The 144,179-nt window shown below is 39.2% G+C and overlaps 1 pseudogene; it reads right to left on the bottom strand.

The window, feature by feature from the left end:
- Window positions 1-85,085: 85,085 nt before the first annotated feature.
- Window positions 85,086-86,639, bottom strand: LOC149162272 (calcium-transporting ATPase 1 pseudogene; annotated as a pseudogene).
- Between the last annotated feature and the right edge of the window lie 57,540 nt (window positions 86,640-144,179).

The following is a 144,179-nucleotide window of genomic DNA, read 5'->3' as shown; positions in this document are numbered from 1 at the left end:
AGGAAATTGCTGTAACAAGTGGTCACCATCCTTAGCAACCTAATGATAGACATCGCCGAAAAGAGAGTTAGTTTGTGGCAACAAACAAAAACCATTTTTCGGATAATAAGTAAGAGGGCAGTCTCTAGAAATTATACTTTATACCTGGGGGCATGTGAACCTTTTGGAGTGCAAGCATGGGACGACTATTTATTTTTTTAATTTTTTAGGTCCTCCCTTTAAACCTGTAGGTCTAACCCATTAAACTCGTAGGATTAGCCGTTTCCAGCTTGCATAAAGAAAGGATGAAGGGCAAAAGTTAAAACCTGCCAAATTGGAGTAATTAGTGAGGTATCGCTCCTTAAATAAGATTACCTCACCTGAAGCATTCCTTGTATTAAGACTGGTATGAACCAAGCAGTTTTAGCAATGTTCATGCTCGTTAAAAAATAAACGCGAAAAACCGAGCAGTTTTAGCAATGTTCATGCTCGTTAAAAAATAAACGCGAAAAATCGAGCAGTTTTTGTGTGAAGCTCATGCTCGTTAAAAAATAAACACAAATTGTGAGCAATATTTCCCTAACAGTTCAAGCTCACCCAGAAAAAATGAACCGGTAAACAACCTCGAGAAATGTAACCTTTGAAAGCCATATTAAAAACCTTTGGTCGTGTTTATATGCCATCACCTCCATCCGTTCATTTGGCCAATCGTTCACCTCCATATGTGTGTTTACCCATTTTGAGGAACAACTGCGAAGAGTGATTTCACTTAGCCATCCTTGTGACACTGCCGTGATTGGAGAATTCCAACCTGTAGCTGGAATCTGCTGCTAGCCCTGTTCATCACTCGTTCCTCAAAAGACGAGTCTTCTTTGAGCTCTTTTCACTGACTCGTAAAATATGAAAAGTTTGCCGAGTTTTGGCCTTCCAGCTCGTTAAAGCGACCGGAAAGCTATCCCTCCTCTAGATTTTAATCTTTTTGGACCTGAGGGATTATTGCACAAAAAGATCGAGCGCTTGTTTTGTTCGGCTCGTTAAAGCAAATCGAAAACTCATCCCTTCTGTATTGTTTTATACTTTTTCGGACTTAAGGGATTAGAAGACGAAAAAGGAATTGCGGAGTTAACTTTTCGTACCTTTCAGACTCTCTAAAAATGAAAAGAACCGAGTTTTCTTTGTCGTTAGACTCGTTAAAATGATTAAATAGCGACAAACTTGTCTTTAGACGAGAACGAGTTTCCCTATCGCTAGGCTCGTTAAAACATAGCGATGGGCTTGCCCGAAGGGTAGGTTATAGAACAAGCATATGTTATCCTCCTCAAGCTTGAAAAAAATAAAGAGGTACTGGTCAGCAATGACTGGGGAAAAATTGGGAGAACCTCACAGCATTAATGGTAGCAAGTCGCTCTTGAACATGACACTTTGTCCTCCGTACCGCATCGGGTTGGGTTGTTTCATTCACCGGTCGCAGAATCATGGTCCTCGCCACACCATCCACAATTGGGGTAATGCTACCAATCCATCACATCAGTGTCGTTACATGTTCAAGAGATATGGTTCTGTAAAGAGTCAACCGTGTTCCACCCACTGCCATACATTATCCTTCATCCACTTCATGACCGCCACCCTGAATCATACATCACAGTTTGTTTTCACCTCATCACAATCACTAGCTCCGTTCCGTGTCACTGATGTGGGATTCATTAAGGCCCTCCTTTGACGGATCGCTCCTTGTCGACATCAGCTCATTATCCAAGGAGTTGATCTAGGAACACCCCCCTCAGTACTTTGAAGCTTGCATGCCTCAATGGCAAGTTTCTCACTTCCAGCGACAGGTATACATCAATGACCTTCGACTAGAAGATTTTGCATGGTGGTCGACGCCAAGTCCTTTATTCCCACCATGTAGATTGTACTGCCGTACCTTGAGGGTCATCATCCTTATCGGTGATTCCTCTCGCGCTTGTTAACGGTTTGCATCATTGACCGGTAATCAAGCGATGTCTTTCCATGTTCGACTTCAAAAAATTCTCACATGGATCGACTTGTACATCGAGTGAAGATCGAAAGAGATTGAAGACCCCGGATCTAGTTTCATCCATCCGGGCTGCGATATATATTCAGGACATAAAGACATTTGATATGTACATCATTGCAGCAGACGATCATCCTTTTCAAAGGATGATAAATTCGGCAGAGAATTATCAGTCTACAATCAGAAAAGGATGATAAATTCGGCAGAGAATTATCAGTCTATATCAGACGATCGTCTGTTCTATGTACCAAAATGTATTTATAAAGCTGAGCATGGGAATGCCCGCCTCAGCCAGATCATGAAAAATGTATGAAAAATAATGTATTGTATTGTATCTTATTACAGGACACTTCTCAGCAGATTGAATGAACTTCAGATCCTCTCAATAAAGCATTTCACCCGATAAACGACCTCATACTTTAGGGGGCATCTGTTATAGACAATTTTGTGCCTTACAGCAACAAGCATGAATTGTCAATAATCCAAGGGATCCAAAGTTCCCTAAACATGATGTTCCTACCCCTAGAGGAACAAGGTCAGCAAACCAACAGCTCTCAGATCAGTTCTCCACCTGAAAACACTCAAAAACAAGCAATCCTGAAATCAAAGCAGGTGCTCCACTAGGCTTCTGCGCTGAAACACAACTGCTCCATGGTGTACCTGCATTGCAAAGCAGGTAGAATAAAGCCCACCTGCGTTGGGCGAGTTTGGACATGTGGCACTGTGAGTCATTGCTTTGGAATCTTCCAAAAATGACACTTGGATCAGGTATTTCGCCTTGTGATGAGTCAGAGGCTTTGTTTCTCCAAGTGGAAGCAAGGTTCACCAAGTGGACTCAAGAACTGAAGATCAACTAAAGATTAACTGAAGAGAGAGAGGACACAAGGCAGCTACACATCAGTTGCAAGCTGACTCATCCTTTCTCAATTCATCTATATATTGAGCTCTCTCCTATGAGCTCAGGAGGCTGGAATTTTGTGCAAAGTAATGATATGTTGTTGGTTTCATTCTTGAGTTATTGGGTGATTGTTTGAGAGAGGTGAAGAAGAGCAACTCTTTCTGCTGGGAGGTGTTGCTGGGTTGGAGCCTGCAATGGTTGTAATCCTCTCAGAACCTTTTCTTCTACATTAATAAAAGCTATTGAGGTTCTTCTATGTGCTCTTGTTTCAATTGTATATTGTGATGATTGCATGTTTGGTTTACACTAATCCATGAACCAGTTATGATTGCATGCCTCTTGTAGTTTCCTTCTTTGTTGTTTTGCAGGATCTCCTTGTAGCTGGGCGAGCAGAAGGACAAAGAGCTAGGAGCAAGCGGCCAAAGAGAAGAGTTTGGATTCGACATTAAGCGCAAGGCAACGGTTAGTGATTTCTCCACTCTCTTTTGCTTTCATAAAGAAGTAAACCTTCAGTAGTTTGTTTTACAGTTGTTGCTAAGGAACTGTCACCCTTAGAGTGGGTTAGGGTCATCCGAGTCGGATACTTTCCCTACAACAATATGCATGTAGACATTCTTAAGGTTCAGTTCCCTGAAGATTGTCTCATGAAGATGTTTATGACCACTTTAGAAGGAAAATCATGGTCTTCGTATAAAGGTTTGGAAAATGGTTCAATATATTCGCTTGCTAATTTCCATGATGTATTCTATGAGATGTATAAAGAGTGTCATACCTCCTTATTGCTAGTCAAAGATTGTTGTAAACATTCTATGAGTTTTATTCAATATTTGGAGGATTGTTATGATGATGATGAATTCATGGATGAAGAAATTTTAGAGGCTCTTCATAACAATACATTTCAACACCAAGAAGAAAGGATAACATCCCATGAAATGCAACATGAAAATCAGCAGGGGTCTACTTATGAAAACCATGTTACATCCTCTGAGATTAATGTAAAGATGCAACAAACTTGCTAGTCTTTTGATAATAAAGAGTATGAAAATCATTGCAAACATCAAGAAGAAATACTGGAAGATAGCTTTTATAACCCTCACGTAGAGGAAAAGGTTGATTTTTGTGTCATACTTTGCAGCAGCTTACATCAAAGAATGATCATAATAATGAGGAAAATTACATTGTTTGTGGGAATCATTCAGAAAAGTAGTTGGATAGCATATCAAAGGAATTTTGTGTGGCTGAGAATCAGTTGTCTGAAGATATAGAATGTTATGAGAATCATCAAACTAATCATGTCTTTTTTGACCCTACCTCTGATTACATGGAAAATATTTACTGTTCAGATTTCCAGTTATATTTTCATCTTGAAGATCAGTTACATATCATGTTGACTCGGTTATTTCATTATCATGTTTATTTTTGCTTCAAGCACAGTCAAGAGATTCAAGTGTCAGATCAGATCAATGACTGGCTTCATTGGAAGTTTCATGTTCCTTGAGCTACAAATGGAGGTTGCAGCTGATAGGGTAGGTAGGAGTGTGTGAATAAGCTCAAAGTTGACTAAGCATATTTTCAGTAGATACAGATTTGTTTCTTCTGTAGTGATCATCAAGCTTGAGCCTGAGGTGAAGGCCATTAAAGCTTGGGGAGTAGATTGGGCAGAATTTCAGAGTTTTATTCTAAAGGATGGTTAGCATCACTGGGGCTATCGGTTCTTAGTGTACCACTGGGGCACACTATCCCTAGTGGAGCCACTGTTATCACCCAAAACTTCTCAAAACATCATTGTGTCAACTCTGCTTTTGGTCATGATTTCAAGGAGGTCTAAAGGTCATTTTAGTCTTGATAAAAGGGTAATTGATAGGGTTCGAAGTCTTAAAATGTCATCTTTCATTTCCAAATAAAGTCCTTTAGGCTCACTTCAAGGTCAAATAGGTCACATCTTCCATTTAGAAGTCATTCCATTAAGTTTAGGGTTAAATTTTTGCAATCACACAGGAATCCGCAATTTCGTAGCGCAGCTAGTTCAAAAAAGGTGATTTGTGCTACGAAACTGTTGTGTATGCTCTTTTTTCTATTTTTAGAAGTCAACTTCCAAGGGGGATCCTGGGGAAGCTAAAGCTAATTTTTGAAAATTGAAAGAGGTTTGTCTTCCTAACATACTTAAATACAAAAACCTCTCTCGGTTTATTTAAATTCATTATGAGGTGGGAGATATTGATGACCCCACGTGCACTACAAAACTGCTGAAACTCATTGAGAAAAAAACTCTGTTTTCTGGTTTTAGTAGTTCACTTCATGATAAGTTTCTGGCCAAATGCAAAAGTATTTTAGAATTATAAAAGAGTCTTCTCTTCATCAAATATCCAACTACAAAAACCTCTCTCAGTTTCTTTAAATTCATTATGAGGTGGTAGAAATTGATGACCCAACTTGCGCTACGAAATTGCTATAAGTGACATACACAACAGTTTCGCAGTGCACTACAAAACTGTTGTAGGTGCAGTTTTGATGTTTTGATCAATTCTCAAAGGAAAGAAGCGGTTATTTTTTGGAGAATGATGCTGCTGGAGAATGTGAGGAGGTCACTTATGAAATTTTAAAGCTCAAGCAAGGAAAAAACTCAAAGGATAAAGGATATATGTAAAAGCAAAGTTCTGCGCTACAAAAACAACAGTTAGTTTCGTAGCACATCCAGATTGACCTTCTTCATGCACCTTCAAGGAGTTTAATTTTTGCACAAGTGAAAGAGTAGGGTTCTATGGCTAACTTAACATATGTTACATGATTAAAGGGGCTAGTTTTGTCATCATAAGATTCGAGGAACATTATTGAAGACCAAGGCTATAGTGCAGGGGACATATTCCTAGTTTTCAGGGCAGATAAAGGAGAAGATATTAAAGGCCAGCAGGAGGGTTATGGACATTACCAAGGTCGAAGTTAAGGAGGAGCAGTTGTCAAGCATTGAGTTTAATTCCTAGATTAGGTTGTTGTTATCATAATAAGGAGTTGTACTCCTAATTGTATTAGGACTCTAAGACAATTAGTTAACTGTTACTTGTAATTAATAGTCTGTTTTAGGTATGAATAGGTGTCAAGCTAGGAAATTCGAATTCCCCTCAAGTTGGATCAGGGAATCCAAGATTGTAATGATAACTCTATAAAAGACAAGAGGTGGAATTCCTTAGGGGTTGGCAATTTTCGAAAGAAACAAGCCAACTGTGTTATTGTATGAGACTATATGTTTTCGTGTTAATACAGAGATATTGGCTTCACTACTCTGGATTCAGAGAGGGTTTTTAATGTTTGATTTTCTCATGGATTTATTCATTTACTTACTTGTAGTGGTATAAACACATGTTACTTAGAATTCATTGATAATTCTCTAACTTCTTTCATGTGTTTATAAATTGTGTTCCTTGCATTATGTCTTTGTTTTGCTGATATATTAAGACTCTTTATGACCTGAATTCCATGTTAAGTTGATCTTTCTGTTGTACTAAAACATACTTTGACTCCATAGCCCAATAGATGTTTTTTGATTGGTATTTCAACCATTTATACATTTTTGTTTGATTTTTCCATAGAGTTAGCCATCTAATCTTCAAATTAAAATCTTTAACCTAGTGAGATATCCCTCTCAGGTTGAGGGGGCTAAGCCTCAGACAAAAGATTGGTTTGAAATAGTTACTCAAAGTCTTCCTGATCAGCAGCCTATCAGGGCCCGGTTTTGTGATAACATGATCAAAAAATAATCCATCAACCTAGGTGATATGTGTTTCACCCTCTAATTGAAGAGTGGGATTGACTGTACTTGGATTTAGATCAATCACTTCGTCAACTAATAGTAGATGGGGAGGAAGTTCATGATAATTATATGGAATTTGTTGTTGTTAAATAGTAAGTTTTTTCAACAATTATGAGGCTTGATCCATGTGAGGGAAAAGGTAACTATGATGAGTCCCTTTGCATAACCTACAAGGAAACATTACCTTAATCGTTTTTCATGGAATATGAGAATCGCTAGTTTATGGATCAGTAGTAAGTTGATAAGAATTATTTGACCATACTTCCGAAACTTGAAGAATACTACGACATTTTATAAGGAAGTGGACTCCCTTACAAATCTTGCAAGGGTATTTTGGCTTATGATGAATTGTGGAAGTTTCCTCAACATTACCAACAGTTATGGCCATGGTTGGTTGGTTGATTTCTTTCTTATCTTTCTTCTTCTTCTTCTTCCATTTCTTATTCTTCTTAGTCACTTGGTTACTAGAATCAAGGCTTTTACCAAGTGAAAAAGAAGAAAGGGTGGAGGACATGTTGGATGAAGAAAGTAAAGGGTCAACAGTGGGTTGGTGATGTTGACATGGAGAACTATTCTAAGGCGAAAAAGTCAGTTGAGCTAGTACAATTGGAGTATTTGGAATTAAACAAGCTGAGAACAACCATACATGTAAACCTATCACGAATCTAGGAAGTGAAAATGTAGCCATATAATGAGGACCGACATTTGCAAAATCAAGAAAAGGATTAGGATTCTTGTTAAAAGGGAGGTATTTATCAATAACTTATGGCATTGTTTCCATTAGATTCAATCCAAATAAGTTTTTATTATAAATTAAATAATATTGACAGTCCACACCTAAGGTCTTGTAAAAAGTAAAAATAGACAAGGTAACACACGCAAAAAAAATCTAGGGATTGAAACCATACAAACTGACTTGTCACAGAGATCAATAATTACTTGTTGGTGATTAAATCCAACATTGCAGAGATCAAAGTTAAAAGTTTTATAGATATTGATGTTTTGAACCAGTTACCCTGACAACATGTTTAATGAAATAGTCTATGGCAAGTAACTTCGCTTATGCCATCTCAAGCGAAGATTACCCTCCAAAAGTCCAAGTGACTCTATACAACATCTGTTCCAGGTATAGCAGGGCCTTCCCTTTGTCGTCACCTTAGGTAGAGCCCTAGGATTGTGGTCACTAAGTTTACCAAGTACAAATATTTACCTAGGGGGACAGGCGTAGATCGGATGTACATGCGAGGGCAAAGTAACAAAGCTCAATCCCCTTGAAAGCTTCTAAACATGGTTAATTGGAAGTTTACTTTCAAGTGACCCTGAGTACCTTTCAACATCATTGTAATACATGAAAATCATTCTATCATAGCCAATGAAGTGGGTACAATCACTTCACCAAATACGACATGATCTCATGCTTAACTCATGTATAAGAACAGCTTCGTAGAGCAAAACTGAAATAATTGGATTTCTCTATATAACTCAAGATTATATTGTTTGTTTGTAGCTTCGGAAAGTTACCTTCCTTCCCTACTCCAAAGCCCTACAATTAAGCTACTATAGGTGGCAAGAGCACTAAAAAATGTAAAATACTAATTGATTTTATTTAACACTGTGTTATGAAGCTATTATTTACTCAAAGGTTAAATGGACGTGAAACTGATGGTATTATGACTTGACTCAAAAGTCTAATGCATCAAATATGAAATTTGTAATCTTTTCATTTCCATGAATTCTAGCTAGAGTAAGTAAAGAGGTTCTTCTTTAAAATATTAACTCCAAAATGTACCACTTCTAATTTTTCAATGCAATTCAAAGCTCCAAGTGGCAAACCACACAATGTAATCTATGCACAATTTGCTTGAAAACTATGAAAATGTAACCTATGCACAATTTTCGTGAACACTATGAAAATGTAATCTATGCACAAATTTCATTCATGAAAGAGAATTCTAAGCATGCAAATGTAATCTATGCAAGAGAATTTTTCAAAACAAACACAAGATGATTCTAAATCAGTGAAAGAACAATAATACTATTTCCCTTCACTAATAAAACTAAAGAACCAATTAAGTGTAAATAAATTATATCAGGTGAAAATTCCAAATATAAAAAATAATGACACTCAAAGGTGATTGAGGGGGGATTTTGTTTTTTGCAAAAATGAAAGAAAAAATTGTTAAGAAAGTAAGACAAATCTTGGTACAATGACCAAATGAATTAAAGTTCAAAGCACTCAAATAAATCCTTAAAATGAAAATGCTTGAATGAATGTTATGAAATCAACGATTAAAGTGTAGTTTTGATTAAACTTTAGTGTTTTTGGCTTGATGGGGCCTAAACCAGGTTTGGAGTTAATTAGCCAAACAAATCCCTATACTACTGGCCCTTTCAGCAACAGCCCGCGGAACGCGGACTGAGGTCTCACCCAAAGTAGTATGGGAGGATGCTTGAACCAAGTTTCCGCACCCTTTAGATTTTTGAGGTGTCTCTTTAGTCCAACTGTGAATTAGGTTCTGCAGGTCACTTCGTGCACTCTTTTGACCTATGATACCTTCGCGATCTGTTACAATCAACTCTGCACAGCCCTAACCAGGGGCTGATGTGCTTTCACGCCGCTAAGGTAGCGATCTGCACTTTTCCCCTAAGTTCCACCACGAATCTTACTTATCTTCTTATAGCTGTTGGTTAACTTCGCGTAAACAGATACTTAGCTTATATTCGCTTATTAAACACATTCATATAAGTTCACATAGAAAATAAACAATAAACTTGCAATTCATACCCAATATACTATAATGTATAAAACAGGAAAAATATACACAAAATGATAAGAAACTTCTCTTTATTAATTCTCCAATGGTTACAGACTCGACTCACCCTGCGCACTCAGTTGCAGGGGTCCACTCACTCAGTTGCGGACTACTAGGCCTCTGCGCACTCACCTGCAGAGCCTTCTCCTACCTTATGACCCAAAGACATGACTTTACACTTCCACTTAGACTCAATTATTCTATTCCATCAACTCATTCTTGTTACATGTCTCTTTACAACTTAGATCCTCTCTCTATTTATACAATCCCATGGTCCGCGGACCATGGGTAGAACTCTCAAGCTGACATTACATTACAAAAGCAAGGGCAGACAACCCTATGACTCACTTACAAATTTGCACTCCGAGCCCACAATTCATGGAGTCTTTACATTGGAATTAGTTAAAACTTGGGCGTTAAGCCCCAAAACTTGCCTTGAGGGATCCTACGCCCAACAAGTACTAGAATAAAAATGGCTCATGTTTTCAATGCAGCATAAGAAGCACATCTCATCAAAACATCAATTATTGAGAAGCCCTAACTTTTAATCATTGAAAATGAAAAAATATCAAGAAAACTCCTTCACAACACTCGATCAAACACACGAAGACTGACTGGAGTCATAGACAAATGTAATGGAACCTTGAAAACAAAAATTCAAGCTTTAATGAGAGGAAAAAATATTTTTTCCAAAATTATTCAAGTATGAACAAGGAGCTAGTATAGTATAGTGCGTATGTGCATTTTTGTTAAAGGTAATCTGCGGATATTTGTAATCTGTTTTTGGACAAAAACCACGCAAGTCGAGAAGCTTAAAGGAAAAATAAAAATTTGTCTAAACAAATCACAAAATGTAAAAGATCATTAACTTGTCAAGAATCAAATAAAGCTATCAAAAAATGTTCGAGAATAAAAAACAAGGAGATGGAAGCGAACATGAATATCTACAACAATTCCACTTGAACAATAAATACAAAAAGGGCAGCACCAATCATGTTGTAGACTACATCAGTCGACCCCAATTGCATCACTAACTACTGTTCTCAACTCTTGTGGCCACGAGACCTCTAGATGGCCGAAACTATACAAAAATGATCTAGAGTTCACCTCCACATACTAGATGCTAGTAGATGGAAATCAAGTTCCGGATTTCCAGCTCCAGGATGCATTATTATGCTACCTGGGCCACTTTTGTGTTACTTCAAACAAGCGTTCCAAGCTGATTTGGGAGGCACACTACAATCGGGTCGCAGGACAGTTTGGTGTGGAGAAAGCTATGGTTGTACTACAAAAGTACTTTTATTGGCAAAAACTCTGACTAGATGTTGATAAATATATGGGGTCCTCTTCCTACTCCCAACCAACCATGGGAATCCATCTCCATGGACTGTATTTCTTGCCTCCCTTATACCAAGCATGGTAATGACTGTGTATTTGTGGTTGTGCACAAATTTTCTAAGATGGCTATATTGGTGGCCTACAAGAAGACTGTCACAATAGAGGACACTACCAAACTCTTCTTTGATCGAGTGTGGGTATGTTTTTGGATCCCCCAGACCATTATATCATATTGGGATAACTGGTTCTTGAGCACATTTTGGCCAAGCCTTTGGACACTATTAGACACCAAGCTCACCACGTCGACTACCCTACATCCCTAGACTGATGGCCAGATGGAGGTCGTCAAAAGGATGATAGTGCACATACTACACATGTACAACTCCAAGAATACATAAACATGGGATGAGAGTCTTCCATATCTGCAGCACATCTATAACAAAGCTCTCCATAGATCAACTGGTCGCAGTCCATTTCAAGTGTGTCTAGGATTTTAACCATTGTGTTTGATTGATGTTGTCATGCCTCATGCGACTACACAGATAACATCCACACATGTATTTTGCAAGGCTAATAAAGTGACTAGATTTATTGAATGCATTCAACACATCCACCAGCAAGTTCATGACATCTTGGAGAAGTCAAATTCCAAGTACAAGTAGAAACATCATCAACATCGAGTGCCGCGCAAGTTTCATGTGGGCAAAAAATTTTGGTTACATTTGCAGAAAGAGTGCCTTACCGAAGCCTATCAGAAGCTCAAACCACTCCGATATGGTCCTTAGCAATGTATGTTATTTAACATACACATTTGTGTATGAATTATTTTGTATGCAATTATATGATATTTTTGCAGACATGTTGTTGGTTTAACCCGTCATTTTGGATTGTGGAATATTCTTTCTTCCATCTTGTGATGTCATTAGGCTCATGTGTTCCTTTCAGGCTACACACTATTACAGACTTCTAAGACACACACTTCCTTTTCCCCTGCATCTGTTAGAACCCCCATGCATCTCACTTGACTCGCTACAAGGTCACACACTTGCTTCCGACAAATATATCACACTTACCTCTATGCATTATCGTAGTCAAGGAATTGCTTTACTACCCACTATTGGGACTCCTACTCCAAATGGTATGAAGTCTAGGTGGGACTTCTTACAAGGGAGATCCTCTGACATGTTGGCAGGTCCATCACCATCAACATTTCTGGTGCTAAAAGGAGGGCCAGATGACAAGTTGACTCCTCAAAGTGTGTTTTTAATCTTTGCACATTCCTCATGACTTACATTACAGTTAATCCTCCGACTTGTTTGTTTCACGGACGTGATTTTGAAGTGTCGGAGGGTCTCATTGATGACTTGTCACGTAACACATATGATGGTGAAGGTAGAGCAACTTTTCTTAGGAACGGTGTTGTCTTCATGGGGTTATGTGAAATAAATGAAATCCATGAGGATCACATTGTCTACTCGCTATGCACATTCATGTTCTGAGGGCACGCCCTAAAATGATGTGCCACATTACCTGCAAACTCCATCCACTCTTATGATTAGATGATGAGAGTGTTGGCTCATTCTTTTTTTCACTATGATCGTAAAGCAATGAATAAAAATTTTTGTAAATAAAAATTTTGGGATTACGGAAAGCACTTGATGAATCCCTTTTGAAATTTTGGAAACGCTTCCAAAATATCGCTTTTCAAATCCCAAAAGATGAAATTGATTGGAATTTTCTTCATGAAATATTTATGTATCTTTTTCACATATATGCAAATCCACATGTGTTATAATCATCTGAACCCCTCCTAGCATACCTCGGTGTTAGAGTTGCTAAATCTAATACAAACATGGTTGTTGTCACAAGTGACCCCCTGTCTGCTTCTCATCAAATAACTTGACCTCAACAGTGTGGGGTGGGAGAAGGTATGTGCACATATGTTGAATTGTCACATTCCCCCACCCCACCTGCTCTAGATATTTGCGCATATTTCGCTTGCAAGATTGTTGGTTATCACATGAACTTGTTCTCTCAATCTCCGTCCTTTGATTTTGTTCATCCTCTGGATTGTACTATGTTGTGTTCTTCAATTCCGGACTCCCCATTCATTATTCATGAGGATCAAGTTGTCGACGGAGTTGGTGTGGAGAAGCCAACCTGCATTGTCATTTATGATGAGTATGTTTGGGAATCTAAAGAAGAACCTACAATGAAGGATGACCTTCTTCCATCTGCACCTCATCCTCTGTTTCTTGACATATTTTGTGATTCTTCAATTTCTGATTTGTCTTGTGAAAATCCGTCCTTGGATGTTTGTAATTTCGATCATTCTCAGGACACACAGGATGTTAGTATGTCATTCTATTGTGTAGAGGGCACATCATTTTCTCTAAATCCACCCAATCTATCATATTTTCTTTTTGAAAACTTAGAGGGTGAAAAATTATGTTTATCATCAACCCCTCTATGTGATTCATCAGATCATGAGGATGCCGATGAACATCTTGAATTCTGTGATCGTGGTTTCCCTGATATTTTTACTCCTTCATTCAATCACATTGTTGGTTCACTTGTTGTTGATATTTCAAAGCCACCGGTCTTTGACAATCTACCTGATGATGAAGTGGAAACCCCTTAGGTTCTTGAGGCACTTCATCCTGAGCTGATGGTTAGGTTAGGTCCTCACTATCTTGAGGTCAGTTCTTCCTCTGATCAAAAATTTGTTGAAACTCACTAGGATCCTCATCACTCTCCCATTTAAATTGAAAATCAATCTGGTTCATAGATCCCACATCCTCCACCACAATCACATGATCCCATCGCTCATGCATTGGAGAAATCATACACAATGAGAAATCTTGTTAAGCAAACATTGTCTTCCTTTTCCATGTTTTCTCGTTTGTCACAGTCAAAAGAGTGTACATGCTCATTGTCTGCACATAGTGTGTTGCAACACCATGGAACTTCCAAAGAGTATTTTTCCTACGCTTTTACTCATGTCTTTTGTATGGACGCATTCAAACTTCGAGCGTGTTGGTATTTACTCTCTTATCTTTCTTGTGTGTTGGTTTACCTGCTTATCTTTCTAGTCAACTATGCCTTTACCAACATGAACCAACCAATGCACTAGTGGTTGCATTGGAAATATCCCTTCACGTGAGTAGGCCCATGCACTGTTTAGCTTAGGAGTAAGAGTAGTGTTTTCTTTCTTGTTTATTTTGCTTTGATTGCATGCTTTTATTTGCTTACTTGTTTTGCTCTTTATCAACAATTGGTTATCTATTTTCCTCTCTCTTTATGAAGATCTTGTTTTCTTCAATCGATGATACCCTGATGGAAAATACGTTCTCTTCAGAGTGAGTCTTGGTGAAAACACAACGCTTGCATTTCTAACTAGTAGCGTAGAGTAAGGTGAGGGGAAAAACCTTAAAAACTATGTTAGAGGTATATATAACATAATTCTCCGAAGGGACAACCTCTTCTGCTCTAAATAAGTAGGGATCCCTCTTCCGCCTCATGAAACAAATAAGTGCCTATGCAAAGTTCTTTGAAAATGAAAAAAAAAATGAAAATAAATCAAGGCGAAAGAAGAGAAAGGCTTCTTGTGCAGAGAGGTAATGCAAGTAACTCCATCAGGGTACTGACCAGGCTCACTAGCAGTGGAGCAATTCTTTTGTTCCAGTGTGACTCCATCAAGGTACTGTCCCAACCTAGTGGTAGCAGAGCAACACCAGAGATGAAACTAAGACTCTGATAATTATATTACTTGTGCATCAATATACCGCTCATCTCCAATCGAAATCACTTAGTTGACTTGGCTTGGTATGTGTGCTCATGAATCAAGAGAATTCCAGGGACTATATCTTTAACTCAAGCTAGTGAAACTCCGCCTCCGTGGCCTAACGGTAAGGCGCTGCATTTGTAAGCCCCAAGAGTTAGTTCAATCGGTCAAATCAAGTGCCTCGCCAATGGGAGGTCACAGGGTCGAATCCCGAAAGCTCTTGGGGTTAGGTCAGTAAATAGGCCGAGGGGTGTTGATGCCCTTCGGGTGACATCCACTCATTGTTTAAAACCCTGGACGTAGCGGCTACCCACTGACCTGGGTATCCGTGAACCAATAAGTGAAAAAAACTCAAGCTAGTGAAGAATCCATGACGATCAAAGAAACGAACAATACTTCTGGAGGAGTTAGACTCACTTTACACCAGACAAGGTCCACATAGAGAGATGGAGGTCTACTGATATGTCGCCAATGTTGTAGCGACTCCAACCACCCTCCAAAATTTTTCCTTCGCTTTGTTTTGGAGCCTCCCTCATCAAAATCATAGTAGCTTGTCTTGCACTACTCAGGTACTTGTGTTTTCATTTAATTTTATCCTTCACTTTGCATCTTGTGTTCGCTTACTTACTTCACTGAATAACCTCAAGTTGACCCCCCGTGACTCGGTTTCCATATGGTTCTTATGCTGTCTTGAAACAATGCACATTCCTAGAGGGAAACCCACCCTGATCTAAAGAATTGTGTAGAGTAGACCACCTTTCTCTAAAGAATTGCGCAGAGCAGCCCGCCAACCTACCTTTCTCTCAAGAATTGCGTAGAGCAGCCCAACAGCCTACCTTGCTCTCAACAATTGTGCAGAGCTACTCAACAGTTAGCCTTGCTCTCTAGAATTGCATAGAACATCCCAACAATGAGCTCACGCTCCAAATTGCGCACACCCAGCTGAAAACTTGTCTTTAGCTGGGAAACTGCGTAGAGCATGAGAGGCCTTCATAGCCACTCAACCCAAGAATTGTATAGAAGAATTCCTTCATTCGTTGTCTGATCTATGTACTGGAAAGTTGCCTGGTTCCCTCCAGGACTACGCAATTTCTCCATGCGTGCATGGTAGCCCTTCCATAAAATCAAGAAGCTAAAAGGAATAGCATTCCTAGGAAATAGGGATGTATTATTAGTTTCCCGAAGGCGACACATTGCCATCTTCAGAACTTTCTGCTAAGTGTTGTTGTTGTCCTTGATCTCAGGCATACGCGTCATGAATTGCATTTTCTCAGATTTATGTAATGGATGCCTCTAGAGCTCACTTATGCATTCAATCATCAAGCTCTAGCTTCCCTAGGAAATCAAGGAGCCTTCAGAGTGTTTTCATCGCTTTTATGGGTGAGTTTTTCTTTTATTGCCTTTTGTTGCTTTTTCTATCGCTTTTGCATGTTTAGCTTGTGAGAGTGTTGTTTCACTCATTTTTTTGAATGACCACTAGTGTTTTAACTTGTTGAAGTGTTGTTCCAAGTTATAGATTGACTTTCTCAAATCTCGCATGATTTTTTCCCTTTTTTGCACCAACGGTCGCCACTGTTGTGACTCCCTTCACATGCTTCATGCTCCTTTAGTTTAATCAATTGATGCACTTGTTTTGCATGCATACATCTCCAATTAACTAGATCTGCACTCATCCTTGCATCATATTTTATATATTCTTGTTTTCACACTCCCCATGGACAGATCTGGGCTCCTCCTGTTCGGATCTCACATTCACTTGCATGCATTGCAGAATCTGGCATCTCAAGGCCTCTGCCTTGGCTTCTAGAATTGTGCAGAGCCTGTCCTAAGCTAGCTCCAACTGCACACTACGCAATTCCAAGAGCCAGTCTCCACTCATTCATCCTACAAAAAAATGTTTAAATAGAACATACTATGTGATCATTGTCAAAAGAATTAACTAGAAATCAAATTGGACAATTAGATAGATGAATTAAACACAATATAAAATGCAAAATCAAAATGCTAATTGAAAAAAATGAAACCTTACAACTATAGGGGTCCTCCTGCAAGATGTAGGCAAAAACACGACTCTTCAAAGGACTATATATGCATAGAAGCAACGCACAGCAGGGATATAAAATAAAACAAAGTTTTATAACTTGTAAAATTAAGTTTCTCAAACAATATGCAAGATTGACTTTGTCATGCTGAGAGGTAGATTTATAACCTCCATCAAATAACTATTTAGCGATTTATGAGCCTATCCTAATCGACATAGACTAAAAATATCATAGAAAGATAATATCTCATGATTTCCTCATGATTTTCTATCGAAGAAGCAAATCATGAGGCTAAATATATGCTTCAATTAATTTCCTTTCTCGCCTGGTTTGCCTCCGGCTCCTTCTTCGTAGGTTGACTTCTACGTTGACTAGGCTATGTGGTGTTCACATCATCGAACCAGACCATGAAGATAGGAAAACATTGTTTTTCCAACTATTATCCACCTTCTCATATGTCTCATTCCTTGGCTGGAGTTTCGGAACCTATAAACCCTTCGACTTTGCTACAGAATTAGTCATTAGCTTCAGAATTGGTGCGATTTAGTAGCTTATGCAAATATTAAGTTAAATAATAAAGAACAATGAAATGTATGAAATAAAAGATGTTAAGTACCTGCTATTTCCAAGAACCTTGTAGACTGATGCTCAATTAGATTTATTAGAGTAAAAAATAAGGAGGATGGAGTGTAAGAAGGTGGTAAAAAAGAGACAATTTTTGGCTTCAACACCTTGCCTAAGCTCAACATAAAACCAAAAATAAATGAATAAATATATAGTTCGTAGAAATAAAAGAAAAAAAAAATTAAAGGATACAATCTTCTTTAATTCTTCCATCCAAAATTAAAATTGATCTAAGCCTAGATTAAATTTATCTTAGCAAAATAAAACATCTCACAAATGAACAAAACCTTTTTACTTAGCTTATTAAAAGAAAAAATCACAGAAATAAACAAATCCTTTAAAACAGAAAACCATTTTCAAAAGAATACTACTATAATAAAGTACTACTTCTAATTACCATTTATTAATTCAACTTAAACTATGTCAGAATCGATTATGATCCTTTTCTATCCGTTATGTATTTACCTTAATATTATGCATTTTGTATTTGAGGAAAAAAATTAAAAATTTCATACCCAATTTTTAATACTGTGTGTTTTGTATTTGAGATGAAAAATGAAAGATTTCATACCCAATTTTATAAAACTTATTAGAGCACATTGATTTCACATAAGTTATAGCATTCATACTCAATGTCATTGTAAAAGCCTTAAATAAAAACTAAAAAATATTTGTGTAGCACTCTCACCCGACATTGATGTAAACCCAGCATATTCTTAATTTAACAATGCCAAACTCTAACTAAACCAAATTAATTAAAAAAAAACATTATTCAGAATTAAAAATCCAAATCTGATGGGAAAGGTCAGGTTTCCTCGGCTGCCCATAACCTAGGATACTCCAACAAAAACACCCACAACTCTGCTTTAAACCAATTCTAGAAATTCAAAAATTAATTAAACATACACAATCAAAAGAGAGTCTAGATTTAGCTTCACTAGTAGCATGCGGGAGAGTCTCTCCCCTTAAATCCTTTTTTTGACCTCACCCAAATTGCATGGGGTTCACTTATCAAATAGCACAATAGGGAGGCCAAAACAAGCTCTTATAAACTCATACGCACCCATAAAAACTCCTTGTTGTAGGCATTGCAAAAAAAAAAAAAATCAATGCTGAAAAATTCTTGTAGGCGCTGCAAAATATTTTTGTAGCGCCCCCAAACTCTGTCTTTTCGTATTCCAAGAAACCGAAACTACTCATTTTGGTTCCTAATCACTTATACATAGGGTTGAATGGATCCTTGACATAAGGGACACGTTCATACACCTTTCTTTACCTGGATTACACTCTCATGCAAACTAACCAGAGAAAACAAATACGAAATGATCTTGACAACATTCAAAACAGGGTCCTCTAGTTTTTTGTTGCAATAACACATTAACTACCAGCAAAAACATGCAACCACTATTCCAGGAACAAACACATATTCTTCTACACACTTTACAATAGGAATCCCATAAAGGTAAATGGGCAATCTCACCATACACTCCACCAATCAAAACAAAGAAAGAGGCATTAACACAGGGTACTATGTTTCTACTCTAACAACACCTAGTCATTGTAAATCTCATACAACCACTATGTTATAACATAAAAGGCATTCCCCCACGGGTTTGGACACAACTAAAACACAATACCCAAGGTTACATGACAAACGTACACAACAGTTAAAGTCACAGGGTATAATATCAATCAATTCCATGGATTATAGCATCTCAAAACTCTATACCAGAAACACATAGCATCTATAATGAGTATGTAGTGCTACCATGTACTAGAAACAACTACACACATCGATATTCAGACCAGCAACATATCACAAACATGTCAACAACAACTAGAGCCACAATATGAAGTTACAACTTCATACACACATGGATAAAATGTCTAGTTCCCAGATTAGACTTAAACCAAAGCATCACTTTGACATAAACGCATACAACCATGAGACATTCAGATTCTTACTATAAATTGACTCAATAAGTGCAATCCTCAACAAATCAAGTTAACATTATACAAACAGAGAAATAAACATGTCCAAAATCATTAAACAATTTTTTCACTAATAAAAACCAGACATACATTAAACTAGCTAAATTTACAATGTGGGCATGTGCAGCCTAGGCCTCTCATCCTCTGCCTCGTCTCCTATAGTTGGAGCTTCTTCTCTTCTTCCACTTCACTTCTCCTTTGTTGCACACACACTTCTTCTCAAACATTCATCCTCTCTAAAAATAAAGCTACATAGGATAACTAAGAATCACAAGTAATGATTTGTTTCCCCTTCTCACAAAGCATGGGAAACTGGAATTACATTTACATTAGGATATAGTTCCTCCAACTTATTCTAAAAACAAAACTCACATCCTAATGTAAATATCTATAATTTCTTACAAAACATTTAAAATCTCCCCCAGCATCATCATGTGACCATCCCATCATGTTGGAAAGATTTGGTCCAACCTTCATTGAACTTTGTGCTCCATCTATGCACCTGCATCAGACTCCCAAGGTACAAAAATTTATGACCTCTTTTTCATATGCATCTAGTCTTCTCGAACAACTTCAACTTGTGATCTGCAATGCACCTTTGTAGTAACAAGCCTCCATCTTGCTACACGATACCTCACAAAACTTTCTCCTAAGTTTAGGCTTTTGGCATCTTCTTGGTTCGCTTCTCTCGAACCCTACGAACACTCATTTCTATAGGCTATTGCAAATCTCTTCACCTTCCTCCACTATCACCTACACAGTGAAACAAATCTCTTACCATATCCTTAACTCATCTTCTACCTTCTTTTACCGCTTATGTTGCGAACTTTGAACTTTACTTATTGTTGAATTGTTCAAACTTGCCAATATATTTCTCAAAACTTCCTCAACATCATAGGTTGTCTCTTCATGCAACCCACTATACCTTCTTTCTCTCCTTCTGTTAATTTCATCCTCTAACTCAATCCTTGCCTAAAATTTACTGTCTCCAAGATACTCATCAAATCTTCATCTACTTCATCCACTATAACAACATCCTCATTATCATCCACACACATTTGTTCATCACTTGCAGGTTGTTCTTCCATGGATGCAACTCAAATCCCTTGATCATTCCTGCAACTGAGCATTTGATCTATGTCTCAACTTCACCTACAACAAATTCCATTTTACTCTCTTCCAGAGACATTATTTGTAACCTTGGTATTCCTCATCTTTATGTAGCAGTCCTATCATAATATCTAGTTGTAATTTGACTTCAGCTACTTCTACATCAAGTTTTTCCTGACTTGATCCACTTTGTCTTCTCTCTGAACCTTTACTATGACTCTTCATAGTCACAAATTTCCTTCTTCCATGAGCTTCTTCTTGCTCAATGTGAACTGCACACAAGCCACTACAACAAGCTAACTCCATCTTCTTGTTTGTAAATCCCATACCGAGCGCTTCCAATCCTAGTCTTCTCATGGTATTTTTATTGACTCCTTCCTCTAGAATCTCCATCTGAGCACTCTCTACTCTTCTGGATTCCGCATGAAATTGGCTCACCGTGTTCCTCTAAGAACTCTGTTGTTCTTTCTCACTTTCTACCACAAGGTTCATTGCCATCATCCTCAATTAGCTGAAAACAAAAGACCATTACCCCCTTGTTCAATATTCACACAACTACTGCTACATAATTCTCCTTACTATTGTCATCCCTTCGCTATTGTAGGCCTCCCTGTTCAACACCATTTTTTTCTCATAACTCCGATCATCTAATTTTCTTATAGAAAATATTCCACATGATTTAGTTCTGCCCTAACTCAACCATCTCCTTCTCACTTCACTGCTTTGGCACTTTTTCTTCTTTTTCTTGTTACTTTCCTCTGAACCCTTTTTATGACCAATAACATTTATCTTCATCTCTTCCTCTTGTTAACTCTTCTTGTCTGCTAGTGAGCTGCAACAAACCCTTCTTTTCTCTGTAACAAGTATGCTACTTGTCACTGTTACACATCATTTTGTCATTGTCCCTGTATTCCCTGTTCCATGATCCTGGAGGACCTCTACAGTGAACCCCACAGGCTTTACCTTCAGGAAGAAACTCCCATTGTGTCCCTCTTCATGAGCAAATCAATTCCCTTTTGCACCATTCCCCCTGAAACTTCTGTTTTGCCTAGTTTACAAGACCGGTGTTAATGGCCTTTGTCTCCCCCACGCCAATGTGCAGAGATTAGCATTATCCCTACCGCCGACTGAAGCGACTGAGTTGTTTTCCAATCACACCGGTCCTGTTATGGAAAGTTTTTCAAATTAAGAGCTGAAGCTTCCAGCTCTAGAAGCTTCGTAACAGAAGTCTAGTAAATGGTTTGGTTGGATGGGGTCGAGGATGTCAGTTTAGGCTCCTTTCCCCTATAATGATGGCACTACCTCAAGGGATAATACCTTCTCCCATGAGGAGAGGATCCATCTCCCATCCATTCTCCTATCTAAACCTCCCTTCTTCCCATGCACAAGCTAGTGTTAATGTTGGTGTGCTAGTGCTATTTTGGTTTGGAGTAAACAGCAAGCTATTCATAGTTGTAGCTATCTAGTTGTGTGAGGGAGAAGTGTGATTTGGTTTGGAGTGAAGCCTAAAGGGAAGAGCCTTAAAACTATTATTGATTGAGGCCATCATGGAATGCTAGCATAAGTGTGTGGGAACCTGGTCTTGTCATAGGAGAACCGTAACATCAAGACAATGGTTGTAATCTCTTCTTGATATCAATATATATGCAACTATCAATTTATTTCCTACATGATTTGTCATCTTACATATTCATGGCTTAATGTTTCTTGACTTGTTAAGTAGGTTGAATTACAATTTTTCTATTATCATGGTTGTTGTTTGTTGTTGTTTACTTGTTTCAGGTGTTTGAAAACGGAAGCAAGAGATATCTGGAGCGAGCAAGCAAGGACATCATCAAACGGGATAAGCGTACTAAGAGGTAGTCCCTCTTAATTGGTTCTAACGTAAGGAAATATTCCATAAAATGTATCTGTTGTGGCTAGACCCATTATCAGGCTAGAGGAATTTGTGTCCACACTTATAATTTTACTTCACCACAGTCACCCATACAAAGTCATCCTCTTGGTATCTTCTCTTCTCTAAGTTATTTGTAGTAGAACCTCTTCTTGAGCATGATTTTTCCTCAACTATCAAAGTTGTTGGTTTTTGCATTTTTAATTGCTCACTCTTCTTATTTTTTTGTTAGGTTTCGCCACAATTTCTTCATCCAAGTGATTTTATTTCTCCTTCTCCTTTGACATAGCTTACTTTCTATGGAAACTTCTACCAATTCAGTCCTACAAACACAATTCTTTTAATGACAAAAACAACACATTCAATTTTATAAGATCTATAACAAGATCTCATATTCCACTACTTGTTAAAATAATTCCTCTCAACCCAATGCACTTGTTCTTTCTCAACAGCATATCAACTATTCACTTCCCTACAATCAACTGTCTTACTATTGTAAGTTTCTTTTTCCTTCAACCCCTTTCCATTGTCAAGTTTCCTTCAAACATGCAAGCATCTCCACTATTCAATCTTTGTTATTCTGACTGCATCACCAAAGAGAAATTGGTTCTACATCACGGTAGATACTCCCCACTATGTTAGCACAACAACTCACGCTCGAAAAATCTCAATTCAATAGAGACTTACCTCAAGTTGTTATAAACATTGCTTCCTCCAATAGAATCATGTATCTTTCTCCAAGAGCTATAAAACTGGAAGATTTATGCGGCTCTGACATTCTCTGAAAACATAGCTTATCTCTGATACCACTTGATGAAGAAAGGTTAGGTTTCCCTGGCTTCCCATAACCCAGGATACTCCAGACACCCATAGCTCTTCTTTAAACCAATTCTAGAAATTCAGAAATTAGTTAAACATATTGATGAGCCCCAATTTTTGGTAACAAATTGGGCTCATTTGGCCTACTTACCTAGCTCAACCATTCATCTTTTATCACTTATGCATTCATTTCTTGGTATATTCATGTTATTTGTAGGAAGAAGGGCAGGCATTATATCTATGTGGCTAATACATGATGATTTCAGGTTTTTTGGCATTAAAGGGAGCAAAGACCACGTAAATGGAGACAAGGAGACAGCCAAGGTGGCATTGCGAGTTCATAGGGAGGTTGTCCACAGTCTTGATGACCTTCCTTGTGATTTTCACCTTAACTCCGAGCTCCAACAGCTCTCCCCACCGAGCTTAAAGGCAGCCAACGGATTCTACAGGATCAGCAGTTTAACTTTCAATTGGACAGCCAAGCTCCATGAATGGAGGAAGCCAGCTTGATCTTCATTGTGTATAAATATGAAGGCCATAGCCTTTGATAGGAGCTTTTTGAACTTTTGAATTACTATTGTAATTTCTGAGCACGAGTTACAGCTCGGTGTTTGTTTTTTGTAAGTCAGTTTTGGCATGACATTAGAATCTTGACTATGAATAAAGGCAAGCAGATTTGGATCTAATTCTAAGTTTTTAAGGGAGTTATAGCTCTCAGGTTAGGGCCCAACCTGAGAGAAATAGACCTCCTCTTCTTTGTAGTGTTATTTGCCTTTCTTTGCAGCACTTTATTTCCTCTGTTTTGACATGCATTTAGAATTTACAGTCTGCTGATTTGATTTCTTTAATGAGATTGAGTAGGATTAGCTTATGGTTAAATCGCTTTCAGTTGCTTAGATTAGAATAGGAGGATTGTAATTCACTGGAGCTCCAAGAAAAGGTTGATAGTGCCTTCATTGCCATCTCTGTTTAGAGATGGGGGTGCAGTCTGTACCAACCACCAAAAAAACGCAGTCTTTTTACTTTCATGCAAGCTGCAACACAGTCATTTTAATTATAGATCCATCCATGCACTTTGATCATGAGCCATACTTCTTCATTCCAACTCCATGCACAACTTCTCTTCTCGATTTACATTGCTGTTCATTTGTTTAATAGCACAGGTAGCACAGGTTAATGAACTCTCGTTTTTGGTGCAAGACATAAGCAATTTGTTTTATTTACACTGCTCAGCATCATTCCATTTCCTTCTGCTTCTTCTTAACCACGCCTAAAGCCACCTACTCAACCTTTGTTCAACTCGTTTACCTTCCAACTCTTCCATTGTCCACGTAGCTCCATTTTCTTGACCTTTCGTTGCTTCCATCCTTCTATCCACCAACCAACTTCATGCACTCTTTCTCCATCTTATTTCTCTGCCCCTGAGCCATCACAAGCTCCATCTCCATCTTACCTATCCACCCATACCACTCCATCACTTCACCATCACCCAAAACTCCCACGGGAGAACATCCTGTAGAAGTTAGCAGACTTCCTGTAGAATTCCTGAGTTTCCTGTAGGATCCCCTGCAGACATCCTGTAGAAGCCTGCAAACTCGGTTGCCAAGCACCTGAACGTTGTGGACTTCTGTGGACTAATGCTAGGGATCCCCTGAGACCTCTCCTAGCCCTCCTTACCTTTCCCAAGCTTTCTCTCCCTTCGCACCATCTCTGCACAACCAAACCCTAATAAGAAACAAAATCATAATCACTCCAACCACTTAAGTAAAAATACAAAACAATGTTCTTTTCAATGGAAGTAGTTTAAGTTCATGCATTTCATATCACTAGAGGTAATGGCATCATTCTTAGACGTTTGCACTCTCACTATTGCATCATAGAGGTTAAACTAGTCAGATTAGGGTTTACTAGGGTTTCCATGTTTTGGTTGGCTTTCAGTTCATTTTTGCAAAGTAGGTTAACTTCCTTCGAGATAGCTTTCGTCCATCACTCATAAAGCTTCTTCTGAGAGCATATAGAAGTTGGCCTGGGCCCTAGCGGACTTGTGCTAGCTGACCAAGTGACAGCTGTGACAAGAGCTAGTACTTGTGCATACAGCACCGTCGCTTCCAAGTTTGTACGAACTACCGGGTTGATAAAATTAGAGATAGGAAGCTCCAGGAGTTTTAGCATTATTGCTACAATACTGGAGCCCACCATCTTTTTGGTGCCGTTGCCGGGGAAGCGTCAGAGTATTAGTAATTGTTGCTTTTCTTCTATTTTCTTACTCTTGCCTTCTGCTCAGTAGTTTATTTCATTTCCATTCTGCAAAAGTAGCATAGACATTTCCTTCTTTCATAGATTATCATTTCATGCTTTCATAGATTAGCATTTCCTGCTTTCATAGATTAGCATTCCCTGCTTTCCTAGATTAGCCTTTCAATTCCGCAATTTCAATTCTGCAAGCGTAGATTAGCATTTCCATTCCTGCAATTTCATTTGAGAAAAGTAGACTAGTTCTTTCCTACTTTCAATTCAATTCTGCATCTTTATTTCAGTAAGATAGTTAGTTGTAGATCAATCTGTTTCAGTTTTGCAGGTACCAAAGAAAAAAAAGCAAAAGCAATCAAAAAAGAGAGAAAGTCTTTTCCATTTCATGCCTCGTAGGAACCGAGATAAATCAGGTAAATTCCTACCCAACACCCCCACCACATCACTGAGTCACCCTTCTGTCTTCTTTGGTGACAGCGACCCAGAAGAACCTATAGGTGAACATCTTGAGATATACAAAGATCCTATAGAAGAAGAAGAGTTAGAGACTGTTAACACCCAGGTTGTTCCCTTTGACTCCCAAGGGAATACGACCGGGGTAACCACTAACCAATCTTTGGATTGCAGCTTCTAGCCAAGCTGTAATCAGAGAGGGCTCTCTCTTGATGATTTGTCTCTGTTCTGTTGGTGTTTTAGGCTAGCTGTTAAGTTCAAATTTGGTTTATTTGTTTGGTTGGAAAAGTTTCAGTCAAAACTTGTATGCTCTTACCAAAATCTTATATAACATTGGGCAATGGAGTCAGTGGTCCTTTGGTTCGGTGTGCTGTGTTGATACTGTAATGATAACTGCAGAGCAGGACAATTGTCTGGGGAACAACTCTTTGAAATTGAGCTTGGATGTAATATGTTAAGGATAAGAAAGGCACTTAAGGATCTTTCTATAAACTGATATGAAAGAAAGCAATTGTTACCTGGAAGCATTGAAGAATTTCTCGATAATAGTCACAACATGGAATTAAATATAACATGAGCATTTAAGAATTCATGTATGTTTAATCCTGAGGAAAACATTTACAGCAATATAAGATTGAGCACATGGTATGAAGAAACATGTCCCGAAACTATTCTTTTTCTTTATTGCTAGATATGATGAAAACGTAAAAATTGAGTAACATAGGGAAACAGAAACAGAGTTTAAAGAAAACATATCATTCCACCAGACAACACAGGAATTCTGCACCAGCACTTAGATTATCAACAAGACACTAGAGTTCCAGGAAATCACTGAGCTGAAATTTGCTCTTTGTATTAATCTTTTCTGAAAGTACAGAGTATACATGCCTTAGAGTAAAAACTACCAACCCCTTATGCGTTACTAAGGGGAGTATATATACAAAATTTTACACCAAAATATCAATGAAGATGAGTTATTGCCTCATTCATGATATGCTAATCTCAAAAATTTAGTAGCTGAAGAAGTGAATGCAGCAGTAACTCCTTAATGCTTCAGCTGTCAGAAGTCAGACGATATTTTGGTCTTTATGGCTGCTAAAGTCGGCCAAAAATGCGCTGTTTGATTTTGGCACAGCTGTCATGTATGTGAGATAAGTCACCTTTTAAGTTGTTTTGATGGCTGATATTTGTCTTGTCATTTGTCTTGTAGTGACCTGGAGGTGGCAGTGACAAAACAGCTGGAGCTACCGTGGCAGAATTTGAAGCATTGCTTGCTACCAATCCTCCTTAGGCATTTGATGTCTCCGAATTTTTATTAGAGTCTCATCGGCCTCTGTATACCGCCAAAAGTTAGGAGGAGTTTCGAACAAATGATTTGCCTCACTTTCAATGAAGAATAGGCCTTGAAGTTTAGTGTACAAGCTCTGTCCTGTTGGAGGCCCTGTTTCCTCAGGAGTACTGCCAGATGCAGTGATTTGATTTTCAATGTAAGTGGCCATCCTGTTGGTGAATTGATCTCTGGTAATCAATTTCCCTGTGCTGTTCAGCAGGCCAGGCCATCCCCTTGCTTGCAGCATTCCCATTTTGAGTTTATACTCCTCCACCTCAGCCTGTATTTCATAGCATTTTCTTTCTACAGTCTGTACATAACCTCTGAGAGTTAGCACCTTTTTAGCTGTGAGGATGGCCTCTGTTCTGTTGACGATGCCAATGGCTGCCAGCTCCTCTTTGTCTTGCCTGTTCAAAAAATCTATCAGTTGGTTTGCCTGCTCAGGTCTGTTTCCCAGCACTGTTTTGGCCCTCTGGATTTCTGTCTGTGCTTGGCCAATTAAATCCATGTACTCATGGATTGTTTTGATGGATTTCCATTGTTTGGTGATAGCTTGAGTAATCTTACCCCACAAAATTATTTTTATGTCGGCCATGGTACTTTCCAGATTGAGCTCCTTTTCTAGGGCCTTTATTTTATCCTTTAGGGCCTTAATTTCTCTGCCCTGTTCTGCTATAGTTACCTTTGATTTGTCATACTTGGCATCTATCTCTGCCAATTTGTCCTTTGCTTTCTTTATCTCATCTGCCTGGAGCTCCATTGCCTTGACAACCTTGGTCAATTCTTCTATACTTGGGTGGGCATCTGGAGCTGCTGTTGTGCTTGCTGCTTCTGTTGTAGGGGCCACTGTTGCCCCTGAAGTTGTTGATGTTGTTGAAGCTGTTGGAGGAGCCTGGAGTGTAGATTCTCCATGTTTGTCTTGTAGCGTTCCTTCCAGTTCTTTCTCCAATTCTTTGATCCTCTGATCTTGCTGTAGAAGGAGGTGAAGTTGTTCATTAAGCTGTTTTTCTTTTTGTAGTTCTGCTGTCTGAGGGTGTTCTGTAGGTAACAGCCCCAACCTCTTCTTCATTGCATTCAGATCATCATCTTTCTTCTTTATGAGGGCTTTTACACCTGTTGGATCACTAGGATCATGCCCTAGATCAATAATAATCTCCTCCAGAGACTTTATTCTATTGTCCTTGGCCTTAGAGGACATCCTCTCAAAATCAAGCTGAGTGTTTGTGTTCTTCAAGGAATCTTTCAGCTCATGGGCCAGTGTGGCCTTCTCTACCAATGTGGCATAGACCATCTCCCCAGTCTGCTTGTGGAGTTCAATCTGGTCCATAGGATGTATGTCTTTAGCTAGGACCTCCACCCTTGTTTTGATGAAATCTGCAGTTGTCATTGGCTGTGGCCCCTTGGGTTTGAAATGGCTGAATATCATTTTTTCTTCCTTGAAGTCATAGACCGACATCAATCTTTCCTGCTGGGCTGGTGTAGCATCTATGAACTGTTTGTAAGCCTCAGCCCTTAATAACTCATTTGCTGCCTTGATCTGTTTAAAAGAAGCCTTAGTGCCTTTAGGCTTCTGGCTTTGCTGAGATGAGGATGACACCTCCAAACCAAGCTGTAAACTCTGCTCCTGCTGAAAGGAGCTTGTCCCTGTATGTTGGCTTCCCTCCCTGTCCTTTCCTGTTCTGTTTAAGACATCTTCAGTAATGTCTTCCACCTCAGGGGAATCTGCCCTTTGTCTTTTGGCCTCTGGCTGATGGGAAGGTCCACTAATAGGAGTGGACTCTTCTCTTTCTCTTTTAGAACCCCTCTCCTCATGGGCTGGGGTTTGCAAAATAGGTGCTGTAGGAGTCTCAGTTTGTGGAGGAGGAGTTTGATCTTTCAGCTGCTCTGTTTGTTCCTCCCTCTACAGCTCATTTTGCTGCTTAGTTTGCTGTTCAGTTGAAGGGGCTGCCTTCTCCTTCAGTGTTTCATGTTCTGCATGCATTATGCCTTTGCCTTTATCCACTGCTGCTGCCGATGTAGAGGGTGCCTGTGGTGCTGTCCTTGTCACTAAGGTCCCTTCTCCCACTGAATGAGGCGGCCTGAAAGGTACCTGCTGCACATAGTCCAGGTCAATAGTCTTCTCAAGCTCTTTCATGTTTTTAAGCATTCTTTCTTCTTCAGTTAAACTCTCCACTAGAGTGTCCAGCTGCCATTCTTGCAAGTTGGCATACTTTTCTATGTGTGGGTAGTGGCAATGCTTAATACTTAGGAGTCTATACTTATTTCTCGTAGCAGTGATGAAGCCTTGAGGGTCGTAAGGGACCCATCGAAAACTATAGGACAACTTATATTTGTCTTTGAGGATCAAGTCTACAGATTCCCATCCTTCCTTCTTGTTCATAATGAAGGGGCCCAACTCATTTTTGAAACTAAGGCGGGCCTTTTTCTTGGAGCTGTGGAAATGGGTGAGGTCTGACTGAATTAATTGCCTGTAATACTCCAAGGCAAACAACCTCATAGGTACATACTTGGGGAGCCTGTATGGACAGAGCTCACAACCATAAACTCTGAATACAGTATGGTGTTCATATAGGTACCAGTCACCTATTTTATATTTTTTAGAGAGCTGCAGAGCTTTCTTGATTTCATTAGATATTCTAGGTGGAGGGGACCTCATCAGCATGCAAGAGACTGGGTACACAAACTGGTCAACAAATTCACAGTAGGTATAGGGTGAATTTGTGACTTTATGATAAACTGAGGTCCAGAAGATGACAGATCTTCTTTCCCCTTTATTATCCAGCCTTCTGATGTAGCATGGGAAGGCTTCAGAATGATGAAACATGAACAGATGGTAGATGCAAGCTGAGTATCTGAAGACCCCCTGTCTGTCCACTTTGCTTAATTGATCATGAATCTTATTGGCTATAAACTTAGCAAAGTTATACTTTCGGGCAGGGGGTTGACGAGGGCTGTAAACAGACAGCAACAGTAGCATGGATCTATCCACATGCTCACTGTTTTGGTATCCCAATACATAGGCTATCATGTCTAGTAATAGCCTGCCTATATCATTGAAATGCTCCCTCAGATAGGGAGGTGGCCCTGTAGGCTGGCATTCAGGTCTCATGAAGTTCCAGGTGACCTTTTGCAGCTCCTCACTGGTCATCTTATCACCAGTTTCCAGTAAATAAGTTGTGGAGAACGGGATCAGCAACTCTGTCTGATCAAATTGTAACATCTTGTTGATGGAGTCAGCATTTACATAGAAGAGGATCCTCCCTGATGGAGTATTGACAGCTCTGTGCTGGACATCAAAGTGTTCAGCACATAGGTGAATGATCTCAGGGAAAACATTCACAGCTGGGAGACAGTAGTAGGGCAGGTTTGACTCCCATATCCCATGTGTACCATGCCCATCCTTATAATCTTCCCTTAGTTGAGTGAAGGTCTTCAAGAAGTCCCTGTCTCCCTCAAAGTCCTCAATGAGACAATCCTTGTCAATGAATGGCAAGGCCTCCAGCTCCTTGTTGGTTTGATTTAATGGAGCTACACTGAGGGAAGAGGATGCAGAGGCTGCCATGCTATAATCTGAATTTGTGCAGGTGGAGGTACTGGCTTGACAAGTCTATAAAGACTTAAGTAGCAGGTGAACTGTAAACACCGTCTGGTGTCCTCTTTTAGTGAATAAAGACAAACAGGCTTGTAAGTTGCTGCAAATTCACAGGGATGCGAATTGCTAATAGATAAGTTGCAGAGATATTGATGTTTCTCTTTATAAAGAATGCAGGTGGCCTGTACTCGGCAAAAGGGAACAATGCCGAGCACCTCGGGGGGAAATTTTATAGTTTTAGCCCGCGGACTGATCGCTCCAATGTGAAATTGTGGTTTAGGGATGGTGCAGATTGCTTGGGTTTAGCTCAGGTAATTAGGCAGAACTGAATTAAGTAGTTTTACCAGTCCTTTAATGGTGATTTTTACAGATAATTGGAATGCAGGGGAAAAGTGGGAAAACTGGCAAAATACCTGGAAAAACCGACTCGGAAGCTCGCGGGCTGGGCTGTGGAGACTTAGTGCCGTCGAATTCCGAACTTTCAGTGGTTGAATCGTCGAATTTGATGGCTGGCTGAGAAAATTCGCGGCAGCTGTTGGCAACGGATAGTTCTCTTTTGCATGAAAATGACCGAAAACGGCTTATTTAGTCGTTTAAAACGTTAATTTTCGTAAAAGTGTGCACTTGGCTCTTTTCCGCCGATGACGTCAGCATGACGTCATGGCGGGACCCGGCTACGGAGGTGACGTGGCAGCGGAGGTGTCTGCCAGGGTGGCATGACACGGTGGCGGGCGGATGCGGTGGCAGGTCCGCGTGGAGGGCCATGGGACGCTGGGGCGGGCACTGGTGAGGTGACGTCAAGGTGACGCGCCAATGACGTAGGAGGGAGGGCGATAACACGGGTGGCGGTAAGCGGGTTCCCCGCACCACCTTTGGGCAAAGGCGGTAACGGGGAGGGGGGCTCCGAACAACCCCACCGCCTGCCACGCGTCCCCTATACGGGACGGCCAAAACCACTTTCCCCGGACGCTAAAGGTCGGCAGGTCGGGGAGCGAAAATGACCGCCCACCGTTAGATCTGGGCGGTGGAGATCTGACGGCTGGCGGGTCCTCCGACGGATCGAGCAGGTTGGGGGGGGGGCCCGCCGGCACAATATAATATTCACTTTAATATTTGGGGCGGAGGGCTATAGAAAAATGGGTTTTTCGTAGTGTTTTGGGTTTTCCGGGTTTTTTACAAGGGTTTATACAAGAAAAGGGGGTTTTGTGTGTTTTTTTAGCAGAGGGACGGTGAAGGTTGAGGGGAAAGATTTCTGCTCATAACCGGAGGTTAGAGCACATCCAAGACAAGGTTGACCACAGTCCCAAATGGACTGAAATCCCCTTAGACCTTTATTTGGCTATAATGCCAAAAGGCGAATATGTAGATAATGTTGGGATTTATACACCATGGTGTTTAATACTAGTAGGGGAAAGGTAAGATAGGGGAGTTATATAGTAGAATTAGATGTTAATATGGATGAGGAGGGAAAATGAAGGGGATATCACTAAGTTTGTTTGAATCTCACTTAGTTTAGAGGGTAGAGCAAAATGAAAAGAAGTTTACATAGGAAATGTGGCTTTCACAACCATAAGAACCACCATGAAACCATGAATTCTTCCAAGAGTCCCAACTGGTGAGGGGATGTTAGTAAATGACATGGAAAGGGAGAAGGGAAGTTAGACATGCTCCTTTTCTTGCTGCAACCTGATGCAGAAGAACACCTTGTCAATTGATTGACTTTGCTTTGGTAAACACAATTTATACATCTGCAATGGTAAATATAACCTTTCTGCAACCCCAACTACCTACCCAGCTACTTGTCTAGCATTTTTATTTCTTCTTGGAGGGTGCACTTGGACTTGCAGACCCTTACTTGCCTTTTCTTTTCTTTGGCTTTTTCTTTTGCTTTTCTACCTGCTTCTACCCTTATTGCTTCCAAGGTCCCAGATTAAGCAGTTGGGAGCCTTTTCTTCTCTACCTGAACTTACTTGTCTACCAAGATTAAACAATTTGGACAGACTTCTTTCTCTAATCTATAACTGCAATTTAAAGCATGGCATGATCTAGATTAAACTGTTGGATCATCCATCAAAATTGAAACAAGGCCATCAAAATTGAAACAAGGAGAAGCTCTTTACACACCTTGTCTTCTCTAGGAAATATGGGATCTTTGGATAATCAAAACTGAGCATATTTGGATTTTCCCATGTCAATCATGAAATATGAAACCTATTGGTATAGGTAGCTAACAGTGGCTCCACATGGGGATGGTTTTTCTCTTGAAAGACCAAGAACAGCAAGTCAGATTGCCTTGGCCATTGGCCGTTTTTACCAATCTTTGAAGTTTGCTGTTTTGAAATGTCAAAATCGTATGCTTCTCTCCTTGGTAGACCTTCTGATTCTATTCACCTTTTGCTGATAGTCAATAACCTCCCAAAACTGCGTTTTTACAATCTAAACAGAAAATAAAATATACATCTGCTTATATACAAGGGAACCTCAGGCTGCACTCGTGGGAAATAGTCAAAATAGTGCTCCAGCATCCTGCCATTCACAGGACCTTCATCCAAGTCAGTTTCATTAAGACTTTTTAGGAAGTAAGTGTTGTTACCTTGCACTGCTTGGACAGAAAATGGTCCTCTCCAAAGGGAATCAAATTTTCCATGTTTTCCCTTCTCCTCTCTTCTTGCATCCCACTTAAGGACCTTGTCTCCCACACTGAAATCTTCTGCTTTGGTTCTTTTGTCAAAGGCCTTCTTTAATTTTTCTTGTAATACCTGAGCTCTGCTGAAAACTTGATCTCTGGTTTGCTGCAGGCATATGATTTGATTTATCCTTCTTTTCATATCATTTGGTTCAGCTTGGCTTTCTTGAAGAAGTTTCATAACAGGCACTCCTAGTGATGAGGGAAATTTGGCTTCTAGTCCATAAACCAACTCATAAGGGCTGGTCCCAATTGATCTTTTGGTTGTCAGTCTGTCTGCCCATAAGGCATTGACTAACTTCTTATGCCAATTCTTTTTATTTTCTTCCAACACCTTCTTTATGATGTTTACCAGGCTTTTGTTTGATGATTCAGCAAGGCCATTTCCTTGGGGATAGTATGCAGTAGAATGGCCCAGGATAATGTGAAATTTGTGGCAGAAATTCACCATCTTTTTGGATCTGAAAGCAGCAGCATTGTCTGTAATTATCTTATCAGGGCAGCCAAATCTAGCAAGTATGTTGTTCTCTAAGAACTGAATGATTAATGAATCATTTGCTTGTCTGCATGGGGCAGCTTCAATCCATTTAGTGAAGTAGTCTGTGGTTGTTAAGATCCATCTATGCTAGCCTGAAGAGGAGGGATGAATTTCCCCAATGAAATCCAATTCCCATTGTTGAAAAGGTCTCTCTGTTGCAATAGGTCTTAAAGGAAGGGGCAGCAGTTGCCTCTTTCCCTCAAACACTTGGCATTTATGACATGATGTGATAAATTTCTTGACATCAGAGAACATGGTGGGCCAGTAGTATCCAGCCCTTAGTATCTTATCCACAGTGGATTTCCAGTACAAGTGTCCACCACAGTCTCCTGCATGAAACTCTTGCATGATATTGTTAGTTTCATTTTCAATTAAACAGTGCAGCAATATACCTTCATGGTTTTTCCAAAGAAGATTGCCATCCATCACACAAAATCTTGATGTTTTCATTTTTAAGAACCTACACTTAGTTTTGGATAGTCCTGGGGGAGCACACAGGTTTTGTAACACATAACAGATATCAGAGTACCAGGGGGATTGTTCAAAGGCTACATTGATCTTTTGAGTCGCCAGCTCGATTTCACTGTCCAGCTGATTGATGTCTAAGGCTTGAAAGTTTGTTTCTGTCATTAATTTGGCCAAGCCTTGCCCTTTTATTAGTTTTGTAGGTTTTATCTCAATGCCAAATTCTAAGATACTGGCAATCCATTTTCCTCTTCTGCCTTCTAAGTTTTCTTGGGTGAGAATGCCTTTGACAATAGGACTTGGCACATAAGCTTTCACATGGGAGTAAAGGATATAAATCCTAAAGTCTTTGATTGCTTTGACTAAAGCATAGGCTTGTTTTTCCATGATTTGATACTTTAAAGGTGCATCCCTAAGAGCTTTGCTAAAGAAAGCAATTGGCTTCTCATTTCCTTGGTCATCCTTTTGTAACAAAACAACCGCAATAGTATGTTGGGAAGCAAAGGAGAAAATAATAAATTCTCTGTCAAACTGAGGGTTGGTTAAGACTGGGGTTTGGGTGAGGGCCAATTTTATACCTTCAAATGCTTGATTGGCCTCCACAGTCCACTTCACTTTTGAATCCTTTTTCAGCATGTTGTTTAATAATCTGGTTAGTTCTGCTAGGTTTGGGATAAACCTTCTCAAGAAATTGATTTTTCCCAAGAATCCTTGTAATTCTTTGACGTTCCTTGGGTGAGGCATTTGCAGGATAGCTTGGATTCAGTCTGGGTCTATTCTAATGTCATCTTTTGAGATGATGTGTCCTAAGAGCTTGCCTTCTTCTAAACCAAATAATGATTTCTTAGGATTTAAGGAAATTCCATATTTTCTGCATTTTAAGAAGATCTGTCTCAGATGTTTTATATGTTCTTGGTCTGATTTTGAGAAAGGTGTAAGGTCATCTAAATAAATGACTAAAAAGTCATGAATTTCCTTGGCAAAGGCAATATCCATTCCTCTTTGAAAGGTTGCCCCTGCATTCTTCAGTCCAAAAGGCATTTTTACATATTTGAAAGTTCCCCATGGGGTTGTAAATGCTGTTTTGTCCTGATCATAAGGGTGAACTAAGATCTTGTTGAAACCTAAAAATCCATCTAGTAATGAGATCCTTGAGGCCCCTACCACCCTTTGAAGAATGTGGTCCATCTTGGGTAAGGGGTAGTTATCCTTTAAGGATACTTGGTTTAGATTCCTTAAGTCCACACACAGCCTGATCTCACCTGTCTTCTTTCTTGTAGGGACTAAGTTGGAAATCCATTCAGAGAATCTGATTGGTGCTATGATGCATTCTTTGAACATTTTATGTACCTCTTGTTCCATTGCTGGTAGAAGCATAGGATTGATTCTCCTCAGTTTTTGTTTAAAGGGTTTTTGATCAGGTTTGAGAGGGATGGTGTGTTGGATTACAGAGGTGTCATAGGACTTTAGGTCCTCATAGCTCCATGCAAAAACATCCTGGAATTCTTTGAAGAGGTCAATGTATTTTGGCTTTTGGTCAGGAGGTAAAGAAGCCGATAATTTAGTTATCTTGGGCTTGTCAATTGTACCTATGTTGCACTCTTCAATTGCTGCATTCAGGGGCTGCATTTTTGGCTTCCTGGGAATATCATTTGAATAAAAAATGTCTTCTAGTGGGGTTAGGCCTATTGGTAGAAAATTGTCCTTTAGCTCAATGATCTCAGTTTCGGTATTGGACACCCCCTCTTCCCAGTCAACTTGTTGAATTTGCTGTATGTTTTCTATATTGAAAATAGTTGGATTCAGCATCCGTTTTGCAGTCCTAGGTGATATTGGCTGAGCAGACTGTTTAAACTGTATTTGTGATGGACTTGCTGTCTCAAGTATTTGCGATTGACTTGCTGTCTCAAGTATTTGTGATTGACTTGCTGTCTCATTGTCAATGTTTAATCCTGCAAATTCTTGCTGCAGAGTTAAAAACTAGTTTATTTGCTTGTCATCTTCAAATACTTGCCAATCATTGATGTTGTTTGGTATGGAGGGTCTGTGTTTTGTTTCACCCGTGAAGCAATGGTGGGGTTCAAAGGGCAATTTGCAGGTACTTGCAAAGGTGGCTAAACTATGAGCATGTAGATTTTGGGTTCTGGGAATTTTAGTAATTTGGAATTCAGAGAAGAAGTTTAGTACCTCGGCAATAGCAGACCTATAGGTCCTTAGTCTTTTGTCATTGGTGACAAAGTTTCCTTTCACTTGTTGGATAACTAAATCTGAATCTCCCATGATTGAAACCCTGGCAGCTTGTAAGAATTTTACCAACTTGAGTCCTAGTAGAAGGGCTTCATATTCTGCCATGTTATTGGTACATCTGAAATTCAATCTATAGGCTCGGCCTTCTGCATAACTATTTTCCTTATTGTGTACCCAAACTCCAGCTCCTGCCCCTAATTTGTTGACTGAGCCATCAAATTCAAGGAACCATAGAATATTCTGTTGGGGAGGAGGTTTTATGATCTGTTCTTGGGCTGGTAGTGTAAGTAGCAGTTGTGATTTTTCATCTGGCTCGTCTTCTAGGACAGTTCCATCATTCAATTGGATGTTCTTGACAATTAATGCAGCAGCACTATCAAATGTTTGTTTGACTGTTGTTTCATGAGTGATACTACTCTCATTTCCATCTTCTTCCTGTATGAATATCTTGGTTTCAACTTCACCTTTTGAGGGAGTAGTTGTATCATTGAAGAGAATGTATGAGTCTATGTCTGAATGGACAGCATATATAGGAAAATTTTGAGGTTTTTCTTCACTGCTGACCATGTACTTCATTAGTGTTTCTCTGTACAATCTTTTTGGTTGCCCAAACACTGAGATGGTGGCATATGACATGTCTAATTGTAGGGAACCTTGGAGTTTGGCCCCCCATGATCTTGATAACAACATTCCATACTTAGGTGGGATATCAGCAACTACCACATCCATTAGGATTGTCTTGTTTGGGTATTGAACTAGAGACACACATAAGTCTTTTATGAGACCTAAACACTTGACTTGGCTGGAGTCAAAGGAAAACAGATCCTTGTATGGTCTTGTTATGTCTAAATTCAATCTTTCCATGACTGCTTTTGGCATAAGATTGTGAGAGGCACCTGAGTCAAACATTGCGTTATGTAGTACTTTGTCATGAATATGTAAACTGACATAGAAAGGCAGCACCCCTGTGACTACTGTTTTTCCATCTACTTCTGGGCCAAAAAGGAGTTCTGGGGTGTCATCCAGTACATTGAGATCATCTTTGTTGGTAGTGAGTTGTAGGGATCTTTTGATTTGCAATTTATAGCCGTCATGCTTGGCTAATTCCGAAAGAGGAATAGCTATTTTTATTTTGCTAATTTCTGTTTCAAGATCAAAAGGTTTTTCAGACTGGGTTTTGGGGTTATAGGTGACAGTTCTCTCCTTGTTCATTGCATCTTCTTCTTGATTTTTACTTTGTCTTTGGGATTTATCCTTGTTAGTCATTTCTTGAGGAGTAATATTTGAATTAGGATGAGAAGATGAAGTGTCCAAAGACTGCTGTCTTGAGGGCAGTGGTTCAGTGATTTCTTCAACAATCATTTCTTTGGTAGGTAAGTTTGGTTGATCACTAGGTTCTGTGACTATAGCCTTTTCAGGCTGCTGATTTTCCTTTTTCTTTTCAGGCTGGTTGATATTCACAGTTCTGCTCCTCAGCTTGTATTGTTTATGGACTTCATAAACAGCAGTGTCATAGCCTTGTTTAAAGTCAAAGGATTCACCTGATTTACTTTGGAACAGTTTGATTTTCTCATCCTCATGATCTTCTTGTGTTAAGAAAACTTGAATTTCACCGTCTAGCCCTATCAAATTAATCTCAGGATCTTCATTTGGCTCAGTCAATGTGGAAGTTTCAGCATAGTTTTCCTGAAACGGAGGTCTGATTTCCGGATCAGCATTGGCCCTGCCATTGTTTGTGTTTGGGTTCCTCCTAAAATTTGGATTTCTAGGAGGGTTATTTTGTGGAGCTTCCCATGATGCTTTTCTTTCAACTGATTCCACTCTATCACCGAGTCTCTTCATGCTATTGAGTATGGCATCAAGTTTTTGATCAAAGGCTGTGGGTTCTTCTTTGTATATGCTTCTCTTTTCTAACCTTGCCCTGTTTCTTTTGGCAATCAGGTTTGCTTCTACTGTGACAGCAGCCTTTTGAGCGTCTTCAAGGGTTTCAGGTTCTCTTTCCCTCAACTGAAATGCTATGCCAGAATCAAATCCATCAGGGAATTTGTACAAGGCCAAATCAGGGGGGGTCTCAAGTTTTGCGGTATTGCATTGTACACATTGTTGAATCTAGCACAATACTCCAGCACAGTCTCCTGAGGACCTCTCTTGATTGTTTCATATTCACCAAGTATGTGCAGGGGATCTTTCTTCTTTTCCCATCTGGTAATAAAGGCCTGATAAAGCTCATCAGGGGTTGTGATGGTATTTGCAGCAATTGACCTGAACCAGGTTCTAACATCACCTGTCAGGCTTTGGACAACAATTCTCATCCTCACACTGTCATCATCTATCTCATAGTTTTCAAAGTGATCTTGCATCCTCTTAGCATGTTGAATAGCAGAGTAATGGCCAGTGGAGTCAAAATATGTGATTTTGGTTTGGTAATCCTGGGGCAGAGCTGCTGGGTTAGCAGGTAGCTGCAAGGGTGCATACCTATTTGCCATATTAGGAGGGTTGAATGTGTTAATAGGTGCTGCCGGGATAATAGGAACCGTGGGAACTACAGGGGTAACAGGTGAAGCTGAACCTGAAGTGTGGTTCAATGGGATATGTGCAGTGGATGAAGATGGGGGAGGGGAATCTTGAGATGTAGATGGTGAACTAGGGGAACTTGGAACAGACCTAAAGAGGACTTTAAGTGGAGTAGAAAGGTTGGGAAAATCTGCAAGTGAGGTCAAAACAGCAGGCTGATCCTGCTTTTGTTGCTTCCTGGTGTTTCTAGGGATGGTATTTGGATTATCAACAATGATAGGTGGATTTGGGTCAGGATTAGCCCTAGTATGCCGAGGATTTTTCTTAGGAGCCAGCTTCTAACTGTTTTTAGGATTTTTATAGGAAGTTTTATATATGCAAGGACTGGATGAAGATTTTGGAATGGCTATATATGTTTCAAATCTAAGATGAAGATTCCCTAACTAGCTCTTCCCTAAAGCTGTCACTGTGGTACAGAAACAGTTTTGAGGCCTCTTGGCTGGTTTCAGGCTTGATGGTAGCTTTGGAAGATAGATAGAAATTGAAAAATCCTAAGAAGTCCCCAGTGGAGTCGCCATTTATGTTAACACCCAGGTTGTTCCCTTTGACTCCCAAGGGAATACGGCCAGGGTAACCACTAACCAATCTTTGGATTGCAGATTCTAGCCAAGCTGTAATCAGAGAGGGCTCTCTCTTGATGATTTGTCTCTGTTTTGTTGGTGTTTTAGGCTAGATGTTAAGTTCAAATTTGGTTTATTTGTTTGGTTGGAAAAGTTTCAGTCAAAACTTGTATGCTCTTACCAAAATCTTATATAACATTGGGCAATGGAGTCAGTGGTCCTTTGGTTCGGTGTGCTGTGTTGATACTATAATGATAACTGCAGAGCAGGACAATTGTCTGGGGAACGACTCTTTGAAATTGAGCTTGGATGTAATATGTTCAGGATAAGAAAGGCACTTAAGGATCTTTCTATAAACTGATATGAAAGAAAGCAATTGTTACCTGGAAGCATTGAAGAATTTCTAGATAATAGTCACAACATGGAATTAAATATAACATGAGCATTTAAGAATTCATGTATGTTTAATCCTGAGGAAAACATTTACAGCAATATAAGATTGAGCACAGGGTATGAAGAAACATGTCCCGAAACTATTCTTTTTCTTTATTGCTAGATATGATGAAAACGTAAAACTTGAGTAACATAGGGAAACAGAAACAGAGTTTAAAGAAAACATATCATTCCACCATACAACACAGGAATTCTGCACCAGCACTTAGATTATCAACAAGACACCAGAGTTCCAGGAAATCACTGAGCTGAAATTTGCTCTTTGTATTAAACTTTTCTGAAAGTACAGAGTATACATGCCTTAGAGTAAAAACTACCAACCCCTTATGCGTTACTAAGGGGAGTATATATACAAAATTTTACACCAAAATATCAATGAAGATGAGTTATTGCCTCATTCATGATATGCTAATCTCAAAAATTTAGTAGCTGAAGAAGTGAATGCAGCAGTAACTCCTTAATGCTTCAGCTGTCAGAAGTCAGACGATATTTTGGTCTTTATGGCTGCTAAAGTCGGCCGAAAATGCGCTGTTTGATTTTGGCACAGCTGTCATGTATGTGAGATAAGTCACCTTTTAAGTTGTTTTGATCGCTGATATTTGTCTTCTCATTTGTCTTGTAGTGACCTGGAGGTGGCAGTGACAAAACAACTGGAGCTACCGTGGCAGAATTTGAAGCATTGCTTGCCACCAATCCTCCTTAGGCATTTGATGTCTCCGAATTTTTATTAGAGTCTCATCGGCCTCTGTATACCGCCAAAAGTTAGGAGGAGTTTCGAACAAATGATTTGCCTCACTTTCAATGAAGAATAGGCCTTCAAGTTTAGTGTACAAGCTCTGTCCTATTGGAGGCGCTGTTTCCTCAGGAGTACTGCCAGATGCAGTGATTTGATTTTCAATGTAAGTGGCCATCCTGTTGGTGAATTGATCTCTGGTAATCAATTTCCCTGTGCTGTTCAGCAGGCCAGGCAATCCCCTTGCTTGCAGCATTCCCATTTTGAGTTTATACTCCTCCACCTCAGCCTGTATTTCATAGCATTTTCTTTCTACAGTCTCTACATAACCTCTGAGAGTTAGCACCTTTTTAGCTGTGAGGATGGACTATGTTCTGTTGACGATGCCAATGGCTGCCAGCTCCTCTTTGTCTTGCCTGTTCAAAAAATCTATCAGTTGGTTTGCCTGCTCAGGTCTGTTTCCCAGCACTGTTTTGGCCCTCTGGATTTCTGTCTGTGCTTGGCCAATTAAATCCATGTACTCATGGATTGTTTTGATGGATTTCCATTGTTTGGTGATAGCTTGAGTAATCTTACCCCACAAAATTATTTTTATGTTGGCCATGGTACTTTCTAGATTGAGCTCCTTTTCTAGGGCCTTTATTTTATCCTTTAGGGCCTTAATTTCTCTGCCTTGTTCTGCTATAGTTACCTTTGATTTGTCATACTTGGCATCTATCTCTGCCAATTTGTCCTTTGCTTTCTTTATCTCATCTGCCTGGAGCTCCATTGCCTTGACAGCCTTGGTTAATTCTTCTACACTTGGGTGGGCATCTGGAGCTGCTGTTGTGTCTGCTGCTTCTGTTGTAGGGGCCACTGTTGCCCCTAAAGTTGTTGCTGTTGTTGAAGCTGTTGGAGGAGCCTGGAGTGTAGATTCTCCCTGTTTGTCTTGTAGCGTTCCTTCCAGTTCTTTCTCCAATTCTTTGATCCTCTGATCTTGCTGTAGAAGGAGGTCAAGTTGTTCATTAAGCTGTTTTTCTTTTTGTAGTTCTGTTGTCTGAGGGTGTTCTGTAGGTAACAGCCCCAACCTCTTCTTCATTGCATTCAGATCATCATCTTTCTTCTTTATGAGGGCTTTTACACCTGTTGGATCACTAGGATCATGCCCTAGATCAATAATAATCTCCTCCAGAGACTTTATTCTATTGTCCTTGGCCTTAGAGGACATCCTCTCAAAATCAAGCTGAGTGTTTGTGTTCTTCAAGGAATCTTTGAGCTCATGGGCCAGTGTGGCCTTCTCTACCAATGTGGCATAGACCATCTCCCCAGTCTGCTTGTGGAGTTCAATCTGGTCCATAGGATGTATGTCTTTAGCTAGGACCTCCACCCTTGTTTTGATGAAATCTGCAGTTGTCATTGGCTGTGGCCCCTTGGGTTTGAAATGGCTGAATATCATTTTTTCTTCCTTGAAGTCATAGACCGACATCAATCTTTCCTGTTGGGCTAGTGTAGCATCTATGAACTGTTTGTAAACCTCAGCCCTTAATAACTCATTTGCTGCCTTGATCTGTTTAAAAGAATCCTTAGTGCCTTTAGGCTTCTGGCTTTGCTGAGATGAGGATGACACCTCCAAACCAAGCTGTAAACTCTGCTCCTGCTGAAAGGAGCTTGTCCCTGTATGTTGGCTTCCCTCCCTGTCCTTTCCTGTGCTGTTTAAGACATCTTCAGTAATTTCTTCCACCTCAGGGGAATCTGCCCTTTGTCTTTTGGCCTCTGGCTGATGGGAAGGTCCACTAATAGGAGTGGACTCTTCTCTTTCTCTTTTAGAACCCCTCTCCTCATGGGCTGGGGTTTGCAAAATAGGTGTTGTAGGAGTCTCAGTTTGTGGAGGAGGAGTTTGATCTTTCAGCTGCTCTATTTGTTCCTCCCTCTGCAGCTCATTTTGCTGCTTAGTTTGCTGTTCAGTTGAAGTGGTTGCCTTCTCTTTTAGTGTTTCATGTTCTGCATCCATTATGCCTTTGCCTTTATCCACTGCTGCTGTCGATGTAGAGGGTGCCTGTGGTGATGTCCTTGTCACTGAGGTCCCTTCTCCCACTAAGTGAGGCGGCCTGAAAGGTACCTGCTGCACATAGTCCAGGTCAATAGTCTTCTCAAGCTCTTTCATGTTTTTAAGCATTCTTTCTTCTTCAGTTAAACTCTCCACTAGAGTGTCCAGTTGCCATTCTTGCAAGTTGGCATACTTTTCTATGTCTGGGTAGTGGCAATGCTTAATACTTAGGAGTCTATACTTATTTCTCCTAGCAGTGATGAAGCCTTGAGGGTCATAAGGGACCCATCGAAAACTATAGGACAACTTATATTTGTCTTTGAGGATCAAGTCTGCAGATTCCCATCCTTCCTTCTTGTTCATAATGAAGGGGCCCAACTCATTTTTGAAACTAAGGCGGGCCTTTTTCTTGGAGCTGTGGAAATGGGTGAGGTCTGACTGAATTAATTGCCTGTAATACTCCAAGGCAAACAACCTCATAGGTACATACTTGGGGAGCCTGTATGGACAGAGCTCACAACCATAAACTCTGAATACAGTATGGTGTTCATATAGGTACCAGTCACCTATTTTATATTTTTTAGAGAGCTGCAGAGCTTTCTTGATTTCATTAGATATTCTAGGTGGAGGGGACCTCATCAGCATGCAAGAGACTGGGTACACAAACTGGTCAACAAATTCACAGTAGGTATAGGGTGAATTTGTGACTTTATGATAAACTGAGGTCCAGAAGATGACAGATCTTCTTTCCCCTTTATTATCCAGCCTTTTGATGTAGCATGGGAAGGCTTCAGAATGATGAAACATGAACAGATGGTAGATGTAAGCTGAGTATCTGAAGACCCCCTATTTGTCCACTTTGCTTAATTTATCATGAATCTTATTGGCTATAAACTTAGCAAAGTTATACTTTCGGGCAGGGGGTTGACGAGGGCTGTAAACAGACAACAACAGTAGCATGGATCTATCCACATGCTCACTGTTTTGGTATCCCAATACATAGGCTATCATGTCTAGTAATAGCCTGCCTATATCATCGAAATTCTCCCTCAGATAGGGAGGTGGCCCTGTAGGGTGGCATTCAGGTCTCATGAAGTTCCGGGTGACCTTTTGCAGCTCCTCACTGGTCATCTTATCACCAGTTTCCAGTAAATAAGTTGTGGAGAACGGGATCAGCAACTCTGTCTGATCAAATTGTAACATCTTGTTGATGGAGTCAGCATTTACATAGAAGAGGATCCTCCCTGATGGAGTATTGACAGCTCTGTGCTGGACATCATAGTGTTCAGCACATAGGTGAATGATCTCAGGGAAAACATTCACAGCTGGGAGACAGTAATAGGGCAGGTTTGACTCCCATATCCCATGTGTACCATGCCCATCCTTATAATCTTCCCTTAGTTGAGTGAAGGTCTTCAAGAAGTCCCTGTCTCCCTCAAAGTCCTCAATGAGACAATCCTTGTCAATGAATGGCAAGGCCTCCAGCTCCTTGTTGGTTTGATTTAATGGAGCTACACTGAGGGAAGAGGATGCAGAGGCTGCCATTCTATAATCTGAATTTGTGCAGGTGGAGGTACTGGCTTAACAAGTCTATAAAGACTTAAGTAGCAGGTGAACTGTAAACACCGTCTGGTGTCCTCTTTTAGTGAATAAAGACAAACATGCTTGTAAGTTGCTGCAAATTCACAGGGATGCGAATTGCTAATAGATAAGTTGCAGAGATATTGATGTTTCTTTTTATAAAGAATGCAGGTGGCCTGTACTCGGCAAAAGGGAACAATGCCGAGCACCTCGGGGGGCAATTTTACAGTTTTACCCCGCGAACTGATCGCTCCAATGTGGAATTGTGGTTTAGGGATGGTGCAGATTGCTTGGATTTAGCTCAGGTAATTAGGCAGAACTGAATTAAGTAGTTTTACCAGTCCTTTAATGGTGATTTTTACAGATAATTGGAATGCAGGGGCAAAGTGGGAAAAATGGCAAAATACCTGGAAAAACCGACTCGGAAGCTCGCGGGCCGGGCTGTGGAGACTTAGTGTCGTCGAATTCCGAACTTTCAGCAGTTGAATCGTCGAATTTGATGGCTGGCTGAGAAAATTTGCGGCAGCTGTTGGCAACGGATAGTTCTCTTTTGCATGAAAATGACCGAAAACGGCTTATTTAGTCATTTAAAACGTTAATTTTGGTAAAAGTGTGCACTTGGCGCTTTTCCGCCGATGACATCAGCATGACGTCATGGCGGGACCCGGGTACGGAGGTGACGTGGCAGCGAAGGTGTCTGCCAGGGTGGCATGACACGGTGGCGGGCGGATGCGGTGGCAGGTCCGCGTGGAGGGCCACGGGACGCTGGGGCGGGCACTGGTGAGGTGACGTCAGGGTGACGCGCCAATGACGTAGGAGGGAGGGCGGTAATAGGGGTGGCGGTAAGCGGGTTCCCCGCACCACCTTTGGGCAAAGGCGGTAACGGGGAGGGGGGCTCCGAACAACCCCACCGCCTGCCACGCGTCCCCTGTACGGGACGGCCAAAACCACTTTCCCCCGACGCTAAAGGTCGGCAGGTCGGGGAGCGAAAATGACCGCCCACCGTTAGATCTGGGCGGCGGAGATCTGACGGCTGGCGGGTCCTCCGACGGATCGAGCAGGTTGGGGGGGGGGGGCCCGCCGGCACAATATAATATTCACTTTAATATTTGGGGCGGAGGGCTATAGGAAAATGGGTTTTTCGTAGTGTTTTGGGTTTTCCGGGTTTTTTACAAGGGTTTATACAAGAAAAAGGGGTTTTGTGTGTTTTTTTAGCAGAGGGACGGTGAGGGTTGAGGGGAAAGATTTCTGCTCATAACTGGAGGTTAGAGCACATCCAAGACAAGGTTGACCACAGTCCCAGATGGACTGAAATCCCCTTAGACCTTTATTTGGCTATAATGCCAAAAGGCGAATATGTAGATAATGTTGGGATTTATACACCATGGTGTTTAATACTAGTAGGGGAAAGGTAAGATAGGGGAGTTATATAGTAGAATTAGATGTTAATATGGATGAGGAGGGCAAATGAAGGGGATATCACTAAGTTTGTTTGAATCTCACTTAGTTTAGAGGGTAGAGCAAAATGAAAAGAAGTTTACATAGGAAATGTGGCTTTCACAACCATAAGAACCACCATGAAACCATGAATTCTTCCAAGAGTCCCAACTGGTGAGGGGATGTTAGTAAATGACATGGAAAGGGAGAAGGGAAGTTAGACATGCTCCTTTGCTTGCTACAACCTGATGCAGAAGAACACCTTGTCAATTGATTGACTTTGCTTTGGTAAACATAGTTTATACATCTGCAATGGTAAAGATAACCTTTATGCAACCCCAACTACCTACCGAGCTACTTGCCTAGCATTTTTATTTCTTCTTGGAGGGTGCACTTGGACTTGTAGACCCTTACTTGCCTTTTCTTTTCTTTGGCTTTTTCTTTTGCTTTTCTACCTGCTTCTACCCTTATTGCTTCCAAGGTCCCAGATTAAGCAGTTGGGAGCCTTTTCTTCTCTACCTGAACTTACTTGTCTACCAAGATTAAACAATTTGGACAGACTTCTTTCTCTAATCTATAACTGCAATTTAAAGCATGGCATGATCTAGATTAAACTGTTGGATCATCCATCAAAATTGAAACAAGGCCATCAAAATTGAAACAAGGAGAAGCTCTTTACACACCTTGTCTTCTCTACGAAATATGGGATCTTTGGATAATCAAAACTGAGCATATTTGGATTTTCCCATGTCAATCATGAAATATGAAACCTATTGGTATAGGTAGCTAACAGAGACCACTCCATCTGAAGCTATGGCTGACAATAGAGGAGAAGATGAGAGAATAGAAGGTGCCTTCCCCATCCGAGAGACCAATGGAGAGATGAAAATGAAGAACATTAGCCCCTCTACTTTACCTCACTTCCATGGACTGACTACTGAAGATCCTGATACCTTCTTGTTTGAGTTTGCTGCCCTTTGTAGAACCTATGACTATACTGAAGATGAGCAAAAGCTGAAACTCTTCCCTTCAACTCTTAAGGATGCAGTATTACGCTGGCTCATGGGCTTACCTGGGAATAGTATCACTACTTGGGCTCAGATGCAGCAAGCTTTCAATACCAAGTATCGGGATTACTGTAGGTCCAAGGAAACCAAGGGAGAAATCTTTCGGATGACCATGGGAAATGATGAGTCCTTAGAGGATTATGAGGAGATGTTCCAACTTAGCTATAAGCAGGCCAGGTGCACACTTGACCCTGAATCCCTCAAGTTGGTCCTTCTCCGAGGAGTCCCTGAAGACCTCTTAGATACCCTTCACATGTTAGCTGGGGGGGACATTTACCAACTGCCTTATGAGGACATCAAGACTGTGTTTAGAAACCACTCCAGGACAGCTAGGAAACGTGGTAGAGGAATCCTCCTCTCAACTGGTGTTCCTTTCTCCAAGCATGAGTTTGCAAATCAATTAGAAGATCTTAAGAGTGAGGTGAGACAAACCATCGCCATGCAGCTGGACACATTCAGGATCCAGCAGAAGAAAGAAGAAGCTGAGAGAGCCTTGGTTGTCTTCTGCCCTAGGTGCACAAGGAGACACCCTAAGAACGAATGCCCATTGCATTCGGTTGAAGTGTGTTTCGTTTGTGAGGAGGACCATCCCGCAAATCAGTGTCCAACCTTACCTGGGTTTAAAGCCATGTACCAAGGGACAGAAGCCCCCACTGAACCTCTCTATTTCATCAACCAAAGGAGGCCACAAGGATCTAGACCTTATCAGCAGGGAATGCAAGGGGCACCTCAAGCTTATTACAGCCCCAACCCATCGACTCCTATGCCTTCCTGGGGTCCCCCTGCTCATCCTTCCTGGTCCATGCCTCCTCCATGGTCTTATCCACCTCAGTACCCTACTCAACCTACTTCTCATTCATATCATTCACATGCCCAGCCACAACCTCAGTGGAATGCACCTCAGTCGGGGTGGAGGCCCCAGTACAACACTCCCCCTACCATTTTGCCTCCACCACCAGTTCAACCACAACCATTACCTCCTGCTCCTCCAAGGCAACCTCAAATACCTGCTCAACCGAACTCGAACCCCAACAATAGACAGGCTTAGCAGGTATATACCGGGGAAACCTCATGCCCTACCTATGCTGTGGAGATCCAGGAGATCAATCTTCGATCTGGCAAGACTCTTCCAGATCGCCAACCTCCTCCCCCAGAGGATGAGGAAGATAAACAGGAAAGTGAACCAAAAGCTATTCCACCCTTTCTTGAGAGACTAACAGCCACCACACAACCCAACCCAGAGGAGGATGAGCTTCTGGGTGAACTCAAGCAGTTGTGTGTGAAAATACCACTTCTCCAAGCCATCAAGTATGTGCCAATATACAACAAACTGGTTAAGGAAAAGTGTTTCAAACACCCAGGCAGGCGGAAGAAAGATGCTTCAACCATCAATGTCATAGGACAACTGTCTGACCTTATTTTAGTACAAGTCATCTGCCCAAAGTACCTAGATCCTGGAAGTCCTGTAGTAGATGTCCACATCAATGGCACCATCATACCTCACACCTTGATTGATCTGGGGGCTGCCATTAATGTGATGACCAGGGATACCATGCTCAAGCTCAATCTTCAGGGTTCCTTGAGGAAGACCTCGACAGTACTGCAACTAGCAGATCGCTACACCATGACTCCCGAAGGGATTGTGGAGGATGTCTTGGTCTCTATTGACTCTTGGGAATACCCCGCAGACTTCCTGGTTCTGCAACCAAAGGCAAAGCTTACTAGATATCCTCTCATTTTGGGAAGGCCTTGGTTAGCCACTGCAGATGCTTACATAAGTTGTCGTGCAGGAAATATGACCATCAAAAATGGTCCTATGTCCAAGCAGCTAGTCCTATACCCTCCTGCCCAACCCTCCTTAGAGCATGACTTACCACTTTGGTTGGAGGAAGGAGAGGAAGACGAGGTGTACTCAGCACCTCTGTGCACCCTAGATACCACTAGAAGAGACCCCCCAACCGAGGATGACTTGATCGAGACCTTGATCCAGAATCCACCTTCCAGTGCACTATCCTTAGAGAAATTGGTGGAGGATGCCCAAGCTAGCACCTTAGTGGATCTTTGTACAACCAACCCTGTCACTCCCAGATTCAAGAATGTGGAGTTTGGCCCTGAGAGAACATTAAAGATCAGCTCCTCCCTATCTCCTTCCCAGGAAAAGGAGCTGTGTAGCCTGTTGGCCAGCCACCTAGACGCTTTTGCTTGGAGCTATAAGGAGATGAAAGGAGTCCATCCTTCGGTCTATACCCATCATATATACATCAAAGAGGATTGTAAACCGGTTAGGCGACCCCAGAGGAGAATGAATCCAGCCCTTAAGGACATTGTCAAGGAAGAATTGCAAAAACTGTTGGATGCCGGATTCATCTACCCCATCTCAGATAGTGAATGGGTGTCCCCTCTGGTGTTGGTTCCCAAGAAAAATGGGAAATGGAGAATCTGTGTGGACTACCGAGAACTGAACAAAGCTACCAAGAAAGACCATTTCCCTCTACCTTTCATAGATCAAGTGTTGGATGGACTGGCAGGAAAGAAGTTCTTCTCTTTCCTGGATGGGTTTAGCGGGTACAACCAGATTCAAATCAGCTCGAAAGACCAAGATAAGACCACCTTCACTTGTCCTTGGGGTACCTTTGCCTACCGAGTTCTTCCCTTTGGACTATGCAATGCTCCTTCTACCTTCCAGAGAGCTATCTTGAGCATCTTCTCGGAGCTGGTCCATGACGCAGTGGAAATCTATATGGATGACTTTACTCCTTATGGGGCCAACTTCCAGGAAGCATTGTCCAATCTTGGAAAAGTCCTAACCAAATGCATTGAGATGAACTTGTCCCTTAGTCCTGAAAAATGTGAATTCCTAATGACTGAAGGGACCGTGCTAGGCCATACCATTTCTTGCCAAGGGTTACAGGTGGATCCTAACAAAATTTCTCTCATCAAGAAGGTTCCACCTCCTCAAAAGGTAAGGGATGTTCAAAGTTTCTTGGGATTAGCAGGATATTACCGGAGATTCATTAAAGACTTCAGCAAGCTAGCCTCGCCATTGTTTGGCATGTTGGCAAAAGATGTGGAGTTTAAATGGACTGATGATTGTCAGAGGGCTTTGAATGAATTAAAGGACAAGTTGGTGTCAGCCCCAATCTTGAGAGGTCCAAACTGGGCCCTACCTTTCCACATCCACACTGATGCCTCGAAAAAAGCCATAGGTGCAGCTTTAGGACAAGTTGAGCAAAAACTTCCATATGCCATTTACTTTGTTAGCAAAAACTTGTCCAAAGCTGAGCTGAATTACACTGTAACAGAGAAAGAATTCTTGGCTGTGGTCCATGCACTAAACAAGTTCCGTCATTATATCACTGGCTATCAAACATTTGTACATACTAGCCATGTTGCAATTAGATATTTAATGAATAAACCAGATGTGAATGCTCGTATTATTAGATGGTTACTTTTATTGTAGCAGTTTGATTTGACCATTGTTGACAAACCAGGTAGAGAAAATGTTGTTGCTGACTTTTTATCTAGATTGGATTTGTCTGCAGATGAGGATGGAACAGTGGATGACCAGATGCCCGATGAACATCTGTTTGCTATTTCAGCACTCTCTCCATGGTTTGTTGATATAGCAAACTACCTTGTTTCAGCACAGTTCCCTCCGCACCTATCTTCAAGAGAGAAGAGCAGAATCATCAAAAAAAGTGCCTCATTTACTTGGATCGGGGGCAATCTGTTCAAGCTTGGCCCCGATCAGATCTTAAGGCGTTGTGTAAGGGAGGAGGAAGTCTTTGATATCCTCCTCACCTGTCATGATGGGCCTTGTGGAGGACATTTTGCAGCAAAGAGAACTGCCTTCAAAATCCTGCAGGCAGGCTACTATTGGCCCACACTTCATCAAGATGTCAGAAGATATGTCAGCCAGTGTGACCAATGCCAAAGAATGGGGAAACCGACCCAAAGGGATGAGATGCCTCTCCAACCTCAAGTGACTCTTGAGCCATTTGAGAAGTGGGGCATGGACTTTGTGGGTCCAATCAACCCCCCTTCGAGGCAAAGGTCTTACATCATTGTGTGTACTGACTACTTGACAAAGTGGGCAGAGACTAAAGCAATCAAAGCAGCAACAGAAGAAAAGGTGGTCGAGTTCTTAAGAGAAAACATCTTCTATAAGTTTGGCTATCCAAGAGAGCTGGTTACCGATCAAGGGAGCCATTTCACCTCCAACGTGTTCGAAGGTCTACTAGCTCATCACAAGATCAAGCATAGGACTTCCACCCCCTATCAACCTCAAGCAAATGGGCAGGTGGAAGTCACCAATAGAGCATTAGAAGGGATCTTGACTAAGGTGGTGAGCAGCAGCAGAAAGGACTGGGAAGATCGCCTGGTTGAAGCCACATGGGCTTACAACACCACTTGGAAGACCACCACCGGCTTCACACCTTATGAGCTGGTCTATGGGAAGAAAGCTTTGTTGTCCATTGAATTTGAATACAACACTTTGAGGATGGCAACTCAGCTGGACCTAGATCTCAGCCATGCACAACAAGAAAGGTTATTGCAGCTGAATGGACTGGATGAGCACCGAATGCAGGCCCTCCTTCACTCGGAAGTGGTTCAACTTCAGAGAAAGGTGTGGCATGACCAACACCTCCATGACAAGCAATTCTAGCCGGGAGATTGGGCCTTGTTGTATGACTCCAGATACAAAGATTTCAAGGGGAAGCTGAGAACCAGATGGCTAGGGCCATATGCAGTGGAAAACTGTCATGACAATGGATCTGTTCTTATTTGGACCATTGATGAGGAAGCCATCCCCATGCTTGTCAATGGGCATCGATTGAAGATCTACAGAAAGCCTCTCTCAAGACAAGAGTTCATCAAAACTATGGAGAAGGCAGTGTTGGTCATAGAGAAGGGTTCTGCCTCTGCTTTGGGCATACCCTGAAGAATCCAAAAAATAAATAAATAAATAACTAATAAAGATACTTGGGTGAAAACCTTTCTGAGGTGCCCAAGGCAGGTGGTAGGGGTGAAAACCTCATTGAGGCGCCCCTATTGTCTTTCAAAAAAAAGAGAGAAAAATTTGGAAAAGATCCTTGAGTGAAAACCTTTCTGAGGCGCTCAGGGCAGATGGCAAGGGTGAAAACCTCATTGAGGCGCCCCTGTTATCTTTCACAAAAAAAAAAAAAGAAAGACAAAGGCAACAAGTTTATTGTAAAACTGCATGCAGATTGCAGGTGTCTATGGAGGAGAGGAAGCCTCTCAACTCAAAGCCAAGGGTCCTCATCATGCTGTCAAGAGACCTCACCGGCGCCTCCTCCAAGAATACTCGTTTTTCTCCAAGGTATGTGCAATTTTATTACAGCTTGAGTCTTCTATAGGAAGACGCAGATTTTCTACAGGAAGATGCAGATTTTCTACAGGAAGGTGCAGACTCTCTATAGGAAATGCAACCTTTCTACAGGAAGCTCTATATTTCTACAGGAAACTTCCTGTAGAAGCTCAGAATGGCCCAGAATCCATTTCATGAGGAGATCTAATGGCTAAGGATCGGTTTAGATGCATGAAAGCTACTGTTGTCACCCTTGCACACTGTTGTCACCTTGTTCCACCATCCTTGTCGACATGCAACAAGTTACCTGCACCAGCAAATCAGATCGATGAGCTATCAAGAAGAAAGAGATTTTTAAAGATAAACAAATGCTGAGATCTCACACCATATTCATCCCAGTCATCCAGAAGCTCTGAGAGCGTGATCGTGAGGCCAGATCCTTTGTCGTGCAGCATGCACCCAAGGAGGAAGAACTGTTACAAGACATCCCGCGGGAGTCCTGTAACAGTTGAGCCCGCTAGAGTGTATACTCTTCATAGCGCTAGCCATATGCAATGAACGCGGGCGCATGTAGCCAAAGCATCCAATCCATCGTTGGCAGCCTGTAAACATGAACCTCCGGGCCTGTGTAAGTTCGCCAGCAGCAGGTAAATCCACTCATCAGCGTCCAAAAACCGAAACATCGTGTGCAGCCGCGCAGGTAAGTGTCTCGACCCTTCCTTCCATCAGATTGCATGAATTTTACTTTGAATTGATTGCAAAGTGTAAAGGTGAATGGGTTGAGTGGCTGTATGGCCATTTGGTCGGCCACGTCGGCCAGTTAATGGTCTAGTTGGATGTTTGGGTGGCGGCCATGACAAAAGGAATGGGAAGCACGCACGTGAGAGCAATCCCGTCGAAAAAATGGGTTTAACAGAAGAGGCGGTGGTAGATCTACGGGAATTGATGCGGAAGCAAGGGAACTCGCAGGAAAATGATGGGATGACGTCGCCCAATGATCCGGTGGGGACAGCTCACCCCCGCGCCACGGATTCCGCCGATTCAAAATCTAATCGGCTAGATTGCCCTCATGCATTTATCAACCACCGTTTTTAACTCGAGTGGCTATCCTGATCTTTCTGCAGTTCGATACGCCGAGCCTTTGGCTCTCAGAACGCTTGCGAAGTACACCCAGAGCGCAGACCAGCTGCAGTCTTTACTGAAAATCGCGCGATGCTCCTACAGGAACGCAGTTTCTACAGGAAGGTGGGTGCCTCACGTAAAAAGGTGGCAGATTAAAAAGGTAACCCTGAACTCTTCATGCAATTGGTTTTTAAAGGTGGCAGAATCGTCGTCCACTGTCTGGTCATAGAAAATTAGTGAAATTGTTGTCTGTTGTGCCTATACTGTCATTCTACAGGATGTCAGGGTAATTAAACTGTGATTAAGTTCCTCAGGGATAAGTTTTGTGGATTATGTGCATGACAGAAGCGTAATTCTACTTTCTGTCTCAGTAGACCAAATTTCTTCCACAATCACCACCTCTGGTTAAGGAAACTGTTTTATCATGCCGGGTGGGTTTATCAGACGAGAACCCACTGATTCAACCAAGTTAAGGGAAAACCAGGAGGTGGTGGAGCTCTTCACACGGGTTCAATGGATATCTTTTTGTGACAAATTGCAGGGTTACGACGATGAAGTGGCAGAAGAATTTTTGCAGGCTCTGAGGCCGAAATCCAAGACACTGGCCGCAGTGAACTTCAGGGGCCTAAGCCTCAAGCTCACCCCGAAATATATCAGTCGAATTACTGAACTTTCAATGGGTCTGTCGTGGGATAAGGAAGAAAGGAAGTTGAGCCAGCAGGCCAAGAAAGAATTCTTTCCACCTGAGGAGGAATTCTCGGAGGACAAAAATGGGGTGCGTAGAACAAGTTTGTTGCCACCATGGAATGAAGTTAGCCTACAGATCATGAAGTATATAACCTGTGAAGGCCGTTATAGCATCATGTATGGGTATCACTTTTGGTTGCTCACTGAATTGAGGCACCAGATTGATCTTCCTGTAGAAAAGAAACTGAGCATCCCTTATTTCCTGCTAGAGTCTCTAATTGAGTGTGCCACAAAGCTAAAAGAAGTCATACCAGATCAGGTAGCCCACCATGGGTTGATCAAAATTCTTGTGGAGGATGCACTTCATTCATATAAGGTTCCCCTCTCATGGGAATCATTCAGGAATTTGACAAGAGATGGGGACATAAAGATGTTGACCGAGGAAAGTGGTTCCTCCAGCAGTGAGGAAAAATAATCAGTGGCCGAGGGAAAGAAGGAAACAGGCCAGAAGACCCCGACCACAGTGCAGAAGAAAGAACAAAAGAAGAAGCATGAGAAAAAGGATGACAAAGGAAAAGGTGACACACCCATCTTGTCAGCAAGAGAGAAGAGGTTGCAGAGCAGAACGGACAAAGCTGAGATGGTCCACATCAGCCCAAGTACCTCATCAGCACCCGCAACCAAACCAAAAAGCAAAACCCATGCAGCAAAGCAAGCCAAGGTGGGGACACCTGTGTCTACAGGAAAGAAGAAACAAGCTTCTACAGGAAGCCCGAAAACAGAGAAAGGGTCTTCTACAGGAAGCCCGAAAATTATTGGAAAGGGGTCTTCTACAGGAAGCCCGAAAATTGTCAAAACAGGGTCTTCTATAGGAAGCCCAAAATTGGTAAAGAAAGGGTCTTCTACAGGAGGCCCGAAAGTGGTTAAAGCAGGGTCTTCTATAGGAAGCCCGGAATCAGAAAGGAAGGGGCCCTCTACAGGGAGCCCTGGGAAAGCAAAACGCAAGAAAGAGAAGGCTGGCATTCTCGAAAAGGAGGCAGCAGCTGCGCTGGCCGCCCTCATTACACCTCCAAAGCCAAAGGAGAAGAGAGAGAGGGAGATCCCTCTACTATTTGAAGCTAGGAGAAGTAAGAGAATAAAAACGGGCAAGCCGCAGCCTCCACCCAGCAGCCAAACCATTTTAGGGGGTGTCCCTACTTCACCCAGTGAGAGATCCCCCTCTAAAACATCGGCCACCCCCGAGAGGGGAAGCCCAAAAATAACTACCTGGACACGAAGGATAGGCCAATCGGCTTCCGAAGCCCAGCTCAAAGAAACAGAAAAGAGGGAAGAAGTGCCACCCTCGTCACCGCCAGGGGCAGAAGAGGCAGGGCCACCAAAAACAGGAAAGGAAGAGCATGTTCTGGGCCCTAGTTCTCGGCCAAGGACAAGGAGCTGGAGAAAAGTTGCTCAAGGATGAGCAAATATTTTAGCTGGGGGGTGATGATGAGCCCCAATTTTTGGTAACAAATTGGGCTCATTTGGCCTACTTACCTGGCTCAACCATTCATCTTTTATCACTTATGCATTCATTTCTTGGTATATTCGTGTTATTTGTAGGAAGAAGGGCAGGCATTATATCTATGTGGCTAATACATGATGATTTCAGGTTTTTTGGCATTAAAGGGAGCAAAGACCACGTAAATGGAGACAGCCAAGGTGGCATTGCGGGTTCATAGGGAGGTTGTCCACAGTCTTGATGACCTTCCTCGTGATTTTCACCTTAACTCCGAGCTCCAACAGCTCTCCCCACCGAGCTTAAAGGCAGCCAACGGATTCTACAGGATCAGCAGTTTAACTTTTAGTTGGACAGCCAAGCTCCACGAATGGAGGAAGCCAGCTTGATATTCATTGTGTATAAATATGAAGGCCGTAGACTTTGATAGGAGCTTTTTGAACTTTTGAATTACTATTGTAATTTCTGAGCACGATTTACAGCTCGGTGTTTGTTTTTTGTAAGCCAGTTTTGGCATGACATTAGACTCTTCATTATGAATAAAGGCAAGCAGATTTGGATCTAATTCTGAGTTTTTAAGGGAGCTATAACTCTCAGGTTAGGGCCCAACCTGAGAGCAATAGACCTCCTCTTCTTTGTAGTGTTATTTGCCTTTCTTTGTAGCACTTTATTTCCTCTGTTTTGACATGCATTTAGAATTTACAGTCTGTTGATTTGATTTCTTTAATGAGATTGAGTAGGATTAGCTTATTGTTAAATCGCTTTCAGTTGCTTATATTAGAATAGGAGGATTGTAATTCACTGGAGCTCCAAGAAAAGGTTGATAGTGCCTTCACTGCCATCTTTGTTTAGAGATTCAGGTGCAGTCTGTACCAACCACCAAAAAAACGCAGTCTTTTTACTTTCATGCAAGCTGCAACACAGTCATTTTAATTATAGATCCATCCATGCACTTTGATCTTGAGCCATACTTCTTCATTCCAACTCCATGCACAACTTCTCTTCTCGATTTACATTGCTGTTCATTTGTTTAATAGCACAGGTAGCACAGGTTAATGAATTCTCGTTTTTGGTGCAAGACATAAGCAATTTGTTTTATTTACACTGCTCAGCATCATTCCATTTCCTTCTGCTTCTTCTTAACCACGCCTAAAGCCACCTACTCGACCTCTGTTCAACTCGTTTACCTTCCAACTCTTCCATTGTCCACGTAGCTCCATTTTCTTGACCTTTCGTTGCTTCCATCCTTCTATCCACCAACCAACTTCATGCACTCTTTCTCCATCTTATTTCTCTGCCCCTGAGCCATCACAAGCTCCATCTCCATCTTACCTATCCACCCATACCACTCCATCACTTCACCATCACCCAAAACTCCCACGGGAGAACATCCTGTAGAAGTTAGCAGACTTCCTGTAGAATTCCTGAGTTTCCTGTAGGATCCCCTGCAGACATCCTGTAGAAGCCTGCAAACTCGGTTTCCGAGCACCTGAACGTTGTGGACTTCTGTGGACTGATGCTAGGGATCCCCTGAGACCTCTCCTAGCCCTCCTGACCTTTCCCAAGCTTTCTCTCCCTTCGCACCATCTCTGCACAGCCAAACCCTAATAAGAAACAAAATCATAATCACTCCAACCACTTAAGCAAAAATACAAAAACAATGTTCTTTTCAATGGAAGTAGTTTAAGTTCATGCATTTCATATCACTAGAGGTAATGGCATCATTCTTAGATGTTTGCACTCTCACTATTGCATCATAGAGGTTAAACTAGTCAGATTAGGGTTTACTAGGGTTTCCATGTTTTGGTTGGCTTTCAGTTCATTTTTGCAAAGTAGGTTAACTTCCTTCGAGATAGCTTTCGTCCATCACTCATAAAGCTTCTTCTGAGAGCATATAGAAGTTGGCTTGAGCCCTAGCGGACTTGTGCCAGCTGACCATGTGACAGTTGCGACAAGAGCTAGTACTTGTGCATACAACACCGTCGCTTCCAAGTTTGTACGAACTACCGGGTTGATAAAATTAGAGATAGGAAGCTCCAGGAGTTGTAGCATTATTGCTACAATACTGGATCCCACCACATATGCAGTCAAAAGAGAGTATGGATTTAACCTCACCCATATCACATGGGGTTCACTTATCAAATGACACAATAGGCAGGTCGAAAAAGGCTTTCAAAACACACAACTCTGAAAACTCCTTGTTGTAGGCACTACAAAATATTTTTGTAGTGCTGAAAAATTATTGTAGGCGCTACAAAATATTTTCATAGCGGCCCAAAACTCTGTCTTTTCGTATTCGAGGAAGCCGAAAGTACTCGGTTTGGTTCCTAATCATTTCTACATGGGTTTGAATGGGTCCTTGACACAAGGGATGAGTTCATACACCTTTCTTTGACCAGATTACACTCTCAATCAAACTAACCAGACAGAACAAATATGAAATGGTCTTAACAACAATGAAAACAGGGTCCTCCAAATTTTTGTTGCAACAACACATTAATTACGAACAGAAACACGCAGCCACTATTCCAAGCACATACAAACATACTTCTACGGACTTTACAATAGGAATCCCACAAAGGTAAATGGAAAATCTCACCATTCACTCCACCAATCGAAACAATCAAAGAGGCATTAACACAGGGTATTATGTTTCTACTCTAACAACACTTAGTCACTATAAATATCATACAACCACTACATCAAAACATAAAGGGAATTTCCCTACGGGTTTGAACACAACTACAACACAATACTCAAGGTTGCATGACTAATGCACACAACAGTTAAAGTCACAAGGTATAATACCAATCGACTCCACGGATTACAGGGTCTCAAAACTGTATACCAGCAACACATGTCATCTACAGCGTGTACGTGGTGTTACCATGTACCAACAATAATATCACACATCAATATTTAGACCAACATCATATCCCAAACACGTCAGCAATAACTACAGCCACAATATGAAGTTACAACTTCATACACACAAGGATAAAATGTCCAACCCCCTTATTGCACTTAAACTAAAGCATCGCTTTGACGAAAAGGAATAAAACCATGAAAATTCAAATTCTTATTGTAAATTGACTCAACAAGTGCATCCCTCAACAAATCAAGTTAAAATTATACAAACAAACAAATAAACATGTACAAAGGCATTAAACAAGTTCTTCATTAATCAAATCCAGACATACATTAAACTTGCCAAATTTACAATGTGGGCATGTGAAGCCCATGCCTCTCTTCCTTTGCCTCTTCTCCCAGTAGTAGAGCTTCTCCTCTCTTCTTCCACTACACTTCTCCTTTGTTGCACACACACTTCTTCTAAAACACTCATCCTCTCTAAAAACAAAGCTACATGGAATAACCAAGAGTCACAAGAGATCATTTGTTTCCATTTTTAATAAAATATGGGACATTGGAATTACATTCACATTAGGACATATTCCCTCCAACTTATTCTAAAAATAAAACTCACATCCTAATGCAAATATCTATAATTCTTAGAAAATATTTAAAATCTCTCCTATCATCATCATATTACCATCCCATCATGTTGGCAAGCTATGCTCCAATATTCATCGAACTTTGTGCGCCATATATGCACCTGCATCAAACTACCAAGGTACAAAAATATATGACCTCCTGGTCATATGAATCTGGTCTTCTCGAACAACTTCAACTCAAGATTTGCAACATGTCGCTGCAGTAACAATCCTCCACCTTGCTACACAATACCTCACCAAACTTTCTCCTGAGTTTGGGATTTTGGCATCTTCTTGGTTCTCTTCTTCGGAACCCTGTGGGCACTCCTTGCTCTAGGCTACTACAAATCTCCTCATATTCCTCCATTGTCACCTTCACAATGAAACAAATAAGTTACCAGATCCTTAACTCAACTTGTACCTTCTTTTACTGCTTCTATTGCGAACTTTGAACCTTACCTGTTGCCAAACTTTTCAAACTTTCCAATACATTGATCAAAACTTCCTTAGCATCATAGGTTGTATCTTCATCCAACCAACTATACCTTCTTGCTTTCCTGTTGTCAATTTCATCCTCTAACGCAGTGCTTGGATGAAATTTATTGTCTCTAGGCTACTCATCAAATATTCATTTGCTTCATCCACTATAACATCATCCTCATTATCATCCACACATGCGTTCATCACCCTTAGGTTGTTCTTCCATGAATGCAACACAACTCCCCTGATATTTCCTCCAACTAAGAATTTTATCTATATCTCATCTTCACCTACAACAAATTCCATTTTTCTCTCCTCCAAAAACTTCATTTGTAATCTTGGTCTTCCTCATATTTATGTAGCAGTCCTCTCATCTTCTCTAACTGTAATTTGACTTCAGTTACTTCTGCATCAAGTTTGTCGTAACTTGATCTAGTATGGATTCTCTATGAAACTTTATTATGACTCTTAGTAGTCACAAATTTCCTTCCTCCATATGCTTCTTCCTGCTCATAGTGAACTACACACAAGCCACTGCAACAAGCTAACTCCAACAACCTGTTTTTAAATAGCATACCAAGCTCTTCCAAGCCTATTCTTCTCTCAGTATATCCACTGCCTCCTTCCTCTGGAATCTTCATCTCAGCACTCTCTGCTCTTCTGGATTTTGCATGCAATTGACTCACCCTCTTCCTCCGAGAAATTTATTATTCTTCCTCACTTTATACCACAAGATTCCTTTCCATTATGCTCAACTACAAACATTCATCACTGCTACTTGTAATAAACAATACCATTACCCCCTTGTTCAATATTCACACAACTGTTGTTGCATAAGTCTCCTTATTATTTTCATCCCTTTGTTATTGTGGGCCTCCCTGTTCAGGACCATTCTTTCCGCTCATAACTTTGGTCATCTTAAGTTTCTTTTATAAACTATTCTGTGTGATTTAGTTCTTCCCTAACTCAGCCATTTCCTTCTCACCTTACTACTTTGGCACTTTTTCTTCTTTTTCTTGTGACTTTCCTTTGAACCCCTGCTATGACCAATAACAATCAACTTCGTATCTTCTTCTTGTGAACTCTCCTTATCTACTAGTGAGCTGCAACAAGCCCTTCCTTTCTCTGTAACAAGTCTTCTACTTTTCACCCATACTAAGTCATCCTCTTGGTATGTTCTCTTCTCTAGGTTCTCTACAGTAGACCCTCTTCTTGAGCATGCTTGCTCCTCAACTTTCAAAGTTGTTGGTTGTTGCATCTTTAACCTCTCACTCTTCTTAGTTTTGTTCTTGGATTTCGTCACCGTTTCTTCATCCAAGTGCTTTTCTTGCTCCTTTTCCTTTGACATAGCTTACTTTCTATGGCAGATCCTACCACTTCAATCCTACAAACAAAATTCTTTTAATGACCAAAACATTACATTCAATTTTATAAGATCTATAAAAATATCTCATCTTCCACTACTTGTTGAACGAATTACTTTCCAACCAATGCACTTATTCTTTCTCAAGGGCATATCAACTCTTCACTTCCATGAAATCTACTCACTTAGTGTTGTAAGGTTATTTTTCCTTCAACCTCTTTTCATTGTCAAGCTGCCTTCAAACATGTAAGCATCTCCTCTATCCAATCTCCACTATTCTGTCTGCATTACTGTTAGGTCACTATAATACTAGTGATTCCCAGAATACTATTACAATCGTATCCCTTATTGTTATTTTTGTGCCCCTAGTGTCCCTATATTGTTATTATTGTGCCCCATAGAAGCCCACTATTGTTATTTTTGTGCCCTTATATTATTATTGTTAGGTCGGCTTTGGCTATATTGTGACCCCTTAGACTCCTATATATAGAAAGGAGGTTTTGTCATTTGTATCATCCAAGAATTGTTAATTTGTGTAATTTAAAGGAGGTTTCCCTCTCGAAGAGGCTGAATTCTAAGGCGTTGATCTTTCTTTTCTATCTTTTTGTGAGCTGGTTTCATAACATTTGGTATTAGAGCTTTGGATTCTAGGGTTTCGCTACTCCAAACAGGTCATCGTGGCATTTTCTCTATAACTTGTTTTCTGCATAGTTTCAGAAGCTAAAAGAAAAACCCATTTGAGATAAAATTCCACTCAACTGCGGATCCAAATTTTAGATCTTGTCTTGCTATAGTTTTGGAGATATGAGATGAGGAAATTAGGGATTTTGCAAGATCCAGAATTTCATCTAAAACAGGTCATCGTGGAATTTTCGCTAAAAAAATTTCGCTTCAAAGTTTCATAAGCGAAACAAAAAAACCCATTTTAGAAGAAATCGGTCTAAACCTCGGGTCCAAATTTCAGATCTTGGCTCACTATATTTTCTGATATATGATCTAAGGAAGTTAGGGTTTTTGCAAACTCCCAAATTACATCCTAACTAGGTGACCTTGGGAAAATCGTCATAAATTTCTCTCTAAGCATCAAATTGAAATTTTGTAAGAATTTACAGAAAGAGGATGGACTTTATTTTGTTTTTGTATAAGTTTCAGAACCTAAGGTCAAAACAGTAACACGTGGCACTTCGTACAAGTTTGCTCTAGTGAAAAAGTATATAAGAAGGTCATCTTGGGAGATGGGGCATAACTCTTTCTTAGAGAATCCAATTTTGATAAGACTGGTGAAATTGGAAAGAGGACATAGAGGGATATGGCAAGGTCACAATTTCAGACCTTGGAGATTCGAAATTATAGAGTTACAGTCATTTCAATATCGATCTCCTACAAAGTGAAAAAAGGTGTGTAGTTTTTTTTAAATTTTGAAGCATTATTATCAGTAATTGATGCCCCGAAGAAAGAAAATGGAAACACCTAGTAAGCAACCTGGAAGCTCTAGCATGACTCATGAAGAAGAGGAAGAAATGAAGCATGATATATCAAAATTACAATACCAAGTGCAACAAATCGCACAAAAAGTAACAGAAGATAAGATGGATGGTTTAAATAAAGACGTAGAAGATAAGATGTATGGCGTGGAAGCTAAGATGGATGGTTTAAAGAAAGGCTTAGAAGCTAATATGAATCGTGAAAGCTAAGATGCATGGCGTGGAAGCTAAGATGGATGATTTAAAGAAAGGCGTGGAAGCTAAGATGGAATATTTGACAAAACTTCTACAAGAAATGCATACTAATGGCGAAAGGGTAGTAAAGGAAACACATGATGAGAACAAAATAAATGTTAATCATGATTTCATAGACTCTAACGTTGGATCGAAGAACCACCATGTTCCAAATATCGATATGAGGAAGTTTGATGGCAAGGATCCCACAACATGGATACTACAGATGGAGCAATTTTTCGATCTCCATAATGTCCAAAACACACAAAAGGTATGCATTGCAACTTTATATTTGGAACCAAATCAGTTTTTATGGTATCGATGGCTTTGCTCTCGTAAACAAATTGTCACTTGGGCTATTTTTACGGATGAAATTATAGCACGTTATGAGGATACAAAAAGCAACACTTTTTTTAGCCAATTGATAAATATCAAACAAAAGGGTTCAATGATGGAGCACATTGAGGACTTCCAAAAATTAAGTATAAGGGTAAAAGATATTCTAGAGGAGCATAGGATTGATGTGTTCATAGGGACTTTAAAGGATAACATCCAACATGAAGTTTTCCTTTGGGAACTTGATTCATTGGAGAAGGCATTCAGGGTGGCAAGAGAAATGGAAAGAAAAATTATGGTAACAAGGAAGCCTACCACTCACAATCATAAATATGGAATTGTTGTTGCCCCTAGCCATCCACAACATACAAGGTTGACACCACAACAATTGGAAGAAAAAAGAGCAAAAGGGCTTTGTTACAGTTGTGATAGAAAATACACTAAGGTCATAAGTGTGCTGAGAGGAAATTATTTTACATAGATTGTGAAGAGGAGGAAGAAAAGGAAGAAGAAACATCAAAATAAGAGGATATACACCATGAAAAAACCCTAGAGAAAGAAGAAATGAATCCAACCATATCTTGTAATGCATTGGATAAAATTACCACTCCTCAAACTATCAAGATAGAAGGGCATATCAAGAAGAAAAAGGTAATAGTGTTGATTGATTCGAGAAGTACCCATAATTTTATTCATTGTAAGATATCCAAGGAATTGAATTGCTTCCTATATCCAGCACTAGAGTGTCAAGTGATGGTTGCAAGTGGAGGAACCATAACTTGCTCAGGAAAGTGCCATAATATCAAGCTATCCATGGGAGAATATGTATTGAATAGCCCAATTCTTTCCATTCCAATGGGTGTTGTTGACGTTGTACTAGGAGTCCAATGGCTACAACCCTTGGGTACAATAGCTTTTAATTTTCAAGAAATTTTCATGAAATTTTATTCAAAAGGAAAGGAATTTGAATTAAGGGGTATCGTAGGGAAACCAATAAGGATAATCAGCTCTAACAGAATAACAAAACTTCTAAAGAAAGAACAATGAGGCATAATTGCACAATTATGTTCACTAGAGGTTCCCACATAGAAATCATCTATTTCTCTAGATCTCCAAAAATTCTTAGACAATCATTCCAAGGTATTTGAGACTCCCAAATGCCTCCCACCTATTCATGATCATGATCATGCTATTCATTTAATTCCAGGAAGTGTTCCTCCAAACATCAGGCCTTACAAATATCCCTATGCCCAGAAGAGTGAAATTGAATGTATTGTTGTAGAAATGCTAGAGGCTGGTATAATTCAACCTAGTTAAAGTTCTTTCTCTGCTTCAGTAGTATTGTTTCACAAGAAGGATGGATCATGGTGCATGTTTCCAGATTATAGGGAGCTCAACAAGCTCACTATTAAAGATAAATTTCCCATTCCCGTCATTGATGAATTATTGGATGAATTGCATGGATCAATTTACTTCACCAAGTTGGATCTTTGTTCAGGATATCATCAAATCAGAATGAAAACTGAAGACATTCCAAAAACAACATTTAGAGCTCATGATGGTCATTATGAATTTTTGGTCATGCCTTTTGGCCTTACCAATGCACCTTCTACATTTCAAGGTTTGATGAATTTTGTTTTCAAACCCTTCCTTAGACAATTTGTGTTAGTATTTTTTGATGATATACTAATCTACAGCAAGTATTGGAAGGATCATGTTCAACATGTTGACAAGGTGCTCAAACTATTGGAGGAGAAACAATTATATGCAAAAAGCTCCAAATGTTTCTTTGGAGTACAAGAGGTGGAATATCTGGGTCATATTGTATCTCATGAAGGTGTTAAGGTAGACCCTAGCAAAATTAAAACCATTAAGGAATGGAAAATACCCACATCCATAAAGCATCTATGAGGATTTCTCGAGTTGACGGGGTATTATCACAAGTTTGTTAAGAATTATGGGAGAATAGCAGCAACTCTAACAACATTATTGAAGAAAGATGCATTTTCATGGACTCCAGAAGCAACGAAGGCCTTTGAACATCTTAAAGAGGTAATGTGCCAAGCAATGGTCTTAGATACACCGGAGTTCACAAAAACCTTTATTGTGCAATATGATGCCTCAGGAAATGGAATTGGTGTTTTTTTAATGCAAGAAGAAAAACCCATTGCTTTCAAAAGTCATCCAATCAAAGGAATGTATTTACAAAAAGCTATTTATGAGAAGGAAATGTTGGCAATACTACATGCACTTAAGAAATGGTGACTCTACCTAATGGGAAGACACTTCAAGGTAAAAACAAATCATGATAGTCTTAAATACTTTTTAGAACAAATATTATCTTCAGAAGAGCAGCAAAAATGGATCACAAAGATGTTGGGTTATGACTTTGAAATCATATACAAAAAAGGGAAGCAAAATGTTGTGGCACATGCACTCTCAAGAAAGGATGAGGATGTGGAAGCATTTCTTTGCGCCATTTCTATTATCCAACCAGATTGGATAAACGAGGCAAGGTATGAATGGAAGAATGATGAAGAAGTGTGGGCACTCATTCAAAAGTTACAACAAGATCCCAGTATATCTGATACATTTAGCTGAAAAAATGATTTGTTATGGTCCAAAGATCAATTATACCTATGTAATAATTCCCAACTCAAACAAAATATTATTAGGGAATTGCACACCTCTCCCTTAGGAGGGCACTCAGGATTTCTAAAAACTTACCATAGGGTTAATAAGGATTTTTTTTGGATGGCCTCAAATCGGATATTCAAAATTTTGTGGTGGAATGTTTGGCTTGCCAACAAAATTAAGTTGAAACAATTAAGACCCTAGGTCTATTACAACCTTTATCCATTCCAAGCCAACGTTGGGAGGAAGTTTCAATGGATTTTATCATGGGTTTACCCAATTCTGAAGGAAAGAGTGTTATCATGGTGGTAGTTGACAAACTTACCAAGTATGCACAATTTTGTGCATTATCTCATCCATTTAAAGTGAATACAATTTCTATTGCATTTATGGAAACAATTCAAAAGCTACATGGAAACCCAAAGATTATTGTAAGCGACAGAGATCCCATTTTCACTGGAAATTTTTGGACAAAATTATTTTCTTTCCTTGGTACTCAATTAGCTCATAGCTCATCTTCTCATCCTCAATCTAATGGGCAAACTAAGATAGTAAACAAATGTTTGGAAGGATATCTTCATTGCTTTGTATATGATAAGTAGAAACAATGGGTCAAATGGTTGCCTCTAGCTTAATGGTGGTATAACACTTCCTTCCATATAGCAACAAAAATGACCCCATTTATGTCACTTTATGGATATCATCCACCATCCATCATATTATATTTAAGATAAAATTCTAGGGTTCAAGTAGTAGAAGATCACATCAAGCATCAACAACAAGTTCTCCAACTCTTAAAGGATAACCTCACCTTGGCGCAGAATAGAATGAAACAGCAGGAAAATCAACATTGTAGCGATTGGGTATTCCTATGGCTACAACATATAAACAAATGTCCCTCAAGTATGATAAGAAGGATAATAAATTATCACCAAAGTATTATGGTCCATACAAGGTGTTGCAAAAGATAGGTACTATGGTATACAAATTGGAGCTTCCTGCAGCTTCCCGAGTGTACCCAGTTTTCCATGTGTCATGCTTAAAGAAGGTTATAGGTGACCAGCTCCCAGTTCAAACAATATTGCCAGAACTTGATGAGGAAAGAAAAATCATACTAGAACCTGAAGCAGTCAAAGAAACAAGAATCAACAGCTATGAAATTGATCAATTTCAGAGTATCTCATCAAATGGAAGAATTTACCTATTGAAGATTCCACATGGGAGGATGAGAATTTTATACAAAAGCATCCAGAACTACTCAAGTGTTGAGGACAACACTTTTTTGAAGGAGAAGGGCATGTTAGGTCCCTATAATACTAGTTATTCCACCATTACTATTGTCATTGTATCCCTTATTGTTATTGTTGTGCCCCTAGTGTCCCCATATTGTTATTATTATGCCCCTAGTGTTCCCATATTGTTATTTTGTGACCTAATATTAGTATTGTTAGGTTGCCTTTGGCTATATTGTGACCCCTTAGAATCCTATATATAGAAAGGAGGTTTTTTCATTTGTATCATCCAAGAACTGTTCATTTGTGTAATGTAAAGGAGGTTGCCCCCTCAAAGAGGCTGAATTCTAAGGCATTGATCTTTATTTTCTATCTTTTTGTGAGCTGGTTTCATAACAATCACCGAAGAGAAATCAATTCTACTTCAAGGTAGATAACCTCCACTATGTTTTCACAACACCTCACACTCAACCAATCTCAATTCAATGGATACTTACCTCAAGTTGTTGTAAACTCTACTTCCTCCAAGAGCTTCTTGTAACTTTCTCCAAGAGTTGTAAATTTGAAAGCTTTCTGTGGCTCTAACATTCTCCAAAAGAATATCTGACCTCTATTACTAGTTGATGGGGAAAGGTCGGGTTTCCCCGACTACCCATAACCTAGGATACTCCAACACAAACAATAGCCACTCTACTTTAAAACAATTCTGGAAATTAAAAAATTAATTAAATGTACGTAGTCAAAAGAGAGTCTTGATTTAGCTTCACAAGTTCCATGAGAGAGAGTCTCTCCCCTTCTAATCCTTTTTCTGACCTAACCCAACATACATGGGGTTCACTTATCAAATGGCACAATAGGCAGGCTGAAACAGGCTCTAAAAACCTCATACGCAACCTTGAAAATGCCTTATCATAGGAGCTGCAAAATATTTTTGCAACGTTGAAAATATATTGTAGGCACTGCAAAATATTTTTGTAGCGCCCCAAACTCTATCTTTTCATATTACAGGAAATTGAAAATAATCAATTTGATTCCTAATCACTTCTACACGAGTTTGAATGGGTCGTTGACACAAGGGACAAGTTCATACACCTTTATTTGCCCAAATTACACTCTCACTCGAACTAACCAGACATAACAAACCTGAAATGGCCTTGACAACATTCAAAATAAGGTCCTCCAATTTTTTGTTGCAACAACAAATTATTTACCAATAAAAACACACAGCTACTATTCTAGGCGTTGACAAAGATTCTTCTACGGACATTACAATAGGAATCCCACAAAGGTAAACGAGAAATCTCACCATACACTCCACTAATTCAAACAGTCAAAGAGGCATTAACACAGGGTACTATGTTTCTACTCTAATAGCACTTAGTCATTGTAATTCTCATACAACCACTACGTCAAAACATAAAGGGAATTCTCCACAGGCTTGGACACAACTACAACACAATACCCAAGGTTTCATGACTAATGCACATAACAGTTAAAATCAGAGGGTATAATATCAATCGAATTAATGAATTACAAGGTCTCAAAATTATATACCAGCAACACATAACATCTACAATGCATATGTGATGCTACCATGTACCAGCAACAATAACACACATCAATATTCAAACCAGCAATGTATCCTAAACACATTAGCGACAACTACAACCACAATACGAAGTTACAGCTTCATATGCACATGGATAACATGTCCAGCCCAAAGATTGAACTTTAACCAAAGCATCTCTTTCACATAAATTCATGCAACCATCAAAACATTCAGATTCTTACTGTAAATTGATGCAACAATTGCAGCCCTCAACAAATCAAGTTAATGTTATACAAACATAGAAATAAACATGTATAGAGGCATTAAACAAGTTGTTCATTAATCAAATCCAAACATACATTAAACTGGCCAAATTTACAATGTGGGCATGTGCAGCCTCGACCTCTCATCCTTTGCATCTTCTCCTAGAGTTGGAGCTTCTCCTCTTCTCTTCCACTGCACGTCTCCTCTGTTTCATACACACTTCTTCTCAAACACTCATCCTCTCTAACAAGAAAGCTACATGGGATAACCAAGCATCACAAATGGTGATTTGTTTCCCCTTATCACAAAATATGGGAAAATGGAATTACATTAAAATTAGGAAATATTTCCTCTAAATCTAAAAACAAAACTCACATCCCAATGAATAATTTCGTACAAAAAAATTAAAATATCTCCCAACACCATCATGTGACCATCACATCATGTTGGCAAGCTCTATCCAGTCTTCATCAAACTTTGTGCTCCATCTATGTACTTGCCTCAAAATCACAGTACTTAGTAATTATATCTAGTGCCCACTGCCCATTTAGAACAGACAAACATATGCCTATGGATGTGAACTTTGACAAGAAATATTATTTCTAGTGCCCACTGCCCATTTAAAAAAGACAAACACATGCCTATGCAAGTGAACTTTGACACGATTTATTTTAGTTTAAATAGGGATTCATTTTAAGGACCCTAGAGCACCAAGATTTTAATAAAAAGTGAAATGAAATTTAGCCAAAAAAAATTATGACATAGCCACTTTCGGGCCCATTACTTCTCTATCTAGGAAATTTAACATGGTGAGGAAATACAACCACCACCATTGGTTGTTTGCTAACTAGTTGAACTCCCTAGTGACCTAAAATGACCGTAACAACCTCACTATTTCATTATCTAGCAAATTGAACTTGATCAATAAATACCACCATTGGATGAACCAGTCAAGCTTAGAATGGTCCTAAATGACTATAACAACGTTATCATTTCACCATCCATTAAAACTAAACTTGGTGAGAAAATATGCCACCATTTCATGTTAGCTAACAAGTTAAAATCCAAGTGTTCTTGAATGAACATACCAACCTTAGTATTTCAATCTATGGGAAATTCAATTTGGTGAGAAAATACCACCACCCCCATTTGTTGACTAACCAACCAAACTCACCATAATAGCTTCACTATTCTAGTATCTAGGAATTTAGGAAATTGAACTTTATGATGAAATACCATTGTTGACTAATAAGTCAAACTCTTGAAAATAAGGGTAGTGGCATCTGATTCTACTGTTAGTGGATCAAACATAAGTATTACAGATACTTCTAAGACATGTAAAACCTTGTCTTCAAACCTTTCATGTAACTAGTCTTTATTTATTTCCAAAAGGATATATTAATAGAAATTTGAAAGTAATTTGGACATGGGTTCATGAATATACTTGGGAAACTTTGGGCAAGTTATGTTGATTAACAGAGGTGATAAATTTGTAGCAGAGGCTTCTTAATAAAAACAAAGATTGAAAAAGAACTTATAAAAATAAGTTGCACCATTTTGGGTAAGAGGAAAATGGTTTTCTAGACCTAACAACTTAAAGAGAGGTCCTTGCAATACTAAATTACTAACAACAAACATATTTTTATAGTCATAAACATAACTTCATGTTAATATGCTTAAAGATATTTAAAACTCACTTGGATTAAGGGTAGTAATAGTTGTACTCCCGTTGTAGTCACAAGTGCCAAGAAACATCCCATTCTTAACGTAGTAGTTGTTGAAGGTGTCGGAAGCATGGACCTACACATTATCGAAGTCAAACTATGCCTCTGAGACCACAAGGATAGTATAGTTCCACCTACAATGTGCTATAATTGAAATTGTTCTTAGCCATACACCAAGTGGTCCCTATGTTTGTCAAAGGATTTAGTGTAGATGAATCATTTCCCAAAAAACTCACTTTCTCAGCTTCCAGGTTGGTATCCTTTCTCATGTTGCTACTATATAACTTTTTCTTCCCAAAACCTGCTAAACAAACATAAAAATCCCACTAAAACCCAAAATAAAAGAAATAAAGCAACCCCAACATAAAAACCTATATTGCTAAACTATGAAAATAGCCAAATCCCTGTAGGTAAGTTCTGTAGATAAATGCAAAATAAGCTTATAACTATATACTAATCCCATTTTTTTTCCATACATACACAACAAGAAAATAAGGTGAATAATATACACAAAAATACCTGAGAAAGAGGACAAGCCACAAAGCATTATAAAAACAAAGCCATCGAGAACATTACGCTCATTGCCACACTCCAATGATTAAATTACTGCTAGACTAGCTTGTTTCATTTCGTGAGAAATGGGATATGCTCAATGTATATTCACCACAATACACACACAATATATTGTTGTCACTCTAGCTTTCTATTTAAATCATGTATATATCATTACCCACCCTTTATACACTTCCACAATAAGAACACTCACCTCACAATGTTGATTCTATGAAGGGATCGTATTAGCTACCTAGCACTCAATGCTCCCTTTGCAACAGGGGGATCCTTCACAATTTAATGTACTAAAATATATATTAATAGAAAACTTTGTAATAGAAAACTATGCAAAACTAAGGAACATACTTCCCTTTTATAAAAGACAAATGAACATTTAGGAATTACGAGTTGGTGACAGTGGGACAAGCCCCCGACCCAGATGGAATGTCCCTAGGTGGCAGTGCTTTTTAGAAACTTATGATAGGTACTAATGATGTTTAAAAAAAAAACAAATCATCAAAACACATCATGAGAAGCTATTATGTAAAAGTTTCAAACATATTTTATGGTCAAAATTCCCCATGATGGGAAAAAATCCTATCAAGTTCCTAGAAGCAAATTATGGAGTAGAATAGAAGAATTGGAAATTCCAAAACAATACGGGGTTTCTGTCCATAGGTTGTATGAGCAAGTATGGGCCAAAATTTTAACCAAGAAAATATTTTTAGAGTGTTTTGGGAGTGATATTGGGGTCAAGCAATATGCCCATTATCCCCTACCTTATTTAGGATATACATTGACAAATTAGAGGAGTGGATAGACAAGTTTGGTGGTGAGGGGGTTCACTTGACCAATTATGTTATAAAGTTGCTTCTTTATGATGATGATCTTATTTTAATGGAAAAAACAACACAAGATTTGAAATAACACTTAAAATCTCTAGAGTCATTTTGTCATGCGTTGGGAATACAAGTGAACACCAACAAAAATAAGGTCATTATTTTTACCTTGAAGAGAACTAAGGTTGGTAGGGAATTTGTTTTTTAAGACAACCCTTTATAGGTTGTCAATGAATATAAGTACCACGGCCTTAATTTGCACAACAAACTCAGTTGGGAAACATGTAGATAAAAAACGATACAAAGGGGGTGGGGAGCTCCATACTCATTGCAAAATAGATGCATGAGAGCTGAGATATGGGATTTGGAAGACTAAGAATACTCTTTTTGAGCTTCTAGTGGTTTTAATGTTACTATACGGATGTGAAGTATGGGGTAGCAACACTTCAGTGATAAAGTGAAGATAGATAGAGAGACTACAAATATTTAATCGCAAATAGCCTCAAGATTAAATCAACTAATCCATATGAGATTGTCTTAGCAGAAGCGAGGGATTTCCTCATTGAAGCATAAAATATGCTTCGGTTATTAAGTTATCTAAGAAGATTAGATAACATGGAGACTCGTTGGCCAAAAATGGTAGCTAGAAAGAAATTAGATAGAAAGAAGAGCACATGGATGAAACAAAATGTCAAATGGATGAATAAGTTGGGTATTATTATAAGTGAATGTCCAAATAACAAAGGAGAAATAGAAAAGTATGTTCAAGGAAAATTGAAGAAAGCATGTGGAAATGGTCACTTGGGAGAAAAAAAGTATACTATATCAAACATTTCAATCGTACATATAACCATATAATCAGAAAGGATGAACATGGCAATCATGGAGCGTGCAAGTTGTATGATGTTGCATGTAGTATTTCGCTTACAATTTTTGGTAGATGTTGTAGATATTGTTGTTTATCTTTCAAATTTATTTCCATGATTGTGATTGACTTGGTTTTTCTTTTAAAATTAATTATGAATATCTTTTTTTGTTTCAAAATAAACTGTTATTTCCAATCTCATTAATAATAACTTACAATGAATATAAAATAACAAGAGCCACATGGTGGCATATCACAGCTTATTTTCATACATGAATTGTGTGCATCTAGTTTATTTGGTTGAAATGATATGTGTGAACATATCATTATTTGAAATAAAAAAAATTCATTTAAAATTTCAATTATATTTTTTATTTTGAAGGAGTTGATAGTTTTAAAATAATTGATTATAGATAACAACAAAAGTATATCAAAGCTTATGCAAAAAGTACATTGAAATGTATATAAGGAAAAATTCTTCTAGATTTTTTTTTTAATATTTATTTGAGTAATATTACAAATAATTTGAGAGTAGACTCCCAAATACCAATGCCATTATTCGTGAAATGAAATTAAAATAAAAAATAATGGTTCATAAATTTTATAAAATCTAATATTTTATAACCCTAATATTTTTTTTTCAAAACTTATAAATTGTTTGCATTATGATACAGGTGTCCTCCTCGATGGCAACTCACTCAAATAATAGTTCACAGTGCAGCAGGTTCACAACAAAAGGATTATAGATCAGACTCCAAATGATGAAGAAAGAGAGGTATACGCATGTTCACTTTAATCAAGTTGCGTATACACGCAGGTTCACCTAACAAAAGAAGCGTATACGTACACACACACTTTCACAGAAGGAAAAGCGCGTATATTTTGGAAAACTAAGTTTAGGTCCAAGGTATTTTGATCCATGGTATTTGGTCTATGGTATTGGTCCGAGGTTTTTGGTCTAAGGTATTGGTCCTAAGTGGTGTTGGTCCATGGTATTGAGTAAGGCCTAAAACTATATAAGGAGGAGAAGATCATTAGGCCAATGAGCAAGCATGGAATATCTGATAAAGTGTGAGAACCAGTATGTAGGTGATGGGTTTGTGATACTTTGCTAAGAATGCACCTATGTGACAAATGAAGGTTGATGGACCGAGATCATAAAGACTAAAATGCATTATCATTATGAGGTATGATCATGAATAGTCCAGATCTAAGTACTGACGCATGTTTTATCCTTTATATGTGATGATCTTGGTATGACTGAAGAGGAAAGTAGCAGCAAAGGTATAAATAATTAGTTTCAGATTTGTACGCTCGTTGGGTTTGGTAAAAGTGCGTATACACGCTGGTTCACCTCATAAAAGTAGCATATACCTTATGAAGTATGATGTTTAAAGTTTCAGTTGATTTTGATTGCTGTTGCAGAGTTTTAGGTTCTGCTCTATGTTTTGGTGACTGTATTCTAGTGATAGTGTTCTGAATGATCAATGTTCGGTTATTGATTCAGTTGTGGTTGATTCAGAGATTGATGATTGAGTTTCAGATATTGGTTGATGTTTGTGTGGTAATGTGATTGATTCTGAGCTTCAATGTTATTGATGGGTCCAGTATGAAAATTGGATGAAACGTGGCCTTCAAATTGTGGTGTTGTGTTCCAGGAGTATCGAGTCTGAAAATTTATGAAATGTGGTCCCTGGAAGAAGAGAGAAGGTCGTATCCTTTTGTAGGCTGGTGCCTACGTATTGGTAAACATATCGGCCAATACAAGAGATAGGGGGTTGTAGCTTCCTTCCAGTAGCGGCTGGAAAATGAGTGAAGGTTGTAGCCTTCAGTAGGCCGATGTCTACGTACTAGTAAACATATCGGCTAGTACAAGAACTAGGGTGTTGTAGCTCCCTTCCAGTTGAAGCTGGAGAACGAGAGAAGGTTGTAGCCTTCTGCAGGTGGGTGCCTACACACTGGTATGAGTTTGCACCAGTACAAGATTGTAAACAGGTTCTTCTTATATTAAAGGAAGATGGCAGCAGGTGGTTTTTGTCCCGCATTGGGTTTCCACCTTAAATCTTGGTGTTCATGTGTGTTTCTTATGTGTGATGGTTTGCTTTGTTTTTACTGCACATGGTTACTGTTTATATGGTTAATGAAGTACTGATGCATTTATTAAAGATCAACATTTGATGAATTAACTGAATCATAAAGTGTACTAGATACTGGTTGCTTTAAATACAGTTGTGTGTACACGCGAGTTGCCTTAATTGAAGTAGCGTATGCAAATCTGATTATGGAAATGAAAAATTTATTGATTTGAAAATATTGATTCACCCCCCTCCTAGTATTATTTCCAACAATTGGTATCAGAGCATGTCCTTTAGAAGAAGCTTGATCGCTTGAAGGAAGATCCATCAAGATGAATAATCACGAAAGCATTAGACTGCCAATCTTCGATGGGAGCAACTTTATGTATTGGAAAATAAGAACCACAGTTTATCTACAATCTCTTGGAACAAATGTCTGGGAAATTGTGGAAAGAGGATATAACTTTCCTACAACAATTCCTACAGACACGATAGGTAAAAAGCAATATGAAACCAATTCCAAAGCTGTCACTATTTTATTGGGAATTTTGTCAAAATCAGAATTTGTCAAAGTCATGTAGCTCAAATCAGCCAAAGAAATATGGGACAAAATCGTTCTAAGCTACGAAGGAGACTCTCAGGTAAAACGTGCTAAGCTTCAAACTCTCAGAATTCAGTATGAAACTCTTAAGATGCATAATAATGAAAGCATAGCTAGTTACTTCCTACGTATAGATGAGGTTGTCAATTGTATAAAGAATCTGGGTGAAGAAATTAAGGAAGTTTCCTTATTTGAGAAAGTTTTGATATCCTTGTCTGCTAAATTTGAACCCAAAGTCTCTGCCATAGAAGAAAAACAGGATCTGTAGAATATCACTATGACACAGCTTCACAGAATCTTAACTGCTTTTGAGATGAGAAAATGAGGACCTTCAAATATGAGAGAAGCCGCATTTAAAGTATCAACAAAGGGAAAAGAAAAACTCAATGAATCGAGATACATTTCAGAAGAAGAAGACGAGGTAAATTTTTGTCAAAAGGCTTCAACGATGTTCTGAAAGGTTCAAAGGTAAGCTACCTTTCAAATGTTTTTCTTGCGGTAGAGTTGGTCATTATGCTGCTAAATGCCCTCATAACAAAGGAAAGATATTTGAAGAAGGTAATAGAATTTATTATACTCATGGTGATAAAAGTCAATACCCACTTTTGTCCCCCTTTAGGGTAATGGAAGAAAAAAAAAAGAGAAATAGAAAAGAGAGACCCCCCACACCTCGAAGAGGGAGAAGGGGGCCTAGGTATCTCCCCAATGGCTTGTCCGATATTGATGAAGATGATCAAGAAATTAAAATACTCATGGCATATGAAAAAAATGACGTAGAAAAATAAGAAGTTACCATATTAAAAGCTCAGATGAAGGAAGGAAACAAAGTAAGGACGCTGCTGCAAGATAAAGTGATATCATTAAGAAATGAAATAAATGCTCATAGTATAATAATCCAAAGACCTAAAGATAGATCCAGTTACTATGAAAGTCTTGAAGCTAAGATCCACTCTCTAAAAGAAGATCTTGAAGAATCAAATAAGCAGAGTGAAGAAGCCCTTGAAGAATAAGAACATGAAGTTCTTGAATTAAGGCAACAAGTGGAAGAAGGAAGAAAGGCTGAAGAAATCTTGAAGAAGCAATATCTGGAAAAGGAAGAACGACATCAGGTTGAGGTAAATATATTAAAAGGTAAATTAGAAGAAAAGGATAAATTTTTACGATTTCAAGATAGTACTAAGATTTTGGATAATATTCTTAGTAGTCAAAGGTCTCCTACCATCAAAACTGGTCTTGGTTTTCATGAATCTTTTGAAGGGGAATCTAGCTCACAAGGTGAGGCAAGGAACTCTAATGAGAAATCTGAAATGCTCAACAAGGAGATGAGAGGACAACCCCATCAACAACCAAGGAAAGAAATTCTTCAAAGAAAATCTGTTACTTCTAACTATGGAAGTAATAATCGATTATTTCATCAAATGAATAATGTTGAATGTTTTATATGTCATAACTTTGGACATGTTGTAGCGAGATGCAGAAGTAGAATGGTTTAAGGCTGTCACACAGAAAGATCATCATTTTCCAGGTACTTTAAGGGATATTGTTTCTATTGCAAGATGTTTGGTCACAAAGCCATAGGTTGTCTGACAAGGATTATGAAACATGTAAGATGTTATGCATGTAACAGATTTGGACACATAGAAAAGGAATGCAGGAGCAAAGTTTGGGCACCAAACCAAAAGGAGCATACATCATCACACTCCAATATATTGAAGAAAATAGAATTATTGTTAGAAAGATGTGGCATAGCTCACATTGCAGACATAACAGACTCAGGGGAAGATGAAGATGAAAAACTTCAGTATTCAAATTTTCATACGCAACTATTATAAATAGAATTTGCGTATATACGCGAGTTAGAAGCTGCACAGACGCGTATATGGTATTTTGAAAAAGCAGCAGGACAGACTCAGGAAAAGGAGTTTGATATGGTTCAGTCACTTGTCTACTCTTTTTGATATGGTTACAATTTGCTAATGAATGTGTTGGTACTCATAAGTTTACATAGGTTCAGGGGGAGCATATGCTTGTAATAATGCATTGTTGGCATTATCTTAGAAGATCTTGGTACAAATCTACATAATTGTTTTAAGTGACTCTTGATGTATACAGGTTGTTGATCCTGATATTGTTGATGGTGCATATCATATATGGTGTATGATTGTTTCTGGTGACTATCATGATCTTGTTTAGATCGGTTGTTCTCATTATAAATTTCATGTATATCATTTGATGTAAAGGTCATGTAAAGACCCATCATATGTCTCTATCTGACATAGTCGTTTAGTGAGTCCTACTGGTCATATAATGTAACTTGTACCCCCATTATGGATGGGAAGGATGATGCAATAATTTATGTCATGCATAAAAATTTGGTATATCCCCACTTGGTTGGGTGGATGAGTCAATTTGGTGGATCCCCACTTGGTTGGGAGTTTGATGTATGAGTCTTTGGTGATAGGAAAGTCATACTCAGTTGAGTTATAGAGTCATGTTATTCTTTTGGAAAATATTTTTGTAGAATTTGCATGTGCTCAAGGGGAGCATGAATGGTTTATTGCATCTCAGCATGAACAAAGGGGGAGCTCAATCAATGGTTTCAGCATGTACTCAGGGGGAGAATGGACAGCATAATGCATATCAAAAAGGGAGAATATCTTGGTCCTCCCTTTGCCCTTGATGTCAAAGGGGGAGAGTGACTTGGTGTTGGTTTTGCCATCAAATCCAAAGGGGTAGATTGTTGGCATTATGATACATGTGTTGTCCTTGATGGAAACTCACTCAGATAACAGTTCACAGTGTAGCAGGTTCACAACAAAAGGATTACAGATCAAATTCCAAATGATTAAGAAAGAGAGGTATTTTGATCCATGGTATTTGGTCCGTGGTATTGGTCCGAGGTTTTTGGTCCAAGGTATTGGTCCTAAGTGGTGTTGGTCCATGGTATTGAGTAAGGCCTAAAACTATATAAGGAGGAGAAGATCATTAGGCCAGTGAGAAAGCATGGAATATCTGATCAAGTGTGAGATCCAGTATGGAGGTGATGGGTCTGTGATACTTTGCTAAGGATGCACCTATGTGACAAATGAAGGTTGATGGACAGGGATCATAAAGACTAAAACGCATTATCATTATGAGGTATGATCATGAATAGTCTAGATCTAAGTACTAACGCCTGTTTTATCCTTTATATGTGATGATCTCGATATGACTGAAGAGGAAAGTAGCAGCAAAGGTATAAATAATTATTTTCAGATCTGTACGCTCATTGGGTTTCGTAAAAGTGTGTATACATGTTGGTTGGCCTCATCAGAGTAGTGTATACCTTATGAAGTATGATGTTTAATGTTTCAGTTGATTCAGATTGCTGTTGCAGAGTTTTGGGTTTTGCTCTGTGTTCTAGTGATTGTATTCTAGTGATAGTGTTGTGAATGATCAATGTTGGGTTTTTGATTTAGTTATGGTTGATTCAGAGATTAATGATTGAGCTTCAGAGATTGGTTGATGGGTTTGTGGTAATGTGATTGATTATGAGCTTCAATGTTGTTGATGGGTCCATTATGAAAATTGGATGAAACGTGGCCTTCAGATTGTGGTGTTGTGTTCCAGGAGTATCTAGTCTGAAAATTTATGAAACGTGGTCCCTGGAAGAAGATAGAAGGTCGTAGCCTTCTGTAGGATGGCACCTACGTATTAGTAAACATATCATCTAGTACAAGAGCCAAGGGGTTGTAGATCCCTTCCAGTAGTAGCTGGAAAACGAGTGAAGGTTGTAGCCTTCACTAGGCTGACGCCTACGTACTAGTAAACATATTGGCTAGTACAAGAGCTAGGGGGTTGTATCTCCCTTCCAGTTGAAGCTGGAGAATGAGAGAAGGTTGTAGCCTTCTACAGGTGGATGCCTGCGTACTAGTATGAGTCTGCGCTAGTACAAGATTGTAAACAGGTTTTTCTTATATTAAAGGAAGACGGAAACAGGTGGTTTTTGTCCCGCATTGGGTTTCCACCCTAAATCTTGGTGTTCATGTGTGTTTCTTATGTGTGATGGTTTGCTCTATTTTTACTACACATGGTTACTATTTATATGGTTAATGAAGTATTGATGCATTGATTAAAGATCAACATTTAATGAATTAACTGAATCATAAAATTTACTGGATATACGCTGGTTGATTTAAATACAGTTGCGTGTACACGCGAGTTGCCTTAATTGAAGTAGCGTATGCAAATATGATTATGAAAATGAAAAAGTTATTGATTTGATAATACTGATTCACCCCCCCCCGCCACTTAGTATTATTTCCAACATAAATTTTATGTGTTCTATATAAAAATTTCAAATCTAATTAAATTTGAATTTTTTTGACCTAAATATATATATATATAAGGTATAAATATTGGCATCATATATTTAAATAAAATTTGGAGTCTTATTGTGATTAAATTCATTTTTTCAACAATATTTAAATAAAATTTGGAGTCTTATCGTGATTAAATTCATTTTGTCAATCCTCATTACATGTGAAATGTACTTTCTCATTTAAAATTGATACCAAAAAATAAGTACAAACTTATTTCAGTTCCGACCTAGACCTATAGGAATATTAATAGTGTTGTCGTGTGTGACCAATCCACAAATAGTATAAGGTCCTGAAACCCTGACATGGACCCAAGTCTAACCCCGATCTATTGCAATATGCCACCGACTATATGGAGGAGAGGGGATGGATGCTCCCATATTAACTAAATGAGGTCTCGTGTAAGCGACTTGTGTATAAATTCTTGTAAATGTTAAGTTTGGAGCTATTTGCAGCCTGTGATATGTGCATGCAAGTTATTGTGTAGACATTGAACCATGACTGTGTGGCTTGGAGCCTTGTACCGTCAGGCAGTCTGAGACCAAATGCAACATCACTCCACTTCCTGTTTCGACAACAAACCTCTGTAAATATCTCGTAGTCCATATTCGGTTAACATATATTTCTTTTAATATTGTATCTATATATATATATATATATATATATATAGCTCTAACGGGTGCGAGAGGAGACAAAGGAAAGTAACAAATGATTTCATTTTATGCCCTGAGAGCTTTGTTGTGAGTTTCATTACTATTGAATTTTCATTTAAGTTGTTTGTAGTTCTTATTCTTTTAGTAGAGGAATCTTGTGCAAAGATAATTGTCGTAGGTGAATCTGTAAGGCGAAGGACGGAATGAAGCAATGAATTGCTTTCTGTTTGTGCCTGGGGTAATTTTACTGTGGGACTTTTTTTGTAAAAGCTATATTTACTCCATATACTAAACGTTTTTGCAGGGTCCACTAGTGGTCGAGAGTCGGTTTTGTTACCTGCTCCTAATGTTGTCAATGAGCCCAAGGTCCGACCTCCTACTAGTTGGAGTCGGCCAGTCTGCTCAACAAATTTTCTTTATTAGGTTGTTGATCGTCAGACTGCTCCAAGTCAACAAATTTTCTTTATTAGGTTGTTGACCATCTGACTACTTCAGGTCGGGGGTATATGAGGTTGGGTGGACCTCCTATTAGGCTCATGTCCCAATATTTTACATGCGGGCTGATTTCCTCAGTTATTCAATACACTGTACATAGATGTAAACTACTCATTGGCGTGTGTATTTACAAGATTTTTTTGTTGAACTGGGGTGTTCATGTAACTCATGAGCTCACTGGTAACATTCAAATATTGGAGAAAGTCGTTTAACAATAACCAAGATGCAAAGCTTTAAATCCTCTACATCATCAAAATATTTATTATAATCTTGAAAGGATTGACAAAAACATTCCAGATTGATTCTCAAAAAATTTAGTCTAACGATGAAAAGCGAGGGCATATTATTCCTATTGTTAGTATGGATTCCATGATATTTTGTTTGCGTTCACTAGGTAATCAGAGCTAGTTGTATTGCAAATATTGGGTGGACCACCACATTTTGTCTAAAGGAAATGTCTCCTCGTGAACACCAAATGGCCATCCTACTGCTACACACTACATTGTTCTCTATGCTTCTTGCAACATACAATAGTTCGTCAAATATGGCCATTTCCTCGGTGTGTGGATATTCCGCTACATTTATGGGCTCCCAGACATGAACATCAAGTTGTAATCTAAACACCAAATTGTAATTAATTTTGGAACCTTCTAAGGAGAAGTTGTTGATATTCGGAAACACTATAGAGCTGATAAACTTTTGCCTGGGGATCTAAACATGGAATTGGAATTCATAACCCCATGATTTAGGCTGCAACCAAAATGAAAACATAGTTATTCGATTGACTACAGAGATGAAATTTCATACAACAAGAAAGAATGGAAGGAATATATATAATGTGTGTATTTTGTTTCTTTGTATTGTGCTTTTTTTAAAGAAACACATATATTGAGTTGAAGGACCATCCACTACGAATGTTACAATGAGGAGAACACTCAGCCAACTAGTTTCTTCTTGATGGGGGATAATGTGAAGATTGAATGAGAATGTTTTGACGCACAATCGACTTGTTGAGTTTAACTTTCATTGAAACAAAACAAAGTTGGCTTCGATTTCAGAAGGAAAAACTCATTGAGAGGGTAGTTGCAACCAAGTAGCTCTCCTTTGAATTTTCGTGCATCACCGGGGTGAACAAGGGTCAGAGATGACTCCCATTTTATGTGGGGTCCAATTGGACAGTCGGAAGTCAGACTTATGGTGTATAGCTGGACGATTAAGAGAGGAAGCGACCCAATTTCAAGTCGGGCCCTACTATAGTCGAGAGCAACACTACTTTGGCTGAGTGGAACAAAGGCCATGACTTCGATTTATTTCGGTAAATGTAAATGAGTTTGGAACCATGTTGTTGTTGCCTTTGATCCATTACAGACACATGATGACGATGTGTTGAACCATCGTCAGGATGGCCAGGATGAGCCATGCCCCTGATAAACGCTTATTAGCCTCCATTGACACTCTCAGATTCAGCTCCATTGTTATTATAAATGGATGCTACAGGTAGTTTACAACCACTGTGAGAGCTAACTAGAAATGCTAGCTGGATTATAACATTGGCTCTACTAAGTGAATGCTCCGCTAAAATCACAAACAAGGCAAGCACCCTGCCATCTAGACGTATTTGGTAGCCCTGTATTATGGCCTCTTATCACAAAATGGTCTATCTTTTACCAGCTCCACATGCTTTACCTATACAATAACTGACCACATGCCACTAAAATAATAATAATAATCAAACAAGCACTAAAGGTAGCCGATATCTGGAACAATCTGCAGCGTCATGATATGGGAATACAGTTAGGCATTTAAAAATATATCCGTTTGAACCACCATAAAATTAGCAGCAAGTGATAAGAAGCTTAATCTGCTGTAAAAATTGAAGTCCACTTTAGTTAAATTTTGGATGTCCATTATGGTAAGTAGCATTTAATGTTGTGTATATATGGTTGGATTTAAATTGTTTTAATTTTAATATTTAACATTCATGCCACATAATAGGGTAGTTAATAATTATTTAAAATTTAAAAAAAGTTTAAATTTTATAGGGGACAATTTTATTTCAAGGCAATTAAAAAAATCAACTACTTGTAAATGGACAACTTGGCACCTTATCATCTCAAGTCATATGGATTAATCATGACTTCTGAATTTGGCCAACATAAAAGAGGAAAAGCCTTCCAAAGATACCGGTAACATGTTTGCATCATAAGGGTGTGGGACATGGTTGTAGCATTGTAGAGTTCTTTAATTTATTTCGCCTTCAATAGTAAAAAATATTTTAATAATGTGAAGATGCAATGTTTTAGTTCATTTGTATTCAAGGTGGTTACATGGTAGCGAATCTGTTGAAAATTTGACTAAACTAAGAGGGGGGTGAATTAGTTTAGTATATTCATGGACATTAAAATTCTTTTCATTAATCTCATTAACTAATACATAACATGAGCATCTTAACAAATAATAACCAACATATGAATATGTGATCAACAAGTAATAAGAAAACCAAACCAGATACATGAACACATAATAACAACACACATTAACACCAGATATATGTGGAAACCCATAAAGGGAGAAAACCACGGTTTTATTATTGTTTTGATGCAAAGGAAAGCTCCTACTCCTTATTACATCTGATTTACTATAGGCCCCAACCTACAAGAGGCTGCTACCTCTATTTTCTGCAAGCTGCAACATGCAAGGAAGCTCCAACTCCCATATTTTTTTTGTAGGCTACAACCCACTGGAGGCTCCTACCTCAACCAGCTCTAACTGGATATTTATCAAGCTTCAACTTGAAAGGAGACTACCATCACCTTATGCAAACACGAAATAACGATGTATTGGTTTACTTCGTCATAAACTTTGCATATCTCCATCTTCATTTTTGCATCTTCTTCCCTTCAAATCTTCTTCACATCAGCTTCATAAGTGCCAGGTAACTAATGCATAATAGCTCAATTAGCTCCCACACATTCATCCATTCTCTAACATCTCTTATGCCTTCCAAAATCATATATTTTATAGAGATAGTTTGCTGGTTGTTTGTATCCCACATAGGAATATGAAGTGAATAGTCTTGACTCTTTGCCTTCCACTCATTTGTTTCCAAACTCTTCATATCTTGAATATTAGAACAAAAATAAATAATTCATCCAATATTAATTTCAGCCACATGTAATCATTAAATGAATCAACCTAATGCCAACATCAAATACCAATCTTTCTCATTAATGCATCACAACAATCTTTGCCTTTGCCTTTGAGTCTTACCTTTGCATCACAACAATTAAGCTTAATGAACAATTTTACATCACAACAAATTCTTTAATATAGTAACCTCTGCAACATTATCAAAACATTTTAATGTATCACAACTCTTCCTCCTTCTTCTTCTCCTTTTCCTTCTCTTGTTGCTTGCTTCTCCTATCATATATTGCTCCTTTGCCATCAATGACAATATTGCCAACAATCTCCCCCATTGACATTGATCGCAACTCAACTCATTCATCCTCCTCCATTTGTCCTGAAAGATATTTCTCATTGCTGCCCATAACCTCTGCTTACCTCCCACTTTGGCATCAATGGGAAGGGGTTATAGATGTCTTGTAGCTTGTAAAAGATTTCATATTGAAGTTATCATCTGCACCTTCATCCACATTTCCAATTGTCTTGGTAGTAGTAGCTGCACATTCTCTACCAACAACAACTATGAACCCATTTTCTGGAGTCTTGTCAATGCATCTCGCACAATCCTCTGCAGAAAAGGAATGTTTGGATTTATCCAATGATGTAGAATCAACACAAACATTGCATTCAAGAGATTCTTGGAAGGGCACTAAATGTAAGAATGCATCCCTCTATCTCCCATACATTTAAATATTGTATAATCCTTGTAAGTTCCTTCTACTTCACCAAATTGGTTAATAAAAGGAATTTTCTTAAAATATAGGTTCCATGGGTTACAAGACATGATTATCATGTATTCATTAGAGATGGGCTATAATGAATTTCGATAATTGTTAACGCAGCTATAATTAGATGCATGCATATCTGGAAGACAAGATCCATCCATTGACTGCAAAATCTAATTTCATCTCATTCGACTTTTAATTTATATTGGTTTGATTCCCCTGTTAAGGGGATTAGTTTAACCAGCATGGCTACTGGCATTCCCAGAAAACCTATCAGTACACTCAGAAACCACTAGTTTTGACTAAGGGGAATCGTACTTGCAAAAATACCAAGGAATTCAATTAATATCACTTGGAACACAACCATAAAAGACATGACAGCCATGAAGACCCAATTGCTCAGTATGCCATGGAAAACATTTAACCCTTCCATTTCCCTTGAAATTATTTCATTAAAAACCCAGCAGAAGACAAATGAATTGAAGATCAGTGTGTTCAGAACCAAATCTGCATCATGGCCATCTAGTTCAAATAGAGTTCTTTCTTTGGCTTGTAGAGTCCATATTACAATGATCTGGTACAGAGCTTGGCCAAAAATATTCCTCCACATAACATTGTTGATGATTCTCCTGCCTCTTCCAAGAAGCTTTATTTTCATCAATTCATCATTTGGAGGCTCTGTTTCCAATGCCAAGTATATAGGAGTATCCATGATCACATTCACCCATAAAAATTGTACCGCTATGAGGGGAGAGCTACTTGGAAACTGTGATGATTGTGGCAAAGTTATCATCGAGTATAATCACATCTACACTCTCCTTTGCAACCTCAGTGCCATCAATGCCCATTGCAAGCCCTATGTCTGCTTCATGTAAAGCTGGTGCATCATTTGTGCCATCATTTTACCCCATTCAGTCCTCATGCCTACTGTTGTCACCAACATCTTTCTAGAACCATCTTGTACCTTTGTTCCTAACAAGAGAAAGGGTTTCTCTTTGTTCACATTCACAGGTTCACTCTCACCTGTTAGGCTCGACTCGTCTATAAGCAAAGAAAATCCATATACAAATAGCCCATCTACAAGCACTTGATCCCCAATCGATAAATGCACGAGGTCCCAAATAGCTAGGTCATATATTGAAATTTTCTATCTATAACCATTTCGAACTACCTGTATAAATATCTTCTTCTTCTCTCTATCTAAATCGTTAAACTGCAACGATTGATGATAATAACAAGTTATTGTTACAAAGACAACTAATAAAATGCTAAAAATAATGTCAAGACCATCATAAGCACCTTTGGGCCACCCTTCTTTATAAATTTCAACAACTATAGAGATAACTGCACAAACTGCAAGGATCATGAGAGTCGTGTCCTGCATTTCTTCCCACACAAACATCCAAAATCCCTGAGGTGGCTTCTCCATGAATCTATTAAAACCATAGAGCTCCTGCTTCCTCTTTAATCTTTCCTCACTGGCCACAATTCCATCAGTGATTGATGTAGAAAGCTTTTCAGATATTCCTTCAATGCCACTATGGTATCTTAACTTCTTACGATCGTGGCCTTCAACTATGGATGCTAGTTCATCTGGCGAAATACCAAAACTAGATGCTTTGACTTCCTCTGGTACTTTGTAATCAGTAGAAACTGATAGAACAATATCAATAACAGGAATGTAGCCTGAGGAACTAAAAAAAACTACTCTTATTTTCTTTAATTCGATCGAGGTCATGGACTAGAGTCAATTCACATTGACAATTTCAAATTTTTTCATTTTGTTCTCTAACATTGTCATGCCTCTTTTCATAGATTTCATCTTGGATATTGCACTCCGCTCATGGTGCCAACATGCTCGTAGTTGAATGACCACTTTCAATTATTGCCACATGTCCCACAAATTTTGAATGCTGCATATGCTCATTTAAAGTTGCATATTATATCCCAGATGACTATACCAATGATAACCATGTAGAGACCAATGATGCAGAATTAATGTCTTGCACTTCCTGCATACATCAATGTAATGCACCATTAGTATTTATCATAACATTGTCATATTTTCTCTCAATGTAACGCACCCTCAATATTTATGACAATGTTCCCATATCTTCTCTTTGACACATAGATTGTAATAAGCACACTCCAGCAGCACTGAGTAATGTTCACATGAACCAACTCTGGCACCATAGAATTAGCACAACGTTTTTGTCTCCTTGTTTTCAATTTGTATACAATGTGAGGTCAATGAGAGATAAGGCCATTGAGTTGCATGGAAAACTAATGCACAAATATAAATGCATGGATCTGGAGCATTGTGTCTGGAAGACATTGCATAGATATTGCAATGTAAGAAATCTTACAATATATCGACCTCCTAAGTGATAGAAATATTATATGGAATAAAATTATTGGAGGGTTGACCACAGGGAATATATATGACACCATAATTATGATGTACCAAGAATATATATCGTCGTTCTGACTTGGTAGGTCTAGTGATGGTAGAATTTCTAGCAAGCATAATGTTGTGAACAATAGACTGGCTATAATGTATTCATAACGTGCTGGCATAACGTGCAATGGTGTTATTCTCATAAACTACACCCTCTGGTGTCTCCATACCATTCCATATGTTGAATTAACGCAGCTCAGAAATCCAATGCAGCTCAGAGGTATCAGTCTACCTAACGTTGCTCAGAGGTATCATAGTGTAACACAACTCAGAAATATAATGTTTCTTGCTTTTCCCAAACCTTTACATTAAAATCCTCCTTCTCTCTAGGAAGATTATCTTCCCTTTCCGCCAATATTGGGTCATCATTTCATTCAGTGATAAAGATATCTTTATCGCTTTCATTTCCACTTGAAGAAGCACAACATTGTAATACATTCATATTAGACACATCCATGCCCTTATATTTTTATTGAGCATCTATAACATACTTCACCTTCACATGCCTAAACCTTGTGTCTATTTGGAGATTCAACATTTTCACCAGTTTCAACGAAGCAACCACTTGAACTTTCCAAGGCAGCAATCCATTGCATACTTCTTTCATTGTGTTTCTCATCATAAGCTTGTGATAAATTATACAAATTATCTTGGGCAATTCCTTCAGTTTGATTGTTTATAATCATAGAGAATCATTCCCCCGATGCCAACAATGTGTTGACATCGTTTTTTCTTATCACCTCGTCTCCATCACTTGCATGAATATTTTGATTTTTGCTACCTTCCAAAATAACCGATGATTTTATTTCTTCACAATTTGATACAGTACCTGGAACAGTTTCCATGGCATCAATATTGTTATAGCTCCAAATCTCACCCTTGATATTTGTGATGTTGCATTTATGGCCAAGGGCAACCCCTCCTTCCAGACCCAGTCCAAATACTTAAAAAGAAGTGTTTTACTCCCTGTACACAACATTTCCCTGAGCTAAACATGTGTGTACGCGGGACAGTGTATATGCAACCCACGTATATGTCTTAAAACACTTAAAAAAAATTATATCTCCTTAATTTTGGGCGGAGATCACGGGTTTTACCTGTTGATTACCTATTAGTGCCCGTGGCCCAATTGTTCCCAACGAATTCCAAACTAAAAAACTACTTTGGGAGAAGTATAAAAATGCTTCAATGGGAAGGCCTTAAGGAAGAGAGAAGAGAGAGAATTACTCTACTGAGATTATCCCTGTTCAGGTCTAAAGATCCTTGTGCTTCTAGCACTTCCCCCACTACAGGAAACCCTTGTTTCCTTGAGTTATGATGTCATTTCACTAGTTGAGATATCTTTCTGTGAGTCATGGAAGGAGCCTTTTGAAGACTTGGGATTGGACGGATCCAAAGGACCGTTCCGCTTGGAGCCAGCAAGAGGAAGATTCAAGTGATATCATTCCTTGCTTTGTTTTAGTTATCTACAATAAAGAAACATTTGTCTTGTTCCCAAAATCAATCTTCTTTATGCATATGATGTTATAGTTATGGTTTACATATGAATAATTGTTTCAATTGTATAACTAACCACCCTTCAATATGTTATGAAGTTGATTTCTATATGATACTTGGTCCATATATTGCTATGCTTCTTTGAATTGGTTGTTTTTCAAGTTCAAGGATCGAGAGGAACTCCAAGAGGGTTTTAACCCTAGCTGGATCTACTCAAACGAAGGACCCCCAGGTGCACCTCTCTTCGCGTAGTTGGCTTATTTAAGTATCATGGCTATGTGGAATGGTTGTTTTTTACTGTAGATAACCCCCGCTTTGCTAGGGTGTTGACCTAAAACCCTAGAAGACTTTGTCCCTCAATAGAATTGGCTACTCCACTGGGGACAACAGTATGGTTGTTCCTAGTTTGGGTTATTTTAAGCCAATCAGGGCTCAGCCACTAGTTTTCTTGTTGTAACTGATTTGTCTATTCCTATAGGAACTCAGACTTCAAGTCTGAGCAGTTTCTTCAGACCTCCTTTTTTATTTTTCTTGTGAACTATTATATACGCAGTTTTGTCAGGTTAGAGCAGCGTATGTACGCAAGTTTCCCCATATGAACCCGCGTATACGTAGGTTCCCTTGGGCTGAATCATGTATACACGCCACTGTGTATTGACACAGTCGCGTATACCCTAATTTTCCAAGATTTTTTTAAGTCTTTCTGTTTTAGAAGATTTGTTTGTTGGTCTGAGTATTTTCCTGAGCAGTCAATTTTTGTTGTCAGTCCTTGGTTTTGCGGCAAGTTTCTGGTTTCAAATTCTCTCCTTTTGTGGAAAGTTTTGGTGTTGTTTTTTTTTTGCAAGTGTCATCATTTGTGTTTGAGCACATGAGATTTCTTTCTGAGAATCTTGGTTGTTCTAGTCTTCCAGAGAAGAAAGATTGGTTTCAATCTTTGTGACAAACTTTGTGTCAAAATTGCATCTTGTGGCCATTTGCTTTTCTCACTTTTTGAAAGTTGTTGAGTGACGATTTTGAAAGTTGTCTTTCTTGGTCTTTTGATCATTGTCACCAAGCTCTTTTTGCTGTCTTTTTGGTCGTTAAGAGCATCTTGAAACACCTATTTTGTTGAGTTTTCGCCCATTTTGAGTTGATAACTTGCAAAGTGTTTTTGTTGCCTATTTTTCAGTCTCAAAGTTTTCAATAGTATTTGGAGCGCTTTTGAAAAGTTGTTTTTTGCTTTTTCTTTTAAAGAAAACTTCTTAAAAACTTGGTTTTTGCTTTCTTTTGCCTTGTTTTGATTTGGTTTCTTTTTGTGAGTGAAAGTGCATTTTGCTCGTCTTAAGATTTGCTTTTAGTGTCTGGACAAAAATGAGCATTAGGAACTTATATTCTTTCTAAACATCTAAAGTGGCTAATTAGAAACAATAAATAATTTACTTTCATTCTTTTCCTTTAGAGTAGTCTTAAGTTTTTTGCATTAGCATTAGGATAGTTTGTGCATCTTTTAGGGAATCCATAGTTTTAGTTATTTTTTGTGAGTGTGAAGCTTGTTGAAAGAAAAAAAAAAGAGAAATTTATTGCTTTCTTAGAAGTTCCTTAAATCCTGGTAGAAATTTCTTTCATCGAAGAATGAAACAAGTGCATTTGCATATAGTTTGGTTTTTATTAATTTATTTTGCATCGAAAAACACCACAGGTTTCACTTCCATTTATCCCTTGACTTAAGAATAGCCCATTTAAAAACAAGCGCTAACTAAAATATATTAGAAATTTTTTATATTGTCAATTTAGACACACCAACAAGTTTTAGGATATTTAGGGCCTTGGATTAGGCGAGTGGAGAGAAAAATCTCCAAGGCCACTTTAAACTGTCAAACATAGAAGTCTGAATAACGAGTGCAAATCCAATAGCGTTAGGGAGACCAGGAAAGCTCTGGATCTGGGAGTTAAGCACAAGGGTTTTTGAAGATAAGGAAGAGAGATACCCCCTCTCCTACTTGTCGGATCTTACCTCAAGACTGTTCCGCCTGGCTTCTGACACGAGTTGGTAACCTTAGTTGCTTATCCTAGGGATCTACACAGGTGGCTGCAGAGGGGAATCTCGTGGCACCTGAGGTCGACGTTGTATCACTCTCAGCAGTACTTCTAGAGGGCACCCTTGCGAAGCTTGGGGGCTTGCACCGGCACAGGCTATTGTTTGGAGGTCAGCGTAACTTCCTATGATACCTTCGCTGGTATGCCTAGGCCTGTTATCGGGAAAACTAGTGTCTATGCAAAGCTGCTAGTCCCACTAAGGCTGGTAGCTACCTTAGAAACAAACAAACTAAAAACTACTTTCGTTTTCCTTTATGAGAAAAAGATAAGAGGGGAATAAGGAGACCAACCTCTGTCTTGCGCTTGGTTCCTTGCTTGATTCATCTCCCTTCTGATAGGTCTTCGCCACTCGCTTCCTGTCTACCCAGCTTCAAAGAGTACCTGTAGAATCAAAGCAGCATAACACTATCCAAGAACATAGATCTATTATCATAAACAATATAGGACCAGATATATATTGACCACACAAATGCATATAACATCAACCATACAAGAATGTGGAGGAACTTGAATAGCTTTATTGATAATCAAGAAAGAGAAAAGAGGATTACAACCAATTTTTCTGACCCAACATCATCCTCTCAGCAAGAAATCCCTTCTTCACCTCATGAAAAGCTTAGATCACCCAACACTATGATATTGCACCGAGAAACCAACAACACTTCCTTACAAGATACAAAATTCCAGCCTCTGGATCTCTGGGATGAGGGATCCATATATAGATGTTTGCAAGGGAGGTGAGTCAGCTTCTGAGATTTGATTAGTTTCCTCTCTCTGATAGTTCTTGATTCCACTTGGAGATTGATGATCTCTTACTCATCCCTGGGCGAATGCAGAGAGGCAAGTGTCACATGAGAAGTTTCTGGAAGATTCCATGGTCCTCCACCTTGCGGATTGACCCTGCCATTTGTCCATTCTCGCCCATCGCACCCCATAGAAGGGCTTTTCAACATGCATCGCACCTACTGTGTGTATTTAGGTGGGATGCAACACACTTTGACCATGGAGTAGGTGAAATGGTCCAGTTTTGATGAGTTTTGAGTAGTTTTTCATGGAGAACTTCTGGGAGATGCTGTAATCAGTTGACCTTGTTCTTTTATGGGTTGGAACAACACCTTTAGGGACTTAGGAGCCCTTGGTTTATGGAAATTTATGATTGGGGTTGTAGTGCCCAAAAATGTCTATAACAGTTGCCCCCTAAAGCATGAGGTCGTTAATCTTTTGATGTCGGGTGAAATGCTTTATCATGAGGATCAGAAGTTTTTTCAAGCTGGAAGGCGACCTGCAATAAGATACCAAACAATACATTATCTTCATAATATTTTCATGATCTAGTTGAGGCGGGCATTCCCATGCTCAGCTTTATAAATTCATTTTCATGTACATCAGACAGACAATCGTCTGAGTGTAGACTGATGATTCTGGTAGAGCCATCATCCCTTAGATTGGATGATTATCTATGCAGCAGTGATGTACATTTGATGTCTTTATTTTCCTGAATATATATCGCATCCAAGATGGATGAAACTAGATCTGTGGTCTTCAATCTCATTCGATCTTCACTCAAAGTACAAGTCGATCCATGTGAGAGATGTTCTAGAGTCGAACATGGAAAGACATCGCCTGATTACCATCCAATGATGTAAGTTGTTAACAGGCACAAGAGGAATCACTGATAATGATGATGACCCTCAAGGTACTATAGTACAATTCACGTGGTGTGAATAAGGGACTTGGTGTCGAACACCACGCAAAATCTTTCGGTCGAAGGTCATTGATGTAAACCTGTCGTCGGAAGTGAGAAAATTGCCATTGAGGCATGCAAGCTTCAAAGTACTGAAAGGGTTGTTCCTAGACCAACTTCTTGGATAATGAGCTGATGTCGACAAGAAGCGATCTATCATAGGAGGGCCTCAGTGAATCCCATATCAATGACACGGAATGGAGCAAATGATTTTAATGGAGTTGAAAACGATCTGGTGATATAAGGCTCAGGGAGGTGGTCATGAAAGAATGGAGCGTGAATCTATTGCAGTGGGTGAGACATAGGGTAATTCTCTGAGCGACTTCTCTTGAACATATCGGCGACACTGATATGATGGATTGGTAGCATTAACCCCAAATATGGATGGTTTGACGGAACCATGGTGATGTGACCAGTGAATGGAACAACCCAACTCGACTCAGATGCGGAGTGAAAGTGTCATGTTCAAGAGCGACTTGCTACCACCAAAGTTTCTTCAAGTTTTCTTCCCAATTTTTCCCCAGTCATTGCTGACCAGTACCTCTTTATTTTTGTCAAGCTTGAGGAGGATAACATATGCATGTTCTATAATTTTCCCTTCGAGCAAACCCATCGCTATGTTTTAACGAGCCTAGCGATAGTGAAACTCGTTCTTGTCTGTTATGGACAAGTTTGTCGCTATTCGGTTTTAACAAGTCTAACGACAAAGATAACTCGGTCCTTTTCAATTTTAGAGAGTCTGAAAAGGGACGTAAAGGAAACTCCAAAAATCCTTTTTCGTCATCTAATCCCTTAAGTCCGAAAAATTATAAAATAATACAAAAGGGATGAATCTTCGGTAATTTTAACGAGCCGAACAAAACAAGCGCTCGATCTTTTTGTGTAATAATCCCTCGGGTCCAAAAAGATTAAAATCTAAAGGAGGGATAGCACTTCCGGTCACTTTAACGAGTTGGAGAGGCCAATGGCTCGGCAATCTTTTCATATTTTATGAGTCAGTTGAAAAGAGCTTAAAGGAGACTCATTTTTTGAGGAACAAGTGATAGATTCGGGTAGCAGCTGATTCCAGGTAAGGTTTGGAATTTTCCAATCACGGCAGTGTCACAAGGATGGCTAACAGGATCACTCTTCGCAGCTGTTCCTCAAAAAGGGTAAACAATCAAGTGGAGGTGAATGATCGGCCAATACAGAGTGGAGGTGATGATGAGAACACGACCAAGGCTTCAAAGGCTGATGATAATACATTCACGATGGTTATTTACCGGAAAATGGTTCATTTTTTAATGAGCTTAAACGTTGGGGGAACATTTGCTCATTGCTTATGTTTATTTTTTAACGAGCTTGAATTCCGCATTAAAACTGCTCGATCCAGTCATATAATAAGGATGTCTCACCTAAGATGCCATTTTTGTGGATCTTGCACCTTACAAAGCTTTGCTCTAGATCCTTTCTTTATGCAAGTTAGGAAACTACCAATCCTACGAGTTTAAAGGGTTAGAGGACCTATAAATTTAAAAAATAAATGGTCACTCTTTGCTTGCACGGAAAAAGGTTTGCATGCCCCCAGGTATAGCGAAAAATTTCCAGGTTACCAAAGATTGTTCTATTTGTACCACAGACAAAACACTTCCTCGGCGATGTCTACCGAAATAGACAAAGGTGAGTGGCGCAGACGCCTCCACTCACATAACTTTGACGAGGGAATCTTATTCCAGCCTAATCCCATTTTACTAAATAGACGGGTGTGTCATACTAGTCATATATCCTCCACGGAAACCTACCCTATACCCAAGGTTTTCCTGCCGAAGCAGACCAGGGTGCATGCCCCCTGGGTTTCAGTCATGTCCTCCGAATCACTCGCGCTCATCAGGAGGACGGACTGGGGATTGATGAGACATTCCTTGCGTGAAAAGACCATTCAGGGTTGGTATATGACTATTTGCTATGTGTGAGTTGGGGAATGAAAGCTGGTCTACGAGCTTGACCACTCTTCCTTCGTGCGGAAAACACATTACTCTAAAGAGTGAGGAGACAATGGCTCCCATGCAATAAATATAGTCTCGTCCAAGGAGTAGATTATAATCCAGGGGTCCTTGGACTACCATTACATACATGTGAACAGTTTTCCCTCTCAATGTTATCGGCACATTGAGAAGGATCCCTAACGGTCGACTAGTTCCTTTATCAAAGCCTGTTAGATTTCTCATCTCAGGCAAAAGAGATGGCGAACCAAGCGCTTTCCAAGCAGTTGAGGAAAGGATACTCACATAAGCCCCTTCATCTATGATGGTACCGGCCATGACCATTCTATATATTTGAGCAATGATTCGAAATGGTACACTCGCCAGTAAACGGGGTCTGCCTAGTAGATTCCAGTCAAAGGAAACAACCAGGTTGCTTGGAGGTGGGACCGAATAGACAGCTGGATATGACTCTGATGAACTTCCTTCCTGCGGTAAAGGAATGGGTAGACTGCGCCCATGTTCATAGGAGTATGTGCTTATGAAGAGAATTTGAACGGTGTCGTTCTTGTTCTCTTTGGTGACTGTATCATCTGAAGATTGATCCTCTGAAGGCAAGACCGGGTCAACTGCCACCTCGACCTTTTGACTTTCGACTGGTGTGGATTTAGATGGTTTATCTTCAATGATAGATGCTTTGGCTGACCACAAGGGCGTGTCAGCCGAATTTTCAACCAGTGACGGACTCGGCAAGAGTTTCTTATATCCAGGAGGAAGCCGTAACGGTGAAACTGGACGATCGTCCAAAACTCTTTTAGCTTCGTCTAAGAAGGGACAACGGTGGATGGCGTGATTGCCTTCACACAATTTACAAGGAAATTTATATTTTCCTTTTTTCCAGGGGCTTCACTTTCACTAGTTGACGGTGTATGCTCAACATGATCGTCAGAGGTTGATGACACCAGATTATGCGAACGAGGAGACCAGTCCCTTAAGATCCGAGGGATGCAAGGACAATCTCGATGATAGTGGTCTCCTTTGCAAATGACACAAGGGGATTTAGGCCTGGTCGGTGCAGTGTGTGGATTTTCACTAGACGATGCTTGGTTACCCCTTTTCACCTTTGGCTCCTTCTTCTTATTCTCTTTCTTCTTCTTCTCCTTCTTCTTCTCAATTACTTGATTTTGGGCTTTACCAGCTTCATCAAGCGAAGAGGAGGGAGGAGAGGAAGAATTGGACGAAGTAGAGGGTTGGGGGGTAACTCTGGTATCGTTTAATTGCTGACTTGATTGTTCAGGAATCACAGTGTTCTGAATGACAGAAGTTGAGAAGAGCCATACGGGCAAGCCGATTGTCAATCATGGAAGAGACAATGTAGCCATATGGGGTGCACCAACATCTCCCCAAGAGGAGAAGGGACTAGGATTTCCTCCAAGGGGAACTCCTTGGTTGGTGAACTCCATTTTTCTGAACCTACGGCCAACATAGGAAAGGTGATGTTTATTCCGATTAAAATAAATTTTAGATGCTTTGACATAACTTGTTTTTTCAATTTTTAAGAGTCGAGAAAAAACAAAAGATGACTCTAGTCGCCTTCGATTTTTAATGAGCTTGAAGTGACAAGTGCTCAGATGGACCTTTTCCTTTAAGGAGTCTGAGAAGGAACGAAACGGACTACTCTGGAAATCTAGACAGAGGGATTACCAAACCAATCGCAAAACTGCAAAATACTTTTTACGGTACGGCAGTCAATCTTCCTGAATGCTGTGTTCAGTGCATTGCGATCGATAGGGCGGCAGACACGGCTTCCTATGGATAAAGGATAAAGCCTATTGTGGTCTCCCAAAATATACTCGACGGTACGTGGGAGCACAAGTCCGTACTGGCACTTGTCGTCTCAAAGTGGAGGAATCACCCAACCAACAGTGAAAACAACAGTTACCAGGCTTTACGACGTCGGAATACGTCTCTAGCCTAGACTTCTAGATGTTGTGCGTTAGGTTCCAAAGCATTTTTAGATTCATTAAATTTATTTTATAGTTGATCTTGCTTAAGAAATTTTCCTTTCAGGTTCACCGCGTGATGTAGATGTACAATTCCTAAAATGCAATCTAAGATGATAAACAGTCGTTTAATCTTCTTTTTGCAATGAAAATCCTAGCTACTAAGGAAAGAGAGATGATTTTCTTTCAACATAGAGTAGAGAGCACACACTATATGCACTGTCCTAAATGAAACCAACAAACAGTCTAAATGCAAATGCACGTGCATGTATTTGTTTTCAGCCTTCTTAATGTGTGAATGATAAAAAGAAAGATAAGCGCAAATCTGAATTATTTTTCAAAGCGACATTACTCACAAGTTTCTTTTGTTTTTGAGGACAATGATGACAATTTTTTATTTGGAATTTAAAACTTGCTTTCGACACTTGAAAAACAACCAATTCAAATCAAATACAAGATTAGTAGTGTAATCGACTATCAAGAACAATCAGATTCTTTCCTATGATTGAAAACGACACTTGCGACAATTCCGACAATTCAATTACGCTACCTCTTTGTAAAGGAGAACTGAAAATGACTCAAAAATACATAAAAACATTCACAGTTGTTTTCACAATGGAGGTGGAATAATGGCAAGGAAGGGGGTTTCAACAGAGGTGTACTGACTACAGGCAGCAAAACTCCTGAATAGAGCTGAAAAGTATGAACACAGAAGCCAAAATCGAAGAGCAGAAGAGGTCTGATCAGTGCACCTGCAGCACAGGGAAACTAAAATGCAACGCACCTAATACACTTAGGAAGTGCGATGCATTCAGGTTTCAAAGAAGACACAGTGCGATGGACCAGGGATGAGACTTTAACTGGGTTTCGGGTCACAGTTTGCAGCTCAGTTCAGGGATTTAGGCCGGGCAAGTGGTAATCAGTAAATCAATCACAGGGGTAGATCTAAGGAGGTTACTAGAGCCACCACAAGGGAAATTAGAGAGCTTGTAAATCAATTGTTTAATTCATAAACAAAACCCAGAGATAGACTGAAGCAGCATCGATCTACTTTGCACTTGCATAGCAAATGCAGTTCGAAGGCTAGCTAGCTTGACTTCAGGCTCCATATGTAAGTGTATAAAGTAAAAAAATGTAGATAAACAAAAAATCTATTCGATCCCCAGTGGAGTCGCCATTTTGTTATTGTGAAAACTAGTGTCTATGCAGAGCTGCTAGTCCCACTAAGGCTGGTAGCTACCTTAGAAACAAACAAACTAAAAACTACTTTCGTTTTCCTTTATGAGAAATAGATAAGAGGGGAATAAGGAGACCAACCTCTGTCTTGTGCTTGGTTCCTTGCTTGATTCCTCTCCCTTCTGATAGGTCTTTGCCACTCACTTCCTCATCTACCCAGCTTCAAAGAGTACTTGTAGAATCAAAGCGGCATAACACTATCCAAGAACATAGATCTATTATCATAAACAATATAGGACCAGATATATATTGACCACACAAATGCATATAACATCAACCATACAAGAATGTGGAGGAAAACTTGAATAGATTTATTAATAATCAAGAAAGAGAAAAGGGGATTACAACCAATTGTTTTGACCCAGCATCATCCTCTCAGCAAGAAAGCCCTTCTTCACCTCATGAAAAGCTTAGATCACCCAACACTATGATATTGCACCGAGAAACCAACAGCACTTCCTTACAAGATACAAAATTCCAGCCTCTGGATCTCTGGGATGAGGGATCCATATATAGATGTTTGCAAGGGAGGTGAGTCAGCTTCTGAGATTTGATTAGTTTCCTCTCTCTGATAGTGCTTGATTCCACTTAGAGATTGATGATCTCTTACTCATCCATGGGCGAATGCAGAGAGGCAGGTGTCACAGAAGAAGTTTCTGGAAGATTCCATGGTCCTCCACCTTGCGGATTGACCCTGCCATTTGTCCACTCTCGCCCATCGCACCCCATAGAAGGGCTTTTCAACATGCATCGCACCTACTATGTGTATTTAGGTGGGATGCAATGCACTTTGACCATGGAGCAGGTGAAATGGTCCAGTTTTGACCAGTTCTGAGTAGTTTTTCATGGAGAACTTCTGGGAGATGCTATAATCAGTTGACCTTGTTCTTTTAGGGGTTGGAACAACACCTTTAGGGACTTAGGAGCCCTTGGTTTATGGACATTTATGATTGGGTTTGCAGTGCCCAAAAATGTCTATAACAAGGCCGTCATCATCCCAGACTATCTTCGGAAGGCCCCTACTTCACTTTCTTGTATTTTGGTGTCCGGTCCTCATCACTTAGAGTGGAAATACTTGAAATTTGTTTGAATGGCTAATATCTTTTAGGGACTTTTTTAGTGTGTGCTCTGTGCCGGTAGTTGGCCTAGCTTTCATTTTTTCTTGAGTCTTTAATTAGATCTTAATAGGAAATTCAAAGTGGCTGACCGATCGCCTAGATGGTCTCAAAGACTTCATGGTCTTTCACCACCAAGTTTAGAGCCTTCTCCTAGAAGGCATAGAGGCAATACTGCCAGTGGTTTTCATCCAGTGGTAGCCGACGCATCGGGGATTGATCCTCTACTTGGGGGCATTCGTGTACAAGACAGGCTTGGTGCTACCACAGACCCAGAGAGGAACACTCCAGTTCTTTCTCGAGTCCTCTTCCAGCCGGAAGATAATATTGAGGTAGAAGAACTCTCAAAGCCATTAGTAGCTCTGAATTTTCCTCTACCTTCTGATCATTCGAATGTAGTATTCTACATTGGGACTCTGACACATAGACCTTCAATTCTAGGTCACATCACGCACATCCCTTCGATGACCACTTCTGGGAGCATGGCATCCACCGCAAGTGCTACAGGCATGCAGACTCCTATATCAGTACAAGGGGGAGGAACCATTTCCATCCCTTCTACATATTTATTTTGGTCTATTTCTAGCACACCTTTGTTTGGGTCTACTTCCATTCCATTGACGAGCGGAAGTTCCCAAGCGCATTTATCTAGTTTTGGATTCTTCCCGTTTGGCACCCATTCACAGGGTATTCCGTCAGTTCCGTTCAGTGCCTCCACATCCATGATGAGTGGATCGACTTCATTTCAGGGTTTTCCTTTTAGAAGTGGTCATATACCACATTCCAAATTGATGATAGGATCTATGCCTTTTTCTTCTATAGGTCAAGGCAGTAATCCCTTTCAAGGTTGGACTAACCCTGCGGTTAGTGGCATAGGAACTAGGAATCCGTTTTTTGGCCAACAAGGGAATACATCGTACTCCACAGTTAGTTCATTTCGAAGTATTCCTCCCTTAGCTACCACTTGGAATCCTTATCAGAGGTTATCGACTCCTTATAATGCTTTAGGAGGGAACTTTGCTAGTTTTGGAGGTGTTTCGGCTGGAGTTGGTCAAACTCCGAATTTTGATGGACCACAAGGTTCACCTTTTGGTTCAGTGGGTTCTACTAGTTACTTCAGGCAGCCTGGTGCCTTTCAAAATCCAGGCCAATGTTTTCAGAAATTTGGGAACTCTACCCAATCTGGGTGGAATCCCCAAGGTCCTCCTAGGCTTCCTTTTCTGGAAAATTTGCCAGATCTCACGAAATTGACAAATGATCCAATAAAATACAATCCGAACTGGCCTCCGGTCCCAACCAAGATCCCATCGGATATTACAAAGTTCAAGGGGAAGGGTGGTGAAGACCCAGGCGACCATGTAACCACATTCCATTTTTGGTGCTCATCAAACTCCCTCATCGTTGACTCGATTAGGTTGAGACTTTTTCAATGCACCTTAATTGGAAATGTGGCCAAGTGGTATATGGAGTTTCCAGGGTGCAGCTTTACATCTTTCGCCGATTTAGCTAACATTTTTCTAAACCATTTCCAGTTGCCTGTCCGTTATGATGCCGAAACTAAACTTCTCGCCAATTTCCGCCAGGATACTGCAACTCACATCTCTGATCATATTCAGGAATGGAGACGAAGAAAGAGGCTCATTAAAGCCGAAATTCTGCCTAAATACCATCTCGAATGGTTCTTGAAATCATTACAACCTGAGATTTCCAAGGATGTCTCTCTATCTGGAGTCTATTCTAAAGAGAAAGCTATTTTTTGGGCCCAGCAGTTAGAATTGATTTACTCTCAGTCTGGGATTCTTTAGAAAATCTTGCTTGATGCTCCTAGGACTAAGGTTGATATAGCCAAATCGAAGCCAGGTCCTCATGCGGATGGTATCGTTGGATCGATAGACACCAATGCGGTGAACCTATTGAGCCAATTGCAGTAGTTGTCTTTACACACTGCTCCTATCAATTAGGTCACATCGTCTAAACCTTCACCTTCCCAACCCTCTTCCATTAACGCCGTCCAATCTTCTAACCCTAAAGAAAATCAAAATTCCAATGGGAAGAAGAAAGGACGAGGTAAGAAGAAGAATCAAGATGGGAAAGCTGACAAAAACAAACCCGACAATAGTGCTGGTGAGAGTGGAAAGCAATCCAAAAAGAAAGTCAAGTTTCCATGCAAGTTATGCAATGGAGACCATTTGACTCATCTTTGCCCCAAAATTCAAGATGCTCAGCGCTTGTTAGTGCAACAAGGGTCTTCTATCTCTCAAGTTGTTTTAACCAACCCTTTTCCCCAAGGGCAACAGTTGCTTGCTGGCGCAAACTCAAATCCTAATACCTCTGCAGGAGGCAACTAGGAAGGGGATAAATCATCGAAAGTTTTCATGATGGGTTCTCATGTTAATGTCACCACTCGGTCACATGATTATGGTGAAGCTGAAACATCCAAGGATAAAATTGTTCCCGGAACTACAGATCCACTTCATATCGAGCGAACCTTTGTCGAGTCTATACCTCGGATACCGAAAGGTTCCGCGAAGTGCGCTACTATCAACCCTAATGTTAGGCATCTCAGAATTACTCCATCGTGGAGGATCTGGCTCAGAGTCCATGTGCGATGTCTGCTTTAGAGGTACTCTAGTTGTCTCCAGCTCAACGAAGTGCTTTGCTTTCGGTGATAGGGGCAGTTGATCCAAATAATTCATAAGCTCTCACTTTTGATATGCATAATGTCAAAAACAGACTTCCTCATCATATAGCTTTCCAGATAAAATCTACTTACCAGAAAACTAATATTTTTCGGATTGTTATAGATGAGGAAGCTTCCATCTATGTCATGTTGGAAGTCCATTGGGTCGCCTTTGGCTGTTCCTTCACCCACCCTCTTTATAGTGTTTGATGGTCATTCTCATAGGCCACATGGGATTATCCCAACCTTTCCTATAGGTGTTGGAGGAAAGGTAGTTAACGTCGAAGTAGAAATCGTTGATGCCAACCTAGATTACAATCTCCTCTTAGGAAAAAATTGGATTTATGAAATGGATGTCGTCGTTTCGATTATATTTTGAGTCCTTTGCTTTCCTTGGGAAAATTGTTAAGGTTGATCAATTGGATTATTCTCCAGTTGATCCTCGTGCAACTTCGGATTCTACTGTTCTGATGGTGGATAACCCTCGTCTGCGTATTGAGAATCTGGGAGTCAGGATGTATTCTTCACTGATGGGTACATTTGATCTTCCCCCTTCTACAGCTAGAATAGATACAATTTCATCCTCCAAGGATCCTTTACGGAAAGAGTTTGTTCAAGCTCATTATTTTTTGGATCTTGGAGCCTTATCTTCATCTATGACCACATTGGATGATGGCAAGGTGGGTGAAATAGAATCCTCTATGTCTGCAGCAGAGCTTGAATATGAATCTATCGATAACTCTATAGACGACCATCCCGCTCCTTCTTCAGGAAAGGAGTTAGATGGTGATGTGGCCCCTACTTGGAAACTTGATTCCACTTCTGCTTTGGATTGCTTAGATACAATTTTTCCATCTGATGAAGCAATATTTGAAGCAATGATGGTTGTAGATCGACCATCAGAAGATTTACATCATCATTTATTTGTCCGTCCTCCTTTGCATGAAGTCAAATCTAGGTCCTCCAGTCTACCTACTAGTGATGTTTGTATGGTTCCTTTGGCTCCAACACAAATGTCTGTCGAAGGTAATATATTGATTGGTTCAATGACTGTACCTATAAACATCCCTAGGAGCAAGTTGGCAGAGCCCCCTGATCGGCTCTACCTTAAGAAGTACTTTGCTTAGGTAGTAACTAGGCAATGGCTTCTTTGTACATTTTGTATTTTTTTTTGTACATATCTCATAGGGAGTTTTTTTATATGAACACTTTTTGATCTACTGTGGCAGGTGTTGATGGATGACTCAATCTATTTTGGATTCGCCGATGGTACTAGTCGGCACACTCAAAACCTCGCTTCCGCAGCTTGGGTGATCTACTATCCAACTGGTCAGTTGATGGTGTCAAGGGGAGTATGCATTGGTCCCGCATCAAATAATATGGTTGAGTATACTGTCGTCATTAATTTAATATCCGAAGCTATTGCTTATGGAATCAATTCATTGGTAGTTTATCTTGATTCACAACTGATAGTGTCACAATTGAATAACATTTATCGGGTTAGGGATCCATGTTTATATCGCCAATATTTAAGGGTGAGGTTGTTGCAAATATCATTTACTTACATTACTTATTTTCACATTCCAAGATCTCATAATTGGTTAGTAGATTCTATTGCTAATCAAGCTTTAGATTGGCACATCATTCATTCATCACAATAAAATCAAGCATCAAAAAGTTGAAACTGTATATATATATCATAAAACATCCCGAATGTACATAAGTGTGTCCAAAATAATATACAAAAATTGGGACTCAAATGCCCATAATCATATCCAGACTATCTATGACTCGGCTCAGGATGAGCAGCCAAGTATGCGACTACAGCCTTAGCCACACGCCTAAGAGTCCGAACCCAGTCCCGTGGCATTCCAACCACGCGACACTACATGTCTATAGGGAGATCCTCTACCGCTGCCATTGGTACTCAGTGAGTTAACCACACCAAGTTCCGCTGAAGTGTGTATAGGACCCGCTCTGTATCGGCATCTACCTTTTCGACACCTCAGCTGCGACATCCATGTCATGGGAAACCATCTAGTTGTACTGGCCTAATATCTGGAATATCATCATTAAATTTGTCATCTGAATCCCATCAAAAATATTTTTAAAGTTCATTTTCATATTTGAAAAATCATAAAAATCAAAAAATCAAAAAAATTTGTTACCTATATCACCCCATGCCATAGCTGGTGGTAATGCTAGATCAGGATCTCCCTGGAAGTCCAAGCTGGCATAGGGGTAATCATCTACTGTGATGATTTTTTTCTCCCACCAGGAGAAGAAATCATCATCAAAAGTTGTCTGTGGTACGTCCCCGCCTCCTAGTCATTTCATCAGATCAACCCACCTTCCCATTTGTGGATCTCGCGAGCTACTGATCGGAACTGGTACTCTAGGGTGTAGCGCTAGGACCTTCTCGAAAAAGAAGGAGCACAGAATGGTCCCATACCCAAAGTTTTTGGTCTGGCCCTTTTTGATAGATGATAGTTGGCTCTTCAAGTTGGTGAGAAGAGGTGTACACCAATCAAATACTGTGGTGAGACAATCTACCGCCAAGCTCATGGAAAGCCGTGAAGCCTGGTGTAAGGAAGCTGATCCATTCACTCTAGCTATAGTGAACAGGATGATCCTCAATGACAAACTCTCTACGTGCTTGATTGGAATTTGGCTTCCAATCTTTTTTGGATGGCCCGGGCAGTATATATGCACATAGTCCTCGATAGAAAGGCTACCTCGTGATCGGCCCATAGAATGTACTACCTCTCCCCTCCGGGAAAGGCCTGTGATAAAATAGATATCCTCAATCTCTATCCTTAGTGGCATTTGATCAATCATGAATGAGTCATCCTCGATGCTCCAGTAGTGAATGAGCATTTCGAGCAAGCGAGTATTTGCCTTCATATTTGGCATTTTGAAAAATTTTAGCAAACTGCATCCTCTTAAGGCATCCAAGGCCTGTTGATTGTTCATAACCTCATCATCAACAGTGGCATGCTCCCTTTCCCTCCAGGTAATGGTCATCCTAAGAAAAAAAACAAGTTTGGACCGTTAGTTTTTTGTTTTGAAATTTAAACGGCATATACACAGGTCTGTTTTATACACAGTCGTGTCTAGGGCCTGCATATACGCAGGTTACATATAGCCATCCCACGTGTACGTTGCAACAAAATTTTTGACATAAATTCAACGGTGAAACTTTAATTAAAATTCTTAAAACCAATCATAAATTGATGCAAGACAAGTTTGGGGGTTACCTGGTGATTTTGGGAAGATTTGAATGGTCGGATTCGGCAAAAGGCAAAGCTTGCTTCTTTTTCTCCACTCCTTGTGCTCTCAACTCAAATGGTAACAATGGTGAGTCAAAAAACTATTTTATAACATTTGAAAATGTTAATTTTTTTCAAAACTTGATTTTGTTTTGTCTCATGTAACTTTTAACTTGGGAGCTTGGAATGTCGAGAATGGTTTGTTTTTCAGGACATTTTGGACACTTTTTCGACAGTTTCGAGTTGGTTCCATGACTGCTGACCCATCATGGCAGGTATCGTTTTCTCACTGGCATATAGGTTAGGGAAGCCATTTTTCCATTGCATTTTGCATACTAGCCTCCATTTGTCAATACACTTGCCATAGGGTCAATCCCATCGTGTTATGGTTCGTAAACCATCTTCACTCGCCGATTTTTTAAACCATGGCACGATGGTAGAACCATCATTTTCATGGGCATCGTAGTTAGCACCTCACTGACACTTGTTGCCCATGCTGCTTCGATTTGAGTAGGCTTGGGAGTCCTCTGTAGTCCCGCCATGACTTATGCGATGAATATTCATTCCTCTTTGCTTCTTCGCTTCGTTTTGGCCTTATACCCTAGAGGTTCCTTTGTGTTGAGTTGTACTATTGCATTGCATATTGACCGCTTGCACCTCTTGGCCTTTAGTCGGCTTCACTTGGACTCATGTTTAAGCCAACTTTTTGACCATGTCTTATGCAAAAATCAAACTTGCAATCCCTTAATTTCTGTAATTTGACACCCTATGACCCATGGAAGGAACACACCTTTGAGTGTCTTTGACCAATTTTTGCCTCCCTGCATTGAGCATAGGATTGTTCCAATCCCAGGAACTAGATCATCTGCTTCACCAACACTCGTTCTTTCCACTGTATTATAGCATTCTTTTATTCTTTTTCCAGCTTAAAGAAAAATAAAAAAAATTATATATTCCAAAAAAGAGTGGGAATGGGACAAAATTTCCATTTATTGTTGGTAGCTAGAGTCAGTCATGTTGCCCTTGAACAAAGCACTCAAAAGAAAGTCTCTCCTCCATTTGGGTGGGATTTAGTTTGACTTAGGTACGCCTTAACCTTGTTATTGAGTCAGTTCTCCTCCAATTGGTTATCTCTTCCAATCATATGGAGAGTTCATTCGTGCCTCCTGCATGACGAACTTATACAGAGTCATCATATGCTGCCACATGGTCATCATTGAGTCATGCTTTTGTTCAAGGGAATTTAGCCTAAGTCGGCCTCTCTGCGGTGTCTCTTGACTCATTTTTCATTCGGCCATCCCTGGTTGTCAGTGTCTTGTATATCATCACATCAGTTATATTGGTCCTTTACTCGTGTCGGTTTGAGAAGGTCTCCATTGACTTATTCTTGACGGGTCTTGTCCTTATCGATGATGACATCTTGCTCTGAGGACGGGCCTAGAGTTGCACCCTAGCCCTATTTTCATTATTGATAGGTTACCTTGTGCTCACCATCGATCAATATCATGGGTCTTTGACTGAGTGGTTTCCCTTGTGTTCGACATCAGCTTACATTATCACACATTGGGATTCGTGCAGTACCTTGGTTTCCATTTGACCCTATTGGTGGATACCTCGCCTCTATGTCAGCTTTCATTATTGGTTGGTCTAGAGGGTTTCTATCGTGCGCTAGCCACATCTTTTGTACGCCAGAAACGTGATTCGGTCAAGTTACTACTTCTTTTTCATCTGATTCCTTCCACATTATTGGCCTGTGGGTTACACTTGCGCTATATTGATGAAGGATGCCTTAATGCCTTCCTTCTAGCGGATCTTTCCCCATCGACTATGACTCATTGCTCTGGGGCAAAGTTCTAGAGTCCATTTGGTAGTACCTTGGGGTTTGCAGTCATTAGTGGCAGATCCTTTGGTATCGATAGTGGGAAACCATCATTGTCTCTTCATCAATATATTCTTCTAGGTGTTTGACTTCAGATCATTTATTCACACTTGTTAGATTGTACTGGGGTACCTTGACTCTCATTATCATCATTGGTGAGTAGTCTCGCGTTTGTTAATGGTATACATCAATGACCGATAATCAAATGATTTCTCACATGGTCGACTTCAGCTCATTCATTCGCATTGTGTAGAAATGGACTACGGTGGTCGGTGAAGACCTCGGGTTGCATCAGCTTTCATTGGTTCACTTGACAGTTGCTCCTGTTGCTGCTAGTTGATACCATTCCACATTATATGTTGCAGTCATACTTGGCGACATTCTATATGCTGGCATCCGAGTTTGCAGTGTAGTACCATCTTATTCCATCATATTCATTTGGTACTATTGGGATCAGTCTTTGATATTAGTGATTAGCTTCATCCTTCAACATCATTGACATTCTTATATGTGATATTCAGACATGTACTTGTTCGATCATGATCAGATGATCCATTATGTATTTCCAGTCTTCTATACTTGTATACTTAGTGGATCTACTTGTACTTGATATGCGGACATGATTTACTTTCTCTGAGAATGGGTATGCCCACCTCAGACAATGTTTCTTTCTGATCTCCTTTTGTGGCTTGGCAGGCTGAAATCTGGTGAAGTCCTTCTCAGTTTTTGACAGGTTTCCTTTCCATGTACTTAATACATTTCAGCCATCATGTACCCCTTCTGACCTCATATATTAGGGGGCATCTGTTATAGATCCAAATCTCACCCTTGATATTTGCGATGCTTCATTTATGGCCTGGGGCAACCCCTACTTCCAGACCTGGTCCAAATACTTAAAAAACAATTTTTTACTCCCTGTACGCAACATTTCCCTGAGCTAAACGCGTGTGAACGCAAGTCAGTGTATACCCAACCCACGTATATGTCTTAAAACACTTAAAAAAATTAAATCTCCTTAATTTCGAGTAGAGATCACAGGTTTTACCTGTTGATTACCTATTAGTGCCCGTGGCCCAACTGTTCCCAACGAATTCCCAACTAAAAAACTACTTTGGGAGAAGTATAAAATGACTTCAATGGGAAAGCCTTAAGGAGAAGAGAAGAGAGAGAATTACTCTGCTGAGATTATCCCTGATCAGGTCTGAAGATCCTTGTGCTTCGAGCACTTCCCCCACTACAAGAAACCCTTGTTTCCTTGAGTTATGATGTCATTTCACTAATTGAGATATCTTTGTGTGAGTCATGGAAGGAGCCTTTTGAAGACTTGGGATTGAACGGATCCAGAGGACGGTTCCGCTTGGAGCTAGCAAAAGGAAGATTTAGGTGATATCATTTTGTCTTGTTCCTGAAATCAATCTTCTTTATGCATATGATGTTATTGTTATGGTTTACATATGAATAATTGTTTCAATTGTATAACTAACCACCTTTCAATATGTTATGAAGTTGATTTCTATGAGATACTTGGTCCATATATTGCTATGCTTCTTTGAATTCGCTGTTTTGCAAGTTCAAGGATCGAGAGGAACTCCAAGAGGGTTTCAACCGTGGCTGGATCTACCCGAACGAAGGGCCCCCAGGTGCACCTCTCTTCACATCGTTTGCTTATTTAAGTATCATGGCTATGTGGAATGCTTGTTTTTTACTATAGATAACCCCCGCTCTGCTGGGGTGTTGACCCAAAACCCTAGGGGACTTTGTCCCTCAACAAATATGCACAACTAAAACTCCAAAACTCGAATTCCCCTCCAAATTTTGTAATCTTAATTTGTCATCAACTGGAAAATAGTATTTGATTTCCCTTCACAAAAAAAATGTCTTTCTCTTTTGTATGGGGATTGCATGGCAAAGAACTTTTTCCAATAATTTCTTTTTCATGTTTCATCACCAAAAAGGTGTTTCTATTGTCATATTTAGCCAAATCTTCATTTTTTATGTCATTCTGAGAGTCAACTACATGCATGACTAATGATACATTACATTTATCACATTACACTTCGGTATCACTTCTTAATTTCTCGAACTCATGCTTCAGCCGTATTTTGGCATTTTCATGTTCCAAACAAGCACAACAGTCCTTCAAGGTTTCTCCTTTAAGATCTTCTGAATTTGTTCAACTCATCTCTAGAAGGAAATGACCTTTTTGCAAAAATCATTTTATGTGACTCACTCTTTGGCTTTTGTTGTTGTTGCTTGGTGCTATTTACCTCTTTGTTATTTACTCTGCTTGTACCTTCCTCTAGTGGTTTTTTAGGGCTACTTCATTATCCTCTATGGATGTCTTTGAGCTACTGAACTTTTCTTATGAGTCCTTCATGAATGATATCTCCTATCCTAGCTGCTTACAGAACTTGTCCTTTTGATCTAACTCTCTTCTAGCTTAATCAACCTTATTTTCTAATATTTTACATTGTAGGTCTCTCTCCTTGAGTTTACTACACATCACCTCTTCTTGTCCCCTTGCTTCTTCAAGTTGTGTCTTCAGGCTGAAAATTTCCTCCTTGTACTCATTCTCTCTCTCATCACATATCTGCATGAGTTTCTTCAAATCTTTGTTTTCATTCTTTAATCTTTCTATACTAGCCAATGATAAGTCAAGCCTAGCTTGATTTTCATTTGCCTTTTCACCAAGAGAGTCAGGTACATTCACACAGGTAGAGGTTTCATTTAACTGGACACTTTCCCTTTGACATGTTTTTTCCTCCTTCCTCTTTCTCTTTCCTTTCTCTACATTGTTGTTGCTAGCCTCTTCATACATGATCTGCAATATATCCCAGATTTCTTTTGCATAAGTTAAATCTACTATTATATCAAGATATTTATTATGAATATTGTTATATATGACACATTTTGCCTTAGAATTCCATTATTTTTCTTGCACAGAGGGAGATTTTTTACAATAACATTCGCATACAAGCTTCCATACACCGGGTCCATAAGTTATCAATTCGGTTTTAACCTTATCTCTCCAATCATGAAATTTTGTTGCACTCAACATAGGTACACTTTGATAGTCCACGAATCAACTAGATCTACCTTCAAGCTGTTAGCCTTATACAAAAGGAACCTCGCTCTGATGCCAATTGTTGAAAACTTGACTAAATTGAGAGGGGTGGCTGAATCAGTTTAATATATTCACGGACATTAAAATTATTTTTATTAATATCATTAATGATACATAACATGAGAATCTTAACAGATATTAACCAGCATATGAATATGTGGTCAACAATTAATAAGCAAACCAAACCAGATACATGAACACATAATAACAACACACATTGACACCAGATATATGTGGAAACCCATAAAGGGAGAAAACCATGGTTTTATTATTGTTGTGATGCAAAGGCAAGATACTACTCCTTACTACATCTGATTTACAGTAGGCGCCAACCTACAGGAGGTTTCTACCTCTATTTTCTGCAAGCTGCAACATGCAAGGAAGCTCCAATTCCCATATGTTTTTTGTAGGCTACAACCCACATGAGGCTCCTACCTCAACCAACTCCAACTAGATATTTATCAAGCTTCAACTTGAAAGGAGACTACCATCCCCTTATGCAAACACGAAATAACAATGTACTGGTTTACCTGGTCATAAACTTTGCATATCTCCATCTTCATTTATGCATCTTCTTCCCTTCAAATCTGCTTCACATCAGCTTCATAAGTGCCAAGTAACTAATGCATAATATCTCAATCATCTCCCACACATTCATCCATTCTCTAACATTTATTATGCCTTCCAAAATCATATATTTTATAGAAATAGTTTGCTAGTTGTTTGTATCCACATAGGAATATGAAGTGAATAGGCTTGACTCTTTGCCTTCCAATCATTTGTTTCCAAACTCTTCATATCTTGAATATTAGAACAAAAATAAATAATTCATCCAATATAAATTTCAGCCACATGTAATTATTAAATGAATCAACCTAATGTCAACATCAAATACCAATATTTCTCATTAATGCATCACAACAATCTTTGTCTTTGCTTTGGAGTCTTGGATTTGCATCACAACAGTTAATCTTAATGAACAATTTTACATCACAACAAATTATTTAATATAGTAACCTCTACAACATTATCACAACCTTTTAATTTATCACAACTCTTCCTCCTTCTTTTGCTCCTTTGCCTTCTCTTGCTACTTGCTGCTCCTAACATATATTGCTCATTTGCCATCAATGAAAATATTGCCAACATAATCTATGTGGGGTGTGTAGTAAATAATGTGGTGCAAATTATGTACTTAAGAAAAAAAATGGAGTTGTTTTTAGTGTGATTTTTTGGACTTTCCGATGTCAGAATCCGGTGGAAGATTTTGAAGTGAAATATTGAATTGTGTTATTTAAATTGGTTTTTTGACTGTATATATAGATTCAACACCCTGAAAAACTCCTAGGGCACTTCGAATGTGTAAGGGTTATCCATCAAATTTGTGATTTCAATAAATTCCTACCGGATTTTAAAGAAATTAGACTAGAAAAACCCACCAAAAAAACTTCCAAAAAATCTCACTAAAAACAACTCGAAAAGTTATTTTTATCATGAAGTTGCCTTCCTTTTCTGCTCACCAAACTTTACCTGAAGAAACCCGACTACCGACTTACAGCGGTACTGACGCACGAGGTCGGTGGTCGGCCTATGTTTCGATTTTTTAGTTGTTCACAATTATGAGGGCCAATCTTCAACCATAGGCCACATTATTGCTTGAAAATAAGGAAATGGAATCTGTATGATAGGGATCTCAAATATCAACTAGGCACAAGGAATGCGGTTGGTATCATCGATCTATGTGCTGTTACATCTGCTTGATCTAGATAATTCCTCTGTCTGCCTAACCTATGACTATGCCTATGCGGGATTAAAAGTGGCCACTGGAAATGGATATTCAAATTTCTTATTCCCAGGGCAGAATGCATAGATTATACTCTTTTGCTCTATAGTGCGTGGGCTTAGGAAAACAGATAGGAGAGATGCATCCTTATGATATTTATTAGGGAACCCCTTTAATTTTAGCTTGATGTAGACTATTCCATGCAAAATCAACAATGATAACACAAGGAAGAAAGCTATCTATAATTATAGATAAATTGGTGTGAACTCCTTAAAGTGAAATTCTTGGTCCACAAATTCTAGATATTCCTTTATTGGGTCATAGCTATTTATGTAAAATGTTCTCTTCCTTATGGGTATAGATTTTTTGGATAGAAAATTCAGAAAATCATAGCTACTTACATAAAATGTTCTCTTCCTTTTTGGTATAGCTTTTCGGGATAGAAATTTCAAACGGAACTGATACATATAGTCTCCAAATGAAATTGTATGAAAAAATGTGGAGTGAAATTAGCCAACAAATTGAGCTCCTCCACTATAAGTAGAGACTCTAAAAATCTAACTTGCCTAACTAATATCATCAAGCCTACATTCTGGAAACAATAAATGTATGGGCCGCATAATAATCTGTCTTGGTGAAATAATTTAATCAAATTTATTTATTATATCAAATGGTTCCCAAATATAGCCGCTAATTTTGTCAATGTGCTATAATAATAAGATTTTATAATCAATGGCCATAGTTCATTATAATCACCATTGTTTTATCATTAAGTTTTTCTTTTTAATTGATCAGTGGGAAGCTAGGAACTGCAACATCGGGTTAATGTAGTACAAATCGACAAACAAATCTCTTCCACCATAGATAGAGAATTTGAATGTCCAATTTCAAAACATTGTTTTACATACATATAAGAAAAAACATTTTCAACTAAATTTAACATTGAAATGTCAAGAATTGAATCCATGGAATTATATTTGATGCATGCCCCTCACATTAATTGGGATTGTTATTATGCAACTAAATAAGATGATATAATATTATAAATATTTGAGTGGACATAGCTAAACGAGAACACAATTATGACTAAATAGCTGAGAATGGAGGGCACATCCTCATTCTTTGGTAGGCCCTAGCACCAAACAATAATCCTTCTGGGTAGTTTCTGCCTAAGAAAAAAATTTCCTTTGTTTCCCATTGGAGGCAAGATGGCCTCGACAAGGAAGTCCCTATCCGGGGGAACCTACCAAAATCTGCAGACGATTCGATCCCAAAAACTACTTTTGATGGCAAACTCGGGTGTGAGCTGAGAAATATATTGAAGGTGAGAGTGTGCATTTTTTTGAGATATGTAGGTTGTTTTCTCTGTATAATGAGGTAGAGGGCTACCATTATTTTCAGCTTGAGCGGTGAAATAGGGTGGATTTCATTAATCTCAAGTGTAAGATATCTATGACAAAAATATATGAAAATGTTCAATGCTATGTAGTGGAGTGTTAAGTAACTTGTGGAAGGGTTAGTGTATTGTAATGTGTGAACCATTTACAAGTTATACTAACACATTTTTTCTAGATGCATACAACACATCCAATCACCTCACACCCTTGAATGAATAAGTAGTAGCCAGACATCAATTAGGTCGATGATAGAGCAACATAAAATTCAGCTTAACACCACTCATAATTACATTATTGTCATTTATTTACATGTCCATAAGGAATCCATATATCCATTAATCTATCTCCTTTTCTTCTCGAACAATCATTAAATATTGTATAGTCCCTCCTGTGTGAGTTAACAACAACATTTTCCATGAGATTATCATTATCATTCACATTGTTGCTGCAGTTGCTATCATAGGGTTCACCTGTCTGGGGTTTACAGGGTGCATAGTCCCTACGAAGAACCTTGTATGATATTTTGTGGGTTGGCACCCCTGCATCCTACAAACCCATGCATTGTTGATCGCTGCCTTCACCATCACCACTCTCTTCATACTGTGATCCATATGAGGTTGCTATGAACAAAAGGGAAAGCAAAAAATTAGCCATCATTGAAACACCTTGTTTCTCCATGATACATGTAGAGGTTTTGTAGGAATTTACAGGGTAGGTTCCTTAGATAGAACACCAAAGGACACCGCTCACAAACAAATCACAGATTAGTACACCAGTATTCTTGACGTGGTTAAAACCCTCAAAGAGGGAAACAGTCCACAGCCTTAGCCAACGTGGACGCTTCAAGAAAATTATCAATGTAAAAGAGATAAAATTTATATAAGATTCTCTCATGAATGGTCACCTAACAAATTACCCTCCATGATCTTTAAATAGAGATCATGGACCAATCAGCTATTAAGCCACAGATCAAGTGTTGGTAATATGAAGGAGAGAATGAACCATCAGATCATTTCATGTCTAGAACATATCGTGACCATCAGATTGTAAGTTACAAAAAGTACATACTAAAGAAACACACTTCACCTAACTATACACTAGACCAAGTTGTACTTAATTATTTCCTATGTGTCAGAATATCCTAACATCCCCCCTTAAGGAAAGCTTGGGATAGGATTGAAGGATGTACAAAGATGACACAATAGGAGAAGGAAGGAGGCATTAGAGCCTATCCCCACTTAGTGACAACTTCCTGAACTCCAACCATAAATCGAAGTTTAGTAAACTTCACCTCTGTAAGAGCCTTTGTAAATATGTCTACAACTGGATCATCGGTTGAACAATATTGCACTTCAAGAACATAATCATTAATGAGCTTTCTGTTGAATTACATGTGTAGTTCAATGTGTTTTCTACGCTGATGTGGGACTAGATATTTTCATCGTTGAATGGAACTTTGATTATCACACAAAAGTGTAGTCCGATGTTGTTTCTGAAAACCAATCTCTGACAGGATCTGACGAAGCTACACGGCTTCCTTACTAGCTTCAATGGCACCACGATACTCTTCTTCTGCTAAAGAAAGAGAAATGGCACTTTGTTTCTTGCAAGCCCATGTGATAAGTCTATAACCAAGAGTGAAGACATAACCTGCAGTAGACTTCCAATCATCAGGGTCACCAGCCCAATTAGAATCAATGAAACCAACCAATAGAGGATATGGTTTTGCACTGTAATGAATCCCAAACTGAATTGTACCTCGAACATAACGAAATATTATCTTAGCTGCTTTCCAATGACTTTCATGTGTGCTTTTCATAAATTTTCCAACAAGGCCAACAACAAAGGAAGGGTCTGTATAGTATGGGTCAAATACAAAAGTTTTCGAACAAGCTGACGGTATAAGGTAGCATCAACTTCAGGGGCAGCACAAGTGACTGAAAGTTTGGCTCTAGACTGAAAGGGAGAGGGGGTTGGCTTACAGTCTTCCATGTGAAAGTGGCGTAGAATATCACAGGCATACTTGGACTAGGAAAGGGAAATACCTTATTTGGATTGCAAGACTTGAAGACCAAGAAAATAATGCAAGTGTCCTAAGTCTATCATTTCAAACTTCTTTTTAAGGCTAGACTTCACATGATTTATAAGGTTGGGATCACTACTAGTAAGGATAAGATCATCAACATAAATAACAAGAATGATAAGAGACTTACCCACTTTCTTGATGTAGACAGCATTGTCATAATGACACCTAGAAAAGCCAGTATCTAAAAGAAAGCTATCCATTTTGGTATACCAAGCTCGATGGGTTTGCTTGAGACCATAAAGGGATTTCTTAAGCTGAAATACAAGGCTATATTTTGTTTGTATAAATCCAGTAGGTTCTTCCATATACATTTCTTCATGCAAGTCCCCATGCAAGAAGGCAAATTTAACATCTTTTTGATGGACTTCCCATTTGAAAGAGGCAGCAAGGGAAAGAACAAGGCGGATATAGTTCATTTTAGCAACAGTGGAGAAGGTTTTAGTATAGTCAATGCCTTCAACTTGTGAAAAACCCTTAGCAACAAGACGAGCTTTATGTTTATCAACATTTCCATCTGGTCCAAAATTGGTTCTGTAAACCCATTTGCATCTAACAAGTTTTCGTCCCTTTGGAAGAGGAACAAGGTCCCATGTATCATTTGCCAATAGTGAACGATATTCTTCATTCATACTCACATCCCAATTTGGATGGCTTGAAGCTTCTACAAAGGTTTTAGAATCATAATTCACTGAAGCTTGAGAAAGTAAAGAAGAGGCTCTATCGAACTAAGAACGTGTACAATGCTGATTTATAGGATCACCTACAAGAGCACCTGCTACATCCCGAGTAGCACGGACCCATTTTGGAAGCTGAGGAGCTGAAGGAGGATCCCTAGAAGGTGGGGTAGGATTGTCATCCTCACTGTCATCATTTGGAGAAGGAATATTTTTAGAAGTAGAAGGGATAGAGAGAGGTGGCATATCTGCCAATCTAGGCTTGTAGGCCAATATATTTTTAGAAAACTTTATATCTCTTCTAATGATAACATTTTTGGATTTAAGTTGAAGAAGTCTATATCATTTAACATCTTCAGAATATCCAAAAAAAAAATACATTTTTCACTCTTAGGTTCTAAGGCTTTATGTTTCTCATTTGGAATATGGGCCCATGCATCACTTCCAAAAACACGAAAGTGACTTACATCTAGTTTAATTGAGCTCCATGCTTCTTCTAGAGTGATATTCTTTAAAACCTTAGTAGGAGTGTCATTTACTATGTAATTTGCATAGTTAATTGCTTATGCCAAAAAATTAAGACTAATTCCTTTAGATTGAAGCATACAATTAGCCATTTCCTTTAAGGTGTGATTCTTCCTTTCAGCTACACCATTTTGTTGTGGATTATATGGAACGGTATGTTGCAATTGAATTCCATGCTCAGAGAAAAAGTTGATGAATTTGTTGTTAACATATTATCTGCCATTATCAGATCTTAGCTTAAGAATTTGATGTCTAGATTGTTTCTCAACAAAGGCCTTAAAGGCCAAGAACATGTTAAAGACTTCACTCTTGAGTTTTAAGAAGTATACCCAAGTGCGTCTGGAGAAATCACCAATGAAAGCTAAGAAATATTTGTAGCCATAGAATGAAACAATTGGAAGTGAACCACATAAATCACTATGCAAAAGCTATAAAGGGGCTGAGGCGTGCCAAGAGCCACGTTTTTCAAAACTATCCCAATGATGTTTTTTGAGTACACATATGGAACAAACACCATCTCTGCAAGATACCATAGGAAGACTTATCACCATATGTTCTTTACATAGATTTTGAAGGGACCGATAGTTTAAGTGACCAAATCGCTCATGCCATAGTTTGCTCACTTCATCATTATGAGCAACAAATACTAAGGGAAGAGTTGATGACCCAAAGTTGTTAAACTTATACAACCTTGTAGAGTCATCAGTAATTCCAATAGCTAAAATTTGTTTAGGATTTATTAGTTCTTTAATTACAACATCATGAGGTGAAAATTCAACAGTTTTACCTTCACCTAAATGAGTTATCTGATATATAGATAGAAGGTTGCAGGATAAGGTAGGAACACATAATACATCATTAAATTGACCATTGTCTAGATGAATAATTCCAGTCCCTACAATACTAAGATATCTATCATCACCAACGTATATATTTTTGTTGTTACAATAATTTAAAGAAGAAAACATAGCTTTGTTTTTGACCATGTGATAAGAAGCTCCAGAAGCAATGATCCACTCATGAGAATGTGTAGAAGAAAATACATTTAGTGCATAACTAGACTGAGATGCTTGACAACCACATGAAAAAAGTGTTATTCCTGAAAATGAAGTTGAAGTTGAAGAGTGCTCCAAATGGATGTTATTCTTCTTCTTGGTTGCTTCCAAGGCTTCCATCTTCATAAAGAATTTGGGTTTTAAGTGGCCATCACGATTACAAAAGTTGCAATGTCTATCAATCTTCATCCCTTTTTTTTAGTTGCCTTATCATTTTGTTGAGTTGATTTTTCATTTTGAGCCTAAAATTGCTTAGGACCCTTGTTTGGTTTAGGACCATTCTTTTTAGGATGCTACTTCTTAGGATTCTTTGAATTTGGTTTCTACTGGGCTGCTAAGGTTTTCTTAGAAGAGTTTCCAGTATTAAGAAGACCAAGATGTAAGATTTTTTTTGTTCTCTTATTAAAGAATCACAAAAGTCATCAAAAGAGGGGGACTTGTAGGCTTGTCCTTGAGAAATAAAAACTTTTCTAGTAGAATGGAAGGTAGAAACAAACACAAAGTAGGTTGGTCCTAACTTAGCAAGAATGGAATAGAGAAGGCTACCATCTTCTTTCTTAACCTTAACACATTCTAAGAGAATTCTAAGGGTCTTGAACTTGGACAAAAAATCTTAAATGGAAGAAAAATTGTTGGGGTCCAACGTAAGCAACTCATTTTCAAGCTGATGGGCTCTAATTTCATTTTTAATTCCAAAAACTTTATTAAGTTGTTTCATTGCTTCATCGGGGGTATAAATTTCGGCGATATGGAATCTAAGGTCTAGAGAAATAGACATGCCTATCAACCCAGATGCTTGATCTTACTTATTTTCTCATTTGGCTTGTTTATCTTCATCTTTAGGTTTAGACTCCTGGCTTGAGGCTATTCTACAAAGGCCTTTACTTCTAAGTAAATCCACAATGTAGGATAGCCATTGGAGGTAGTTGGTGTTTTCAAGAATAACTAGGCATGGACTTTCCGTTTTAAAATAAATTGAAGTTGTAAATAAGTGTTCCAATGGAATGATCTCAAAAAATTAGGCCGGTTAAAAAAAAACGGCTTCCAGACAAAGAAGTTATGGCTTTTTGAAGAAAAGTTGTTGAAGATGCCGACGAACCACGTGAATGTTTGGAAGTGAATGATAATGTTATATTTAAAAAAAAATCCCCACCTTTACAAACTTAATCTAATTAGATCACTTTTAAAAAAAGATTACTTTATGTGACCCACTTTTATAAATAAGTAAAAGTCACTTTTACAATGGTACTCTATGAACTATTCAATAAATTGTAACTTAAATAAAAGATAAAGTGACTTTAGAATTATAAGTGACTCACTTTTTATAATGGGTGATAACACTTTTACATAAAGTAATTTTAAAACATAAATTACATGTGCTTTTTGAAAAATTAACTCAACAGAAAGAAAGACTTGAACCTAAGACCTCTATTCTCATAAAGTAACTTTGGACCATGTGAGCTAGTTTAAAATGTTACTAATTTTTGGAAAAGGGGAAGGGTTTTTTTTGGAGTGCCTGCTCACTTGAAAAACCCCATTTTTGCCTACAAAACAAGAGAAACCACACAAACCAAAACGAGCACACAAAGTTAATCCAAGTCTTATGGCTTTAAGTTAGATTTGGCCTGAAACTATATATTTTCCTGAAGGTTTCTGGTTTTCCTAGATCACACTAAGGCACGATGGAAAATAACATATTCATGAGAAAAATCATTTCTTTCTATTTCTATTTTTCCCAGCTCACACAGAGTCGCAGGGCAAAGAGCATACGCAGAAATGAAAGGTATAGATCCGGTAATAAAAACAGAGAGATCAATAACTAAAACTGCAAATAAACACTATATACCTCCAGATCTTAAAAATGACATAGCTAGGGCTATCGGAAACATTTTTGCGTCAAACAAAAGGGGTTCCTCACTAGAATAGATGCTCCTAACATAATAGAGCAACCCTCTAAGCTCGAAAGCGATCACAAACAATAGATCTAAAAAAACATAGTCGGATGCAGTTGTACTGGCTTCGGATTTGGATCACCAACGGATGCGGCCCTCGAATAGCTCTGATACCATGTAGAAATTTATAGGGTAGGTTGCTTAGATAGAACATCAAAGGACATTGCTCACAAATAGATCACATATTAGTACAACAGTATTCTTGACATGGTTAAAACCCTCAGAGGGAAAAAAGGTCCACAACCTAAGCCGATGCAACCACTTTAGGAAATTTATTAATGTAAAAGAAAGAAAATTTACATAAGCTTCTCTCATGAACGGTCATCTAAGAAATGACCCTCCATGCTCTTTAAATAGAGATGATGGATCAATTGGGTGTTAAGCCATGGATCAAGTGTCGGTAATACGAAGGAGAGAATGAACCAGCGGATCACTTCATGTCTAGAACATATCGTGACCATTGGATTGTAAGTTACAAAAGTACATACAAAAGAAACACACTTTACCTAACTATACACTAGACCAAGTTGTATTCAATTATTTCCTATGTGTCGGAATATCCTAATAGGCTTTGTGTAGATATTGGAGAATTCTTAGGTTATAATGGAGAAATGATGATCAAAGGTCGCACGAGAAAAGAAATTTGCCTGTCAAATCAAATTCGAGAGATTCCTTGCACTGCCATAGTTTCACACTATTCAGTACGTGATCAAGTTGTTTATCATTTTTGTATCCATGATCGCAAGGTAGGAATAGAAAATATCGATGATAGATTTTTACTTGTGCGGCTCGTGATCATTGACAACAAGTGCCTTCCTTTTTGTTAGATCACATTTCAAGGGTGTGCTTTTAGTTGTGTACAGTGAGCTCAAAGTAGGTTGAACTTAACTTCGAGAAATACTTGCCTTGTACTATTTGATTAGTGGAATCAAAATTGAATGGAAGGAACTTAACTTTGAGAAGTACTTTCCTTGTACTATTTGATTAGTAGAATCAACATTGAATGGAAGGATGATGTATACTCTCGAAATATGGACCCGGGATACGGTGGCAGGGTGACATCACCCAAAAATTTCAAGGAAAAGTCTAATGTTCACTATAGAAAATAAAAAATTCCAAATGTACGAACAAACTAATAACTTAGGAATGATCATAGATATCACTAACAACTACAAAAAAATGACTATCACCAAAATTTTAATGTACAAGTGAAATAAATTTATAATTCCAACCCTAGATTAAATGAACGGATGCAAGCAAGGGAGGGGAATCCCACCAATGCCATCATCAATGCAAAATGCACTTAGGTTATGTCCTTTCTAGGTCATTATTGAGGTAATTTAATTTTAAAAACATTTAAATTTATTATTACAATTATAAATAAAAATAACTCCGCCTAAGGAGTGGCTCTAGAGAGAGCATAAATATAAAAAACTCCGCCTCTTCAAAGGAAAATTTGAAGCCTTTGTCCAACATGTCTTTTGGGCTAGATGGTCCCACTTTGAGCAAGCCAATATGGTTAAATAATTAATGGTTTTTTTTTTATGTTGATAGGCGTCTCCCTATTGGAAGTGGGCAGATTAATGATTTTGTTAATTACAAATATCAATTTTATCGCTGAGAATGAAAGATATTGGCATATTCTTGTTGTCTTCTCTCAATCAATGAACCAACTTCTCAATAATAACTTCCTTTCATATCTAAATTCACTGTTTAAACGATGTTTAAAATAACTTTTTACCTAATTGTGATTAAGAATTGATTGTGGTTGCTATGGATGATCACGTATGATATTTAGTGAAAAATAAATTCAAAAATAAATTTATAAAACATTCATTGAATTCTACGTATAGTTTCATTAAAATTATTTAACCATTTGTATCCATAGTGTTGGAAATTTCTGGTAATTTCAAAAAAATATTGAACAGAGGAAATACTCTGTTTGTGTGCCACAGGATCTTAAACACAGGGAAGCTTCAAAAAATTTCTGAGAACAAAGATTTTTCACATCCATAATAAACTTGTATTGATTCATAAAAGGCCTGATACAATTTTCTTCCTCTTTCTCAGAGGGATTTATACAAGAACTTTCACCAAAACAAAATACTCTGTCTCTCTTTTACAAATGATTTTTACACTGCTGTGTAAAATCTTCATTCACATTTTACTTTTGAAAAAAAAACTTTTACATTTACTGGTGTAAAAATCTTTTACACATACTGTTGTAAAACCAATTTTTACATATGCTGTAAGGTTTTCTTACATTACATTTACCAAAAAAAATTTACCCGCACCATACAATTCACCATTCGCTATTGCTTCCCCTATTCTTCATTCGCTGTTGCGAGTCCTTTTCATCTCATTCATTACATATTACATTACACTTACTTTTGCACTGCAGTGCTCTATGTTTATTTTTCATCCCCGTGTGTTTTTCCAAGTTACAAAGTCAACACATCAAAACCAAAACATATCACTTACGATACCTTACCCATACTTCCGTAAATTTAAAAAACAATAAAATTAAAAACGTTTACCAACTTTTACCTACGACTATGACAGTGCATTAAATACATTAAATAAAAAAAACGACGGTAAAAAAAAACTAATGTTCTGGCAGGTTGAATAAGATCTTTGTCCGTTGACCTGATCGGATGCAATTCGCACACCAACCTCACACAAGACAAACGACTTTTAATGTCCGGGGAGTTTGTGGTTTCGGAGCTGTACACTGAACGCGTGGCAGCAACGGATTGTGTCAGAGGCCCTCTGATGAAAACAACTTTTTGCGAATGGTGGTGCGGGGAAGTCTGGGTGGTTTTGCCAAACCACGCTGCAGTAAATGCATTTGAAATTAATATTTCAACACTCCCCTTTAATTTCAACTGCTGGGTTATCAGTCATACCCAAACATTTTCTCAAAAATTCAAAGCTTTTCTGATCCAATGGCTTTGTCAAAATGTCTGCTACCTGTTCTTGAGTCCTGCAATGTTCTAAGATAATTTCTCCATTGTTCACCAATTCTCTGATGTAGTGAAACCTTGTATCAATGTGTTTCGTTCTCTTATGAAACACTGAATTCTTTGACAATGCAATAGCTGAGCTATTGTCACAAAAAATCATTGTTGCTTTTGCCTGCTCTTGGCCTAAACTCCTCAACATTCTTCTCATCCAAACTGCTTGACATGTTGCTGCTGTAGCTGCCACATATTCAGCCTCTGCTGTAGACAATGCTACAATGGACTGCTTCTTAGAAGCCCATGAAATGGCTCCTGAACCCATATGAAAAACATAACCGGAAGTGCTTTTCCGATCATCTACACTTCCAGCCCAATCACTATCAGTGTATCCAACCAAATCTGAATGTTCTGAGACATTATATAAGATGCCAAAACTTTTAGTACCTTTAACATACCTCAAAATTCTTTTTTCTGCCTGCCAATGTGCCTCCTTTGGCCTCTCCATGAATCTGGAAATTAAACTAACAACAAACATAATGTCAGGCCTAGTAGTTGTTAAATACATAAGGCTGCCAACAATACTCTTGTACAAACTAGGATCAAAATCCTTGCTGCTGTCCTCTTTGCTGAGTTTTAATCCCATTATTGTGGGAGTGATTGCTGCCTTGCACTCCTGCATATGGAATCTTTCCAACACTTCATTTACATATTTTGCCTGTGAGATAAAAATTCCTTTTTCATTTTGATCTACTTCTATGCCTAAGAAGTATCTCAAGAAACCCATGTCAGTCATTTCAAATTCCTCTTTCATGACTGATTTAAAATTCTCAATGAGCTGATCATCATTACCTGTGAAAATAACATCATCAACATATAAGACAACAATTAAAATTTTACCATCTTTTTCTTTGATGTAGACGGTGGGTTCTCCTTCACACTTGTCAAATTCATTATCCAATAGATAGGAATCTATCCTGTTGTACCATGCTCTTGGCGCTTGCTTCAGCCCATAAAGAGCTTTCTTCAATTTGCACACTTTGTGCTCTTCACCTTTCTTCTCATAGCCTAGAGGTTGTTCAACATAAACCTCTTCCTTTAACACTCCATTTAGGAATGCTGACTTCACGTCCATTTGGTAGACTTTCCATTTGTTTTGTGCTGCTATGGACAACACTGCTCTCATGGTTTCCATTCTTGCAACTGGTGCGAAAGTCTCCTCATAGTCTCTCCCATATTGATGCTTGTACCCTTTGACAACCAGCCTTGCCTTATGTCTTTCTATTTTACCTTCAGCATTGCTCTTGGTCTTGTAAACCCATTTGACTCCTATGACCTCTTTACCTTTTGGTAGCTCTACCAAATCCCATGTTTTGTTTCTCTCTATGGCATTCATCTCTTCATTCATAGCTTCTATCCATTTCTTATCTTTAATTGCATCTTCGAAATGAATAGGATCACCAACATGACAATACAAGGAAAACAAGGAATTCATTCCTTCATCATAAATGTCACTTAGATTTCTAAATTTCTTACCTCTTTCAGTTGGTGTGCAAGTGCTTGAAGATGCACTTCAATTTCCACCTTCTGGTGTGCTTGGAGAAGTACTTTCATTTATCCTCAATGGTGTTCCTTGCTGTCCTTGTGTTGGCACTGCTGTTTGGGGATGTATTTCAGCCACCTCCTCCTCATCTTCATCATGAGACAAACAGCTTTTAACATTCACTGTTTTCTCTATGCTTCCATCCCAAGCTTCCTCCTCAATGAACTGAACATCTCTGCTGACAAAAAACTTCTTGGTGGATGGGATATACAACCTGTAGGCTTTGGATTCCTCACTGTATCCAATGAAAATACATTTCTCCCCTTTGTTGTCCAACTTCCTCCTTAGCTGATCCGGAATGTGTGCATAGGCCACACATCCAAAAACTTTCAAGTGGGTGACACCTTGCTTTCTCCCACTCCATGCTTCTTCCGGCACTTTGTTCAACACTACTTTTGTAGGACACCTGTTCAAAATATACACTGTACAATTTACAGCTTCAGCCCAATAATCATTTCGCAAATGCTTTGCCTTCAGCATGCTCCTCGCCATATCTATGATGGTCCTATTCTTCCTTTCAGCAACTCCATTTTGTTGTGGGGTGTACCTAGCTGTAAACTGTTTGTGAATTCCATTTTCTCTACAAAACCGTAGGAACTCCTTGGAGATATACTAACCTCCTCTGTCAGTTCTCAAAACTTTTATATGCAGCCCGCTTTGGTTCTCCACAAGTGCTTTGAAATTTCGGAATTTTTCAAACACTTCACTTTTGTTTTTAAGAAAATATACCCAAGTTTTTCTTGTAAAGTCATCAATAAATGTTAGGAAATATTGGCTGCCTGCTAATGATGGATTTTTCATTGGTCCACATAAGTCTGAGTGGACAATCTCTAAGGGTGCCTTTGCCCTTATGCTTTTACCTGATGGAAAAATTTCTCTGTGTTGTTTACCCAATATGCAACCTTCACAAAGGCTGTCCGGTTTCTCTATCAATGGTAATCCTCTTACCATCCCTTTTCTGCTCAATAAGTTAAGACCTCCAAAGTTGAGATGTCCAAATCTCAAGTGCCACAACCAATTTCCATCCTTTGGCACGCTTTGGAAAGCCTCTTGGGTAACTGCAGCAATTACATCTTTGTTTTTCAAATCTGCCCTGATTCTAAGAGGGAACATCCTGTTCCTTGTCATCTTCACTTCAGCAATGCATCGATTGCTGGGTGCTCTATCCATGATAGTGCACACATCATTCACAAAGAAAACATTGTACCCCTTATGGACAAGTTGTCCAATACTCAAGAGGTTACACCTCATTCCAGGGACATAGTAGACATCTGCTATGGTTTTCCTTTCTCCTTGCTTTGTAAATATTTTTACCTCTCCTTTTCCCATAACAGAAATTTTGCTATCAGTTCCTAGTGTGACTTCTGATTTCATATTTTTATCTAGGGAAAAAAAGAGGGATATGTTTCCTGTCATATGGTTGCTGCAACTTGAGTCTAAAAACCATATGTCCTCACTGTTTGTTTCAGCCATGTTACAAGCTAACAACACATTATCTTGGTTGATGTTTTCTCTAGTGACATTTGCATTTTGTCTATTACTCATATCATGTTGCTTCTTCCTACATTCACTGGCATAATGCCCATATTTTTTACAATAATAGCATTGGACATTGGATTTTTCATACCTTTGTCTTTGAGCATGATGTTGTCCTCTTTGTTGGCTGCTGCCTTGGCCTTGGTTCTGATTTGGATTGCTGCCTCTTCCTTGAGCATTTGCTGGACTGTTCCTTCCACCTCTGTTCTGGCTTTTGCCTCTTCCTCTCTTGTTTCCTCTGCCTTGACCTCTTCCTCTTCCAAAATACATCTGGGTCTTAAAGGCTTGCTCTAGAGATGATTTTCATTTCTAATCAACCTCTGCTCATGTGTTATCAGTGATGCATGAAGCTCATCAACTGAAAAGTTTGAGAGATCCTTTGTCTCTTCTATGGTGGTGACAATCACATCAAACTTTGAGGGTATGACCCTCAACAGTTTCTCCACAATCCTCATTTCTTCAAGGGTTTCTCCATGAGTCCTCATCTGTGTGACCAGACCAATTACATGTGTGAAAAATGAGTCAATAGTGTCTGACTCCTTCATGCTCAGATTTTCAAAATCTTTCCTCAGCAGTTGTAGTTTTGCTGTCTTCACTTTCTCCATGCCTTGATAGGCTGTCTTGAGAGTTTGCCATATTTCTTTGGATGTATTAGCTGCACACTCTGATCCACTGCTTGATACAACAATACACGGGCTTTAGAATCCTTTTTCCTATTACTCTTCAATAGATCCTTCTCTCCCTGAGTTAATCTATTAAACTGATTTTCATCTGCTGGTTCTTCAAAACCAGATTCAACAAGGTCCCATAGATCTTGTGAGACAAATAAAGCTCTCATGGTTATTGACAAGTACTCATAGTTATTCCCATTAAACTGTGGGAACTGGGTGTTAAACATACCAATGCTAGTGCTTGTGCTAGCCATTCCTCGCATCCTCAACTATGCTTCAATTTCTTGACTGTGTATTTTAAAACACTGATTGTTTCTTCAATAATAACTCAAAAAAAACTTTGAGGAATACCTGAATCTTTTGCCTGAAACTTCACTTTGCTGGAGAAGATTTACTGCTGCAACAAAAGACTCCTCCCTTCAGCTTCTTGAACACCTTCAAAGAGCCTAAGCCTGCTCTGATACCATATTGGAAATTTCTGAATTTCAAACAAATATTGAACAGAGGAAATACTCTGTTTGTGTGCCATAGGATCTTTAACACAGGGAAGCTTCAAAAAATTTCTGAGAACAGAGATTTTTCACACCCATAATAAACTTGTATTGATTCATAAAAGGTCTGATACAATTTTCTTCCTCTTTCTCAGAGGGATTTACACAAGAACTTTCACCAAAACAAAATACTCTGTCTCTCTTTTACAAATGATTTTTACAGTGCTGTGTAAAATCTTCATTCACATTTTACTGTTGAAAAAAAAAACTTTTACATTTACTGGTGTAAAAATATTTTACACATACTGCTGTAAAAACCAATTTTTACATATGCTGTAAGGTTTTCTTACATTACATTTACCAAAAAAAATTTACCTGCACCATACAATTCACCATTCGCTATTGCTTCCCCTATTCTTCATTCGCTGCTGCGAGCCCTTTTCATCTCATTCATTACATATTACATTACACTTACTTTTGCATGCAGTGCTTTGTGTTTTTTTTTCATCCCCGTGTGTTTTTCCAAGTTACAAAGTCAACACATCAAAACCAAAACATATCACTTACGATACCTTACCCATACTTCCGTAAATTTAAAAAACAATAAAATTAAAAACGTTTACCAACTTTTACCTATGACTATGACAGTGCATTAAATACATTAAATAAAAAAAAACGACGGTAAAAACAAAACTAATGTTCTGGCAGGTTGACTAAGATCTTTGTCCGTTGACCTGATCGGACACAATTCGCACACCAACCTCACACAAGCCAAACGACTTTTAACGTCCGGGGAGTTGGTGGTTTCGGAGTTGTACACTGAACGCGTGGCAGCAACGGATTGTTTCGGAGGCCCTCTGACGAAAACAACCTTTTGCGAATGGTGGTGCGGGGAAGTCTGGGTGGTTTTGCCAAACCACGCTGCAGTAAATGCGGTTGAAATTAATATTTCAACACATAGTTGGATTAAATCTTTGTAACACTGGGATGGCTCACCCACCTATTCAACCACAAATCATATGGGTAGAAATGCATGGAATGGAAGATAAATGCATGTGCTCGACTATTTCCTAGTAATGAAGGCGCCATCCACCCGATGGGTCACGAGCCCACATAGAAGCCTACATGCATGGATAGGTAATTCGGGTTTCTTAGTTTATGTGGCTTGAGATTCGTTGATACGATCGAAAATGTTTTCTTTAAAATTTTCAGGATCTCTGTGATTTACTGTTAATGATTTACTGTTGTGTTTATCTCTGTGTTCGCATGTAGAATTTGAAGGAATAGTCAAGCTGTCCTGAATGGCATAAACCAAATTTGATCCAAAGCATAGAATGCCATAAATTTGGTATATACACATTACACATTGCCAATGTGTAGTGCAAAGAGGCATTACACATTGCAATATGAAAATTTAATTAATAACCAAGCAGCGATATTATGTGAGCATTGTTATGTCTTTTCATAGAGTTGATGTTCTTCAATGTTACTGTGCAATGGAAAAACATTTTCAATAACTTCATTTTTTTTTTAACGGTTATTATAGTTTTTTCGGGAAATAAATAGTATTAGAAGTTTAGAAATGTGCAATGGTCAAGAAACCTCTTCCCTATTCCCATCTTTATTTTCAGCTTCACCCCCAAGAATCATTAAGGGATTTTTAATATCGTTCCCCGCCACCAAAAATATCATACTTTCAAAAACTTCATTTATTTAAAGTGTGAAACCTCAATTTTTTATTTTTATCTTTTAAGTGTAAAATATATTAACTACTTTCTCAATCTGTCTTTCATACATTTTTTGTTCCTATTGATTTTTTTTTAAAGATCTATGAAAACCTGTTTGAAATAATATATTTAAGCCACATTGAAAATTACCTATGTTATCTATATTTTGTGAATTGTTATTAAATAATTAGGTATATTATAATATTATTAGGTTTTATTGTAATATTAGGTTTATTATAATTAATTCTATTATAATATTAGGTTTATGAAAATTAGGTTTTATTATAATATTAGGTTTATAATAATATTGTGACATCAAAATTGTATATAAATTTATTTATGCCAATGTGATATTATAAAATGTGGTCAACCATATTTAATAATGTGGTTTACTATGTTTGACAATCAACCATCTTCAACTTCAGTTAAAGATAACCACTTATTATTATTATTGATTAATATTAATAATCAAACATGTCGTGACATGTAAAAATGGCTAAAAAAAATTGATGCTAATGAAATGAGACTGAAATATATAGACACAAATTTCTTCTACTCAATCTATGGAAGGGAAAACATATTATAGAAACACATGTAATCAATCAATCACAATGAACACAATATTATTACTTGGGAACCCAACTGGGAAAAAACCCTCATTTGTTTGTATTATATCAGATGAGACAATGATCTATTACAATGACAACTTCAATCCTTCAAGCTCAACCCGCAATGCAATATTGATCTCCTCCTCCTAAGACTGCTCTACAAAATACTTAGCCAAATCTTGGCCTCTTGCTTCTCCTATTTCCTTGCCAGCTCTTGTGCATATGATGTCATTGGTTTTGGAATATCTGTTTTGTGTATTCTAATATTCCATTGTCTCCCAACACAACTTTCGTCTTGTCTTTCCAAGCACATAAATTTGAGCTTTCGTCCAATGAATACTCAAGTCTCAATCCATTGAAAGACATTTTTCATGCATTGAAGAAATTTTTCTCCTCAAACTATGCAACTCCAAAATTTTCTGAGAGAATCTCTGGAATATGGTTTCTATATAGTTTTCAATAGCTATGATACCATGTAGAAATGGCTCAAAATTTGCAGCTGCTAATGAAATCAATAGACAAAAAATTATTCTACTCAATTTGCGGAAGGGAAAACCTAAAATAGAAACACTTATAATCATTCAATCACAATGAACACAATATTATTACTGGGGAACCCAATTGGGAAAAACCCCTCCTCATTTTGAATTACATCAGACGAGACAATGATATATTACAATGACAGCTTCAATCCTTGAAGCTCAACCTGCACTTCAATATTGATCTCCTCCTCCTAAGACTATTTTGAAAAATACTTAGCCAAATCTTGACCTCTTGCTTCTCCTATTTCCTTGTGCAATTCCTCGGGAAATTAGCTCCTAAAGAATAGGAGAAGCCCTTACTTGCTTGCGCAATTCCCAAGAGAAAATCCCCACCTACTACATGAAAATAATGTACGCTCACTAGTATACAATAATTATTACATTTATGCCTTTTCCTCCACTCAAGTAGGCAATTCGAATTACATGCATGAATAGGGTTATTTTTAGCTGATTGACTAGTTAACTGAGAAATCAGTGAGTTGACAATAGTTACAACTACTCAACTGAACTCCTACTGACTCTATTCATGACTAGAAATTGGATAACTTAGTTTCACTAACTATAACTCAGCTATATTTCTAGATCTTAGTAATCAACGCATGCACAACTCTACTTCTTGCCCACAAACTCGAATTAATTGAATTAAATAAGTGACAAAGCCATGTCACTCCTCGTAATTGCAACTCAAGTCATCCTGCTGATGTGTAAATTCAAATTTCTCCATTAGACTAAGGCACAAGTCAAATGAAGCCTTTTCTTGCTACAATTTAACATGATGTCAGAATGGTACAAAAACTTCGGTCAAACATATTCACCTATTAATATTATTAATTAATATTAATAATTAAACATAGTGAACCACATTAGTCAAAGATAGTCAAACAAAATAAACCCTTAGAGCCAATGTTTACATAGTTGACCATGATCAAACTTGGTCAACCCTATGTTTACTATATTTAACAATATTCATGTCTCACAACCACATGGTTGATAATGGTTGACAACCATGGTCAACCATTGTTGAGAATTTTCAACCATTTTCCATCATTAACAACCATTTTCAACCATGGTAAACCATTATTAACCACTGTCAACCATTAACAATGGTTGAATATGGTCAACCATTGTCACCATGGTCAACAATTGCCAAGCCCATTGTTAACCATGGTCAACCACTATCAATTGTTGAATATGGTAAACCATGGTCATCCATGGTTAACTATAGTCAATTATTGTCACCCATTGACAATGGTAAACCATCATCAACCATTGTCAACCATTGACAATGCTTGAATTTCGTAAACAATGGTTGACCATGATAAACCATGGTTGAATATCATTGACGATGATCAATCATGATCAACCATGGTCAACCATGATCAAGGTCTCTATGGTTGAATATGGTCAACTATGGTCAACCATGATCAAGCATGGTGATCTTTGGTCAACCATAGTAAACCTAAAATATTCCATGCTCTACTGACTCATAATGGTCAACCATGGGTAACCATGGTTAGAATGGTTGAACATGGTCAACCATAGTTTCTATTGTTGAATATGGTCAAGCATAATGGTTAATCAATATCTCTATGGTTCATTGAGTTCAATAATGGTCAACCCTCTTCAACCATGGTCAACCCCATCAACCATCTCAACCATTAATGTAACCATTTTTGTAACATTAATGTAACATTAGTGTTAAGATTAATATAACCTTGACCATTGTCAACCTCATCAACCTTGATCAACCTCATCAATCCTCATCAACCATGGTCAATGAATCCACCCCATAGACATCGACTATAACTAGCACAACTACATTTACTAATGTGGTTGATATATGTTGATTGGTCGCATTTTCCACCTTTTATATGCAAATCGGTGTATGAAAATGACATTGATCACATATACCAGCCAAATTAGTAAATATGGTTGTTCTAGTCCATATTCCTTTTGAAAATTCTAGATAATTATAGGTTTTAATGTTCTCTGGAAAAATCACCTTACTGATATGGCTTGATTTCATGATGGGTCAAGTTGCTATGAACAATTCAGGGGTGCTTGGTTTCCCAAGTGGCAATAACCCCTGAAAAATATAATTTTGTAAATTTTGTTAGAGTAATGTGAGCCAAAGGATGTATTTAAATTAAAGTAAGAAAAAAATCCATTATTATAAACTTTGATTTGATTAAAATTTTATTTGCAAATACATAATGGTAAATACATTTTTTTTTCATAAATTTCAACTTTAATGTTATCCAAAAAATAGCTATCTGGAAGGTTGTTCATTCTCACAATAACAACAATATCTCACACAATTAGTAATTCATTTGTTCCCACTCTTTAGAAAACTTTTTTTCTATTCACTTGTTTATTGTCTCATATGTTTTAAAATACAAGTACACAAAATGTCTAGAATGTTTAGATGTTACCCATGGACACATTAACAATTAAGGCTTGAGATTGCTCGCACTAAGAAAGAAGAAAAGATCAAGAATTCTACCAAGCACCATTGGTAATTCTTGAATGGTAAATTTAATGTAAATGTCGATTACCTCATTAGACATTTTACCTTTCCACATAGGCTATAACTATCTTGATACCATTACATACATCTTTCTTAGTATTTCATGAAATGTTTAGGTAAAGTAATCAAATATATGAGAAATGGAGACATAGAAAGAAGTTGAAACCTATTATTTGTTCTTTTCAAATTTGATCAATGTGCAAGTTGTTTTAAGGTAATTTGTCAAACATTTAAATATATCCAAAGTTATATGATGCTCTATTTCAATATAGTTTGTCAATTTTTATTGAAATTCAAATATATCCAAAACTTATATGATATTATGTTAAATGCAATAAAAAGCTATTGTCGTTTTCACAAATTTTATTTTTAATTACATATTAAAAACAAGATAGGTTGCAATGGTAGCAAGTCCATACCTACGGATCCCCGTTTTTATGGATATGTGTATGGGTGTAGCAAAGGGTTCATTGAGATGTATAAAGCAAGTGGAGAGGCACTAAAAGTATGTAAGATATATTGTTGTTGTTGTGTTACTGAAGTCTAAAGCTATAAATCAAAATGAACAAAATGGTAATTCCCTTTTTAACAAGTACAAAAGGAAAATGTGAAATCAAATCCTACCCACAAGTTAGTAAAGGTGAGACTTGTACACATGCTTTCTCTTGGTAAAAGTTCAAATCTCAGGAATGCTATAGGATTTTCCTTTAGAATGCTAAATGGATCACTCTGCCTAGGTTGCTGAAATTTAGATCCTACTATAATCCATTGTGAAAATTTTTTGAGAGATCTACGCAAACTTGTTTGAAATAAAAAATTTAAATGAAGAGGGATTTTCAACCTTTGAAATGCATTGTGAACATCTTCCTTGTTTGCAATATTACACATTGCAATATGAAAATCTAATGAATAACCAAGAAACTATATTATGTAAGCATTGCCATGTCTGCCCATAGACTTGATGTTCTTCAATGTCCTTGTGCAATGGAAAAACATTTCAATAAATGATTGTCGATTAATGCCAAACTGAATATTACACATGCAACCTTCATTTATTTAACTATTATTATAGCTTTCTTTGGAAATAAATAGTGTTAGGAGTTTAGAAATGTTCAATGCTTAAGAAACCTCTTCCCAATTCCCATCTTTATTTTAAACTTCACTCCAAAGCATTATTGAAGCGATTTTTATTATCGTTCTATTGTAGTGGCTACAACCACCTTCCAAAAGTTTGGCTCACATGAAAATTTCGGAGCCTACCTTGGATCCTGTGATCGATTATCCTTAGTCACTTGTTGGTAAGCTGATGATTTCAAGCTCCCCTCTATGATCTTAATAGTTGTCCGTGTTCTCATATTTATGCACCATGTGTCATCGTTGGGCATAGGGGTTGTTGTTTGTCATGTAAAGGGAATGTTGTTTTGCTTCAAGGGAAAGCAGGTGCGCATGAATGGTTGTCATCACATAGACATGTTTCATACTCACTTCACACACTCTTGTCACAAAGGTTGTTGCATCAAGAAAAGTATGTCTTATGCATTCTGGATGGTCTACATTGTGTCACTAAGTGTCGTGTGCGATCACAGTCAAGTCCTATCAATGTTTACATATGTTTCACTGATCTCACACTTAGCCATTTTCCCAAACAACCTAGCCTCATCTAGCTTCCCATAACTATGTGCTTTTCTTCTACAACCCTCAAGCTTCTCCCTTGCTTGCTGAAACCCCACAACCCGCCAAGATGCCAACCTCCCTTTCTTGTTGAAACCCTGCAGCCTACAGAGATAACAACCTCCCTTGCCTTCTAAAACCCCACAGCTGACGGAGACCCCAGCTAGCACTTCTCTCCAAAATTGTGCAAAGCAGTCAGGAATCCAACACTGCTCTCCAAAAATGCACAGAGCAATCCAGCTGCAATGCACCCAGAAATTGCATAGAGGTTTCCTCCCCAGGACCCCATCGTGCAGCGGTGTCATGTGCCTCAAAACTTCACAGTGTTGTCCAAGCTGCTGTGTTTGTCTTGCATCCAGAAACTGCACAGATGGGCCTTCGAGGGCCTCATTCCAACAGCAGTCATTATCCATTGAAATTGCGTAGATCTACCTCTCAGTGACTACAGGAAAAGGTGACATGCTAAGATCACTCCCAAGGAGTTGAGGAGAAGGACCAAGGAACCAAGTAATGTAAAAGATCAGGACCACATGCAAACTCTATCAGATGCATGATCGTCTTGAGGGTAAGTATGGTAAGTAAAGAAAACCTTCTAAAATACACCTCTTAGTTGAGTTTTTAAGATTAATTTCCATTGTCATATCATCCAATCCTCAGTAACATGCTTGTGCGCAAACACGAAAATTCATTTTATGTGTTTCTTCTACATGTCTCACTTCCTTTTCACTTGTTTGACCAACTATTGTATTCAGCATGTCGATTTTTATGTCATGCTTGCGACCTTGTTATGGTGATGTTGAAGGTTGTGTTTGAGTTGTTCTCGCTATTTAAACATTTATTTCACTCACACATGATGTTGTAAGCACTGCTGCACAAGTTTCGTCGCAATCGTTTGAACGTCTATCTCAAGTGTCGCACTTGTCGCTTGCACTGAGTGTATGTTGTCTTGATGGTCCGAGGTGTCTTGTCGTCAAGTCATGTTGAGTGTGTGTTCGTAAGGACATGCATGCACAAGGTCACTTGCTCACACACTTAGTCATTTTGTTGGAACTCTATCGACCGGACCACCCCCCAATAGCTAGACCTCTGCTGAGGTGCACTGTGCAATCTCAACCCTCAGTGATCATGTACATCTACCCAGAATTTCACAAATCTTGATGTTGCCTCCCAGGTAGTTTTCACTGTGCAATCCTGGAGTCAACCCGACTAACTATCACCCAGAACAGTGCAGAAGCATCTCAGCAAGCCATCTCAATTTGTGATGCCCACAAGCAAATATATCAAGCCTCTAGCTCATTAATCAGAGAGTTTGACCATGTAATGACCCTAGGCCTCACTCCCCCAAAAAATTGCATAGAAGCTACTAAGCATTACCACCTATGCTTACTGAATAAATTGTGCAGACATGTCAGACAGACACCTGTTGCTTGTCAGTACATTGTCCTCAAAATTTGTGTAGTCCTGTCAGCCAATCACCTTGTCAACACCTTGCTACTCCTCCTAAAAACTACGCAGTTTTCATGGGTTGTCTCCCAGTTGCCCAACATCCCGCTCAGCCCAGAAACTATGCAGGGATTTCCTTTAGGCTAGCCTCCTAGCTCTACACAGTTTTGTCCAGCAAGCTCCTACAGCCCGCTACCAGCCTCCCCAAAGAATCTGCGTAGATTTCACTGCTAGTGTTCCCCTATTGCTTGCACTGTCTCCTTGGAAAAATTTCACAGATCTTCCCTCCAGCTGAGCCAAATCCCGCAGACAATCACTGCTAATCTAGACTGCCCATCTCAGCCTCCTAGTGACCTCTGTGTAATTTTCATTGACAGTGCCTGGAGCTCGCATCCTGACTTGAAATGTGCTATGTGCAATTTTAGAGTCTTGTCCTCTCTCCCGATCACCTGCATCTGAAAACGAAAGATAATGCATCATGGTAGACTAGGAGATTTTTGGATTTGATGTCGTCTTGTCATGAGTGCTTGCAGATACAGGCACACAGATGAGACATGGCGCGACGACGAACAGGATGAACAAGGAGAGCATGCTAGGAGACTTGTTCACGAACGGACAAACACATTGAGCGTGCCAAGTACAAGCGAAGTAGAGACATGCACGTGCAACATCAAGTGAACACCAAGACCATGGAAGACTCTGTACACCTTGCCGTGCGGAGGTGAAGCTATGATACACCAAGAGCACATTCATCACTCAACAACACTGCAGCTTGACATGGACAACACCATTAGCATAAACATACCATCATTGTTGTGTCAAGTCATGTCATGAGTCATATCGACCACATCACTATTGTGGGCCATACTGTTGTAATCAATGTAATGTAACGTGGGAGTCTAAGAGGCCCACATGTAAAGATGAAGAGTCACGTAAAGCTAAAGAGTCATGTAAGTCAAACAGTCGTGAGGGAAGTTGAACAGTCACAAGGGTCAGTTTCACCCTTGGCTATATACCCCCCTCATTTGTACATGCAAAAGACTTTTCACCTTGGCTCCTCCCACATAGACTTGAGAGTCTGTAGTATTTTCTTTGAAGAGGGAGAAGTGGCTCCAATGCCCCACTATCAGGGTTAGTGATGTAATGGTGTACGGATGTGTCTTGGAACTTTTGCTTAATTTAGAAGCCTCTTAACAGGCCAACACATTTTCACACATGTCTTGAATTCATTTGTGAGACTATTCTTTGGACGATTGTAATGCACGTTGTTTGAACCTGTATTAAGACAGTTGAACTACTTCAGTTTTTTTAGTACATATGCTATTGGAAATGTGTTATATCATTTGTTAATGCTATCTCGCTCGTGTGGGCTATCTCCTTGGACACTCGACAAATTCATTCTTGTAAACTTGTTATAACGCCTGTCGCACTCGTGTGGAATATTCCACTAGGTCTTTATGTTCTATTTGTTCACCTTTTGTTTGTATCTGCCACATCCATGTGTACTACTCCGTTGGAAGCTATGCATGTCCTGTTGTGTTGTGTGTCTCTAGCGGAGTTTGGACTATTCCATTTCAACCTGAGACTCACTTCCACTCGCTCCCTCTGCAGTGAAATAACTTTGACACAAGCGACATTAAGCACTCACCAGGCACGTGAACCTCATTGTTCGAAGACAAATCAAATCACTCTCGCATGCTAACAAGCAAGAGCTAAGTCATATCTTTAAGATAATGGCAACCGTGCCATTGTACCGAATGGGACTCCTACACCAAACGATGTGAGGTCTAGTTGGGACTTCATACCGGGGATATCCCCTGAATGTTGGCGGGTCCAGCACCGTCAACATTTCTGGCACTAGAAGGAGGGCCAAATGACAAGCTAAGTCCTCACAATATATTTTGAATCTTCGCACATCTATCATGCAGTTTGTTATAGTTCACCCTCTGAAATGTATATCCAATGGATGTATGTTTCACATCGAGAGGGAGTTCTGGGATGAATTTTTCAGAAATCACATATGATGGTGAAGGCAAAGTGGCGTGGCTTGAGCACTTAGACGACTTCCATGCGCTCATACATAACGTGGAAGCTTTTAATGAAACAGAGGTATGTTCGCTACTCGCACACACACTTTTCGATGACCCATTTCTATGGTGTAGCATACTGCCTCATAACTCTATGCACTCATTCAAGTAGTTCAGTGATCTAATAGAATATGTTTTTCATAATTTTGATCCTGAAGCACTTGATAAAAAAATGTTACAAAAACGGAAGGCCCCACATGAATCTCTAAAGGAGTTTTCGGGGCACTTCCGTCAACTCTCTTTTGAAGCTCCAAAAATTCAGATGAAATGCCAATATCTCATGGACAGATTTGAATATTTCCTTCACAAATCAACGTATCCCAATGAGAAGAAAAACTTCAAGCCTCACTCAACATACTTCGGTGATGGAGTTGTGCAATCAAAAGCAGACACAGTCGTTGTCACAAATGACTACCCGCCTTCCCCTCATCAAACAACTCCACCCCCGCAGAGTGATGTGGGAGAACGTGCACACACATATGTTCAAATGTCACATCCTCCTACCCCAGCTGCTCTTGATATCTACGCAGATTTGGCTTGCAATCCTGCATGTTGTCACGTGGATTTGTTCCCTCAACATCCGTCCCCGTGTTCCATTGATCCTCCACACCTGTTGTGAACAAGGATTGAGTTATTGACAGAGTTGATGTTATGCAGCCAACTTGTGCCATCATTCATGATGAGTGTGTGCGGGAATATGAACATGAACCCTCTGTAAAGGATGACCTCCTTATTTCCATGCCTCCTCCACTTTTTCCTGACATCTCTAGTGATTCTGTTATCTCTGATTTTTACTAGTGTAAATTCATCCACAGATGCATCTACTTCGGATCATTCGCAGAACACACCTAATGTTAGTCTATCATTTGATAGTTGAGAGGAAAAATATTTCATTGAGAATCCACTTGAATTTTCATCTACTTTTTCAAGAAATATAGAGGGTGAACATCCTTTCTTCTCATCTACACCTCTGTATAATTCATCAAATCATGAGGATGCCAACGAACATCCTGAATTTTCTGATCGTGGTTGTTGTGATCTCTGTATTTCTTCATTTGATCCCGATTTTGATCCACTCATTGTTAATCTATCTAAGCCACTGGTCTCCGATGATCTACCTATTGACTGAGTGGAAACCCTTTTGGCTATCGAGGTACTTCTACCTGGGCAGATGGTTATGTCAGGTTGTCATTGTCCTGAGGTTAGTTCCACTTTCCATCAGAAAATTTTTGAAACACTCAAGGCTCCTCATCACTCATCTGTCTACACTGAAGATAAATCCAACACAAAGATTTCACTTTCACCGCTCAAATCACATGATCCCATCGCTTATGCACTGAAAGAATCATTCATAGCAAGCACACTTGCAAGGCATAAGTTGTCTCTTTTTCTCATGTTTGCTTGTCTATCATAGTCAAGAGAGTGCATATGCTTATCATCTGTACGCAGTGTGTCACAACACCATGGTAAGTCCACAGAGTGTTTGTCTTGTTCTTTCACTCTTTTCTTTTCTGTGGACGCGTTTAAACTCAGAGTGTGTTGGTATTCATTGTTATATATTTCATGTTTGCTGGTTTGCTTCACTGTACTTTTCACGAACCATGCCTTCACCAACATGGGCCAGCCAATGCGTCGATGACTGCATTGGAAATATCACTTCATGTGAGTAGGCCCATGCATTGTTTAGCATAGGAGTAGGAGTAGTGTTTGCTTCTTGCTTTGCTTTGCCTACTGGTTTGCATATTTTTTTGCTTGCTTACTTGGTTTGTTTTTCTTGCTTGATTTCTTTTCTTACTTGTTTTCCTTTTGCTTTACTTCTACTTTTTTCTTTTTTCTTTCTTTGCTTACTTGTACTCGTAGGTTAGCCTCTTGTGAAATCGTGTTTGGCTCTTGAGACAAGCTGGGAAAGTCTAAGAGGACTTGTATAGCCATCAACATCTGGTTATTCGTTGTCCTCTCTCTTTATGAAGAACTTGTTGTCTTCAGTCGATGATGCCTTGATGGAAAATACGTTCTGTTCAAAGCGAGTCTTGGTAAAAACACAACGCTTGCACTCTAACTAGCACCACCCTACTCTAATCAGTTATTTTGGGTTAACTCTTGTCAGCTCAGTCAAGTAGAGTAAGATGAGGGGGAAAACGTTAACAAGTATGTTAGAGGTATACATAACATATTTCTCTAAAGGAACAACCTCTTCTGCTCTTACTAAGTTGGGATCCCTCTTTCGCCTCTGAAATAAATAAGTGCCTACACACAATTTAAAATAAAAATAAAAATAAAAATAAATGAATAAGGCGAAATAAGAGAAAGGCTTCCTGCGCAGAGTGGTGATACAAGTAACTCCTTGGGGTTACTAACCAAGCTCGCCGACAATGAATCGATTCTTGTGTTCCTGCATGACTCTACCGACATACTGTTCAGGCCTGATGGCAGCAGAGCAACATGAAAGATGAAACTTAAACTCTGACAATCATGTTACTTGTGCACCAATATACCCCTCATCCCCAATCAAAACAACTGGGTTGACTTGGCTTGGAATGTGTGCTAATCGATCAAGAGCATGGCAGGTGCTACATCTTTCAATCAAGCTAGTGTGGAAAACATAATGATCAAAGATCAAACAATACTTCCAAAAGGGTTAGACTTGATTTTCATGAAACAATGTCCATTCAGAAAGCTGGAATCCTACCAGTGTGTCGCCAAGTGTTGTAGAAGATACAACCACCCTCCAAAATTTTGGTTCGCATGAAAATTTATGAGCCTACCTTGGATCCTGTGATTGGTCATCCTTGGTCACTTGTTGGTAAGTTGATGCTTTCAACCTCACCTCTGTGATCTTAAGAGTTGTCTGTGTTCTCATATTTATGCAGCACGTGTCATCTTTGTGCATAGGGGTTGTTGTTTTTCATGCAAAGGGAATTTTGTTTTTCTTCAAGGCAAAGCATGTGCGCATAAGTGGTTGTCATCACATAGACAAGTTTCATACTCACTTCACGCACTCTTGTCACAAAGGTTGTTGCATCAAGTAAAGTATGCCTTATGCATTTTGGATGGTCTACATTGTGTCACTAAGTTTCCGTGTGCGATCACAATCAAATCCTACCAATGTTTACATATGTTTCACTGATCTCACACTTAGTCATTTTTCCAAACAGCCTAGCCTCATCCAGCTTCCTAGAACTGTGCGTTTTGCTTCTGCAACCCTCAAGCTTCCACCCTTGCCTATTGAAACCCTGCAACCCACAAAGACACCAATCTCCCTTGCCCGCTGAAACCCCGCAGCCCGCAGAGACATCAACCTCCCTTGCCTATTGAAACCCCACAGCCCGAAGAGACACCAATCTCCCTTGCTTGGTGAAACCCCACAGCACGCAGAGACCCTAGCTAACACTCCTCTCCAAAATTATGCAGAGAAATCAGGAAGCCATCACTATTCTCTAGAAATGCACAGAGCAGTCTAGCCACATTGCACTCATAAATTGCGCAGAGGTGTCCTCCCAGGACCCCCATCACACAACAGTGTCCCGCACCTCAAAAATATGCAGTGTTTTCCAAGTTTCCCTGTCTGTCTTGCATGCGAAAACTGCACAGACGGGCCTCCCAGGGCCTCATTCTGGCAACAATCACTGTCTGCTAAAATTATGCAAATCTACCTCTTAGTGATCGCAGGAAAAGGTGACATGCTGAGATCACTCCCAAGGAGTTGAGGAAAAGGACTAAGGAACCAAGTAATGGAAAAGAGCAGGACTGCTTGCAAAATTCGTCGGATGCATGATTGTCTTAAGGGTAAGTATGGTAAGTAAAGAAAACCTTTTGAAGTACACCTCTTAGTTGAGTTTGCAGGATTGCTTGTCATTGTCATATCATCCTGTCCTCAATAACATGCATGTGCGCCAACACAAAAAGTCATTTTATGTGTTTCTTCTACATGTCTCGCTTTCTTTTCACTTGTTTGACCAACTGTCGTCTTCAACATGTTGATTACTATGTAATGCTTGTGACCTCGTTCTAGTGATATTGAAGGTTGTGTTTGAGTTGTGCTCACTATGCAAACATCTATCACACTCAAACATGATGTTGTAAGCACTTTCGCACAAGTGTCGTCAAAGTCATCCGAATGTCTATCTCAAGGGTCGCGCTTGTCGCTAACACCTGTTGGTCAGTCACAATGAGTGTATGTTGTCTTGATCGTCCGAGGTGTCTTGTTGTCGAGTCATGTTGAGTGTATGTTCGCAAGGTCATGCATACACAAGGTCACTCGCTCACACACTTAGTCATTTTGCTAAAACTCTATCGACTGGACCACCCCACAACAACCAGACCTCCACTGAGTTGCACTGCGCAGTATCATCCCTCAGGGATCATGTACATCTGCCCAGAATTTCACAAATCTTGAGGCTTCCTCCCAGGGCGTCTGCACTACACAATCTAGGGGTCAACCTGACTGACTGTCACCTAGAACAGTGCAAAAGTGTCTCAACAAGCCATCTCAATCTCGTTGCCTGCAAGAAAATCTATCAAGCCTCTAGCTAGTCAACCAGAGAGTTTGACCGGGCAATGACCCCGGACCTAACTCCCCCAAAAAATTGCGTAGAAGCTTCCAAGCATGCCCACCTCTGCTGACTAAAGAAATTGTGCAGACATGCTGGACAGACACCCGCTGCCTATCACTGCACTATCCTCAAAATTTATGCAGTTCTATTAGCCAATCACCCTGTCAGCCGGCCTGTTGCTCCTCCTGAAAATTGTGCAATTTTCATCAGTTGTCTCCCAACTGCCCAGCATCCCGCTCAGCCCAGAAACTGTGCAAGGATGTCTTGCAGGCTAGCCTCCCAGCTCTGCGCAGTTTTGGCCAGCAAGCTCCGGTAGCCCACTGGCAGCCTCCCTGGAGAATCTACGTCGTTTTCACTGCCAGTGTCCCCCTATTACCTACGCTATCTCCCTTGAAAAATTGTGCAGATCTACCCTCCAGTCAAGCCAAATCTCGCAGAAAATCACTGTTGATCCAAACTACCCATCTCAACCTCCCAGTGACCTCTGCACAATTTTCATTGACAGTGCCCGAAGCCTGCATCCTGACCTAAAATGTACTCTGCATAGTTTCAGAGCCTTGTCCTCTCTCCCAGTCACTTGCATCTAAAAACGAAGGATAATGCATCATGGTAGACTAGGAGATTTTTGGATTTGATTTCGTCTCATCATGAGTTCTTGCAGATACAGTTACACGAATGAGACATGGCACGATGAAGAATGGTATGAACAAGGAGCACATGTTAGGATACTTCTTCGTGAACAGACAAACACATGAAGCATGCCAAGTACAAGCAAAGGAGAGACATGCACGTGCAACATCAAGCGAACACCAAGACCATCGAAGACTCTGCACACCTTGCCATGCAGAGGTGAAGCTATGATACACCAAGAGCACATTCATCACTCAACAACATTGCAGCTCAACATGGACACCACCATCAGCATGAACATACCAACATTGTCATGTCGAGTCATGTCATGAGTCATCTCGGCCACATCACTACTGTGGGCCATACTGTTGTAATCAATGTAATGTAACGTGGAAGTCCAAGAGACCCACATGTAAAGATGAAGAGTCATGTAAAGTTGAAGAGTCATGTAATTTAAACAGTCATGAGGGAACTTGGAATTTGAATAGTCATAAGGGTCAGTTTCAAACTTGGCTATATATATACCCCTCATTTGTACATGCAAAAGACTTTCACCTTGGCTCCTCCCATATAATCTTGAGAGTCTGTAGTCTTTTCTTTGAGGAGTGAGTTATGGCTCCAACGCCCCGCTATCGGGGTTAGTGATGTAATGGTGTATGGATATGTCTTGGAACTTTCACTTAATTCATAAGCCTGTTAACAGGCCAGCACGTTTTCACACATGTATTGTATTCGTTTGTAAGACTATTCTTTGGACGGTTGTAATGCATGTTGTTTTAACCTATATTAAGATAGTTGAATTACATTGGTTGTTTTAGTACATATGGTATTGGAAATGTGTTGTATCAGTTGTTATCTATGTCTCGCCTATGTGGGCTATCCCGTTGAAGACTCGACAGATTCATTCTTGTAAACTTGTTATAACGGCCATCGCACTCATGTGGACTATTCAGCTGGGTGTTGTATGTGCTATTTGTTCACCTTGTGTTTGTGACTGACGCATCCATGTGGACTACTCTGCCGGAAGCCGCGCATGCCCTACTGTGATGTGTGCCTTTAGCAGAGTTGGGACTATTTTCTTTCAACCTGAGACTCACTTCTACCCTCTCCCTCTACAGTGAGAGAACTTTGACGCAAGTGGCACTAAGCACTCACTAGGTACGTGAACCTCGTTGACCGAAGAAAAAGAAACCACTCTCACGTGCTAACAAGCAAGAGCTAAGGCATATCTTTAAGATATTGGCAACCGGGCCATTGTACCAGATGGGACTGCTACACCAAACGGTGTGAGGTCTAGTTGGGACTTCATACCAGGGAGATCCCCTGAATGTTGGTAGGTCTAGCACCATCAATACATTCCCCGAAACAAAAATATCATACTTTACAAAACTTCAATTATTTAAAGTGTGAAACCTCAATTTCTATTTTTATTTTTTTAGTGTAAAATATATTAACTAACTTCTTTCTCAATCTGCCTTTCATATTTTTTTGTTCCTATTCTATTTTTCTTGTAAGATCTATGCAAAACACAATAAAGATTTTTGTTTCAAATAATATATTTAAGCCACACTGAAGATTACTGATGTCAACTACATTTTGTGAAAGATGTTGGCATTATGATACAGGTATGACTCAAGTGTTGTCCTTGATGGCAACTCACTCAGATGATAGATCACAGTTCAGACTCACAGAATGAAGAAAGAAAGGTATACGTAGGT

This window comes from Pinus tabuliformis, chromosome 5_2, assembly GCF_031772625.1.
Source record: "Pinus tabuliformis cultivar Carrire ecotype Pingquan chromosome 5_2, CPIR1, whole genome shotgun sequence".
In the NCBI taxonomy this organism is placed as follows: domain Eukaryota; kingdom Viridiplantae; phylum Streptophyta; class Pinopsida; order Pinales; family Pinaceae; genus Pinus; species Pinus tabuliformis.
The sequence above is the reverse complement of the archived record's forward strand: the minus strand, read 5'-3'. Positions and strand labels throughout refer to the sequence as shown.